At 37.7% G+C, this 144179-nt stretch overlaps 5 protein-coding genes and 2 long non-coding RNA genes across 8 annotated transcripts in view; 4 read left to right on the top strand and 3 right to left on the bottom strand.

Annotated features, from left to right (window-relative positions):
• The window catches only part of LOC126810675 (neuromedin-U receptor 2), a 147946-nt gene extending 141442 nt beyond the window's left edge, over positions 1 to 6504 (bottom strand). The window contains exon 1 of the mRNA XM_050535855.2: positions 6189 to 6504. Coding sequence (XP_050391812.2) covers positions 6189 to 6504 — 316 coding nt within the window. The remainder of the gene's footprint in view (positions 1 to 6188) is intronic.
• Positions 6505 to 30068: 23564 nt separating this feature from the next.
• On the top strand, positions 30069 to 39210 carry LOC126811041 (phospholipase A and acyltransferase 2). Its single transcript, XM_050536519.2, has 5 exons — positions 30069 to 30329; positions 31424 to 31836; positions 32501 to 32684; positions 35682 to 35811; positions 36631 to 39210. Exons 2-5 carry the CDS (start codon positions 31722 to 31724, stop codon positions 36748 to 36750), a joined length of 549 nt encoding a protein of 182 aa, XP_050392476.1. The 5' UTR covers positions 30069 to 30329; positions 31424 to 31721; the 3' UTR covers positions 36751 to 39210.
• Positions 39211 to 40714: 1504 nt separating this feature from the next.
• On the top strand, positions 40715 to 44740 carry LOC126811043 (uncharacterized). Of its 2 annotated transcripts, XR_007675356.2 has the most exons (4): positions 40715 to 40854; positions 41388 to 41527; positions 42233 to 42424; positions 42656 to 44740. It is a non-coding gene; the product is annotated as an uncharacterized LOC126811043 (long non-coding RNA). The 2 variants fall into 2 exon arrangements; XR_008785994.1 differs by lacking the exon at positions 41388 to 41527 and having other exon boundaries at positions 40763 to 40854.
• Positions 44741 to 52869: 8129 nt separating this feature from the next.
• Positions 52870 to 59029, top strand: LOC126811042 (phospholipase A and acyltransferase 2). Its single transcript, XM_050536520.2, has 5 exons — positions 52870 to 53008; positions 53788 to 53974; positions 54516 to 54645; positions 55301 to 55392; positions 57068 to 59029. Exons 1-5 carry the CDS (start codon positions 52909 to 52911, stop codon positions 57075 to 57077), a joined length of 519 nt encoding a protein of 172 aa, XP_050392477.2. The 5' UTR covers positions 52870 to 52908; the 3' UTR covers positions 57078 to 59029.
• A 17603-nt stretch (positions 59030 to 76632) lies between these two features.
• LOC130010916 (uncharacterized) lies at positions 76633 to 79546 on the bottom strand. The gene is made up of 2 exons (XR_008786204.1): positions 79074 to 79546; positions 76633 to 78681 (listed from the first exon to the last, which is right to left on the bottom strand). It is a non-coding gene; the product is annotated as an uncharacterized LOC130010916 (long non-coding RNA).
• An 84-nt stretch (positions 79547 to 79630) lies between these two features.
• LOC126810672 (adhesion G protein-coupled receptor L3) lies at positions 79631 to 97099 on the bottom strand. Its single transcript, XM_056099130.1, has 22 exons — positions 97092 to 97099; positions 96762 to 96869; positions 95924 to 96025; positions 94905 to 94999; positions 94012 to 94212; positions 93592 to 93663; positions 93249 to 93357; positions 92816 to 92935; positions 91744 to 91813; positions 90865 to 90997; positions 90166 to 90209; positions 89465 to 89591; positions 88881 to 88981; positions 88361 to 88463; positions 87943 to 88099; positions 87101 to 87170; positions 84764 to 84830; positions 84253 to 84338; positions 82000 to 82126; positions 81544 to 81585; positions 80822 to 80914; positions 79631 to 80351 (listed from the first exon to the last, which is right to left on the bottom strand). Exons 5-22 carry the CDS (start codon positions 94102 to 94104, stop codon positions 79974 to 79976), a joined length of 1992 nt encoding a protein of 663 aa, XP_055955105.1. The 5' UTR covers positions 94105 to 94212; positions 94905 to 94999; positions 95924 to 96025; positions 96762 to 96869; positions 97092 to 97099; the 3' UTR covers positions 79631 to 79973.
• Positions 97100 to 105923: 8824 nt separating this feature from the next.
• Positions 105924 to 112445, top strand: LOC130010776 (uncharacterized; the record flags this gene model as incomplete). Its single annotated transcript, XM_056098793.1, has 3 exons — positions 105924 to 106046; positions 106548 to 107255; positions 112425 to 112445. Coding segments are annotated over 3 exons (852 nt in total), but the record flags the coding sequence as incomplete, so codon positions are not given.
• Positions 112446 to 144179: the final 31734 nt, after the last annotated feature.

Raw genomic sequence — 144179 nt, forward strand, 5'->3', positions numbered from 1 at the left:
CGCTCTCCGTGAATAGTCGTAACTTTCCGTCAATAAACAATCCGTGACATTATTTTAGTTCTTCTGCTCATATTCTATTCTATATTTTATCATTAAAGTTTTGAAACGTATTTAAAAGAGAGAGACAGAGTGGGAGGGGGGGGGGCGTAACGTCCACCTCCAACTAACGTCCACTCGACACAAACTAGGTCATTTCGGGACTAATATATGGTTCAATTTTATTTCAATAATTCGCTTGCTCGTAGTGGTCTTTAGCAGTGGGAGAAAACCGGAGGTCCCGGAGAAAACCCACGAGGTTGGAAAGGCGACCAGACTCCTTGTCACGTACAACCGGAGAATCCAAACCACGTTAGTTGACTCAATGATAGACCTTGCACGCGTTGTATCTGTTTATAATACAGTGTCTCAAAATAATAAAACTATGACATAGTCAATATCAAACATTGAAATATTTAATATAAAACAATGGTATATTTAAACATACATTATACAAGAGATAAATCTGGCTAATGCAGGGGCCTGTTTCACGAAATTTTAACTAAGATAACATCCAAATTTTAGTAATTTGATTGGATAATATTAGATTGATTTTAGTGCTTAGCCAATCAAAATTGAAGTGTCTACTAAAATTTGGATTTTATCTTTAGTTAAAATTTCGTGAAACAGGGCCCAGGTCTTTCTTTAGGCATTAAATGTTATATAAACCATAAAATAGATATTTATTAACATGAAAAGACCATAATCAACTTTCGATGGTATATTTAAACATAGATTATACAAGAGCTTAATCTGTCTATTGCAGGTCTTTCTTTATGCCTTAAAGGCTCAATACCACTCTTGCTGTAACTGAATATTCTGGTCAACAAATTACACTATTTTACAATATTCCAATTAATTGATGATACAAATTTCATCTTAACACACCTAATTTAAAAAAAATTGGAAAAATTCAACTAAATGATTTGAAAAGCCTGACGTAAAGCTTTCCAAATGTGACTTGGATTTAAAAATATTTTTGAACCCTCTGAACAAGTAAAATAGGATTTAATGGATAATTTACACAACAGGTAGGACACTAACACATCTAATACTTAGAATAAGGATATTTTTTTGTTTTCTGGAGCTGTCAAGCCAGCAAGAGTGTTATTGTACCTTTAAATGTTATATAAACTATTAATTAGACATTTATACAATAATCAATCTTCGATGCCATCTTATTTGTCCAATTTTCAATGGATCTGAAACCGATCTGCTATTCAACGACTGTTCATGAATAACCGTAAAAATGGACTCAGAGTGAAGTAATTTGACTGAAAATTTCAGCATATTCCTTCTACATTATTTATGTTTACAGGGGCTGAATCGCTTACATTTGAGACCTAGAAATTGACAAAAGTGGGTCGCAGCGCATATAATACTGTAATATGAATGTATATAAATTGATTTACATTCAATGGTTTCCGTTTTTACTCTAATTTCAAATCAGTTATGTTCGGCGAAATAAGCCAACAGTCTCAAGCGAGTGCAAATTTCTAGCGTCTGGTTATTCCAGTCTACATACGCCGTTTGATTTGGTGCAATGTGTCTAGTCTCGTCCCTAGAGTCTCTTGATACAACTTGGGCTGAAGCGCATTATGGTACACGATTCGTGTACCAATGGTAAAATGTTTATTTTGTCTTAAATATTGGATATCAAAAGCCCATCTTTTTCCGGTAAGATCACAACATGAATGTTGATTTAATTTGACAAATAAATCTCAATGTTGAAGATTTTGGATGATATTGAGTTAGAGACTTAGCTACTTTAACTATTATAGCGAGCACTGTCGGTTCTTTATCTAATCGTCCATAATGCCGCTTTAATATCAATATGTGAAATAGTTACACTTTCTGCAGACAAAAACTATTTTGGTTGCCAAAAAATTTTAACACAATCTGATTAAAACACAGATCCTATTTCGTTTCGTTTTTATAGTTCAAAATTTCGTTTTACTTGTCTTTACTACACTAGGATCTGGAATAGTTGTTATCATTGACGTGTTCTAAATGATTTGAACTATTAGCCAAAGAAACGGTCTTTTAAAGCAAGCTTTAGCCGTGTTTTGCACGGAACTGTGGGTAATCCATTAGTAACATCAATGCTGATTGGTTAATCAAAAGCCGCTCGTATGACCTCTGACGCGACCTATCGCTACAACCGGTCAGATCTTCATGTAGTGTAGGCCATCGAAAGTATAAAATAAACGAAACGAAATATAGATCTGTATATTAATCAGATTGCTTTTAACATTAAAGTTATGAAACGTATTTAAGAAATATTATCATAAATTCAAATTTCCGTGGTTACGATCAACCTCTCCCCCATGTATAAACAATTATATACAATAAAATAGAAACAAAAAATTCAAATATCTACGGCAAGCTAAAGAAAGATAGATAATTGCAGTATTATGGATCGGGGATTTATGCTAAAGAACACATAAGTATAATAATATCATGACCTTGACTAATTATTCTCCATTGTTAAAATAATAGCTATAGTGTGAGTTTGTTTAAAACACAAATTAAATTGTTTATGCAATATTGTGAGAATAACAAGAAAAGGGGTCTATAAGTTCAAGGATATATTCTGTGTCTAATATCACGTGATAGGAAAGTTATCATTCCATATTTGGTATGAGTGACCAATCACATGATTAATTACATCATAATTAGCCAATGTATTTATTAATGGCTGTGAATCTGAGAGTATATAATAAATAGAATGTGTGCTCTAGGGAAGACAAAAGGCAGATTCTAAGAGATGAGTGGAATCCGTCATTAAACTCGTTCCAGGGAATGGTAGAGTTGAGATAGTAGAGATGGCTTTATTATTATCTATGCTTGTAACTATGTATCCAGCGTGATATGAAACTGTAGAAACCGTGGTTTTGTTCCTGTCATCTTGTGTGTTAATCATATGATAATTTGGGACTGATAACGTGAGATGTCAGAGTCACATTTAAAGATACGTCTTAACGGCGAAGATAAAAATATACACAATGTGAGTCATAAGAAAACAATTACAAATACAACCAGAGACAATACTAGACGACCAAGAGCTGTTCCAAGATATGTAATAAGAAAAGAGTGCATGGGTCACACGACCGATTTTGAGTGCATGTCCGCTTTCCACGTCTCACAGGCAACAACCCATGGTACTACATAATCACTGTTAATCGGGTATCATTTTATCTTGTGTATTTAGCATTTCTTTCTTTCACATTCAAACCGAGGCCACGTGTACACATTGGAGTGCACGTAAAAAATCCCTTGGCAGTTGGAATTCGATATACGAGTAGGCCGTAGAGCCGCTGCCCGGGCAAAATTTTCCCCGTAGAACACTGTATGGCGTATGCCCGTCTTCATTAGCCCAGTTTAAGAGCAGAACACTAAGACGTTAAACCCCATTTCATTTCTTTCACATTCTTACAATATCCAATTGGTAAAAATCATCTAAAATCACCCAAACCATCTAATTTGTTCCTGGGTCCAGTTTAAAGTTGAGCGTTTATTTTAATAATGAGCGTCCTATTTACAAGCGTTTAATTCCTCGATCATTGTTCAAAAATCATCAACCCAATTGATTATTGATGTAAAATAATAAATTATTAACCATCTTTCTCAGTGATTGGGTTAGAATTATTAACCTGATGTTTTACATGTTTGTACACAAGCCTGATTTAAACACAGATTCTATTTCGTTTTGTTTTTCATACTTCAAAATTTCGTTTTACTTGTCTTTACTAAACTAGGATCTGAAAGAGTTGTTATATAAGCTGCGTTCTTGTTAATGTGAGGGATTAGCCAATGAAAAGGTCTGTTACGGAACTGTGGGTAAACCACTAGAAACATCAACGCTGATTGGTTAATCCAATGTCTGAGGTCATAGTATCAAAAGCCGCTCGCATTACCCCTGACGCGACCTCCCACTACAACTGATCAGACCTTCATGTAGTGTAGGCCATCGAAAGTATAAGTATAACAAAACGAAACGAAATATAGAACTGTATTTGAATCAGATTGGTTAACTACGTGTAGTTAGTATTTCTATCTGTACTTTACAGCAACTTGCCATGGCGTATATTAGTACTTCTAGTTGATACTAGTTTGCACCGACAGATATACTACCTTGTATAAATACCAGCTTGTCATGACAGATAGGCGTGACTATAAGTAAACTATTCGTACAATGACATATACATGATGTACGTGCCATGCCACGCGTATTTAAAACTTGTAAAAGTTTTTGAGAATCCAATTTTTCACATACATATATATTTTACCTGGACGTATTTTTATTTATAATCATATATATATATATATATATATATAATCCAGTGTTGAAATCAGTTTGTGTCGGCATAACTTTTATCTTTTCATCGTTTACCGTGAAACAAAGTAGTGCAGCTTTACGGTTGTGCTAATAAATATATATATATATCTCGCGTGTATATTTTCATCAATTTCTCAACCTACACCACCTTCCGTTTCTCAACTTACATCAACTTCCGTTTCTTACAGTTTCAAACGCTTGATAAGCTTTGCGTATAGTGACGTATATCGATTTAAAGATTTTAAAAAGGTTAGCATGGAACTAAACACGTTCTTTGAAGGTCTGGGTGTCGGATAGCCGTTATCCGTGGAACTTTGAAGGTAGAAATTATGAGAACAAAACGTCCCGAAAGAAACTTAAAATTGACGACCCGTTTCACAGTACATGTATGTACCATACGAGGTTGTTACACGACCTTACGGGGTTGACGAGGTTGTTACACGACAATACGCGGTTGTTACGTTACGCGACCTTACGAGGTTGTTACACGACAATACGAGGTTGTTACGCGACTATACGAGGTTGTTAAACAACCATACGAGGTTGTTACACGACCATACGAGGTTGTTACGAGGTTGTTACACGACCATACGAGGTTGTTACGCGACTATACGAGGTTGTTAAACGACCATACGAGGTTGTTACACGACCATACGAGGTTGTTACACGACCATACCAGGTTGTTACACGACCATACAAGGTTGTTACGAGGTTGTTACACGACCATACCAGGTTGTTACACGACCATACAAGGTTGTTACGAGGTTGTTACACGACCATACGAGATTGTTACGCGACTATACGAGGTTGTTAAACGATCATACGAGGTTGTTACACGACCATACGAGGTTGTTACGAGGTTGTTACACGACCATACGAGGTTGTTACACGACCATACGAGGTCGTTACGCGACCATGCGACCATACGAGTTTATTACGCGACCATACTAGGTTGTTAAACGACCATACGAGGTTGTTACGCGACCATACGAGGTTGTTTCGCGAGCCTACGCGGTTGCTACGCGAAATGAAGTGGGTTTTTTTATAGCTTACTAGGTTGTTATGCGAAATAAAGTTTTTTTTGAGGCTACCAACCATCGAGGATGAATGGGTCCTATATATATCAGACATACAAATAAATGGCGGTGATTAGAAAAGGACCCCGTCTTCAAAATGGGTTAGTTTAGCCAAGTGTTTGATGGGTGTTTAAAGGGGTGGGACCGTTTAAAGGGTTGGGGTTAGGACAGCAGACTAGACGGTCAGAGACTATTTACAAATTACATGATCAATGTTATTGTTGAATCTAACTATGTTATTGATTTTCCTGCATGAAATATCGAAATATATAAACATGCACATGTGTTTTTTTTTTGTTACTGCAATAAATAGAAAATTGTCGCATGTTTGTTGATGCAAATTAAAAAAACAACAACATTTATTTAATAACAGATAATGTATATGGTGTTGTTTTTTTTTTATCGGAATAATGACCCCTAGTGATGTCACAGGGGGTCACTCATTCTCTATAATTAAGATCCTAGTAACAACAAAAAAATATGTAACATCGAAAATTCATTGAATAAGAATGTTTTCAAAGTCGTCCATTTTATTATGCCTTTTTCTAAAAATAATGTATATGTTTATCAACACTGATATTGGCTGTACTATAAATATAAATATATATATATATATATAATATATATATAACATGTATTATGTTACACGAGAGACAAAATAACGTAGAGACAAAACATAATGTATGTTTAATGGCCCAATGGTGTCGTATAAAAAATAAACAAACATACAAACTTACCTAATAGCAAGGTTAATATATCCGACACTGCCAAACTAAACAGATAATAATTAGTTACTGTATGCATGTACGTGTTCCGTGCAATAACAACGCACGTGCTTATATTCCCAATTAAACCGGTTAAAAAAATAATAGTGTAAACAACGGTAAGAATTGCCACGGAGGTATCATCCTTTCGTCTCGCCCCGAGAAACGACACCAAAAACTTCTCCACGTCAACATTTAAAGAATTATTCCGTTTTAAATACAAAACACTTGAATTAAAATCCTGTGAAAAACTGGAATTGATATCGTCAACGTAATCCTCCATGATCATTGTTTTTATTTACGTCATGGGGGTCAGAGGTCACGTAACAGGTGCCCGTTCTAATGCATGTATCGTACTGCTAGTTCCTTGGTAAGTTTCACGGATACTAAAAGTTAACTTTCATTGAAGGTAGTTTAGTGTTTCAGGCGCTCGCTCTGTTACTATCAGTAATACAAATCATAGCTGAAGACAGCGAATCGATATTTAAACGTTCTGTGTACACCCCCGTTCTAGTAATAACAATAATACTATGTTTCACTACCTATATAATAAATAGTGTAATAAAGATTTATATATATATTGATTTAGCACATGGTTCAATAGGCTCTTTAACTTGAGATTATAGAAATAACATATCGACAATATAACTAACGATCTTCTACTTGACTTCCCGCCAATCCACCATATTAACAGTAGAATAATAACAAATAAAATATTGTTTAACGTTCCACTTGTGGGGGGATCACGTGGCTAAGTGGGTAAGGCGCTGGCTCGCTAGCCTGGAGGTCGGGTGTTCGATCCCTGCATTGACTGAGAAAGTTCATCCAGATATTCCAGCGTGGTTTCCCCTTTTCAGTGATGCAGGACAGAGGGCCCGACAAGGACAGCTGTCTAGTCGTTCGGATGGGACGAAAAACCGAGGTCCCGTGTACACATTGGCGTGCACGTAAAAGATCCCTTGGCAGTTGGAATTCGATATAAGAGTAGGCCGTAGCGCCGCTGCCCGGGCAAAATTTCCCTACGCGCAAGCGAATTATTGAAATAAAATTGAACCATATGTTAGTCCCGGAATGACCTAGTTTGTGTCGAGTAGACGTTTTGTCGAGTGGACGTTAAACTCCCACGGCTGAAGATCCCTACGCCCAGCGCTCTCTCTCTCTCTCTCTCTCTCTTAAATACGTTTCAAAACTTTAATGCTAAAATATAGAATAGATTATGAACAGAAGGACTAAAATGACGTTTCCTCCCACTGCTAAAGACCCCTGCGCGCAAGCGAATTATTGAAATAAAATTGAATCATATGTTAGTCCGGAAATGACCTAGTTTGTGTCGAGTGGACGTTAAACCCCATTTCTCTCTCTCTCTCTCTTAACTGAAAATTCTACACGCTTCGAACGACGCAAATTTGAGAACTTCTTTCTATAAGCGGTAAGTTTCCCTATTAAACATGCATTATATAGCTACAGTCTACCCTTATTTCGATTTCCAGTACACGCCAAAGTGTACACCGGGCCTCGTGTTTTTGTCCCATCCGAACGACTAGACACTGCCGTTGCAAGGACCCCTGTCCTCCATCAATTACCAATGGAAACCACGCCGGGATATTGAGGAGTAACCATTCAGTTATTTCTTTATCTCAACAGAAATAGAATGGAGTGTTCTACACCAATGCGCTACAAGGGAGAATTCACCAGAACAGTCGAATTCCAGATGTCAAGGGTTGTATGATTTCTTCAGAGTAGACTTATTAACACGGATAAGTGAATATTTAATGAATTAAGTGAATAGAATACATGTCCTTAAATGACATTTAAAATAGACACCTTCTCGTGTTATCTGCACATGGTATTTCTTCGTTCCGTTGTGAATTTTACAGCAGAATAAAAAAATACGCGGGAAATAAAGGAATCCCGGTCAACAAGTCGCATTATCCCTCTTTTTTTTTTGGCGTTCGCCGTTCGCCGGTGTGGGAGAATCACAGACACCGTATTAGACAAATGATCCTTCGGGCGAACACAGCAGTCGGCGTGTTATAACAGTGAATACTAAGTAACCAGCGAAATGTTTCTGGCAGAAACCAAACAAAATGGGGTTTAACGTCCTACTTTCTGCACCAACTGGGCTAATGACTCTCTTACCACCAAATCTCGGGTTCAACCCCTATATTGATCGAGCAAGTATCAGTAGCACAGGGTTGGGACGGGTGGGGTGCGCTTTCGAAAACTAGCGCTTAGTCGTTCGGATGGGACGAAAACTCGAGGTTAAAATTCGAAGGAGATAAATTGGAAACGTCGCTATCGGGCAACATTTCCCTCATTGCATGCTATATGGTGGAAGCCCGTCTCCATAGTTGGTACAGATATTTCCCTCATTGCATGCTAGCTATATGGTGGAAGCCCGTCTTCATGGTTGGTACACATAATGAGGATTTGAAGCAGCCGTTCATTTCTTTTTATCGATTTATTGATCGCGACTACTCTAAACATATAAACATAGATGACATGCACCAATCGATATAATGGAGAGACAGAGAGAGAGAGAGAGAGAGAGAAAGACAGAGAAACCGCCACTCGACACAAACTAGATCATTTCGGGACTAACATATGGTTCGATTTTCATTTCAATAAATCGCTTACACGTTGGGGGTCTTTAGCAACGGAAAGAACCCCGAGAAAACTCACATGGTTGTCACGTGCAAGCGGGGAATCGAAACCATACCGCTTGACGTAATGACAGACGCGTTGATCCACTGCCCCCTCCCCCCATGAGATTTGATAAAAAAAAATGACAAATTTTTAAACAGTTGTTAATATTTGTAAGTTAACAATAGATGTCAAGTTTGTAATCTAATTATAAACCTTTCAGGAAATTTAAAGTAGCAAAGTCTCTAACTCAATATCATCCCAAATCTTCAACATTGAAAACACATTTATTTGTCAAATTAAATCAAAATTGATGTTGTGATCTTACCGGAAAAAGATGAACTTTTGGTATCCAATATTTAAGACAAAATCTACATTTTACCATTGGTACACGAATCGTGTACCAGAATGCGCTTCAGTCCCAGTTGTATCAAGAGACTCGAGGGACGAGGCTAGACACATTGCACCAAATCAAACGGCCTATGTAAACTGGAATAACCAGACGCTAGAAATTTGCACTCGCTTGAGACTGCTGGCTTATTTCGCCGAACATAACTGATTTGAAATTGGAGTAAAAACGGAAACCATTGAATATACATTCATATAACACAGTATTATATGCGTTGCGACCCACTTTTGTCAATTTCTAGGTCCCAAATGTTAGCGATTTAGCTCCTTTAAATAATAGATATCTGTGAAGAACTTGTCTCGCGTGTGTTTAATGTCATTTATTAAATCGGAGAGCGTGGTTTACTCCATCTTCAATAGAATGCTTGATCTCACTTTAACTAAGTACATCGTATTAAGGCTTTCGTGTAATACCCCGCATATTTCGACACTATCAGACCCCTCGATCGTCGCGAATACTAAGTCTCCGCTTTGAAGCTAAAATGTCTACTTGTGATAATCGAGTTTCACAGTTCAAGATTCGTTCAATGTCAAGGTTTCCGTGAAGGTCGCTATGTCACAACCTCTGTTTGGACGCTACTGTTCACGTGTCTGTAGATAACATAGGTATAAATTCGGGAATTGTGAGTAATCTAGCAACGTCCAGATGTTGTAAAACGTGGGTTTACTCGTGACAGTGGGTGCAGGAAGAAGGGGTTGGCAAGGATAGAGTCTAGTCGATCGGATAGAACGAAAATATGGGATGATAGGTGACGCTTATCGGAACCAGAATTTAACTTCCAATTTTACCCCCTACATCACCTAACCACACCATTGAAACATATGACATATGACAATAACTGCACGAAAAATAACTATTTTGTATTTCAATAAAAAGTAGAGGAAAACGGCGCTGTACGGGCAGAATGTCACTCACAACCCACTTCATGGCGTATATCCGTCTTCACTATAAGACTGGGTGATGCAGAAAACGGTGCTGCCCGGGCAGAATGTCCCTCACAACACACTGCATGGCGTATATCCGTCTTCACTATGAGACTGGGTGATTTGGAAAACGAGGATGTTAAAAAGGGCCAATCCCGATAATATTTTGGAGAATAAAAATGTTTAATTTTGTGTTAAAATCCCTTAAAATCCTCTACCTAAGTCCGAGCAACTAACTCAATATTTGTCATACTTTAAAACCGCCAGTCTTCATCTGGAAATGGCGACCAGTGACCAAACTGTATTATACGGTGTCTGGATAAAACCAGACTTTTGTTTTATAAAAATAATGTGTAGGTGAAATTTACCCTTCGTTATGAAGTACAGCACACGGGTCATTCACTGTATAGACTTCTAAAGAAACGGGAATCGATTATCAGGTCGCCCAACGAAAAAATTGACCAGAAACCTTAAAAAGGTTACATGTTCGGATAAGCATTTTTGACTTTCACGTCCAAACGGCTCAATATTTTGAGCTGAAATTTTGAGACAAAGCTAAATACACCATTTCTCTATATTTGGGTGCATAAATTTCATGCGTACTCGGACTTTTATTTTTGAGACTCTGTTCAAATCGGGATAGTCCCTTTAAATCTGCACTTCTAACACTCTCTTAACGTGTTTCTATCTCAGTGCCTAATTTCATCTACGTAAAAACCTATATGTACTTTGTGAGCCTCAGTCGAAGAATCAACTAAACATTTTGATATGATGTAAAATGTTATTTATTAAACATACATTATGCAAGAGTTAAATCTGCCTATTGCAAGTCTTTCTTTAGGACTGAAAAGTTATTAATTAGACAGTAATTAACCTATCCAGACCATAATCAACTCTCGATGTGACACGCTAGCCGGCGATGTTTACTGGATTTGGATACCATTTGCTGCTCCACTTTTATTCTTGATTTACTCATGAAATGGATAATCGAGACTATGTTTTTTATCGGACCGACTTTAGTAATGATGATCGAGGCTAGGCCCAAAATTCAATCGCTAATATCTCGGTTCAGGGTGGATCAATTTGACTGAAATTTTCAGAAAATTGCCTTTACATTATCTAATTTCTAACTATTATAGTGAGAATGGCCCTTTAATAATACAAAAAATAAATGACTGTAATAAACATACATTTAAACATTAATCAATGTATGCTTTATATATCAGGGCGGTTGGATGGCTGAATGGTTAACGCGTGCGCGTTGTATTATAAAGTCTGTCATTGAGTCAACTGGCGTGGTCTCGATTCCCCGGTTGTACGTGACAAGGAGTAGGGTCGCCTGTTCAACCTCGTGGGTTTTCTTCGGGTCTTCCGGTTTCCTCCCACTACTAAAGACCCCTACGCACAAACGAATGATTGAAATAAAATTAAACCATACGTTAGTCCCGAAATGACCTAGTTTGTGTCGAGTGACCCCCCCCCCTTCCTACCTATTAGTAATGTTGGGGCTAAAACAGAACCCCTATTTATGCCAAATGCATCAGGTGCTGGAACCCAGCACATAGGATGACTAGCTCACAATACCCCTAGCCCCTCCCCCCCCTCTCCCCTCTCCTACCAATTAATTATGTAAGGCTAAAATAGAGTCCATCTTTATGCCAAATACATCAGCTGCTGGAACCCAGCACATTAGGATGACTAACCCACGGACTCTATGTGTTAATGTTTACCAATTTGTTATGGAAACCATCACACGGTTCCTGCAGTTCCTGAGAATATTCTGTCAAACTTTATCAATATCTGTATGTATTTTTAACAAGTTTTATTCATATATACATGTTGTATATTTTGTTGTTGCGATGGGGTTGGGTTGGACAACCTGAAGTTCATAAAATGTTCAATTCCGAAGGTTATATGAGATTTTCCGACTGCGTTGCTCCTCATTGTCCTTGATGCAGGACAGAGGTTCTGCTCAGGGACGTGGTGACACATTTTCATGTAGTTTATTATAAACTTTAACGTCCACTATATAATACAATATGTTATGGTCATATAAATGAAGTAATATCGAATTCCAGCTACGCCAATGTATACACGGGACCTCGGTTTTTCGTATCATCCGAAGGACTAGACAGCTGTCCTTGTCAGGTCCTCCGTCCTGCATCACTGACAAGGGGGAAACCACGCCGGAAAATCTGGATGAACTTTCTCGGCCAATGCAGGGATCGAACACCCGACCTCCAGGCTAGCGCGCCGTATTTAATAGCGTTGAGAGAATACTCTTCGAAACGTCGCCCAAATAAACAAGAAGCTGTTTTTTCCAAGCTAATGATATAACGCTAAGAGAATACACTTCGTTATAAATAAATAGCTGTTTTTCCATAAATATGTGTCATAGGTTATTGCTCTCTGTCCAGTTACTGAATGCCAATTTAAGGTTACGTATATACAGGAGCTCAGTGACGACGAAACGACCGTATCCGTGTGAACAAAGGTCAATTTTCTTTAAATTACTAACAGCCTATTTCTGGGTGAAACCCTGAAGTTATATGACACATTCCTGCATCAGCCTACGGCGTCTACTTTTAATTATTTATACTATATATGTTCCTTCTGGTTTTTTTTCTTTGCTTTTTTTTTTGTTTTTAATAGAATGAAATATACTTGTAATCAACCTATTAAAGACGTAGGAGCTAAATCTGGTCATTCGTTTGGCTTCACATGTTATATAAATGATTAATTAGATATCTATTCACACGACAAGATCATAAACAAATTTCTGATGGCTTAATAACATAATGTCACAATGGATAATCGACACGTGTGTTGTTGATTATCGTAGTAATGGTACGTGACAAACGAGAATATCTTGTGAAAACCCCAAACACTCGTAACTTCGCTCCGATTGAAATGATTTGACTGAACGTGCTATTCCCAAATGTTTGTTATGACGCCAATTCTGAAAGATCTCCTATGACTTCCAGTCTGTCAACGTATCAATTTTAAAATACTGTCTATTACTTATTCTGCTCAAACTGATGATTCTTCACCTCAATACCTTAGAGACCTTCTCAACACCAATAAACCCTGCAGAACCCTTCGATCACAATCAGACAACCTCCTAATTAAGCCTTTTTTGAAAAACCAACCCCGGTGACAGATCTTTCGCGGTCGGTGCTCCGAAGTTATGGAATTCAATATGAAACGATACCACAAGCGCAAATTTTATTAAAGGTTTTAAAACCGAACTTTTTAATCAAATATACAACTGATTGAATATGGTTCTAGCTGTGTTTATGTAAGACTTTTACCATGTGTACTAAATAATGTTCTCTGTTTTTTGTTTATATGTGGTTTTTTTATGGATCAATGTGTTGTGATTGTTGTAATTTTATATTAGTGGTGCTTATGTAAAGCGCCCGAGAGCAGCTCGCTGAGTTGAATTGTTGGCGCTATATAAATCAATTATTATTATTATTATCATTTAAAAAAGGTGCGTTACTCGGGTGTGGTGGGGATGGGGCGTCTCGTTTTGAACCTGTGCCGAAGATGATTGGGAGACCACGTGACCAGATGGAGTTGGAAAGAAACATGGAACTTTGAGTACAACGACGGCTTAGCAACAGGTCGATCGTCACATTATAGATGTCGTTATATACTTCTCGCTTGTAGACACCATATTGTAAGAGTTTGTCACTTTGAAGAGCGAATTTATTTGAGCAGAAATGTAAAACGTTAAACTCCATTTATTTTCATTTGGTTTACGTCAATTTAGGTGAAAGTTCTCCCAAGAACACAATTGGGGGCGGCGTCTGGTTCATTTTATTAGCGCGTTCGGTGCAGAAATGTAAGACGCTCGACCCCACTTATGTTCATTTGGTTTAAAACCCACCTTCCGCTGGTCGGAAATTACTTCCCCATTCACTATTAGCAACCAGTCGATCACTTCCGGTATCCATTAATCGATCAGTTAGCTTCAGTGGGTCTTTAGGTCACTCATAATACACTTTGGGATCTTAGGGAATTTGCTATCAAAATGACGTCTTGGCGGCCAACTACAGCCACTCGGCACTCCTCGACATGCTCCGGTAATTTCCGGAGTGACGATACCATATCCCGATCATCATGCCACATTAATTCTGTAAGTAGAATGTCATTTCCTCACCAGGATGTCGGTTTCCGGGTGAATCTAATAGTTGAATGGTTCGATTAAAAAAATCGTTTTTTTCTTCTTTTTCTTTCTTACAAAGAGAGTCAACTTTAAATTGAAAGAAAAAAAAAACCGGTTAAGCGGTTGATACAAATTACTACGATTTCAACTATGACACACAAGTCCATCAAAAACCTTTCAATAATCGTTATAATTTGTGTTAATATGTACGTCAAATTGGTCTCGGTCACCCAGAACCTCCTACTCTACTACGTACGGGCGAGGAGAGAGAGAGAGAGAGAGAGAGAGGGGGGTTGAACGTCACTCGACACAAACTAGGTCATTTCGGGACTTACGTATCGTTCAATTTTATTTCATCAATTCGTCTGCGCGTAGGGGTCTTTAGCAGTAAGAGAAAACCGGAGGACCCTGAGAAAACCCACGAGGTTGGACAGTTGACTCTACTCCTTGTCACGTACAACCGGGGAATCGAAACCACGCCAGTCGACTCAATGACAGACTTTATGATACAGCGCGCACGTGCTAACCATTCCGATGGACGAAAAACCTAGATCCTGTGTACATACAGCGTGCACTTAAAAGATCCCTTGACAGTTGGAATTCAATATAAGAGTGGGCCATAGTGCCGCTGTCCGGGCAAATTTTTCCCCATAGCACACTTTCTGGCGTATGCCCGGCTTCATTAACCCAGTCAAAGGAGAGCAATAGAACGTTAAACCTTTATTTCATTTCAATTCCGACTTGAACGACAGGCGAATTGACTAACAAATTAATATATGAACTCATTAAAAACTTGCTGTATGAAAAACGCGCAGTATGAAAAACGCGCAGTATGCCTTGACAAATAAACACATTATTTAATGGTGTGATAGATTTCTAATGAAGCTACTTAATCCTGTGTATACGTGACTTGGCTCTTTGTTCAATAATCAAGTGTAAATCTTGAATGCTGTGAGCATTGCAGGGGATGTGGAGGAGTGCTATGAAGCACATAGTTCTAACACAAAAAAAAATCACAACCCCCCCCCCCCAAAAAAAAAAAACCAAAAAAAAAACCAAATAAACAAACAAACCAGACAACAAATAAGAAGATCAATTTTATGCCATTAGTTTTTCATCTAAGATAAGATAATTGGGTTGATCTTACCATCAGTGATTAGGGGCCTGTTTCACGAAATTTTTAACTAAGATAAAATCCAAATTTTAGTAATTTGATTGAATAATATTAGATTGAGGTATCTATTAAAATTTTGATTTTATCTTTAGTTAAGATTTCGAGAAACAGGGCCCAGGCCCCGGGTTCGATCCCGGTGTTGGTAGTGATAGTTCCCCGTTTTCGGCGTGCAGAGTGGAGGACCTGGCACGGATCAGCCTCTAGTCGTTAGCGTGCACGTAAAAGAAACCTGAACAGTTGAAATTCGGTGACAAGTAGGCAGGAAAGCCACTACATGCCGTATGTCCATCTTGATTAGTAGTTGGGTGTGGTTTCCCCTTTATCAATGGTGTAAGGAACGAAGATCCGGGGTCACGTGTTCAGGTTGCTGTGCACGTAAAAGATCCCTTGACAGTTTGAGTTACATGTCTAATATATCCCATATTTTATTCACCCCTCTTTAAATTACCAACTAACACATGGTTCAATTTTATTCCAATAATTCGATTGCGGGTTGAGGTCTTTAGCAGTGGGAGGAAACCGAAGGACCCGGAGAAAACCCACGAGGTTGGACAGGCTACCCTACTCCTTGTCACGTACAACCGGGGAATCGAAACCACGCCATTAAACTCAATGACAGACTTTATGATACACGTGCTAACCATTCAGCCAGCCCCCTCCCCTCCACACGAACAAATAGAAATATTTTAAATGTGTCTTACGGAACGTTTCCATTAATTGTATATAGCCTAGGTCACTAAGACGTCAGATTATGACATATTGTATACGACGTCTTAGTGACCTAGACTATGAATTGCACCAAATGTGATTTATTCCGGCTGCAATATAACAAACAAATGAGTTATTTATTCATAACCATGGTAATATACTTCAGCTATAATTGTATAAATTAGAAACGGGATATGATATCTGTGTGATTTCTGTACAACAACAAGATAATTCAGAGACATATTGTATTATCTGATTCATTGATTCATGTCGGAGAGTAGTAATTACATATTTATTCGACTAGATGTAGCGACGGTTGGTCGTCTATTCACCATATTTTTGACATTTCCTTACAGAATTACATTTTAATTATTATATCATGTTTTAAGTTGACATTCATTAGACAGATGAGTCCGTCACATTCATTCAGGAAATGCAATGTGTGTTTTTGTTTTTCTTTGTGGGGGGCGGGGGGTATCGGTAAGTATGGGTTTTGTCTATTGCGTAGGAACCATATGCACTATAGGAATATGGCGCTGGGTTCAACAAGGAAGAGGTCGACACCGTGAATGTCTTCGGGATATTGCAGCCAACTATCTGCGGTGTGTGTGCGTTTGTGGATGGTCCTTATCGAGGACACGCTTAAGGATTTAAACCTTCTATATGAGGACATGGTCCGACCGAGGACGTCCTCGAATAGAATTGGATATCTAGGAATGCCCAGAAGCCCCACGATAGATAGATAGATCTGTAAAAGTCACGGAAGTATAAGTTTCCACTTTTTTGTTGAGGCTCAGTGTTACGGAAATGAAATAAAATGGGGTTTAGCGTCCTACTATTCTGTTCCTATACTGGAGGTAATAAAGACGGGCATACAGTGTGCCATGAAGGAAATTTTGCCTACTCTTATATCGAATTCCAAGTGCCAAGGGATTTTTTACGTGCACGCCAATGGTTACACGGGACCTTGGTTTTTCGTACCGTTCGATCTACTAGACAGCTGTCCTTGTCAGGCCCTCAGCCTTGCACCCAATGACAAGGAGAATCCACGTCAGAAAATCCCGATAAACTTTCTCGGACAAAGCAGGGATCGAACACGTGACCTTCAGGCTGGCGAGCCAGCGTCTTACCCACTTAGCCACCGTAGCTTCCCCAGTGTTAAAAGAGACAGAGAGAAATGGGGTTTAACGTCCACTCAACACAAACTAGGTCATTTCGGGACTAACATATGGTTTAATTTTATTTCAATAATTCGCTTGCGCGTAGGGGTCTTTAGCAGTGGGAGGAAACCGGAGGACCCGGAGAAAACCCACGAGGTTGGACAGGCGACCCTACTCCTTGTCACGTACAACCGGGGATTCGAAACCACGCCAGTCGACTCAATGACAGACTTTATGATACAGCGCGCGCACGCTAACCATTCAGCCATCCACCCCCCCCCCCCCCCAGTGTTAAAGAGTGAAATTGGACCATGAAGGTGTATATATTGACGAACTTCCCAACAATGGAAATGACATCCGTCACGAGTTGAAGATCGGAATCCAAAAATGGCCAGGCTCATTTCTCTCAGTTTCATTAGGTTATGACTTTCCAATTACCGATCACTGATGTGATGAGGATATTAAGAGATTGGGATCACACTACCAGGCGAATCAAGTACGACTGGTACCTAACCCCGACGGCCATAACTCATCAGTAATACTTCTATTTAATAGCTAACAATATTTGGTCATTCGTAGCGGTCAGAGTTGGTCAATTATCGGCTATCAATCATTATAGTTCCTGATGGGGACATTAGAATTGGGCCGTTAATGTAATACGATTATTGATATTGGAACGCAGAAATAGAATCGCGTTTCCTTACACGATCCGTCGGAGGGAAGGGGTGGATGGCCGAATGGTTAGCGTGTGGGCGTTGTGTCATACGGTCTGTTATTGAGTAAAATGGCGTGGTTTCGATTCCCTACTGTACGTGACAAGAAGTGGGGTCGCCTGTTCAAGCTCGTGGAATTTCTCCTGGTCCTCCGGTTTCCTCCCACTGCTAAAGACCCCTACGTTTAAGCGAATTATTGAAATAAAATTAAACCATGTGTTAGTCCCGAAATGACCTAGTTTGTGTAGAATGGACGTTAAACCCTCTCTCTCTCCCTAAGAATCTGTAATTTCACAGAACTAAGATTATAAAATCAAATCTGGTATCTAATTACTATTTAGACAATAGTTCTTTATCTCAATATGTATATCTTCCAATCGGTTCAGAGAAGTTAAACCCCATTTCATTTCAGATTGAACAATATCCATATTCATCTCTATCCAACATTATCAGATGAATATTATATATATTTATTATTACTTACAAGAGTTAATTAAATACAACATCACTTGGTCATTGACCTGATCATTACTAATCACAAACAACTTGTTTTCGAATGGAGATGAAACCGGATATTGTTTTTTCACTTTATTAAATCACGTCATTGCCACTGCGCATGTAATACATAATATATACCCAAGGTCTGAGATAAATTGGGGTGTGGTCGGGTAGGGGGAATGGTTAGTGCGTGTGCGCTGTATCATAAGGTCTGTCATTGAGTCAACTGGCGTGGCTTCGATTTCCTGGTTGTACGTGACAAGGAGTAGGGTTTCCTCCGGGTCCTCCGGTTTTCTAGCACTAAAATTGAACCAAAATATTATTAGTATTAAAATGAGTAAAAGGCGCCATTCTGCTCGAATCTGTAACTCTTATGTAAACAATGCACGCGCCATTGAGCCAATGATTGACGCCGGGTGATATGGCATCATTTGTTGAAGGCAGTCATCTTTTACAGAGATATTAGAAGACTTTCCTAATACTTTGTGAAACAGATTGGGTCTCCCTCTCTTATCTTATACATATTTTTCTCTCCGACTGTTCACGTATTTCATCGAACATAATCGTTTAGAAATTCAAATAATATTTTTAAAAAATTGAATATTAATCACTTGATATAATTTTCATATCACATTGATAAGTGCTTTTGGGCCAATTTTCGTTAATTTTAAGGCTCCAAAGAAAAGAGCTATACGCCCTTTAATACGTGCTCTTGGGGAATGCGAGCTGTTTCGTAACCTGGCCGTTTCGTACTTAGTTCATTCGTACCTCACACGAGCCCTTTCGTACCTTGGTTAATTTCAAGAGTACAAGAGAACTTTTGCATGCACTTAAGGTTAACCCTCCTCCTTTTGCAGCCGAGCTTGTGACAGGCAGAATGGGTTCAATAAACAACACCAGATAAAATATTTTCCAATCGTTTTTTAACCGCTTTAACAATCGCCAATCAATTATCGTCAAGAATCACAACTCAATCAGCAGAATGGATTCAATAATAAACACCAGATTAAAACAACAAAAAAAGTCATGTAGCATTGGGGTTTTTTTTCAATCGTTTATTATTTCCATTTATTTCAAAACATACCTCAATCAAAAATATTCTTTGAATGGCATTTAGTAATTGGAACATAATCAAAAACACACTTTTATGGATAACAATTACTATACCTGTATCAAAACATACCTGTATAGGTTTATTTCAACAATTTGAGATACAAATCATGTGTGTGTTCTAATTCTGGTTCAGCAGTCATTTTTATAAGTTTTACACCTTTCAAACGCTTTGTCTTTAAATAAAGAAACTTTCGACTATGCTAGATAATATCTCCTAACGACGCCTTTTAGGAACTGGTTTTGTTAAGCGACAAGTGCTTATAATCAGTAAACCTACGGCCGTACCACAATGTCAGGCGTATAGCGGAGACGCATACCAAGCTACGCCGTACAGGCGAGCTACATGACATGATGAAGATGGTTCTTTTTTCAAAAAACAAAATTATTATTTTACAAAATGGAAATTAAAATACGAAATATAAAATTATAAGTTCAAAATTATAAATAAAAGTTTAAAATTCAAAATTAATTTACGAAATTCAAAATTAATTTACAAAATTCAAAATTAATTTACAAAATTCAAAATTATTCTACAAAATTCAAAATTATTCTACAAAATTCAAAATTATTCTACAAAATTCAAAATAGAAGTTAGAAATTAAAAATAGAAATTAAAAATGATTTTTCAAAATAAAAAAATTAAAAATAGAAATAGGAAATCGAAAAACAAAAAGGAGTTCGTATTTGAGCTTCCGTATGTTTCACCTTTACCGGTATTTAAATTTATTTAAATTATTTCAACTTATTTCAACAACACATAGAAAAAAGGTACGAATCACGTGTGTTTTCTAGTTCTGGTCCGGCAGCCATTAGGCCCATTTTCATCTATTTCTAGGTGCCAGTATATCGACCACCAAATACACCTGTCTCTTTCTGGAATGAGTTTGAATACTCAATTGAAGCAGCACTTGACATGACACAGCAGGTAGTTTTGGTAGGCGACCTAAATGAAGATCTGCTTGATCATAGGAAACAGCATTTCAAATCATTATTAGAAAGAAAGTCACTAACTAATGTTATTCATGAACCCACTAGACTAACCAAAACGAGTAGTACGCTAATCGATGTGGTCATTTTAAGTCCAGATTGCTCATATTCGGATCAAGGAACACTAAATTTCAATGAAAATCTTACTGATCATAAAGGAGTTTATGTAACTGTTAATTGTAAGGACAGTATCATTACCAGATCCTATATTCGTCTTGTTAGGCTTTACAAACTTGGTGATTATGATAAACTTAACCAACGTATTAAAGAGGTACCTTGGTTAGATATATTTCAAAATTGTGTGAATATCGATGAAGCATGTGATAAATTCTATACAATCTTCTACCTACATATTAGCAACTGTGTTCCTACAAAAACTGTTACCATACGAAACAGTGATAAACCATGGTTTGATTCTGAACTAAGACGTGAACTTTGGAAGAGAGGCAGATTACGACGAATTTCTATTCGTACGCAGCAGACCAGCGATGTGGCAAAGTTTAAGAAACAACGGAATAGAGTAAACAACTTGAAACAAAAAGCAAAGGAACAGTTTTATTCAAATGTGGACGGACTTCTAACGACTTCCTCGCAATCTAATGGTCCAAGTTACTGGAAGCTTTTAAAACGTTAAACTCGATCTCTTTCTCTCTCTCTCTCTCTCTCTCTCTCGCCATAAGAACAGAGCCATACGATGTCCGGAAAACGACAATGGATGTTATTGTTGAGATATATAAGTTATTAATGAATGTTTTATAACAGTAAGCAACCAATATGTAAACATTGATACTATCAACCATTGGTCCGTCGTGTAATAATAATAATAATAATAATAATAATATAGTGCGTGACGGCATTTATTACTACAGCTTGTTAGCGGAATAATCTATTATCAAACAGGTTGTTTGGCTGTCAGAAATAAGTTCAACTAACGGTCAAAATGATTTAACCAAGCGGATAACGGAACACGATTGATATAAAATTGTCCCTTCAATAATAATAAAAATGTCGTTAATAATAAAGAAATAATAGGCATGAAAGGAGTTGCCCCTAATTTCACAAGGCATCCAATGATAAAGAAAAGAAGATTTAACCAAGCGGATAACGGAACACCATAGTTATATGATTGTCCCTTCAATAAAAATATCTTAAATAATAATAATAATAATAATAGACATTAAAGGGGCTGTCCCTAATTTCACAACACGTCCAATAATAACAAATTAAATGGGGATTAATGTCCGGGTTAATGAGATGGGCAGTATTCTATCAGGAAAATGTTGCCAGATCATCCAAGCTTCCAGCCCAGTTTCGTCTATTCTGTGATATCGTAGACAAGTTATCTTATTTCTATTAAGCTAGCGCATGCGCATGTGTCTTGCCTATGGGAGTACTAGGAGTAAACCAGCTAGTTTCTATCTCCAAGCCACGTAGCATGCAGCCTACACTCAGCCGTCTCGGCAATTCCTAGGGGTCTACCGCGGGGACTGACCGAAGCCGAGACGACGAATAGGAGGGTCGCCGCGGTTACCACCGAAGCCTTAGGCGCGAGCCTGGGTGTAGCGGCCGCGGGGGCCGATCTTGGTGGTTGTAGCAAATATTCACCCGAACTGCAAGCCAGAGGTGGCCGACCAGTTGGAGTTCTAGCTCCAAGAGCGACACTCTGGATAACTAAGCCGAGGCAACCATGATCTATTACTGCCAATGGATCTGTTATGTGCGCGCCAACAAAGACGCTGGTTGATCTTGTATTGTTTGTTCTATTCGAACGGCTAGTCGATTTACATGGCCATTTCCCCTGCCCTGCGTCACTGAAAAGGAGAAACCACACCAGAATATCACAATGAACGTTCTTAGCCAACACAGCGATCGAAACCGGCGTCACACACTGACCCACGGCGGACTCATTTGGCATGAGCTTGGACGTTCACAATAGCCAAATTGCGTCTATACTTTCTTATTGGAAATAGTTTTCAATATACAGTGAACTCTGTAACTTCCGACATCGTACTGAATTCATACAATATGCCGGATTACTCAATTGTCTCAATATCAGAAGTATTATTGTACCTCGAATACCAGAAGCATTATTTTAATACACCTTCGAATACCAAGAACTTAAAATATGACACATCTTTCTGTACATTCAAAATTTTATTATATATATAAAATTATTACGTTTTTACTTCGGTTACGTTCAAACCACCCGTGTGTCATTCTGTTGATGTGTTTAAATTTACAGTTCGAGTAAAATCGTTTCTTACTGTTTCTTATATCCCGATCTTCATATGGATTTAAAGTTACAATTTCATATTTTCTAAGAAAGTCAAAACATAATTATTTCTCTGTCTTTTGCTCAATAGGTTGTCAACTCACTATTATACGATCATAGGTATCATTCTCGCACTTAAAACTCATTTACACCGGAAATAATAACACAATTACCTCCCATGTTTTCTATTCTCCGCCATGGAGTAGTTATCTTCAAACGTTGGAATTTGAAGATGAAAATGATATTTTTGCCAATTTCTCAACTGGCAATAGTGAATTATAGGATTAATAGGATTATTCTTTAACAAGGTAGGACTGTTTATAGATAACATCTATATTAAGGCTTTATTTTAATAAATTTTAAAAATATAACTTAAAAATATGAAATTGCAACTTTAAATAAAGATGGGGTGTTGGATGGCTAGCACGTGCGTGTTGTATCATAAGGCCTGTCATTGAGTCAACTGGCGTGGTTTCGAATCCCCGGTTGTACGTGACAAGGAGTAGGGTCGCCTGTCCAGGTCTTCTCCGGGTCCTCCGGTTTCCTCCCACTGCTAAAGACCCCCTACGCGCAAGCGAATTATTGAAATAAAATTAAACCATATGTTAGTCCCGAAATGACCTAGTTTGTGTCGAGTGGACGTTAAACCCCATTTCTCTCCCTCATTTAAATAAAGATAAAATCAATTTAAGAGTGCTTGTTTACCCCATATCTTTCCGTGGGCGTATCCCTGGCATTTTTATTCAAACATAATTCCTTACCTTTGAAAAGAATATTATGCATCTAAGACAGAGAACAATGCTGTCGCGAGACCATATCAAAAGCCCTTTATTACAGAATGAAATGGCACAGATTCCAAATGGTGTAGGCCTGAATCAGGAAGCTCAGTAATTTTGGTTAATTGGTTATGATTCATCTGTTGAGGAAGTTACTTAACTTATAGAATTAGTTTTATTTCATCTCATTGGATAACATAAATAGAAATCGCAGATCGTGTCATCCGTGAATGAGTTAACGACATTGGCGGTTTTCTTGATATAATTGAAAAAGTCTCGGTTATTCAGCAACATATCAGAATACAAAAGTACATGAAAAATGACTGGGTGGTCGATTGTCTTACGCGTGGGTTTGAGATCATAAGTCTGTCATTTGGGATGCATGACACGGGCCTGGCAGCTGTCTAGTCATTCGGATGAGAATTAAACCGAGGTCCCGTGTACACATTGGCGTGTACGTAAAAGATCCCTTGAAAGTTGGAATTCGATGTAAGAGTAGGTCGTAGTGCCGCTGTCCGGGCAAAATTTCCCTCATAGCACACTGTATGGCGTATGCCCCTCTTCATTAGCCCAGTTAGGAGCAGAACAGTAGGACGTTAAACTCATTTCATTTCTGTAATTTGGGTCACGTCAACACGGTAAATTAATATAGTAGATGACTATATTTCAACCATTCCGCCCTTCTGCCGGTCTCTACTCTTCTCTTCTCTTCCCCACCCGTCTCTCGTCTGCGTCTCTTCTCCTCCGCGCTCGTCTCTCTGACTGCCAGCAATCTCCTGATTATACACCGTCCGACAATAAGGAAAATATAGATAAGACTCATGATCATAGGATTGTCTATTTATCAGATTGTGGTATGTGTAATTGCACAGCGAATTCCTTTGAAGTTGTGCCGAGATTAACTGACCACTGGTATTTCCTCTGAAGTCATGAAGAGCTTGTACACAGATCAATTATGTAGCTTGTAAAGGACATATGGGATTAATTACATGTTTAATTAGAACAAGATTAACAGAAGTATATACTGGAAAGTCAATATCATCTATTAGTATTATGAAAACCAGCTAGATGTCAATAAGTTCTATGCACCTAAATGATCGTTCAATTTGATGAAAGTTATAGAGTAGGCTACTTTGTCACAAATGGCGTCGTTTCGATCGCACACTTGTACATCTAAATTCTGCGGTTTCCTCCCAGTCTAAAAGACCCGAATGGTTTATCACATGGGCTTTAGATCATTAGGTCTGTCATTGAGTCAAGTGACATGGTCTCGATTCCACTGGGGTTGAACCCGGGGCGGGAGTTTGGTAGCCGAATGCTTGAAGGCGTGCACTTCAGATCAAACCAATCTGGTTAAAACACAGATCCTATTTCGTTTCGTTTTTATAGTTTAAAATTTCGTTTTACTTGTCTTTACTACACTTGGATCTGGAAGACGTGTTATTAAACTCGTGTTCTGCTTGAAATGAGGGGTCAGCCAATCAAATGGTCTGTCGAATCGAGTGTTTGACCTTTTTTGCCCGGAACTGTGGGTAATCCACTAGTAACATTAATGCTGATTGGTTAATCAAATGTCTGACGTCATAGGTCCAAAGTCGGTCTTTTGACCCCTGACGTGAACTATCGCTATAACTTGTCAGATCTTCATGTAGTGTACGCCAGCAGCCTTGAGACAATATCTCTGCTCGTTTAGTTATATACACTCGACAAAAGACGCCATTTTGGGACTTTTTTGTAAAAGCGGCACGTTTTCCTGTTAAAGTAATCCGGTATTCGCATCGCAAATGTATGGGCGTAGGTACATATCAATTACTATCATACAGCCGAAGTTAGATGTAGGGTACCGGAATCTGCCGAGATTTGCCGAGTGCGTCTGCAACGTGGCGTAGTGGAAAGTTTGGCCGGACAGTGGCATCTCTGCGCCTAATGTGAGTTCCGTCGATTTCCACCCACCAAAGGTTCGTTTCCATGTATGCCAATGTGTATTTAATCCCACCCTATCCATGTAATAATAATAATAATAATAATAATTGAGATATCGTATCCCCCCCACTCTGATTAAAATACAGATCTATATTTCGTTTCGATTTTTTTTATACTTTCGATGACCTACACTACACTGAAGATCTGACCAGTTGTACTCGAAGGTTGTGTCAAGGGTCGTACGAGCGGCTTTTGACCCTATGACGTCACACATTGATTAATCAATCAGCGTTGACGCTTCTAGTGGTTTAACCACAGTTCCGTGCACCTCAAGCCAAGCACTTGCGGTGACAGACCGTTTCATTGGTTAACCCCTCATTTAAAAAAAAAAAACGCCGGCAATATAACAACTCTTCCAGATCCTAGTGTAGTAAAGACAAGTAAAACGAAATTTTGAACTATACTCTTCCAAAAAAGTAGGGGATATTGAAATGCAAATACCTACTTGTAATCCTTTGAGAGTATGTTCACAGACGAAGAACTTATCACCACAATTGAACCACTGAGCTGGGAGGGGTTCATTGTCAAATTTGACAATTCAAGGAAGGGTTGATGAAAACTGCCGCTTGCTGGTTTATCCTATCCATGTTTGTTTTCGTATCGGTTCTTGCATAAGATTTACTGTTTAGCGTATCTTTGCTTTAGTGTATTACGTTTAATTTGATCGGGAGACGTGTTCGTCGACGTCAACGTCAACCGACAACACTGCAAGAATTGGCCGTCGCACTGCAAGAGGAGTGGGTCAGATTGCTCCAAATCGTGATTGGCCTTTTGATTAAGAGCATGCCACGGCGAATTGCTGAATGTCTGAGGATTGGTGGAGCAATTACTCATTATTAAGACAAAAATCAAAAACGTCCATTTTCACTTTTGACGGTGTATCTCTTTGCGAGTGAAATGGGGCCGTCAGATAAGTCGCCCATATGAACTGTTTATGTTCAGGTGTAGGCAATTGGCCTGTTATTAACATACACTGGTTACCGCTAATAAAACATCAGTTTTGTATTATTTCTGAATATCCCCTACTTTTTTCGAAGCGTATATAAAAAAACGAAACGAAATAGGATCTGTGTGTTAATCAGATTGCCGTACCCCCAAAGAAAATACCTATGGGAGGCTTCTGCATTTTTTCTGAAGAGAAAAGCCAAAGACGTCAGGTGTTTTTTCTGCTTTTATCTAACCGATAATTCGTACATCGCGTGCAGCATTACATTTGTCAAGAACTTAATCTAAACAACATGATAGCTAATCTTTAAATACAACACGACTGGTCACCAGAGTAAAGCCAGATTAGCTGCTTTGTTTAAAGTCGTATGGGGTGATCCGTGGTAAACAATAACATTGTGAAAGGTGGGTCTGTAAGGGGATTACTGGTTGAAAACCTGTTTAATTACCTTTTATACAGTTGTGATTAATTGGAAATTTCGCAACATTTGACATCATGTCCAAATGATACAAAAAAACCTTTCTTGAAATGTTAATAACAAAAAAATATTTAAACTGTCGCCATTCCGAGGGGTTGGGTGGTCTAGTGGCCTAACGTGAGCGCTTGATTTCTATTTACCGCTTGTGCACGAGAAGTGGTAGGGACGCCTGTCCAACCTTCTGGTTTTTTTTTTCCAGATTCACCGGGTTCCTTATACTGCTACAGTCCCGAAATGACTTAGTTTGCGTCGAGTGGACGTTAAACACACACACACACACACACACACTCTCTCTCTCTCTCTTTCTCTCTCTCTCTTTCTCTCTCTCTTGTTTGCCATTCAGTTGACGACTACCGTCAAGACTGGTCGCATGTTTCCAGTGCGTCTTTCACAGTGCAGTGAACACGTACGGCTTGCCCCCAGATCCAGTATAGCACAAACACGGTGGACACGTACGCCCCTCACCCCAATCCATTCAGTTGATCTGATATCTGTTTATTGTTTGTATATTGTGTTCTGTCCGTGGGTTTGTCTTGTGTAATTGTTACTATTAACATGACAAGCTCGTAATCTAGGCCATCGGTCGGATGGTCGAGATATTAAATGGATTAGAACATCCACACTGTTTAATAAATTAACATTAAAATGAATAATCGAGTCTTTGTTTATTTTCACGGTGAGATAGCAACATGACTATTGATTGGAATAGACCAGTAATTAGTGTTTATAATGTCAAGATTCTGGATAATATTGAGTTAGAGTTACATGCCCTTTAAATGTTAAATGATCCATTTGGCTAGACATTACCGGGGGTTAATTTAAATGCCATGGGATATCTTGATATTTTCTGAAAAAATACAAATAGTGCTTGACAAAGACGGGAGAACTCTCGTCGAAACGTCGCTGTAATAAACTCTTCAAGTAACTTGTATTCCATATAATTGTGTCATGTGTTAGTGATCAGCGGCTTTAAAATGAAATAAAATGAGGTTTAACGTCCTACTGTTCTGCTCCTATGCTAGGCTAATGAAGACGGGATCAGCGGCTTCAAGGTTATGCTAAAGGGGCGCAACCGTGTTACAAACTAGTCCCAACATCTGCCCCCGGGATTGGGGCTAGAGGAGGTGGTGGAGGAGGGGGGAGGGGGTATTTTTCAAATACGAAAGTCTCAATAAAAGATATTATTAACGATCATATTTTGTCTCTCCTGCACTGGTCCATAAAACGTCGAATAAAGTTGTTTTGACATGACTCCACACTAACTATAAACATCTATGCAGCTAAATGAACAAAAGATGCTCTCAGAGTTTCTGATTTGATCAAATTTTCGGTTAATACCACAGATCGGACGTCAAACTTGACGTTGTCACCAACCCGCCTCCCCTCACCCCCCTGTTCAAATTCCTGAACACGCCCCTGAATGCACGATGTTAAACCAAATTCCTTTTAATAAACATGTGCATATTTTTCTTTGAAAGACCTTCGTGCTTGCCAAGAAAATTACTAAAGTCTTACGTTTCTGTTGATGAGCTAAGTATTAATTTTAAATACAATTGTTTAAAACATTCAAATGTGAAATTTGATTAATTCATATCACAGTCTATATAATGTCCTTTTTACGTGATTTCATGATATTAAAAGATAAATCATTCATGAGCTTATTGGTGCACACATCAATTCCTGTCAATCGATAGAACGTAGAACGGCTTAGATAAATAAAGATGTCGTGTAGTTCCTTTTTTTTTGGACCAGGGGGAGAGAGAGAGAGAGAGAGAGAGAGAGAGAGAGTTTAACGTCCACTCGACACAAAACTAGTTCATTTCGGGACTAACACATGGTTCAATTTTATTTCAATAATTCGCTTGCGCGTAGGGGTCTTTAACAGTTGGAGGAAACTGGAGGACACGGAGAAAATTCACGAGGTTGGACAGGCGACCCTACTCCTTGTCACGTACAACCGAAACCACTTCTTAATGATAGACCTTCTGATCCAACGCGCACGCGCTAACTATTCGGCCATCCACCCTCCCGTTGGGAGCAGGAAGATAACTTAAGTGCAATAGACATGAAACTTGGCGTGTATGCTCCTTGGACGTTTGCGCATGGATTTACGGAAGCGCGTCACGCTCGATTTCTGATCCATATAGGCTAGCACGCTCTGTATCTTATTATAGACCAATAGTCCCCCCTTCCACCCCTATCTTTAATTCTCAAGATATTTCACCTCTTTTAGCATTTAGATCGATCGATGTGGAAACGTTCACCCTACACCTACTCCTGGCCAAAAAAACCCAAACAAAAACAAAAATGTTTAATATCACAACCATCCGAGTTGATTATACTAGGCTTGTCATGTGAATAACTGTCTACATAACATTTCAGGCCTAAAGAAAGACCTGCATTAGTTTTTAAATAATGTATCTTTAACGAAACTTATTTAAAAAAAAACCCCAAAAAACAAAAACAGTTCAGCCCCAATACGCTTCCGCATTTTGGCCCCAATACGCTTCCGTACATTTGCGGTATTCCCCGTTCTCCAACATATTATTATGTATCATAGATTTATACTCTAATTGGTAATAGAGAAGTGAGTCTGGGAAAACAGGCCTATTGATTTCAGTCGAACTTGATTCTAAATAATGAAAATTAATTTGCTCAACCAGCAGTTTCCAATAAACAGAAATATAGACTCTTAACAATAAGTGCGATGTCGAGTTTTGTACACTTTGTGCCACCGCTACAAAAATTTAAACCCTTTTTTTTTAATTTAGAGTTTTATTGTGGCGTGATACTTGAGTATAACTTACAGGGCGCATCACATATTCTGGAACCTTATTGAGACTGGATAACCTAAAACTAAAAGGTAGATAGGATCGTATGAATATAGCAAATCAAGTAGTACCCTTTCATTTCCGTTAAAAAATGACGTGATGTAATTTCCAGTTTACAATAAATAATACGTCGGGAAACACTTACTAGGAAAAAATGATTCGCCATTGGATGTCGGACCCGAAAAACTAGCGTACCATGTGATTTTAATCTTCAGTCATAGAAATAGAATCTCAAAAGTCGATTATTTCCTACCGGGAAATTGAAATCGAAAGTAAAACAGTTTTTTTTTGTAATTCGTAGAAATGGCAAATATTATTGATGAATGAAGGTAAGGATTTCTAATATTAGAGAAATGAGTCATCGCCACAAGACTTTTTCTGGGTTTTCCTTTTCCAATTGTGTTGTAATGTTGTGACTGCAGGTATATATTCTATCATAACATAATTTAATGTGGTTTTACAGGGCTGGCCACGAATAAATTGATGGCGAGCAGATGACTGCTCACGCAAATTTAGGTTTGGGCGAGCAAGGCGAGGAATAAAAATTGCTCACGCAAAATGTTGTTTGCGTGAGCACACATTTTGTAACATTGTTTCAATTTAAAATCATAAGAAAATTGCTATTTCTGGCACAAAGTTTGCAGTAAACATGTGTGACCATCGCTTTCTGTTTTTGACAGTCATACGTACTCTTCTTTATTAAAACCAATTTCCGTATGGATTTCTTCACCCCACGAAATAAATGTGGATAGGGCAATCAGGTTGCCTTTGGCCATTATTACGCTTAGATTGAAAATTATACGACTGCACAATGGAATAAAAACCGAAGTTCTGATAAAATAGGAAATACCGATAAATATTAGTTTGAAACGTGTTCATTTAGCGTGAATGCCAAATGCCGGATGTAAACATTCTTTACTTTAGACTCGATTATCACGTGTTTGTTACTGGTGTTCGTAGGAAAACCAGTCATGACGTTCAGGTCTAAAGTGTATTTTTAGTAACACAAGTTGTGAGTAACTTTATTAGCCAATCAAATTTCAGGAGGAAATGCCGCGTGCAGCTGGGTAAATCTCAGTTTGACAGACGAATTTATGACGTTATTCATATTGTTGGGTTAGTTTCGACAATAAACTTGTCAATATTTTGATTATTTTTACAGGGTTTTCTTAAAATTTTGCGCGAGCAACGAACCGCTTGCGTAAATGTAGATTTACGCGAGCACAGCGCGAGCGCGAGCAGTTGTTCGCGTCCCGTGGCAAGCCCTGGTTTTAGGACTCGGAGAAATCGGATGTATGGAGGCTGAATATAGTCATACTGATACCTTCTACTAAAAGTAAAAGTCTATTAATTGTCACAGTACATGGACTGTTGTATTGTTTACATATTAGTGCCATAATACTATATTATATAATTCTTTCAGTCTTTATGATCAAAACAAAGATTCAGACCATCAGCCCGAGGTATAAATGAATAATCAACCCGCTTTTTATGTAGCACTTTAATGGTGGAATTACCATCTCAATTGAATACTGGTAACTGGATAAAACAGACTAAGATTTTACCTACTTTCTTCATATATTTGTAGAACTTTAATTATTGAATTACCAATTAAATACTGGAAAAAACAGACTAAGATTTGGCCTACTGTGAGAACTTTAATCATTTAATTAATATACCAATTAAAGACTGGACAAAAAAGCCAACTATTAGTATTAAGAATGCAGCGAACAAGTGATGTAATGATCCATAATACTACTGTATTAAGTGACCTCCAAGAGGGAGATATTGTCGAGTTCGATCGTGGACTTTATTCACATTATGGTGTTTATGTTGGTAAGAATTTTATAATATTCTCTGGTTTAACTTCCATTCAACGCAAACAAAGTCATTACAGGACTACGTAACACATGGTTCAATTTTATTACAAGAGGTCTTCAGCTGTGGGAGGAAACCGGGGGACTCAGAGAAAACCCATGAGGTTAGACAGACCACCTACTACTTGTTACGTACAAGCTGGGAATTAAAACTTGGGCAACTGACAGACCTTATGATCCAAAGTACACATAGACCAATCCCCCCCCCCATTTACTCTAAGGTCAATGTCAATTGGACAACTCTAAAAGGCCAATGTCTATCAGACATGACAACCCGAAAGGCCAATGTCTATCTATCAGACATGATAACACCAAAGGCCAATGTCTATCAGACATAACAACCCTAAAGGCCAATGTCTATCTGACATGTCACATTGTAACCCTAAAGGTCAACAGAATGTAAAGTTATAGCAGGTTTATATTGATTTAGCACACACCACTTGTCTTGCCCATTAAAAGCAACCCCCACCCCCCATCCCCACTCCCATAAAAACACTGACATTTTGAATAGTACTGAGTTCTAGTATATCAGAATAGCAAATTAAGACACCTTAATGATGCTCCAATTCCTCCACCCCCATTGTATGTTTGACTATTAAGATTAATTAATTGCCTTTTTTCAGGGAATGAAGAAATTGTTCATTTAGCCGGTGAAGATGAATATGATGGTTTAGGTGACGTCAATACCAGTCATCTCTTCAGTATTTCTGGACAAAGATTCAACAAAGCCTGGGTGAAAAAAGATAGTTTTTGGACCGTGACCAGCAATTCTAGAGCCAAGATAAATAACAAAGATAACAAGAGAAAGTAAGAAATGAAATAAAATTGGGTTTAACGTCCTACTGTTTTGCTCCGAACTGGGCTAATGAAGAAGGGTATACGCCATACAGAGTGCTATGAGGGAAATTTTGCCCGGGCAGTGGCACTACGGCCTACTCTTATATCGAATTCAAACTGCCAAGGGATCTTTTACGTGCACACCAATGTGTACACGGGACATCATTTTTTTGTCCCATCCGAATCACTAGACAGCTGTTCTTGTCGGGCCCTCCGACCTGTATCACTGACAAGGGGGAAGCACGCCAGAAAATCTAGCTGAACTTTCTCGGCCAATGCAGGGATCGAACACCTGACCTCCAGACTAGCTAGCCAGCATCTTACCTACTTAGCCACCGTGATCCCCCAAGAAAGTAAGAATATTTTATATAAAAATAAAGCCGCTGGTCGTCATCAAATTGTATTTTTCTGACAAGATCTAATTTTCTCACAGCTTGAACTCAATTGGAGAGAGAGAGAGAAATGGGTTTAACATCCTCTCGACACAAACTACTGTCTGATTCATCGTAAATTTTAAACGGATTTCTTCGAATATGAACAAACTACTTAACTTTAGTTATTATAAACTTACCTGGGTGTTTGTAATGAACTCCCGTTCGATAAAATCCATTGCACAACTAATTATCACAACGATGAAAACAATTTCTCTCTTGAAAAATTTGAAAATTTACTTGTAATTTCGACAGAGTCGATGTCAACAATGTCTTCGTGACGTAATGGTCGAATCCAATATACCTGTTGCGGGGGTTGGTTAACATTGAAAGATAGTTTGACAGCGCGATCATTTTGATCGTATATGGGTTTGGGCGACGAAAAATATCAATTGAAGGCAATTACATAGGAGATTTATATGGAAACCATTGATCGCCAGTCTATCAAATTTTCTTCACAATCAAAATATCACTGATTGCACGGATACTCGTAAAAATAAAGTCATGAATAAACTATAAATATCCTATCTTCTTTATGTTATAAATAATTTAACAAGGATCATGAAGCTTACCTCCGAATTCTCTGAGTGTATTTTTAATTTTATACGCATTCTTTCGATCGAATAATAACCGCTTCAGTAACATCTTTAAGCGTGTTGCGGCAGCCCTCAGCGTGTCTATTGCCGTATTGGGTGCCCGGGTGGGTATATAATGCTACTAAGCCCGTATGACCCCGTAAGAAGCGGAACATTAATTCTCGATTCGACAGTTTTGACCGAAGTGTGATAAAGCCCGTAAAACGAATGTATAGTTGTGTTTGTGCGGCATGCGTGTTCAAAAGTAAATAATCCCATCCGAGTCGCTAATCAAATAATTAGAACAAAATATTTCAAAAAGTAAAGCTATAAAATTTGCAGAGATTTTACTAGAATGTAAAAGACGGTAACTAAATACAGGAATGCGGGTAGTTATGTGTGCGAACGCTCAAACTCAATGCCAATTGTCGTAGGTATCCAGACCACTCGGACCAAAGACTACTCGGACTAAGACCAGTCGGACCAACACAAGACCAGTCGGACCAATTAAATTATATTATAAGGCTAGACAATATGCTATTTATTTATTATTAAATCACAATACAAAGAAGCAAATAATTCTTATACGGAATTCTTATATTTAGAGTTGTTTGGTTCAATTTTGTGTACGGAAAATAAATCAACGATTAGTTTTAAAATTAATTAATAATGGTGCCAAAAAAAAATATCAATCTAATTTTTCTTTACTCTTGCAATGAGACTCGGTATGTCCAGACTTTTGACAGTTTCTACATATACGGGTATACTGTTCTTGTCTGATAGCCTAATTTTACTTTTTCCACATTCGCGGTATCCCCAGTGGTTTCATTCCGTTCTACCCCACTAACCCCTGGGTTACTATATATGGGGGGGGGGGGGTGTGGAGACACGTTTTCAAGTTATCCGCCCTTGATGCGTTAATATAAACAGCACATAATAATACGAAGACCGGACGTTTATATGCCCCTTTTTAAACGTGACTACAAGTGTGGTTCTCGATATTTTGCGATTTGGAATACAATTATCAATTTATTCAAACAACACGTTATTATTAGTTCGAGTAGTCATATTAAAACACACACAATTATCAATTTATTCAAATAACACTTTATTATTGGTTCGAGTAGTCATATTAAAATAAACACAATTATCAATTTATTAAAATAACACTTTATTATTGGTTCGAGTAATTATATTCAAACAAACGCAATTATCAATTTATTAAAACAACATTTTATTATTGGTCCGAGTCGTCTTTCTGTTGGGTCCGAATAGTCTTTTTGTATGGTCCGAGTAGTCTATTTGTTTGGGCTGAGTGGTCTATCAGTTGGTCCGACTGGTCTTGAACCGAGTGGTCTTTGGTCCGAGTGGTCATGGATTCTTGTCGTAATTGTACTTGAATTTCCTATGCTGTCACCCCTAATACGAAATGATATCTTCCGCAGAGTGACGTAACCATCTTCCATATTGGTATTTTTCTCTGGGAAAAGTTTGTGATATTTCAATTTTTCAAGAGAGAACTTGTTTTCATCGTTGTGATAATTAGTTGTGCAATGGATTTTATCGAACGGGAGTTCATTACAAACACACAGGTAAGTTTATAATAACCAACGTTAAGTAGTTTGTTCATAATCGAAGAAATCCGTTTAAAATTTACGATGAATCAGACAGTAGGTAATTTCTGAACTAACATATGTTTCAATTTTGTTTCAATAATTCTGTTGCACATAGGGGTCTTTAGCAGTGGAAGGAAGCCATAGAAACCCCACAAGATTGGACAGGTGACCCTACTCCTTGTCACGTACAACCAGGCAATTGAAACCATGCCAGTTGACTCAATGAAAGACCTTATGATACAATGCACACATGCTAACCATTTGGCCAGCCAACCTGCAATACTAAGTACAGAAGGAAAGTTTTGTAATAACTTATTAATGATGCCTTTATCAAATTTTTTACAGGCCATTACCGAAACGTCAAATAGTGGAGAATGCATTATCTCGATTGGGTCGTGTTGGCTACAACCTTATCTACAGTAACTGTGAACATTTCGCTAATTGGTGTCGATATGAAGTCGAGAAAAGTGAACAGGTAAGAACTAGAATACAAAAGTTTTTAATGTCTCATCTAGAAAATAATTTGGTCATTTTGAGACTAACATTATGGTAAAAAGGGTCTAGTCCTTCGTATGGAATGGAAATTCATGGCCCACGCATATACTTATTGGCGTGCACGTAAAAGAACCCTTGACAGTTGGAATATGACAAGCATTATAAGGGTATGTTGTTTCTATGGTTACGAGTGCAATTTATGGTAAGAGAATTTTACACATACAGCAGCGTTTTCAACTGTCAAGGGATCCTTTATGTGTGCCATCGAAAAGACTGGTGGACCTCATCCAAATAAGTGATGGACCAACTCTTTATCGAATTCCGACTGTAAAGAGATCTTTTACAGTTTGACCACAGTTGTTTGTCCCATCCGAACAACTAGAACGTTTCCTTGCCAGGCCCTACATTTTGTGCCGCTGAAAGCAAGACAGGAATTATCTTCACCAACACTGTGATCGGACAATACGTATTTTAATATCCAGGGGGATGGCCGAATGGTTAGCACGTGCGTGTTGGATCGTAAGGTATGTCATTGAGTCAACTGGCGTTGTACGTGCCAAGGAATAGGTCCGTCTGTCCAACCTCATGGGTTTTCTCCGTCCTCAGGGTTTCCACCCACTGCTAAAGACCCCTACGTGCAAGCAAATTATTGAAATAAAATTAAACCATATGTTAGTTCCGAAATGACCAAGTCTGTGTCGGGTGAACGTTAAACTCTCTCTCTGTGTGTGTGTGTGTCTCTCTCTGTCTGTCTGTCTGTCTGTCTCTCTCTTTAATATCCGCGTTTTATTTTTTACAGGTTGATAATTGGTTAACAGGACTGGCACTGGGGGTTGCAGGGGTTTTAACGGTTGTTGGAGCAGCGTTTTTGATGCCTCAGAAAGATGAGAAAGGGAAAGAAAGGGCCCAAGAACAATAGTTGTAAAGATTCCAAGATTGCCAGTGAAATTGAATTTATAAAGTTGTATATAATTCATCTTTATGTTTGTATATAAAATGTTTATATTTTTAACCAGAACAGAAGACTTTTAACGTGATTTTAATGCCATAAAATTCCTTGCTAACTACAATATTATGAAAATGGAATCTCTAATAGTAATATCAGTTCGACAATAGTTGAATATCAGTTCAGTATTTACAAATACATGTATGTAACAAATTGAAAATTACATCAAAATACATTGTGTAATAAGCAAGACGTCATCTTTATCTCCCGGGAACCAAATTGATGATCCTGTTTAGCATCTGATTGAATTCAAGCTGTGAGATTATCTAGGGGGTACGCGATTAAACGTTCTGGACTTGAATTCTCAAAAATAATCACAATCGAGTGAAAAGGGGGATTTCGGGTTACAGCATAAGAAAATCAGCTGTCATGGTTGGTTGAGATATTTTCTTATGCTGTGTTTAATTACGTCACGATTCTACTTACACCACCTCCTGTGACAGGACTGAATTCCGCGTCATTCAATTGCAAATCTGTCAGTTCGGAACGTTCTGGACTGAGAATCAAGCATCCCTTAAGCATTGGTATTTTTATTTTGGATTTCTTGATTAAATGTTAAATAATCAATTTGAGTACATTTTTGCATATATTAAAGATAGATTATGGGAGATAAGATAAAGAGATGGCAGTTCTCGCTATAATAGTTTAAAACTAGATAGTGTAAAGGTAATTTGCTGAAAATTTCAGTCAAATTGATCCACTATAAGCCGAGAAAGAAGCCGATGAAATTTTCGCATAGTCTCAGTTATCATCACTAAAATCATTAATATAAAAAGCATAGTCTCGATTACCCTCTTTTCTGATTTAATTATCTTTGGCCGTTAGCGGCATATAGGAATCTAATCAAGCCTACATCGAAGGCTAGCCTTGACATCGAGAGTCATTATACACAACAAACAATCTGACAAAAAAGATCTGAGCTTCGGTGTACCGCAGGGCTCAGTTTTAGGCCCAATTTTGTTTAGCATATACACCACCCCATTGTCCAAAATTATTGAGAAACATGGTCTGCAGTTCCAACTTTACGCAGATGACACTCAGTTGTACCTGTCGTTTAAACCCTCTCTGCCTGGAGATTTCAATACATCAAAATATCAAATTGAAGAGTGTATTATTGAAATTCGTGTATGGATGGGAATCAATTTCCTTAAACTGAACGACGAAAAGACTGAATACATTCTTTTTGGATCAAACAGTTTAGTATCTAAGTTTGATAAAGGTGTTTCACTCTTAGTTGGTGAGCATGAAATAATCCCAACATCTTCAGTCTGTAACATTGGTGTTATCTTTGACAGTGAACTATCCATGGAGAAACAAATTAGCAATATTTGCAGATCTTGTTATTTTCAACTGAGGAATATAAGTAAAATCAGTAAAAATTTGCCAGTTGAGTCCATCAAAACTGTTGTTCAGGCGCTTGTCACATCACGATTAGATCAATGTAATTCGTTACTTATTGGTTTACCATCTCGTCTCACTGATAAATTGCAAAAGGTTCAGAACGCCGCAGCTCGTCTCATTACCAGAAGTAAATATAATGATCATATCACCCCTATTTTAATTCAACTTCACTGGTTACCCATTGTTTTTAGAATTCAATATAAGGTCATTCTTTTAACTTTTAAATGTTTAAATCATATGGCACCGTTGTATTTATCGTCGCTTTTAGATATATATTCCCCTACTCGTACATTGAGGTCCTCAAGTGACCATTATTCACTTGTCTGTAAAACAGCTAGACTGAAAACTTATGGTGAACGATCGTTTACAGTGCAGGCCCCTAAACTGTGGAATAAGCTCCCACTTACTCTCAGAAGTTCTACCTCTTTATCGAGTTTTAAATCGCAATTGAAAACACTTTTATTCAAACAAGCTTTTGATTTATAGATTTATTTTTACTGTTTTAATTTTATACAATTATTATAGATTTTTAAACGTATGTTTTATTTTTTTTATAGTTTTTTATGTAATATATATTGTACAGCGCATCTGAACACATTTTGTGAAAGCGTGCGCTATATAAATGATGATAATAATAATAATAATATTATGGTCTGGATAAGTTAATTAATGTCTAATTGATAATTTAGATAAAATTTCAGGCCTAAGGAAAGACTTGTAATAAGCAGATTTTGCTCTTGCATAATGCATGTTTAAGCTGTGAGAGATTCTATATTTTCCTTAAATTTAATTTTTATTTCTAAACTGAACTCAAATGGTATTTATGTATGATAGATTTAGAAGTAATAATATTTCTACCATAAAAAAAACTGACGCATGCAAGGGAAGACTTCAACTTTCTTATGAGGAAAAGTCTTAGAAGTCTTTAATCTTTTTCTGACAGATAAAGAACTGGAGTTTATATAAGATGAATTTGTGTTCTATTATTTTGTGTTCAAGTTTTTGTATCTCGAAGTTTTCACTTGTCATCCTCATACAAAATCTGGAACAAAGACTTAACCATTTGTTACTCTGTAATGAATAGCGTATAGCCAAAAGAATGTTTAGGAAAAGTTTGAGTAGGGCAATGAGACGTGGATAACAATGATGCAATGGGGAAAGTAGTGGTGGTCTGCATCCAAACAATATCAAGGGAGCTAACTGCTTTTTTCTGCACTTGGACTAAGACTAGTAATTATTTCCCTTCATTTCATGATGGACGAATGTAGTGCGAGTTATAAATAGACAATTTTTCCCTTAATTTTTTTCTCCCCTCTTCCTGCATTTTTGGGTTGACTTTTTGGTCTAGAATTGGAGAAAAGGGATCAAATTTGCAATTTCATAGCAGTTTTGGGTAATACTGATGATATTACAGCGGAGGGATAGGGGGTGTAAAGTGTCTTTCTGCAGAGCAGTCATTGTGTCGGAAGTGAGATTTTCACCCCAGTCAACTTCAAATCCGTGTAGCAAAAAATCTAAATGGTCAACCCCCTACAAAATTATGATGAGGAGATTGCCAAATGTTGTCCCCATTGTGCCTATAAAGATTGGAACCAACGGAATGTTGAGAAAAAAGCTACAGCCTGTGATGTTACAGCCATTTAACATTGAAGTCAATGGGCAAATAATTGCTAGTCGGAGTCCTGATGATATAAAGAAGCATGGCCGACTCGGGATGTTGATATTTTTTCAACGGCTTATTTCCTGAAATTTTGAATGGAAAGTGTCAGAAATGGTAAGAATACTGCTTTTTTATTGCCCAGCAGTAAGTTTTTTGACTATTTGGTATCAAAATAGCCATGATTGGCCGAGTGTGAATTTTGGGTTGTAAATGTGTAACATTTTGTTCACAATGATATCAAAACATGGTTAGGTCTAAATATTAAGGCCAACTCAACTGCAGATTTGGTCTAAAGTCACGAGATGTAAACAGGGCTGACCCTAACCCTAACCCAAGACCCAGTCCTTACCTTAACCCTAACCCACAATCTTTTCAAAAAGCATGTAGCCTAGGCCTAAGCCAAGACCTAGTCCTGACCCTAGCCCTAACCCACAATTGTGTCAAAAAATCATGTGCCCTAACCCTATTTACATGTTGTAACCTTGAACCAAGTCTGCAGTTGGCCTTAATATTTAGACCTAACAAGTTTTTGACATCATACAATGAAATGTTAACATGTACACTCCAAAATTCACACCTGTGTGACTTTTGACTAAACCTGCAGTTGGCCTTAATATTTAGACCAAACCTGGAAACATGGTGTCTACCTTTGAGATTGGCTTAGACTTATGTGACATTCAAGGTTTACTTATTTACTGACTGTTAACTGGTTTCTTGTTGGGGGGGGGGGGCACTGAAGGGATGTTCGCTAGAAATAAAGAGGCATATTATTTCTATTTCCAGTTGAAACCGCGAGGAGGTCTCCCTTCTTATTCAACCACATATTTTTTTTTATTATTATTATTTTCTTACTTTTTTTTTATTGCATATTTATTTCCATCTTTCTTTCATTTCAGGTGTCAGGTTACTGTGCAAGAGTGGTATGATTGACCTCAACACAAGTATTAAGGCAAAAGGTGGGTATATGACAATGGCTTGCATTTGTCTGTCTTGCTTATTTACTATAGCTGTGATCCTGTAAAGTGTCATCTGCTGTTGATGGCTGGTCTAAATGGCCCTTTTTGTAGCCGGATTCAACTGCACAGTAATTCTTGTACTCGCGGAATTCATAAAGCTTTCGTCCACGCAGCAGAAGTGCTTGTCTTTGCACTTCGGGTCTGGATTGGTATTCTCTGTGGTACAGACTCTCTCTTTCTATTTGCCGCAGGGAATATCTTGTCTTTGGAGAAAGAGGGGCCCCAAGGAGTTTAGCTTTCTGCTCAGTGGCACTCTTTATTCCATCAATGCTTCTCAATATTGTTGAGGAAAGTCGACCCATCGCATTTCTTCCGTAATTTACATTCTTTGGAAGTGAAACACTCAACGAGCGGTTGATTGCTTCACATTTCTGTGTATTTGTTTGGAATTTGGTTTTTTCTAAAGCTGCTTCACTTATTCGGATTTTTAAAATTTCACTTAGAATTGATTTGTCATTTTCATTCATTTTCAGGGAATCAACTTTGTTTGAGGCCAGATACATGGAACGGTTCCACCAGTTATTTGTTATCCCACCCCGGCACACAACAGAATGAAGGCGGCACTTTGAGCAGTCGCCGTCGTAACACATGATAGTGGACTCTAGGACTTTTGGTAGGCGTTTTCTCATCTCCTCGGTATTACCACAGTGATTTTCAAACAATGTAGTCATGATTAGACTGCATCTAGCTTTTACATCTTGGCTCAGTATTTTCTTGATCTTGCCCTTATCCAGTCTGGTTTTACCAGGAAACATCTCCTCGCTGAATTTTGCATTATAGCAGTGCCTGAATTGAGTGGCAGCCGGGTGTGAAGGGTCAGCTAGTCGCTCCACACTCCACATCGGATGCAAAATTTTTAAACTATCTTCAATTCCAGCAGCTGATCGTCCATCTCCATCTGTTGTTGCATATTTGATGAGGACGTTTTGGAGAGCTAGTTCTGTGCCAATGCTTTTCCCCATGTCATACTCAGATAATGGTGCGTGAACTGGTAAATTTGCAGTACAGCCTTCGTGTCCCCCAGGGCAGTTGACAGTAAAACCTTTTCCCTTAAGCCAGGCACCTTGCCAGCACAGTTTATTTTGCATCACAGCACTCAGGATATATTTGTGCTTTGTGTTTGTCTCGCATGCAATTCCAATGGCTTGCGAGGCTGCTTGCCCTGGCTTTTTACTGTGGCCTATGGTTATGCTGTTGTAACGCCCATCCACTGCAACATTTATTATATTTGGGTTTACTGACCCTCCCTTCTGATTAAAAGATTTGACTGCTTCTATTTTTTCCCTCATGTTAATAGTGTTCAACCTTGTCATTTTAGCACTAACTTGGTTAGAAAGAGTCTGCATGCCACTGCGAGAGGGCGGTGGAATATCCAAATCTGTCAACAGCAGCCGAGCTCTGGTGTTTCCAACCGGCATGTCTAACAGTCCAGATTGTAGGGTCAGATTAATAGCGGCTGCCTTTCTTCCTGGTTTGCCAGTTGGAATCTCTTTATACAACTTGTAGACAGGTGAGATAAATGTACATTTTGTACACTTTACAGAGTACATCCAACCCGCTCCCCACTTCTGCTCACTAACAGGCTGGAAATTTGGTACTGCACAGGCCTTTCTTCTCCCCTGGGCATGTAACCGAATGACAGAATTCCACATTTCAATCATTTTCTGGATGTCTATAATCCTGTTTCCCTGGATAGTATTCGCCTCAGAATTCTCAGTCTTATCCAAATTTAACATTTCAGGTCTACATCTCAAAACCCGATGACTTCCCGGACTGGCATTAGTAGAAAGATGATGCATATGAATTTCATCCCTGATCCGTGTGACACCTGTGGAAGTTGAGGGCAAATCATAATCAGTTTGGGTTCCAGCCGAGGACCCCTGTAAACGTTGCTGTTTAGTGTTGACTTCATGTCCGAGCTTGAAAAAGACAGCCTTGCGTTTATTATGGCCTCTCATATTGGAAGATAACATAAATGGCTTGTATGTTGACTGTTGTGCATATCTCTGGGTCAGGAAAGTTGTAGGTACCATCAACATTGTAAATCATTTGACAGACCAGAATGGAGAGTGAGAACTATGATTGGTCAGTCATGTATCAGATTCCATACTAGGGGGTGGGGATCATAAAACTGTTGTAGTGTTACATAATCAGATTATCTGAACTTAATTGTCCTATGTAAATACAGCTATGTAGGAGACATTTTAAAATTTATAGGCACTGCATGTTTCAACATCTTAGATTTGACCACAATTTTGCTCTTGAAACTGCGTTAAGAGAGAAAAACTAAGATCTTTTCGACGAAAATGTTAAAAAAATCTAATATTACATGATAATTACTGTTTTAAAGGATTTTCTTGTTTGATTTATATTGAATTTTTGTTATCTTTTTACAGAATGCATTTATGTTCAAAAATAAAAATGTTCTGTTTAATTCAAAATTCATGTGCTTTTAAATTTCTGTCTGAAATTCCGCAGTTTTCTGATGTATTATAGTGTTTGCAGAATGCTGCAAAGCTCATCTGAAAATGCATAGATTTTCATAATCTTTGGCCAGGGAATTGCATATATGTTTGTTTATTAGATAACAACAGATTTGTTTAAACTGCAGAAACATGTGAGGTATATAGGACTAAGACTAGTAATTATTTCCCTTTATTTCATGATGGACGAATGTAGTGCGAGTTATAAATAGACAATTTTTCCCTTAATTTTTTTCTCCCCTCTTCCTGCATTTTTGGGTTGACTTTTTGGTCTAGAATTGGAGAAAAGGGATCAAATTTGCAATTTCATAGCAGTTTTGGGTAATACTGATGATATTACAGCGGAGGGATAGGGGGTGTAAAGTGTCTTTCTGCAGAGCAGTCATTGTGTCGGAAGTGAGATTTTCACCCCAGTCAACTTCAAATCCGTGTAGCAAAAAATCTAAATGGTCAACCCCCTACAAAATTATGATGAGGAGATTGCCAAATGTTGTCCCCATTGTGCCTATAAAGATTGGAACCAACGGAATGTTGAGAAAAAAGCTACAGCCTGTGATGTTACAGCCATTTAACATTGAAGTCAATGGGCAAATAATTACTAGTCTGAGTCCACTTGTAAAACATGGTGATTATTTATCTTGATAACTTATTTGTTTTTTGATTAAATGTTTTTGTTTTAATATTTTCAACAATTCCTTGACCCATGACTTAAAACAAATTGAATTGAGTTGATCTGATGAATTATGTAGATTAGTTTAGGTTAAATCCACTGATCATGATTCTAGAGCCATATAATTCCTTGCAAACTATAAAATTGTGAAGTTGAATCTCTAAATAGAAATACATGTCAAATAATGGTTCAGATCCTTTCAGTATTTATAAAGATATGTGGAATTGAAATTTCATCGATTTATACTGGGCGAAAAGGATTAGACCAACATTCTAGCAACGTTTAAACGTTTTCTACTTATATAATATTAATTGATAATAATTTTTCAATGAAGGATACCAAGTTATATTTATTCCTTTCGTTGTATTAAGGTCTACTAACATTATATTGTTTTGTAATGAACGATACCAAGTTAATATTTATTCCTATCGTTGAATAATGCTAATGTCTACTAACATTATATTGTTTTGTAATGAACCATACCAAGTTATATTTATTCCTTTCGTTGTATTAAGGTCTACTAACATTATATTGTTTTGTAATGAACGATACCAAGTTAATATTTATTCCTTTCGATGTATTAGGGTCTACTAACAGTGCATTATAATGTCCATATATTTTGATTTCTAACAGAATAAAATCAATACGATTAAATGTTGGTTTTAAAAAGAAATTCAGTTGTTTATTAATTCTTTGTTATCACACGCGGAACGAAGTTAGGGAAGGATATTGAAATGGGCTCCGTCCGTTGGTCCATCCAGATTCTGTTTTTGGAGCATATCTCATAAACTGTTCAAGATATCATGTGTACACACATATACCTATTACAGTTGATGCTATTTAGGAATTTTCCGGGGTGGTTTCCCCTTGTCAGTGGAATAGGACGTTGGGCCTGACGAGGACAGCTGTTTAGTCGTGCGGATGCGACGAAAAACCAAGGTTCCATGTAAACTGTATGGCATAAGCCGGTCTTCATTAGCCCAGTCGGAGCAGAACAGTAGGAAGTAAAACCCCATTGCATTTTTTTTATTTAGGAATTTACTGGAATTATTTTTTTGTGTGTTTCCATGGAAACAAAGTTGACATAGTGTTTGGTGTGCAATTTTGTTTCCGGAGCATATCTCATAAACCATTCATGAAACTTTGTACAGACATCAACCTATCGTAACAGTACTTTTGCTAATTTGCTAATTTGGAATTTCTTGGATTTAGTAATTTTTATACGCCAAAATTGGAATGTGGCCGTATATTATCGTCGCCCCCGTCCGTCCGTCGGTCCAGCGTCCACAATTGCTTGTGAGCTAAAGTTAATATTCGATTGACTTTAAAGTTATACACAGTGTTTAAGGTCATGAGACGAAGAATCCTATTAATTTTTTACCGATTTCCGATAATTACTGCCGTAGTTATGGCCCTTGTTCACTTTGAAAAATCTTGTGGATGATCTCAAGGCTAAAGTTAATATTCGATTGACTTTAAATTTATTTTATACACAGTGTTTAAGGTCATGAGACGACGAACCCTATTGATTTTCTCTGATTTCCGATAATTACTGCCAGAGTTATAACCCTTGATCACTTTGGAGAATCCTATTGACTTTCTCTGATAGCCGATAATTACTGCCAGAGTTATGGCCCTTGATCACTTTGGAAAATCTTGTGGATGCTCTAGAGGCTATAGTTAATACCCAATTGACTCTAAATGGGTGCACCGTGTTTAAGGTCCTGAGGCGGAGAAGCCTATTGATTTTCAGCGATTTCCGATAATTACTGCCAGAGTTATGGCCCTTGATCATTATATATTTATACACCGTGTTTACGTCTATATATATACTCTTCCAAAAAAGTAGGGGATATTGAAATGCAAATACCTAATATTTGGGACCTATAAATTGACAAAAATGTGTCGCAACGCATATAATAATATAATATTAATGTATATAAACTGATTTACATTCAATTCTTTACTGTTTTTACTGTAATTTCTAATCAGTTATGTTCGGCGAAATACGCCAGAAGTCTCATGTGAATGGCAATATTTAGCGTCTGGTTTTTCCAGTCTACACCGATGGTATTTATTGCGCATGCTCTCCAGATAAGAATATGTCGTCACCATTTGACGTGACTGGTGGAATATGTCTAGCCATGTTCTTTGAGTCCCTTGTTCCAAATGGCACTGAAACGCATTATGGTAAAATGTTTATTTTGTCTTGAATATTGGATATCAGAAGCCCATCTTTTCCCTGTAAGATCACAAGACCAATGTTGATTTGAATTGACAAATAATTCATGTTTTCAATGTCGAAAATTTTTGATGATATTGAGTTAGAGACTTAGCTACTTTAACGTCAGACAGCATGACATCCTGGCACCGATAGTTCTGCCCTTTGCTCAACGTGCAGGTCGACATTTCATCTTTCAAGATGATAATGCCCGGGCCCACTGCGCTGGTGTCGTGAATGACTACTTCCAGCGTCACCATATTATCCATATGCCTTGGCCAGCCATGAGTCCTGACCTTTCCCCTATAGAGCATGTCTCGGACATGATCGGGAGACGTGTTCGTCGACGTCAACGTCAACTGACAACACTGCAAGAATTGGCCGTGGCACTGCAAGAGGAGTGGGTTAGATTGCCTCAAATCGTGATTGGACGGTTGATTAGGAGCATGCCACGACGAATTGCTGAATGTCTGAGGATTGGTGGAGCAATTACTCATTATTAAGACAAAAATCAAAAACGTCCATTTTCACTTTCACAGTGTATCTTTTTGCGAGTGAAATGGTGCCGTCAAATAAGCCGCTCATATGAACTGTTTATGTTCATGTGTAGGCAATTGACCTGTTATTAGCATAGACTGGTTACCTCTAATAAAAACAGCAGTGCATTTCCGCAGTTTTGTATTTTTTCTGAATATCCCCTACTTTTTTTTGAAGAGTATATAACCGTTTGAGTTGACTTTAGGTGGGTACACAGAGTTTAAGATCTTGAGACGAACAAGTACATTGTATTGATTTTCAATGATTTTTGATAACTTGAACAGCTAAATCCATGATATTAAATGTTTTGTATACTAAACGTTAGCATGGGCCAAAAAAATTCCAATGATTTTCTGATAATTACTTAAAGGGACAATAACACTCTTGCTGGCTTGAAAGCTCCAGAAAATAAATAATATCTCTATATAGGTACTATATGTTTAAGTGTCCTACCTGTTGTGTAAATTATCCATTACATCCTATTTTACTTGTCCAGAGAGTTCGAAAATATTTTTAAATTGAAGTTTCATTTGAAAAGGTTTACGTTAGACGTTTCAAACCATTATGTTGAATTTTTCAAATTTTTTAAATAATGTGTGTTAAGATGAAATTTGTATCATCAATTAATTGGAATATTGTAAAATAGTACAATATGTTGACCAGAATAAAGATTGGGACATATTATTCAGTTACAACAAGAGTGGTATTCAGCCTTTAATGAGTTGTTACTCAAATCTGATTAAAATACAGATCTATATTTCGTTTCGTTTTTTATACTTTCGATGGCCAGTTGTAGCGATAGTTCGCGTCAGAGGTCATACGAGTGGCTTTTAACCCTATGACGTCAGACATTTGATTAACCAACCAGCATTGATGTTACTAGTGGATTACCTACAGTTCCGTGCAAAACACGCCTAAAGCTCGTCGTTACAGACCGTTTCATTGGCTAATCCCTCACATCATCCAGAACACAGGTTATATAATAACTCTTCCAGGTCCTAGTGTAGTAAAGACAAGTAAAATGAAATTTTGAACTATAAAGAACGAAACGAAATAGGATCTGTGTTTTAATCAGACTGTGATGTAAACAGCATTATTAATATGCAATATACATAATTGGATTCTTAATCAAGCTTTAAACCATCGACAGTCGAACGTTTAAATATAGACATATATCTACTTCTTAAATCTGGATAAAAAATCCCAGAAGCCTGAAAATCCAATCCTGTGATAGCCAGTAACACTTTGTGGATATGTAAAGTGGAAAGAATGGTATTAAAGTACCAACAGGGCAACTCTGGTAATCAATGCGCAATTGTACAAGGAACAAACATGCATTGTATCATGTCGATCGTATCTGAATTGATGGAAATGAAATGAAATGAAGTTTTATGGCACGTCAGCACCCACCGGGCTATATTGCGCCAAACATATGGTGATTTATGTGAGACAAGTTAAATAAATATCACAGATAAAGTATTATATGCATAAATAAAAACAATATCACAGTAAATAGAATTAAAAATGAAATAAACCTTTTATGCATATTAATATACTATTCAAAAAAAGTAGGGGATATTTGATTTTGGGGGCATAATACTAAAATATGCAAATGACTACGAAAAAAGTCACTATAGAACCTAACAGAAGAAACATTTCCAGTTACATGTGACGCCCAAACGCACCAATAGCTACCGCATGGAATGCAGGTGATGCTTGGGGTCATCATGGGGTCCAACCCAAGATTTGCACGACTCTGACTTTGAATGTTACAGTCATTGTGGCATTGAATTCCAGGGTGGAAACATCAGTTTAATTGTTTTAGTGACCAGAAAACAAATTTTGATATGCGTCGGCTTACCCAAAATGAAAGGTTACGTGCCCTTGGCATGCTACAGATCGGCACAACACAGGCGGTTGTGGCGCGGACGATGAATGTTTCTCAGTCTGTCATAAGCAGGCTATGGTCCAGATACCGTGATACACAATCTGTACAGGACAGACCACGCTCAGGTCGACCAAGGGCGACAACTCAAGCCCAGGATCGATTTATCCGTACCTTGGCCTTGAGAAATCGTGTCATCACAGCAAATCAGATCAGCGCTCGTCTTCAAACAGACACTGGTGTGAGAGTGAGTGGCCAGACGATTCGGAATCGACTGCATAGGGGTCACCTTCGCGCCCGACGTCCTCGCGTGATCCCTTGTTTGAGAGATCATCACATTCAGGCAAGACGTCGTTGGTGTAGGGATCGTCAACACTGGGATAATCGACGCTGAAGCAATGTGATGTTTTCAGATGAGTCAAGGTTCACTGTTGATTTTTTGGACAGACGTAGGAGGGTGTGGCGTCGTCGAAACGAGCGCTTCCAAGACGTTAACGTCATCAGACATGATCGATTTGGGGGTGGTTCTGTTATGGTGTGGGGAGGCATCACTGTTGCTGGAAGAACGGCTTTACATGTTGTTGCAGGGCGTGTTACAGGCCAGTACTACCGGGACAACATCTTGGCAGTCCATGTTGTGCCGTTCACACGACGTCATGGCCGCCGTTTCATCTTCCAGGATGACAACGCAAGATGTCACAGGGCCAGGATCGTTACAAGTACCTCCAACAACAGAACATCACCACATTACCTTGGCCAGCACTGAGTCCCGACCTCTCCCCCATCGAGCATGTCTGGGACATGCTTGGACAGAGGTTACGTCAACGTCAACAACGTCCTGCCAATGTTCAAGAACTTGCTGCTGCGTTGCAACAGGAATGGGACAATCTGGACCAAAATGACCTTAGACGTCTCATTAGGAGTATGCCACGTCGGATCAATGCTTGTTTGGCAAACAGAGGAGGATTTACCCGTTACTGACTTGGTTGTGATGCTGTGGTAACTTTGCTGTTTGACCCCGGGTATCATTTTACCCTTATAATGGTCAATCTGTGCCTTACTTAGTCTAACGATCATTTGGAATAAATCGATGAATGTGAACTTCATTTCATTTTGTCATTTGTTTCTTCGTCAGTTTCATTAGGTGACTTTAATAACACTTAAAAATCAAATATCCCCTACTTTTTTTGAATAGTATATATTTAAAATACAAAAATGAAATGATAAATATACAATTAAAATTTATGATAAAAACATGTCTCTTTTAAAAAGTCTAGTAGGTTACAATATAAACCCGGTCGGGCAAATAGATGACATAGAGACTGGCAACGGTAATATTTCGATCTTATGTTCCTGAGATGATTGCACTCAATCAAAATGTGCTTCACAGTCAAAGGACCATGACAGTGAACACATTCCGATTGAGGCTCTCGCTTCAAAATGAAAATATGAGTTAAAAAGGTATGACCAATGCGAGAGCGACACAAAACAACTTCATCCCTCCTGTTGGTTCTATAGGAGTTGGGCCAGTCTCCTAAGAGAGGCTTAATGTGATGAAGTTTATTTGTGCCTGCAAGAGCCCAAGACCGTTGCCAGCGGCCATAAATGAAATGATTAATGCAAGATTTAAAATCTGTGTATGGAATTAAAAAATAGGATAAGGGAAGATCTAAGGCAGACTTGGCAGCCAAATCTGCTTGATCGTTCCCTTTTATATCCATGTGACTGGGGAGCCAGCAAAGGACAATGTCCTTGCTGCTCAACTCGTGTGATAGTAGCAGATGGTAAATATCTGCTACTAATGGGTGATCAAGCTGTTTGTTATTTATTGCTTGTAATGATGACAAAGAATCAGTAAAAATAATATATTTTAAATTGGATGATGATTGAATGAACTCTAAAGCCTGAAGAATGGCCTGGAGTTCAGCTGTAAAAATGGAAGCAGCAGGTGGAAGGCGAACAGAAATGGTTTCAGATGGTGTCACGGTAGCCGAAGCTACCCGATCATCATCTTTCGAACCGTCTGTATATATTGGAGCATAATCACCATATTTAGACCTTAGCTCTCGAAAGAGAGACTGAAAAACCGTCGAGCTAGTATCTCTCTTCTTATGTGGAGTAAGATCAAAATCGATCTTTGGGGGAGATATAGCCCACGGTGGAGTCCTAAAGAAAGGGGTATTCGCAATACTGTCAAGGCTGATACCAGCCTCCAACAAAAGGGGTTGTATGCGAATACCGAATGGTGAATAACTTTTGTCTTGAGCAGATATAAATGCTAAGGATAGGGTCGAAATATGGTGTTAATTGAAATATGGTTTGGTAAAGATGCTATTTTCGTAGCATACTGCAGGGCCAGTTTATCACGTCTGTTGTTTAGTGAGGGCTCGTGCGCCTCGACGTATAAACTGTCCACTGGAGATGTACGAAATGCTCCTAAACTGATTCTAAGTCCCTGGTTGTGTATGGTGTCGAGCTCTTTGAGATAAGACTCGCGGGCAGACCCATACACAATACACCCATAATCGAGTTTTGATCTTACTAATGCTCGATATAATCTGAGCAAGACCTTACGGTCTGCTCCCCAGTCAGTATTTGATAACACCCTCAATATGTTGAGGGCTTTCAGACATTTCTTTTTGAGGCTTTTAATGTGGGGGATAAAAGATAATTTCTTATAAAATATCAGCCCCAGAAATTTGGTTTCATCCACAACTGGAAGGCGATTGCCATCCAAGAACAGTTCTGGATCTGGATGTAAACCTCGTTTCTGACAGAAATGCATGCAGACAGTCTTGGATTTCGAAAAACGAAATCCATTTTTGGTTGCCCATTGTTGAAGTGAATTCAAACAAAGCTGCAACTTACGTTCGATTATCCGCATGTCTGTAGAACCATAGCACATCTAAAAGTCATCAACATAAAGAGCGCCGTTTGTACCTGGTTTAAGGCACGCTGGAATCGTGTTAATTTTTATAGCAAAAAGAGTAGGAGATAAAATACTTCCCTGTGGAACCCCCATTTCCTGAGGAAATGGGTCAGAGAATATTGATCCCAGTCGTACCTTAAATAACCTATCTTCCAGGAAATTTTTAATGAAGATAGGTAAGCGACCTCTTAGGCCGAGGTTATGGAGGTCGCGCATGATACCATGTTTCTATGTAGTATCATATGCTTTCTCCAGATCAAAAAATATTGCAACTAAATGTTGCTTCTGGATGAAAGCGTCCCTGAAGAACGTTTCAAATCGAACGAGATGATCAAGAGTGCTCCTTTGGGACCGAAATCCACATTGGAGGTCTGTAATAAGGTTGTTGGACTCAAGGTACCAAACAAGCCTTCGATTGACCAATCTCTCCATGGGTTTGCAAATACAGCTTGTTAAAGCGATCGGGCGATAGTTGGTAGGATTCGTATGATCTTTACCGGGTTTAGGGATGGGAATTATTGTGGCTTCATGCCACGAAGGGGGGAATTTCCCATCAACCCAAATTCGATTAAAAAGATCTAGTAAAATTAAGAGAGTGGAAAAAGGTAAATGTTTTAGAATTTGGTAGTGTATTTCATCTGGACCAGTTGCAGTATCCCGAGCTCGCTTTAGCGAATCCCGGAGCTCTGCAATGGAAAAGGTATCATTGTAGCATTCATCATTGCGGGACTTGAAATTAAGTCGCCTTTTCTCCTGATGAGCTTTAATGCCTCGAAAGGCATCAGAGGAGAAATTGGATGATGAATTAAATGAAATTGTTCTGGCCAGAGAATTAGCAATATCAGGAAATGTTGTTAAGGTGGTACTATCAACATTTAGATGGTTAACTGATAATGCACTACTTTTACCTTTAATCCTACGAATCCTATCCCATACCGACTTCGATGTGGTACGGGAATTGATCCTTGAGACGTAACCTTGCCATGAAGAATTCTTTGCTTGACGTATGGTTCTACGAGCTTTCGCCCGGACCATTTGGTATGCCGCAATATCTGAATTGATGGAGTCCTAGGGGTTTTTTTTGTCGCAAAATGAACAACAGGATGAGTGACAAGTGGGGCCGAGTTTGCGCCCTCGCCTGTCAAACATTTACGGAGAAGAGAAGATTCGCGATTACCTGGCCTTAAAAACCAATCCTTTATTATTTCCTTCACGGAAGTTGAAACCGAAAGTAAACCAAGTCGACATTGAAAGGTCAAACTATTAACGATGCAGCGGACAAGTAATGCTACTGTGTTAGGGAACCTAGAAGAAGGAGATATTGTCGAGTTTGATCGAGGACTTTATTCACATTATGGTGTCTATGTGGGTAAGAATTATATTAGTTTTGTATATGAAACAAGCAGGACCCAGTTAAGCTGAAGTAGGTCGTCGCCATTTTAAAATGATCTGAAATAGGGTTTAAGGTCCAACTGGGCTAATGAAGACGTTCGTGCGTTATGCAGTGTGCTATCTGGGACATTTTGCCCGGAAAGCGAGGCTACGGCCTACTCTTATTATATAGAATTCCAACTGAAAAGGGATCTTTTACTTGCAAGCCAATGTGTACACGGGACTTGTTTTTCTTCCCACCAGGCTGTATTTCCTGCACCACTGACAATGTGTGACCACGCCGGAAAATCCCTATGAATTTTATGGGCCAGTACCTTGATCGAACAGGAGAACCCTAGGTTAGGGTTAAATAACACACAGGTACATGGGGAACAGGAACCACTTTATAGTTCGACTATGTCATTAATGATTTTCTGTCCAGGAATTTTTAAAAAAAAATAAACAAATCGCAAGTGACTTCTAGCAAACACACGGCTTTTGTATTGTTTTAAAAAATTGAAATTCTTGTTACGCGTCTGAGTCTCTAGGACCGAAACGTCGACACAATTCGTTGTTATTCTTTTTACAAAATATTTAGAATGACTTCTGAATTTGTCTACAAATTACGCCATTCTCTCAGAAGAAGCAATTTGACAGAAATTTTCAATAAATTCCTATTTCAATATCTATTTTGAGAGTATTATAGTGAGAACTGTCACATATTTATCTAAATCTTACATAATACATCTTTAAAATAGATAGATTACATATTTTCAGGTGACGAGGAAATTGTTCATGTAGCCGGTGATGGCTCCAATGCTGGTAGCCCAACAGACTGGAGTTCTGGTAGTCTGTCTAGTGGTAGTGGAATACAATCCAACAAAGCCACGGTGAAGAGAGACAAGTTTTGGACCGTGGCCGGCAACTCTAAAGCCAAGATAAGTAATAAAGATGACAAAAGAAGGTATGAAGATTATACAGGAGCGGATATTTAAAAAAGCGGTTTGCAAATAATGTACAAAGTGTACTGAAAGTGCAAACAGTTTGTGAAAAAAAACCCAGTTAGGACAGTTATGAGGAGGAGGGGGGGGGGGGGGGTAGTCTTTAGCAATGGGAGAAAACCGACGAGGTTGGGCAAGTGTTCCTACTCCTTATCACGTACACGCTGAAAAGATCGAAACCACGCCACTTGACTCAGTGATAGACCTAATAATAGCGCATGTGTTAGACCACTCCATCACATTACAATAATGATAATATCAAAAAATGTATATTGCGCTCTAATCCACGCCACATAGGAACATGCTATAACTACCGCCACACTTCGAACAGACATCAAATAACACAACACATTTACACATTAAATAATAATCCTAATATCTCTGAAACTGAATTCTGCTCAAGTTTGATTTGAATGGAGTTAAGGGTTGTTGTATTTTAAGATGAAGAGGTAAAGTATTCCATAAAGATGCTGCATTTTATTGTATATATCAAATTGTTTACAGCCCTTTACCGAAACATCAAATAGTGAAGATTGCGTTATCTAAATTAGGTCGTCGTGGTTACAACCTTTTCTGGAGTAACTGTGAACATTTCGCTAATTGGTGTCGATATGAAGTACAGACAAGTGAACAGGTAAGAACTCAAATACAAAAGTTTTTAATGTCTCATCCAGACAATCCCTTGGTCTGTTTGAGATTAATGTGTCGTTGGTATGGGCCGAAAAGTGAACAAGTAAGGTCTTGAATAGAATGGGTGTATCACCCAGACAATAATTTATTCTTTTTGAGATTAACATTTGGTAAAAAAGATCTAATCCTTCGGATGGCAGGAAAATCCAAGGCCCACCCATGTACTTGTTGGCGTGCACGTCAAAGAGTCACTGACAGTTGGAATTCAACAAGCATATGTTATCGCTATATATGGTTACGTGTACAATTTATGGTAAGAACATTTTGCACAGACAGCTGCGTTTTCAACTCATCGATTTTTAACTTTCAAGAGTTCTTTAACGTGCACACCAATGTGTTTACTCGTGGACTTCATCAAAATAAGTGATGTACCTACTCTTTATAGAATTCCGACTGTAAAGAGATCTTTTACATGCCATCGAGTACGCTGTGAGCTCTGTTTTCCGTCCCATCCGAACAACTAGACATGTTTCCTTGCCAGGCCCTACATCTTGCACCACTGATAAATGAAAACAAGACAGGAACTATCTTAACCAACACCGGGGTCGAACCATACTGTTCTTATTTCAATTTCAATTTCCATGGTTTATGTTTTACAGGTTTGTAACGCTTTTTCAAGTATGGGACAGGTAGTGCTAATTGGGGTCGTAGTGGCAATTGTGGCCATTGCAGCAGTGTGTCTGATATCTTGGTAAGAAAAAGCTCAAAAACAATAGTTGTGAAGATTACAAGATTGGGAGTGAAATTAAATTGAAAACGTTTTAGATAATATTAGCTTACGCATAAAACTGACTTTAGAGCCATAGAATTCCTTGCTAACTACAATATTATGAAAATGGAATCTCTAATAGTAATATCAGGCAAATATCAGTTCGACAATAGTTGAATTCTGTTTAGTATTTTCAAAGATATAACAATTTGAAAATTACATCAAAATACACATTTATACTGATATCACTATGTAATAAACAAGACGCCATCTTTATCTGCCGGGAACCTAATTGATGAACATATTTTAAGAATCTGATTGAATCGAAGCCGTGAGATTATCTAGTGTTGGTACTCTTATTTTGGAGAATTTAGAGGACTGTTATTGGACAATAACAGTGGGTGTTTATCGATATTGTAGCCCAAAATATTTAACATTTTTCTTGGAATTCTTTCTTTCCCCATAGCTTACGGAAAAACCAAAGTAAACAATTTTTACGTAATGAAGCATCCGTGACGTAATAAGATAATAGAACAGGTGTTTTAGAGGACTGTTATTGGACAATAACAGTGGGTGTTTATCGATATTGTAGCCCAAAATATTTAACATTTTTCTTGGAATTCTTTCTTTCCCCATAGCTAACGGTCGTTTTTTGGTTTTAATGAAGCAAAAACCAAAGTAAACAATTTTTACGTAATGAAACATCCGTGACGTAATAAGATAATAGAATAGGGGTCCAGGGCGGGGGGAGGGGGTGTCAGCCTAGCTGAAACGTGTACCAATTTTCACCAATATGGTATAAATGCATGCATATCTGGTATCATCAGAATGTAAGTCTGTCGGATATCTGGTGGCGGGTGTGGATGTGAGGGTTGTGATTCTGGACATGAATTCTTGAGTTAGATTAGCTCAAAAATGTACGACATAAAAATGGTACAGCTGTGTACCTTACATCTTCAAGTATTACAAAAACACCCTGACAGACATTTCTAGTCTACAATTCTGGGTCTACTGTTAAAGAATTAGAACACAAACTTCAACTTGATACCAATATAGTATTAGCCTGGTGTGATAAAAACCATATGAGATTAAATATATCGAAAACCAAAATTTTGCTAATCGCGACGCAACAAAGACGAAATATCCAGTATACGCTTTAAGGGGCCCAAACTCTGGAATTCGTAGCCGGCCTCCTTAAAAACTTCAAATAACTTGAATCTTTTCAGGAAAAAACTTCTTCTTTACATGAAATCTACTTCAAATATCTTATCTTAAAAATTCATAAGCTTATCTCTTATGATATGTGTTCTGTGTATCTCTATATTATAAGCATGTACATATTGTATATTTGTTAATACATGTTATATCTATATGAAATCAAACGTTCTGTTTTATGAACTAGCATATACATGTACTTTCTTTTAACTGATTTGTATATTTATATTTTTCCTCTATTGTAATTTATTGTGGTGTGTTGTTTAATTTATTAGCTATATCTTTTGTAATATATTTTCTACGAAGGGCAGGATGTTAGAAAGACTATTATGGCCTAATCTTCAACCCTTCTTAAATAAAGTTATTATTATTATTTATTATGTATTATTTTTATTATTATTATACTGTTCTTATTTCAATTTTCACGTTTTATTTTTTACAGGCTGTGGTAACAAGCGTGGCGATAAGCGTAGGCTGCTTTTTAATGTTGCATCTGTTTAGCTAAGTAAGAAAAAGCTGTAAAGATTATAAATTTGCGAGTGAAATTGAATTTAAAAAAATTGTTGACAATTGACATATGAAAGTTTATTGTTTTTGTTAAAGGCATTAAGCTTTCTTTTAAGATTAATATTATTATTATTATTTTTTTGTTATTTTTCCACAAATCTTATATCTCAGACACTACTGATGCGTACACAAAATATAAAGTTTGAAACGTGAAAAATCCCTTAGGCTTTTACATTATTTTACTTACAGACACGGAGTTACATTTTCAGAATCCTTCAAGGAATGTCTAAAAAAAAGTATCGGAGCAGAAGTTTGATTTCGGTCAACCGATGGTCACCATTTTGAATTGAATATATGAAGAATAGTGAAAAATTCACGTCAATGGGCGTAAAAATATCACAATAGGCTGTAGTTTGGAAAATTTGGTGTCCTTTTTCCGAAATGAATACCTTTCTAGATAACGTGGCTCAGAATCGAAATTCTGCTGTTTGAAAATTTCAAAATTTCAAATTTCCACTTCGACGTTTTTCGTGGCGACAAAGTTGTTTACGAGTGAAAATTCATAATAACGGCATGGACATAATCGGAAAAGGCCCCCGTTTCCGGAACTAATACATTTCTGGATAGAAGTTTTGGTACATGAAGATTTAAAATTTTCAAATTTCGTCTCTGAAGTTTTTCATATCGACAAACTTTGAAATCAGGTCAAATGTTGACGACAAAGGATTAAGTAGGTCATTTGGTGCTTTATCAAAGTTTTATCAAAATCTGTTGGTAACCAAAGGTTCTCTGCACCTGTCAAAATGTTAAAACTGGAAATTTTGCCCGGTTAAAATATTTCTCTTTATAACTCAAAGCGACTTTTTGACGGATTTTAATATTTCTTTTTCTTTTTAAGATTCTTGGCGAAATCCATGACTTGTGACTATGAATATGAAAGCTTTCATATCTGCCTAGCAGATCGAATTCATCTTTATGTTTATATATAAAAGATTTATATTTTTATCTTGTACATACGCATAAGACTGACTTTAGAGCCATAGAATTCCTTGCAAATACAATATTATAAAAATGGAATCTCTAATAGTAATATCAGGCAAATATCAGTTCGAATATAGTTGAATATCAGTTCAGTATTTACAGATATAACAAATTAAATTTACATCAAAATACAAATTTAAACTGATATCACTATGTAATAAGGTAGTCACCATCTTCATCTGGTAGGAACCAAATGGATGATCCTGTTTTAAGAATCTGATTTAATCCAAGCCATAATATTATCTAACATTGGTATTTTAATTTTGTTTTCTTAATCAAATGTTAAATCATTAATCTTTTTTATGAGGACAAGAAGTGTAAATATCAATCTCAACTAAATCATCTTTAATCTTATTTTTGTCAGATTTAGGAATTAAAAATATAAAGGAAGCTAACCTGCCTTCTTTGAACTGATAAAACATGGTGTTTATTTATATTGATAATTGTTTCTTGATCAAATGTTTTTGTGGTAGTTGTTCAACATTCCTTTGATTCTTGTGTTAAACAAGTGTTGAGTTTATATGATGTATTATTTAGATTAGTTTAGTTTAAAACCACTGATCATGATTTTAGAGCCGTCGAGTGCCTTGCAAACTACAATATTATGGAAGTGTAATCTATAATAGTAATATCAGTCCAGTAATAGTTCGTATTTGTATTTACAAAGTTATGTTAATTTGAAATTTCATTGATCTATGTTGCTCGTTATAAGACTGTCGCTATTGTTGTCTACTATTATTATATTGATTATCGTTTTATTATATCAACGTATATTAACATTATAACGTCCATTTATTTAGATTTCTAACCTAATAAAATCATTGTTTTATTATATCAACATATATTAAAATTATAGCGTCCATTTATTTAGATTTCTAACATAATAAAATCATTGTTTTAAAAAGAAATTAAATTGTTTAATAATTCTTTGTTTTATTTTGGACTGAGTTAAACTTTATTTATCAATATACGATAATCACTGATATGGATTCGAGAAAAGCTTTAAACCGTCTACAGTGAAATATTTATATATATATATTTTCGTCTATTTTAAAGTTCCAAAGAAAGGAGCCACACGCCCTTTAACGATAGAAAGAATTACCTCAAAACTCAGAGAATTGTATATTGATGAAACTTTTAACTCCACTTTAGTCCTATATCGTGTGTGTGTGTGTGTGTGTGTGGGGGGGGGGGGGGGTGGCATCAGTGTAGTCCTCAATAGGTTCTTGAGTAGTTTGTTAGGGGTGAGGTGGTTGGGGATAGGGGGTTGAGTGTGGGGTGGGGGGACCTGGACAGACAGCCGACCCTACGTCTTCATCTTACCTTACCACTCTAATTGGTGGCTCGGGTCTGTTTCGTATTTTTCATAGATGACTGTCCTGCGAATGATATAGCCATTCGACACAGAGAACTTATTACTCGGAGAAATAGATCTTTGCCCTGAATGGCCGACATATTCAAATTTAGTATACCATATTGCAATGTGGTTTTAATCCGTTTCACATCCGTCATAAACAAAGACTAAAAAAAAAACATTTTCGATTTTATTTTATGGAAGAAGGATAAATACTTCTCAATATTAGTGGGTTCGGCTAAAGTCGATTAATGTCGGTTAATTATCTTCGTGAGAGGCACGGGAAGGTCCCTTTAGCAGGCCCTTTAGTAGTTTGTGAGTGTATAGGGGTGGTGGAGGGGGAAGAGGCACAGCAAGGTCCCCTGATAATGTTCTGCAGTAGTTTAGGAGTCAATGGGAATGGGTGTGTGTGTGTGTGTGCGTAAGTATGGCTGCGAGGATGCGAGGATGCGGGGGGGAGGGGGGGTCATCACAATTCAGAAGGATATGCAGTTGTCCCTACATCTTAACACTTTACATTGGTGGCGCGAGTCTCTCTGTTTTGGTTTGGGTAGATGACTGTCCTATAATCTGACAATACAATAGCCACACAGAAAACCAATTCAGTCATCACAAAGACTCTACAGCCAGTGCCGAGGGTCATTAAAATAAACTCGTCAATAATATATGATGTATCAACAAGTAAAGAGGCCCAAAGATTTATAAAAGAGATCTTTTTACGTACAACGAGATTGTTTCGAATTGGCAAAGGAATCGCTTTCAAAAAGATTCAAGAGGAATGAATCTTCAGCTAACATGCTGATGCCTTTGTCTGCAAACAATCCACAAATGATGGAATTAACGATGAGATCCTTTTGCGTTTGTATGGTGGAGGAACAATTGAAACACTAGAAAGCTTGTGAATGAGCAAGTTTAGTAAAACTGTATTGAAAATCTTACCTGTGTCCAGATTCAGAACTTGTCGCCGATTCCAGATGTTGCAAAGCATCATGGGTTCCGTATGCAGTTGTGAATGGAGAGGGGTGGTGAATCAAGACCAGAAAAGTAAGTGCGGATGGAGACTTGCGAAAAACAAATTAGAGGCCAGAACAACTGACCCCGTACCAGCTCCAGAGACACTCCTCAAAAGCATCAGTTGTGGCTGGAAAGAAGAATGTGACAGAGCAAAGTGCACCAGCCAGCGACACAGTTTAGAGTATACTGTCAGACAGCGAATGTAAGGGTTTCAGGTGTTCTGCAGGAGCAAGAAGAGTTCGAACTTGAATCAGGTAAACACACATATTTGGAACAAGTGATAGACTGTTAAGGCTTTACAAGAAATGGAACAATTCAGGACTGCACCTTAATTTAATATTCAATTTCTATCGGTTAGCTCAGTCACGTCTTTGAAAAGTGTATGCTGACATGATCATGTAACGTCAAAATAAGACGTGATGACGTCATTGGGTTCATTTTAAACATTCTCGACTAGCAGGGATCACGTTTCTATCTGTAATGGCGAGAACTCAATATTAAATAACAATAATAACAATAATATATCTAAATTTATGTTCGCGAAACAATACTAATTAAAGTTTATATTGCGCATAGCAAATTTTTCTTGGAAAGCAGAGTCTTTATCTGTTGTTTAAACACATGCAGTGATGATATTATTCGAATATAGTGGGGGAGGGTGTTCCAAATGTAGGGTGCTGCAAACCAAAATGACCGTTTTGTTGTTTCCAGATGTATCGGCGGTATTGGCAGTAGGTTTTTTGTTTGACGACCTCAATATCCATATATCTGGTGATGAACCACTGAGAGCTTTGAAATTAAGCAGGAGTATATTGAACACAATTATCTGCTTAATGGGGATCCAATGGAGTTGTTTCAAGATTGGTTTTATGTGTTGGTACTGTACTGTATCTGATTGATTTGATATTCTGGTATATTGTATAGAAATGCATTGTGATAATCTAGTTTATTGGTGATGAACGAATCAATAAGAAGTTCCATAGTATCTGTGGGGAGATATTTCTTGATTCAGCTTAGTCGAGTTGATAAAAGGAACCCAAAAGTACATTATCATCTGGTCTACCCCAGAGAAATCTCCCGTAATTATATACAGGAGGGAGAGTTGAGCAACAAGGTCATCAAGATCTCTGGGGTTCAGATGCAAACTTGGTGGCAGATATAGAGAGCAAAGTGTTATAGGAATATGTAGTTACCCTAACCGCAACCGCCTGTAAAGGCGAGTTGAGGGTGACTTTAATTTACGGAACATTCCATTCAGGAAAATGGAAACACCACCGTGTGTTCTACCCTCATTATTATCAAACTGATGATAGGCAACACATTTCTGAGCTTTAAGACATCTGGTTTCTTAAAAATAAAACCGTTTCTTGTTAACATATAGCTAAGGGATTATATCTTTGAATTAAGATTTAACCTTTATCACAATTTGGTTTAAGACCTCGACAATTAGCCGATTTCAGGGAGGCTTAATAAGACTTCCATTAGATTGCCCCGCATCCCGAACCTGTAAAAGGTTCTGACGGGATCCTCGTCGCCCTTCCTACTTTAGAAGGTAGTTAATTTAGAATTTTAAGGAACGCTTTTACCAGAACATTCCTTGCTTTTATCTATTTTGGGTGGCTTTCCACCAATAGATTGATGAGTAGGGGAAACAATATCCTCTATCTCAGACTCCCCAGACTTATTAACAGTCTGACTGCTGAGAATCGTATTGATAGGTATAGGTGGAATCGTTTTTTATTGTTGTGACGAGGTATCGTCTGTCTCAGCTGGAAATTCAACAGGTGTTTGACAAGCAATGGATTTGTCTTGGGTCACCAGAAAACGGGGTGACAAAAGAAGTGAGTCCTCTATGTCGACTGTCCTCTGTTGAGAGTTTGGATGTACTGAGGGAAAACCATTTCGTTCAACAAGAATGCTTCGCCATTAATATATTTTCAAATTACAAAATTTCAAATGAATAAATGAAGGAATAACTTGATAGATAGAACCTAATACTCGGACTAGCCAGATAGTTGATTTGTAAAATTTATTTTATTTGCAATGATAAGGTGAATGTAAGTCGTGTAAACAAAAATTGGTGGGCTTTTCCAAATAGACAAAATGTATCGCCAATCAACTTATATAATATGTAGATAATAACAAGTTAACAGAACCCACGCAAAGTGTTTCCAAGAGATTTCGTAGTGTGGAAACAGTATTAACTAAGGTTCATCATGATATATTGTTATCTTTGGACAATCAACGCAGTTTATTTCTTATTTTGTTAAATTTATCAGCTGTATTTGATACAGTTGACCACCCAATTCTTATTGGTCATTTAAGTATTGGTTTTGGTAAAGATGGTTTAGCATTAAAGCTCATAACAAGTTATTTAACTGGTCGATAACAAAGAATTAATTAATGATACATTTTCTAATAACAGCGACAGTTTATAAGGAGTACCCCAGGGTTATGTTTTTGGACCCATTCTCCGCTCGGTGAATAAGGTTTGGACCATGGCTTAGAATATCAACTGTATGCAGATGATACACAAATTTATATTGCTTTTAAACCATCTATTACAAATGATTTTAATCCCCCCCCCCCAAAAAAAAAAAAAAAAAAAAAAAACGAAAAAAAATGGGAACTTGTATAACTGACATTAAAATTCATATCTGCTAATTTTTTAAAAAAAATAATCAGTGATAAGACTGAACATATTCTTCTAACTTCTAACATCAAATAATAATCTAATTAGCAAAATATCTGATTGTAGATCTATATCTATAGCTTAGTCTGTTATTTTACCTGTAAACTCTGCAAGAAATATTGGTGTTATTTTGGACAAAACTGTGAAAACGGCTATTTTCATATTTACAATATAAGTAAAATTAGAAAATACGTTTCACAAGATTCAACTAAAACACTGGTTCATGCTTTTATAAATTGCTGGCCAGTCGTCCTGTAAAACACATTGATAGCCTTCAAAAAGTTCAAAATTGTGTTGCCAGAGTGATAACCCGTCCCCACCCCACCTCCCGAAAACCAAAACGATCACAAAACCCTAATTTTGACGTTTTTACACTGGTTACCCATTAATCACTGCATTAAGTTTTAACTACTTTTAATGACATTTCACGCATGCGCCCCTACTCCTTGTCATGTACAACTGGGAAATCGAAACCATGCCAGCTGACTCAATGACAGACCTTATGATACGTGGGGGATCACGTGGGTAAGTGGGTAAGACGCTGGCTCGCTAGCCTGGAGGTCGAGTGTTCGATCCCTGCATTGGCCCAGAAAGTTCATCCAGATTTTCCGGCGTGGTTTCCCCTTGTCAGAGATGCAGGACGGAGGGCCTGACAAGGACAGCTGTCTAGTCGTTCGGATGGGACGAAAAACCGAGGTACCGTGTACATATTGACGTGCACGTAAAAGATCCCTTGGCAGTTGGAATTCGATATAAGAGTAGGCCGTAGCGCCCCTGCCCGAGCAAAATTTCCCTCATAGCACACTGTATGGCGTATGCCGTCTTCATTAGCCCAGTTTAGAAGCAGAACAGTAGGACGTTAAACCCCATTTCATTTCATTTTTCTCTCCTTATGATTCAGCGTGCCCACGCTAACCATTCGCCCCCCCCCCCCCTTCCCACCTACCAAACTGAAATGAATATGTGTATATAAATGAAATATAAATAGAATTTCTAGAACGATTGAACAATGGACTAGGCAGTTTTGCCCGCTCGGTAACCGTATATTTGTCTAACATTGAGATCACCGTTGATATGATAAATCACATGATATAATAGATAATGCCCGTACTGAATAAAAGTTTGTTGTTTTGTTGTGAATAGATATGTTTGAATACAAACTCTATCATGTTACAACTAGTGGTGTTTCGTGTGTACAGCCAAGAGCGTGGTGACCCATGATTTTCCATGACGAATATGATCCAGACCGGGCTCCCAAAAAACAATATGTGTGTGCGGGGGTGGGGTGGCAGTGCCACCGAGTAATATTGGAACATGCTCGAGTCGATTTGTAGCATATCTGACTCACGGTATATGTTTGACACTGGTTGAGCAATATGATTATAATGTTGAAAACCGCCTTGAAACCGCGTGATTTTTTGCCATTTGCGAGGGGCTGCAAAAACGCAAAACCATGACGCAAAGTTCGCTATTGCGTCCCTCTCACTTAGCCCCTGAATACAGATAAGACAACCATACCACGTAACAGAATGATTAAAATACAATTTTACTAATACAGAAAACCTCCTGAATAATGGTTAATGAAATCGATCAGCGAACAGGCTGAATCCTAGGTTGGCAGAGCAACAGAAATCTAGAAATAAATAATGATTCTGTACAATATATTCCAAAAGATCTTGTCGGGTAGGCAGCTACCCTTCCCCTGATTATATGGTTGATAGCGCTCGAATCCGATGAGATTTTGTATCAGGGTGTATGGGTGTGTTTGGCTATGTGCGTTCTCTTCCGAAAAAGTGCCTTCATTTCTGAAAAAGTTCCCTTGATTCGGAACCTATGAGTAGTAACTGGACACAAAAGTACCGGAGTTTGGCACAAATTTCTGTTCGACGGACAATGACCAGAATAAGTCCTTTTTTCACAGTTGATTCAGGGGCCCCGGTGACATTTTCAGCCAAGGGCCCCATGCAAGCTTAACCCGACCCTAATTTCCACTTACAGATGATTAGATTTTACAGCCGGATTAACATTTCCGTAATATTCAGAATCACTTAATCTGTCTTTGTTTCATTTATTGCACTACATGATTTTACGAAAATAAAAAAAACCCCAAAAGCGGAAACTAGGAGGCCCTGTCAAAACGGATACAACATGTAGTCATAGATAGGTCATAACGACCATAAAAAGTCAAATTGATCGATTAAATATTTAATATTTAATAAGAATCCAAAGATATATATTCAGATAAATTCTAGCCACTATTACGGACATTTTGACTAAAGCGATTTTTTGCCGGTTTGGTTTTAGTCCGTTTTGACCATATCCAGTTTTTAACAGCTGCGGAGGATACTAAGTGCTGTAAAAATTTCAATTCATCATATCTTTGTAAATACTGAACGGAATTCAACCAATTTTGGATTGACATTCCTTTTAGAGATTTGGTCATCTTTTAAAGTAGCCAAATCTCTAACTTAATATCATTCAAAGTCTTCGACATTGAAAACACGAATTATTTGTCAATTTAAATCAACATTGATGTTGTGATCTTACCGAGAAAAGATATGGGCTACTGATATCCAATATTTAAGACAAAATAAACATTTTACTATCGGTACACGAATCGTGTAACATAATGCTTTTCAGCGCCATTTGCAACAATAGCTCGCAAAACGAGGGTAGACATATTCCAGTCGTCATGTCAAATGGTGACGGCATATTCTTATCTGGAGCGCACAATAAATACTATCGGTGTAGACTGGAATAACCAGACGCTAGAGACTGTTATTCGATTAAGACTTCTGGAGTATTTCGACGAACATAACTGATTTAAAATTAGCATAACAACGGAAACAATTGAATGTAAAATCAGTTTATATACATCCATTTGTGTCAATTTCTAGGTCCCAAATATTAGCGATTTAGCTCCTTTAAAATATTGTAGTTTACAAATGAGTATCATAGACTTCATAGAATTAAATCGAAGGGATCTGTCCCTGGGGGATTATTAACATTACGTTCTACGGTCATTACGCTCTCTTCCCCGCTCCACCCCCGGTGGTTTAATAACATTGACTTCTATAATAATTTAATTCCCAAATAGATAATACAGCTGAAACTGTTTAACGTTTTTTACTTTATATAATGTATCACGCGATGTGATCCGGGTTAAAAGTTAACTGCTAAATATTCTATTCAAACTTATTTAACAATGGTTGTTTACGTCAGTAGTGACGTCAGCTATAATCTCATTTAATATTGCATTCAATACAGTTGTAAAGAAATCTCTAAAAAACACAATCGGGTATTCCAATCTCTTTCAAACGTTCATATGTGGTAAAAGGGAGGCCCCCATTGAAAACTATAATAATAGCATAATAACACGACTACAATATAATATACATTAAAATATCGTTGAGCGTTTTTTATTAAACTGTTCTGGGGAATATGAAGTTTATTGGAAAGGAGTTATATTAATATCCCATTGAAAGATATTCTCCAACGTTCTTTGTTAATATTAAAATTTCTGGAGAATATAAATTTCATGGAAAGTAGTGATATTCACAGTTGTTGTTCTAGGAATTTATAATGTTTAGAGAAAGCACATGAGTTACGCTACCCTAATCTTTTAAAGTGACAGTATCTCCATTTATTGTTTACAATTTTGCTTACGTTTTAAAAAATACTCCCAAATATATAATGGTGCTTTACATTATATTAAAAATACTCCTAGCTATATAATGAGCAAGGTTTATGCCAATTCTTTTTGTTGCTGTTATTTTAATCCATGTTGATGGTTTCACTATGAATTTTGTATACATTGACCTCAAGTTTACTAAATGTCATTGTGCTTGATAACGATAAGAAGATACTTGTCGAAACGTAGTGCTTTTAGAATAAAACTAGTGATTGTATCCCATAAAAACTGTATATCGGCGATTTTCCGATGCTTTGGCTTTACAAAGTTTGTCTTTACAATCGAATTTATAAAGATGTTGGAAGAGGTTAGACGCATGTAAATTGGTCTCCCACAACACCATGTGAATATGGCTCATATACAATAATATATGTTGTGAAAATATGTACTATAGAATGTGGCCACATGTTTTTTACTATCCTTGCTAAATTCCATTTTTGAAAACAAAGGCGGTAATTTGTGAATATAGACAAATACATAATGAATTGTTTATTGCCTTTTGAATGATGATGTCATCCTGCACGGACGACCGAACGATACGGGAGATTGTATCTGGCATTTTTAAGTATAAAGTATCTTTATCTTTGTTTTTGTTGGTCTGCATGCTCGTTGAATGGAGAAATTGTTCAAGCGGGGATTGCTCATCAGCTCCTCCTCCTCAAAGCCACTTTAAGATATTATTAATATTGTCATATTCTGTAAGTTTCATTGAAATCGGTTGATAATTGTGGTCTGTAGCCGTGCCACATGAAATGTGTGGTAACCTGATATCTCGGAAACCGCTAACCGGAAGTGGTCGAAATTTTTCCTACTCTGAGATATTTTTAATGTTATCATATTCGGTAAATTTCATAGAAATCGGTTGATAATTGTGGTCTGTAGCCGTGCCACATGAAATGTGTGGTAACCTGATATCTCGGAAACTGCTAACCGGAAGTGGCCGAAATTTTGGCTACTCTGAGATATTATTAATGTTATCATATTCTGTAAGTGTCATGGATATCGGTTCATAATTGTGGTCTGTAGCCGTGCCACATGAAATGTGTGGTAACCCCCATATCTCGGAAACCGCAAACCGGAAGTGGCCGAAAGTTTTGTCACTCAGAGAAATGTTATCATATTCTGTAAGTTTCATTAAAATCGGGTAACAATTGCGGTCTGTAGTCGTAAGGCTATATTGAAATTCTTGCTTACCACATGTGGCAAATAGCCACTGCCCCTTCATAATGTGGGAGTATTATGCTGTCGCCCGTGTGTGTGTGTGTGTGTGTTGCCTACAGGGCGCAATTCTTTATGGGTTGTCTTGAAACTTTGCATACTTATTCATTATACCCTTATACCATAAGAATGATCCCTATTGTTTTTGGTGAATGCCCGACCCCCAGGGGCAGAGCTATGACCATTTGTTTTGTATTTGTTTGTTTGTCACGCACTGGCTACAGTTCTTAATGGGTCATCTTGAAACTTTGCATACTTATTCCTTATACCCTAAGGATCGCCCCTTGTGTTCTTGGTGCATGCCCAACTCCCAGGGACAGAGGTACACCCATGTTCTCTTTGTGTGTCTGTGTGTCGCCCACTTAAGCTGAAGTAGGTCACCAACATTAATTTTTACACGTCCACGTTCATAATGTTACCGATGATATTAAGCCTGTATATACCCCCCTTTCCAATAAATATTGTGAAAAGATTGATAAAAACAATTTCCCCTGACAAAGAATTTACCATAAATTATATTTCATGTATGCCCAGTCCAAGTAAGGCTACTGGTATGGACTCCATAGGACCAAAAATTCTCAGGATGTCGACAGACTATATTTTTAAAAAATTAACTTATATATATATATATAATAAATTTTTGCATCTCTCCGAACAATTAAAATTTGCTAAACTTATCCCACTCCACAAGAAGGAAGAAAAGGATCTACCAAATAATTACAGACCCATTTCTGTCTTACCCACAATATCAAACATATTTGAAGAACACATTAGTTTTTAAATTACAGAATATTTTGAACCAGCGGCTGCCAGGTAGGAGGATACGCCCACATTTTCGAGAGATGGTTAGAGAACAAGCTAAAAAAAAGTGATTTTTCCTACAATAAAGGGCCAGATTTGAGGAAATTACAATTCGATATGCGCAAATATCGACATGAACCGAGATCTTTGAGTTATAAACTTACATTTCAAGTTTCAACAAAATCGGATAAAAATTGTGACCTCTATAGGGTCCACAACCTTGATATACCATATTTTTACGCTATTTGAGAACGAAGGGCGGCCATTTTGTCTGTCAGATTTTCACGAAATTCGAACTCAGCCATCCTTATTGTGTAACGGTGATATAATAATACGTTTTTATAAATCGGATAAAAATTATGACCTCTATAGGGTTCACAAGCTCAAAATGCGACTTTTCCTACAATCAAGGGGGGGGGGGCATAATTCAGGAAGTTACAGTCCGATATGCGCGAGATCTCTGGGTTATAAACTTACATTTCAAGTTCCAACAAAATCGGATAAAAATTGTGACCTCTATAGGGTCCACAACCTTGATATACCATATTTTTACGCTATTTAAGAAGGGGGGTTGGATGGCTGAATGGTTAGCGTGCGCGCGCTGTATCATAAAGTCTGTCATTGAGTCGACTGGCGTGGTTTCGAATCCCCGGTTGTACGTGACAAGGAGTTGGGTCGCCTGTCCAACCTCGTGGGTTTTCTCCGGGTCCTCCGGTTTCCTCCCACTGCTAAAGACCCCTATGCGCAAGCGAATAATTGAAATAAAATCAAAACTATATGTTAGTCCCGAAATGACCTAGTTTGTGTCGAGTGGACGTTAAACCCCATTTCTCTCTCTCTCGCTATTTAAGAACGAAGGGCGGCCATTTTGTCTGTCAGTTTTGGGCCGATTTTTACGAAATTCAGACTCAGCCATCCTTAGGGTGTAACGGTGATATAATAATACTTTTTTATAAATCGGATAAAAATTATGACCTCTATAGGGTCCACAAGCTAAAAACGCGAATTTTCGTAGAATCAGGGGCCATAATCCATGAAGTTTGGAGATAAACCTATATTTCAAGTTTCGTCAAAATCGGATAAGAATTGTGACCTGTAGAGTGTCCACAAACAAATTGTGGACGGACGGACGGGCGGACGTCCGGACGGACAGGGGCGACAACAATATACGTCCACACGAAAATGTGGGCGTATAAAAATACAAAATATTTTTATGAATTTCAATCTGGTTTTAGGAAAAATCATTCATGCCCAACAGCCTTATTGAGAATTACAGATATCTGGCTGAAGGAAATGAACCCAAGTAATACGACCGGAGTTGTTTATCTCGATCTTAGTAAGGCTTTTGATCTTATAGACGATAGATTAATCCTCCAAAAATTAAAATTATACAAATTTGACTTGAAATCTCATTAACTAATTTTTCTCTAAAAACATTTCTCCAAAAACATTTCTCGAAATTCATCGAAACGGAAAATTATGACGACATCAGCGGAAATCAACCTGGCATACAATAAGTCACCATACAATAATGGGGAATCGAGTATAAGCATATGTACAATAAGAAAAATCACTCTATGACCGCGACTCTAGTAAAACCACGTGCGTAGTATGGCTAATCGGACCGGGCCTTCGATAAAGAAAATAAATTGAAAGTAGTCTATTTTCAGAAATTGGGTTTTGTCTGGTAGCGACATATTTCTTTTCTCAAAGAGAGAGAGAAATCGGGTTTAACGCCCACTCGACACAACTGGGTCATTTCGGGACTAACACATGGTTCAATTTTATTTCAATAATTCGCTTGCGCGTAGGGGTCTATAGCAGTGGGAAGAAACCGGGCGACCCGGAGAAAACCCACGAGGTTGGACAGGCGACCTACCCCTTGTCACGTACAACCTGGGAATCAAAACCACGCCAGCTGACTTAATTATAGACCTTATGATATAGCGCGCACGTGTGAACCAATCGACCTCCAACCCTCCAGGAATACGGTGTGATCTAATTATGATGTTATTAATTCTAAATGGTAGATATATCAGTGAATCACTAAACTTTTATTATCTACTAAGAGGATTATATTGTCGACTTATAAAGCTTCACAATATGGGTGTATTAGTGAATGGCTACAAGACGAGTTAGACAAAGTTAATAAAAGCTTCACAACATAAAAGGTTCAGTCCGCTACTAGTAAGATATAGGCTTATAAAGTATGCAAACGTTATCGGTTACCTTTTGTGTTGTGGTGTTGTCAATTTACAAAGCAAATCCTGGGCACCATGACGCCCGTTTTACTAAAACGTTTATTATGAGAAGTCTTAGTGACCTAGTCTATATCAACCCATAATGCGCCATTGTGTGTATGTTCTGACCCACCCAGTGTACCTTTTATTTCCAGTGTCTATAATTTAAATCTGCTATTAAAATACGTTAAATATATTATAATCAATGTCACGATTAGTAAAAATATTATAGTCTTGTCGGATTTATTCGGCTTTCATAATGGTTTGACTTTTCAAATTATTTGTAGTCTATATTATATTATCAAACATATATATTGTGTAACACGTTGTATTCTCATACTAATATACTAGCTACTGGTGGCAGGGTGGACATCTCTAAACATTATACGAGCATTAATACTGTTTGAATCAAAGTTAAAACCAAAACAACGAATTAGTAAACAATTTAATTTTTCTATAAAAAAAAATTATTCTGTTAGAAATCTAAATATATTGCCTAGGGGTGTCAAACATGCGGCCCAATTGCCACTTCCGGCCCGCCAATGTTTATATATTGTTTTCCGGTTTCAGTAAAACTCTGACTTCTGTACTGTATGTCATAGATATATAAGCAGTGTGCAATACAAGAGAATGTTGTGATCAATATTATACATTGGCAATTTGGAAACCATTATACTACATGTGTCAAGGACGTTTGACTTTGTTTTTAGAATTCAGTAAAGTTCAAGGACGTATGGCTTTGTTTTTGGAATTCAGCAAAGTTCAAGGACGTATGGCTTTGTTTTTAGAATTTTTGTAGATGTCCGGTTCACTTGATGTAAAATTTTAGTTCATGTGTCCCCTGAATGGAAATGAGTTTGAGACCCTCGATATAGACCATATAATATACTATTCAAAAAAAGTAGGGGATATTTGATTTTTAAGTGTTATTAAAGTCACCTAATGAAACTGACGAAGAAACAAATGACAAAATGAAATGAAGTTCACATTCATCGATTTATTCCAAATGATCGTTAGACTAAGTAAGGCACAAACTGACCATTATAAGGGTAAAATGATACCCGGGGTCAAACAGCAAAGTTACCACAGCATCACAACCAAGTCAGTAACGGGTAAATCCTCCTCTGTTTGCCAAACAAGCATTGATCCGACGTGGCATACTCCTAATGAGACGTCTAAGGTCATTTTGGTCCAGATTGTCCCATTCCTGTTGCAACGCAGCAGCAAGTTCTTGGACATTGGCAGGACGTTGTTGACGTTGACGTAACCTCTGTCCAAGCATGTCCCAGACATGCTCGATGGGGGAGAGGTCGGGACTCGGTGCTGGCCAAGGTAATGTGGTGATGTTCTGTTGTTGGAGGTTTCCTGTAACGATCCTGGCCCTGTGACATCTTGCGTTGTCATCCTGGAAGATGAAACGGTGGCCATGACGTCGTGCGAACGGCACAACATGGACTGCCAAGATGTTGTCCCGGTAGTACTGGCCTGTACCACGCCCTGCAACAACATGTAAAGCCGTTCTTCCAGCAACAGTGATGCCTCCCCACACCATAACAGAACCACCCCCAAATCGATCATGTCTGATGACGTTAACGTCTTGGAAGCGCTCGTTTAGACGACGCCACACCCTCCTACGTCTGTCCAAAAAATCAACAGTGACCCTTGACTCATCTGAAAACATCACATTGCTCCAGCGTCGATTATCCCAGTGTTGACGATCCCTACACCAAGGACGTCTTGCCTGAATGTGATGATCTCTCAAACAAGGGATCACGCGAGGACGTCGGGCGCGAAGGTGAGCCCTATGCAGTCGATTCCGAATCGTCTAGCCACTCACTCTCACACCAGTGTCTGTTTGAAGACGAGCGCTGATCTGATTTGCTGTGATGACACGATTTCTCAAGGCCAAGGTACGGATAAATCGATCCTGGGCTTGAGTTGTCGCCCTTGGTCGACCTGAGCGTGGTCTGTCCTGTACAGATTGTGTATGACGGTATCTGGACCATAGCCTGCTTATGACAGACTGAGAAACATTCATCGTCCGCGCCACAACCGCCTGTGTTGTGCCGATCTGTAGCATGCCAAGGGCACGTAACCTTTCATTTTGGGTAAGCCGACGCATATCAAAATTTGTTTTCTGGTCACTAAAACAATTAAACTGATGTTTCCACCCTGGAATTCAATGCCACAATGACTGTAACATTCATAGTCAGAGTCGTGCAAATCTTGGGTTGGACCCCCATGATGATCCCAAGCATCACCTGCATTCCATGCGGTAGCTATTGGTGCGTTTGGGCGTCACATGTAACTGGAAATGTTTCTTCTGTTAGGTTCTATAGTGACTTTTTTCGTAGTCATTTGCATATTTTAGTATTATGCCCCCAAAATCAAATATCCCCTACTTTTTTTGAATAGTATATATAATAATATACCTGATATTATTTAACTGAAAGGAATAAATATAACTTGCAAGAACTTTTGTCTAATTCGTTTGTATTGTTGATCCAATAAAACATGTCTAAACTAAGGGTGAGATACGCTTCAGAATGTCAGGGACCGAAACGTCGACGCGTTCGTCGTTATTTATTTTACAAAATTCTTTGTCCACAAATTACGCTATTCTCAGAAGAAGTAATTTGACAGAAATATTCAATAAATTTCCTTTTCAATATCTATTTTGAAAGTATTATATCGAGGGCTTTATCTAAATCTTACATAATACATAGATAGATTGCATATTTTCAGGCAAAGGGCAAATTGTTCATTTAACCGTAACTGGCGAAAAGGGCATCTCCGGTGGCCCAAGTTATGGTAGATTAAGTGGTTTGAGTTATGGTAGCCCAAGTGGCTCGAGTTATGGTAGACCAAGTAGCGTCAGTTGTGGTGGCTCCAGTGGTGGTGGCTCCGGTGGCTTAAGTGGCTCCAGTTGTGGTGGCTCAAGTGGCTCAAGTTGTGGTTGCTCAAGTGGCAGTTATGGTGGCTTAAATGGTTCCAGTTATGGTAGGTCAAGTGGCCCCAGTTCCAGTTCTGGTTGTACTGGACCCGAATCCAACAATGGCGTGTTGACGAAAGAAGGTTTTTTTTACCGTGGTCAGCAAGAGTATAGCCACGATAAGTAATACAGATTACAAAAGAAGGTATGAAGATTATACAGGAGCGATTATTTGAAAATAATTTTTTCTATTGCGTTTTTCAAGCAAAACATTTACCACAAAGTGGACTGAAACTGCCATCAGTTTGTGAAAAAAAAAACAGTTAGGGAGGGGCAGTGGGTGTACTCATTGCGTTAAGTGTCGTGGTTTCCAATCAACACTTGTACGTGAGAAAGTAGGGTTTCCTGTGAACCTGATGGGATTCCCTCCACTGTTGTATCCTCTCCGCGCTGGAGATAAAGAGAAAGCAGGAGAGAAATGGGGTTTAGCCTCCTACTGTTCTGCTCCGACTAGGCCAGTGGGCAGAGGGAGGGAGAGGGGACTGGGCAAGTGACCCTACTCCTTGGCATGTACACGCTGGAAATCGAAATCACGCCACTTTACTTAGTGACAGACTTTATGGTTTCACTCATCACTCGCGAGCAAACGGTAGATCACTCGACCACCATCATATTATATATATCATAATTATTTTACAGGCCATTACCAGAACATCAAATAGTGGAGAATGCTTTATCTAAAATAGGTTGTGCTAGCTACAACCTTATCTTAAACAACTGTGAACATTTCGCTAATGGGTGCCGATACGGAGTGGAGGAAAGTGAACAGGTAAGGCCTGGAATAGAATGGATTTTAATGTCTCATCTAGACAATAATTTGGCCATTTTGACTCTAATGTAGTCATCCAAGACCCACCCATGTCCTTGTCGACGTGCACGTAAAAGAACCCATGACAGTTGGAATTCGACTAGCATAATGTGCTATTTTATTGCTCTTGTAACACGTACCATGAGAAGTAAGAGAATTTTACACAGGCAGCAGCGTTTTCAACTCTTCCTTGATTTTTAACTTTTAATGGACCGTTTATGTGTACGTCCATGTGTTCACTAGTGGACTTCATTATAATAACAACTATCAGGGGTTTTTCTTATTGCCATCGAGTACACTGGTGGGCCTCATCAAAATAAGTGATGGACTTAACAAGTATCAAGGGTTCTTTTATATGCCATGCAGTACACCATGCCCTCAGTTGTTTTGTCCCATCTGAACAACTAGACAAATACAAGACAGGAACTATCTTGACCAACACCTGGACTGAACCTTACTTATTTCAGTTTCCATGTTTTATATTGTACAGGTTGATAAATGGTTGGGAAGGATTGGAAAGTCCTTTGCAACATGGATTTGGGGACCCCACAAAAAAAGAGAAAAAGAAAGAGAAAGGAAAAGAGGAAGAGCAAGAGAAAGAAAAAGAGGACGAGCAAGAGAAAGGAAAAGACGAGGAGAAAGAGGAAGAGGACGGAAACAAGGACGAGCACGAGAAAGAGGAAAAGAAAGGAAAAGTGAAAGAGCAAGAGAAAGAGCAAAAGGAAGAACAATACCTGTAAAGATTCCAAGATTGCGAGTGAAATTCAATTTATAATGTTACTAATAATCTATATTTATGTTTATATATAAAGAGTTTTTATTTTTATTCTGTTTTATTCTGTTCAACTATAAAATTCTGAAGTTGAATCTCCAAAAGGAATATCAATCCAAAAATGGTTCAATTCCGTTCAGTATGTGCAATGATATAACAAATTGAAAATTACATCAAAATACATTGTGTAATAAGCTAATCGCCCTCTTTATCTGCCTTGAACTAAATTGATGATCCTGTTTAGAATCTGATTAAATCTAAGCCGTGAGATTATCTAACATTAATTGGTATTTCGATTTGGCTTTCTTAATTAAATGTAAATAATCAATCAGAATTTGAAATATTGCTAGAATGTAATTTTTATTTCTAAACTGAAATCAAATGATATTTATGGATGATAGATTTAGAAGTACTAATATTTTTACCATATGAAAACTGACCCATACGAGGGGAAGACTTCAACTTTTTTAAGAGGACAAGTCTTAAAAGTGGAAATATCAATCTCATTGGGCGTGACCAGGCTTGTTTTAAATCCGACAGAATGCAAGCTGTGATTTTAATTAAATGTTCAATAATTAATCCGATTTTAAATTTTCCCAATTAAGCACCATTACTTTAGACGGTTTAACCTCACTTTCCCCACATTTGATTGTTTTGATAAAGGATTAGGAGGTCACTAGACTGTGGGTGTAGGGCTATAGTCTGTTTTAATTAATTTGTATCACTGGTGTAAACTTCTCACTCTAATTATTGTTACTGGTGAACACTTCCCACTATCAGTAGATTGGGTAAATTGGTGTAACCAGTTTACTAATAAATTTACATTGTGGGCTGTTTTGATGTTATAATTATTTTGAAATAAAAACAAATAAACTACTGATATTTAATCACAGTTTATCAGTTGATATATATTATAGCTCCCCTGAATCACAAATAGTCATTCCAAAATGGCGAACGCTCTGGTTAACTTTTGATACATTGCTAATACTTATAAATATTTATACTGGAAACGCTATAATGTAAGAATCCATATTATATGTATTTTTTACATGTAATCTTTTTCACTAATATTATTTAAATCATTTTAAATGACCCAGGCACAAAACAATAGATGTGGGGAAAGTGAGGTGTTCCCTTTAGACATATTTTATTGCATCAACAATACAAACGAATTAGATAAAATATCGGTGTGTTCCCACTTAGCCGGCAGACTGTTAATCCTTTGATTGATCTTAAAACTATAGTCTGTTTAAAAGTAGTCACTCAAGAACTGTTCACTAGTGTTCAGCGTTAATGAGCCCTTAATCCCTCTTAATAAAATTTATTAACCAACTAATTAATGACATTTTGAACACAGTTCATGCCGGCGTTATGATTTCAAACATGAATTCAATTCACTATATTAATATAAATAGGCCTCGAGTTAAGAAATATCGACAACTTGATACAAGAATTGAACATTTGAAAACACAGTTATTAAATTGCTCTTTAAGTGTAAATCGGTATGGAACAAATATTTCCTATTTAGTGGGGCTGTAAAATGATTGTTATGTTGTAAGGCATTTATTTATAAATTATATAATGCTATTTAATAAAAGTTAAATGTGTAAATTGTAATGCATTTTTATATGTGTAAATCATTTAATGTTATTTAATAAATATTAAATTTGTTAAAATCAATATATTTTTATATGTGTAAGCTATTTAATGTTATTTAATAACAGTTAAATTTGTTAAAATCAATACAGTTTTAGTCTTAAAAAAGATATGGACTATAGTTTATAACACCATTGTTCTAGGATTAACTCTGGATTAGCGGCAAAATTTGACATCAAAGCCTGCGGGGTAAGTGGGAACAGCCCAAAATATCTAGCAACTTATAAACGTCTTCTACTTATAAAATATAAATTGATAAGAATGTTTCAATGAACAATACCAAGTTATATTTATTCCTTTGGCTGAATGATACTAATAATACTAAGGTCTACAAATTATTATCGTTGTATTATTATCGTTTTATTATATCAACATATATTAACATTATAACGTCCATGTATTTAGGTTTCTAAGAGAATAAAATCAATGTTTTAAAGAGAAATTAAATTGTTTACTAATTCTTTGTTTTGTTTTTGACATTGAGTTAGAAGGAAAAAAGTTAATATTTTGAGCTAATAAACCCGCGCCGATGTCATCCCTCTCAGTGATTGTAGCGAATATCAACTGCTAATCAATGTACAACTTTAATGGTGTTCTATATTGACGCTAATTTGAAGGGGAGATAACTTGTATAACTTGATATTCGCCTGACGGTGTCAATCGAACAACTGGTGCTCTTTTTATTGAAGAAAGAATCTAATTTGAAGGGGGGGGGTAGCTTTAATAACTTGATATTCGCCTGAAGGTGACACGTGTCGATATATTCAAAACTCGACCTGTTACAATTCTACGTATTGAATATTATATTTTTAGAGGTCGGATGTCCGTGACGTTTTGTAAATTGCCTTATTCACTAGCCACCACTCACTTTTCCATCAAACTCGAAGATAAAAAAAAAACAACAACCCGAAATGTAGTCTCTGAGAAATAAGGAAAATAGACAAAAATAATCCGAAATGAAATGTGTTTAACGTCCTACTGTTCTGCTCCGGATTGAGCTAATGAAGACGGACATACGCCATACAGTGTGCTATGAGGGAAATTTTGCCCGGATACCCGCACTACGGCCTACTCTTATATCGAATTTCAACTGTCAAGGTATCATTTACGTGCACGCCAATGTGTACACGGAACCTCTGTTTTTCGTGCCATCCGAATGACTAGAGAGCTGTCCTTGTCAGGCCCTCGGTCCTGCATCACTGACAAGGGGGAACCACGCCGGAAAATCTGGATGAACTTTCTCGGCCAATGCATGGATCGAACACCCGACCTCCAGGGGGATCACGGTGGCTAAGTGGGTAAGGCGCTGGCTCGCTAGCCTGGAGGTCGGGTGTTCGATCCCTGCATTGGCCGAGAAAGTTCATCCAGATTTTCCGGCGTGGTTCCCCCTTGTCAGTGATGCAGGACTGAGGGCCTGACAAGGACAGCTGTCTAGTCATTCGGATGAGACGAAAAACCGAGGTCCCGTGTACACATTGGCGTGCACGTAAAAAATCCCTTGACAGTTGGAATTCGATATAAGAGTAGGCCGTAGTGCCGCTGTCCGGGCAAAATTACCCTCATAGCACACTGTATGGCGTATGCCCGTCTTCATTAGCCCAGTTCGGAGCAAAACAGTAGGACGTTAAACCCCATTTCATTTCATTTCATTTCATTCCCGACCTCCAGGCTAGCGAGTCAGCGCCTTACCTACTTAGCCACCGTGGCCCGACAAAAACAAAAGTGTTTCACACCGTAGCTAACTTTAATAAATATAACAAATTCTTACAAGACTTTCGTTAAGAACATTATAACATTATGTACATTTACGTTTTTGTTTAAATACATGCCCTAGCATAGTATTTGTACATCGAAATCTATATAACATATTATTGTGATGCAGTACGTAAATATTTCCCATTGTGTGGTCAAAAGCAAATATTGAAATTTTTAAAAAGCATTTTGTAGATCAAAACATTATAATCTAAAGTAAAATATAAGAACATAAGATATAAATTAATATTCAAATTAAATTGGTCCAAAACAAATAAGAAACATGTGATTATACAATTGAATTTTATAATTAAACTTTATATTTTATACTTAATTGAATTTTATAATTATACTTTATATTTTATACTTAATTGAATTTTATAATTATACTTTATATTTTATACTTAATTGAATTTTATAATTATACTTTATATTTTATACTTAATTGAATTTTATAATTATACTTTATATTTTATACTTTATTCAGCTAATTTAATATGGAATATTTCTAACCATATATCAAATATTTCTTACTCTTATCGTAAAATAATAGCCAGATATCAAATATTAACTAGTATATTGTAATAGAGGCAGTGTAAGTACTTCTAGGAAAAATAACAAAATATAATAGCCAGATATCAAATATTAACTAGTATTATGTAATAGAGGCATTGTAAGTGCTTCTAGGAAAAATCAAATATATCAAAATATAGTCAGATATCAAATATTAACTGGGAGTATATATTCTTTATAGAGGCACTGTAAGTGATTCTAAAAAAAATCAAAAAATCAAAACAACAGGAAATACAATTAATCATCGATAAAATCAATATCAAGCTCCATTGTGGGTTCTGTTGAACAGCTGAGAATAAAATACTGTGTTTTCATAATATCATCGCATACTGTTGGTGGTGGTTGGTCATCCCTTCTTGGTTTTATACCAATCTCCATTTCAATGGCCGCGGCTGATGCAACATGATCGCTATCAAGCGTTAAATTCGTAGCATTGTCAGGATCATTCTGATTACTGGGAGTAATTTCCGCAATTGTTTCACCAAATTTAAGAACACTAGAATCAGTTTCTACCTTTCGCGTCGCGTCACTTCCTGCAAAGACCCTCGTGTTGAATTTGATGAAGGCTTGTAATGCTGAATTTGCTGCCAGGGCAACAGAAGATTTACGTCGACCCTGTTAAAGGAAAAGTTCAACCAAATGGGTTATTTTACTGAATCATAATAAATGTCTTGTTGATATAAACCTTTAAGTAGATAATTACATTCGTTTTATCTGATATTATGACGTCATTGTATAGGGATTTAATATTCTCTCCACAGGAACAGATAACCATTTATCTACGCATAGAGAGATCTTTAAAATTCGTAGAGTACCATGCTATTTGTCACGTACTAATCGGTCTGCTGCGCGAGGTGTCCTGTGTGAATTTACATGTCGCTAACGGAGTTACCTCCCCTAAACAGACAGAGATCGAGACTAAACCTACGACTGGCATAGATAACAGAGCTTATGATATGAAGCATACACGTTGCTCCACCCGAATCCCACCCATCCCCTTTAGGAGTATACAACTAACCAAAATACAATCATCATCACCGAAACTGTATCTCATTAAATTTTCCTTTACGAATAATTCTACTTACAGTTTCTGACATTGACCTTGAACTTGATGGCCCCGACAGGGACGTATGTCGACTTCTGTAACGTCGATGGTGAATGGCTAAACCCTCCCGTACCTGCAAAATGGACGGAAATAATACCAATCACCAATTTAGTAAGAGTCAAATCTGTCTATTGCAGGTATTTTTTGTTGCTTCAAATGGTATATAAACTATTATTAAGACTGTTATTCACATGACAAGCCTCTAACCAGCTCTCTACACCATCGGATGGCCGAGATGTAAACCGACTGAAATACGGTCTCCATTTTATAATTTAATGTCTGCGATATCACTATTGTAGAAGCAGACGTTAAGCCACCAGAATCATTTTTAATGCCCGCTTCTACCGATGGTGATATGGCAGACAAGTTATCTTCTGATTAGCGCATGCGCAGGGGTCTTCCTGTAAGCCCATAGGGTTGAGAAGGCGCCTCCTATCTCCAAGCCACATACGCTGATATCAGGGATGGAGACCACGATCGCAAGCCTGGGTTAAAGTACAAGAGAATCGTTATAGAAACGAAGCCACGATTAAATTTTAGTAACGGCTTTCAGTAAAAGTTTACTTTAATATATGAAAATCCGTAAATCGTGCTTGACGTTAAAATTGATGCCAGGTTCCTTTTCGTACATATTCCATCTTTTTGCCAACATTTTATGCTTAAATGAGTGACTTTTAAAAAAAAGCATCATTGTTTAATTACCTTTTTGTTGAGGACACAGTGGAAAATGAAGATAAACAAACCCTATAATACAAAAGTACAATAATTATCATTAGCTTGTTATGATCTTTTAAGGTACCAATAATATTATTAACTTGTTCAACTAGTTATGGTCATGTAAAGTACTATAATTATCATTAGCTTGTTCTAGATTTGTCATAGTACAACATACAGTTTTGTCGTACAGTAACATTTAATCAACTAAATTAAACCTAAATTAGTTTCAAATTGATAATCCCCCAGGTCCAGTTAAACTGTCTTTTGAAACTGATTAAACGCTTTAGTATAGACGCCTATGAAACCTATGGTAACCTATGGTAACCAATATTAGGATATAAATCCAGAAACTCAAGAGGCGTGGTTAATTTGTACCCTTTGTGGCACCAATAGACTACCCAGTACGTGTTCCAATAAAATATATGAAAGGAGTAACTTTACCTGTAGAGTGTTTAAAATGGTAAATATATAATCAAATAGAATCCATTCTTCATTGACTGCAAGAATACCAAAACCCCACGACACACCCATCACTGGTAATAACACACATATACTTCTTACAGCAGCTCTAAATATTGGGTATAAATACAGATTTCAAATATATCATAAATACAAATATATCATAAATATAGATTTCAAATATATCATAAATACAGATTTCAAATATACTATTCAAAAAAAGTAGGGGATATTTGATTTTTAAGTGTTATTAAAGTCACCTAATGAAACTGACGAAGAAACAAATGACAAAATGAAATGAAGTTCACATTCATCGATTTATTCCAAATGATCGTTAGACTAAGTAAGGCACAAACTGACCATTATAAGGGTAAAATGATACCCGGGGTCAAACAGCAAAGTTACCACAGCATCACAACCAAGTCAGTAACGGGTAAATCCTCCTCTGTTTGCCAAACAAGCATTGATCCGACGTGGCATACTCCTAATGAGACGTCTAAGGTCATTTTGGTCCAGATTGTCCCATTCCTGTTGCAACGCAGCAGCAAGTTCTTGGACATTGGCAGGACGTTGTTGACGTTGACGTAACCTCTGTCCAAGCATGTCCCAGACATGCTCGATGGGGGAGAGGTCGGGACTCGGTGCTGGCCAAGGTAATGTGGTGATGTTCTGTTGTTGGAGGTTTCCTGTAACGATCCTGGCCCTGTGACATCTTGCGTTGTCATCCTGGAAGATGAAACGGTGGCCATGACGTCGTGCGAACGGCACAACATGGACTGCCAAGATGTTGTCCCGGTAGTACTGGCCTGTACCACGCCCTGCAACAACATGTAAAGCCGTTCTTCCAGCAACAGTGATGCCTCCCCACACCATAACAGAACCACCCCCAAATCGATCATGTCTGATGACGTTAACGTCTTGGAAGCGCTCGTTTAGACGACGCCACACCCTCCTACGTCTGTCCAAAAAATCAACAGTGACCCTTGACTCATCTGAAAACATCACATTGCTCCAGCGTCGATTATCCCAGTGTTGACGATCCCTACACCAAGGACGTCTTGCCTGAATGTGATGATCTCTCAAACAAGGGATCACGCGAGGACGTCGGGCGCGAAGGTGAGCCCTATGCAGTCGATTCCGAATCGTCTAGCCACTCACTCTCACACCAGTGTCTGTTTGAAGACGAGCGCTGATCTGATTTGCTGTGATGACACGATTTCTCAAGGCCAAGGTACGGATAAATCGATCCTGGGCTTGAGTTGTCGCCCTTGGTCGACCTGAGCGTGGTCTGTCCTGTACAGATTGTGTATGACGGTATCTGGACCATAGCCTGCTTATGACAGACTGAGAAACATTCATCGTCCGCGCCACAACCGCCTGTGTTGTGCCGATCTGTAGCATGCCAAGGGCACGTAACCTTTCATTTTGGGTAAGCCGACGCATATCAAAATTTGTTTTCTGGTCACTAAAACAATTAAACTGATGTTTCCACCCTGGAATTCAATGCCACAATGACTGTAACATTCATAGTCAGAGTCGTGCAAATCTTGGGTTGGACCCCCATGATGATCCCAAGCATCACCTGCATTCCATGCGGTAGCTATTGGTGCGTTTGGGCGTCACATGTAACTGGAAATGTTTCTTCTGTTAGGTTCTATAGTGACTTTTTTCGTAGTCATTTGCATATTTTAGTATTATGCCCCCAAAATCAAATATCCCCTACTTTTTTTGAATAGTATATATCACACATACAGATTTCAAATATATCACACATACAGATTTCAAATATATCATAAATACAGATTTCAAATATATCACACATACAGATTTCAAATATATCATAAATACTGATTTTCAAATATATCACAAGCACCGGTATCTAAACATTGGTTACAAATACAGGTTTCAAATATATCACAAGCACCGGTATTGAAACAGAGGGGGGGGGGGGGTAAAGTCCACTCGACACAAACTAGGTCATTTCGAGACGAACATATGGTTCAAGATATGATTGAACAGACGACCCTACTCATTGCCACATCTAAGTCGGTAATCGAACCCACGCCACTTGACTCAAGACAGACGTTGTGATTTCAAGCGCACTCGTTAAACCACCAGACTCCACCCCCCGCCCCCAATGGGAACGCAATACAAGCCGTTGTATTCCAGGTGTTATACAGAAGTTATTACCATATAATAAGCGATAATAATGGGGCAAGATATTAATGTAGTTACTTAGCCTTGTCTCTTGTATCTTTACTTATCATAACTCGGGTTGTCAGCATTGCATGGATGATTTTAACTACTATCATTACGTTCACCTGAAAAACAAATGTTAACCTTATAAAAAAAAACAAAAAAAAACCAACAAAAAAAAACCAGACAGAGAAAAACAAAGACTGTTTAAATGTGGTTTACTGCACTTGAACAGAAATTACAGTATAAAACGATAGTGAAAAGAAAAGAAGTTAGAAACACAAATATTATTATTGACAGTTATCGAAATACACATTAATTATAAGTAATTTACTTACTATTCCAGGTGGCAGTTGCAAGAGTTTATTATGCTTTTAATACTTATTATGTATTGTTGAATAGATATCAATTTCATTTTATTTATATGGATGAGCAATGTTCTAATAAATCATAGATACCTTTACCCGTTTGTATTACAGAAACAAGCCAAACTAGAAAACAACAATCCTACATATTTTCACTACCGGATATAAATTATATTGATACCTACCAGAATTACAACTAATGCTGGGGCTATAAACGCCCAAATCAGACCACCTTCTATAGACAACCAACAACTAAAAAACACAATTACATAGATATAATCATTATAAAATATAGAGATGTTTCATAGATTCATAAATACAAGTTAAGACAACCATATGTGAATAATCATTATAAAATGTTTCATAGGCTAATCAATACGAATTAAAACGAAATGAAATGTGGCTTAACGTGCTACTGTTTTGCCCCGACTGGGCGAATTAAAACAACATGGAGTTGAATTAAATAATATAACTACATGCGTATAATCACACTATTCAGCAGTGAATATTCGCTAGGCCGCGACATTCACTGATAAGGATGACATCGATGTGACTTAATGACTTATTAAATTTCTTCCACCGACAAATTAAATTCTAAAACATTTTTTTATGTATTAGAAAAATCAATAAATACGTTTGAAGTATTTGTAGGTAAAAATTATTTCCTATTTTAGTGTAAATGGGTATTAAAATGAGTAAAAGGCGCCATTCTGCTGGAATCTGTAACTCTTATGTAAACGCACGCGCCATTGAGCCAATGATTGACGTCGCGTGATATGACGTAATTTTGTTGAAGGCAGTCATCCTTTACAGAGATATTAGAATACTTTCCTAATAATCTGTGAAACAGATTGGCGTATAGTCACTATGACATATAGAAATGTCTCATAGCTTAGGGAATAATCCGAATTGACAGAATTGTGATCAAGTGATCGTGGGGGGGGTGGGGGGGTGGATGGTAGAATGGTTAGCACGTGCGTGCTGTATCATAAAGCCTGTCATTGAGTCAACTGGCGTGGTTTCGAATCCCCGGTTGTACGTGACAAGGAGTAGGGTCGCCTGTCCAACCTCGTGGGTTTTCTCCGGGTCCTCCGGTTTCCTCCAACTGCTAAAGACCCCTACGCGCAAGCGAATTATTGAAATAAAATTAAAAACCATATGTTAGTCCCGAAATGACCTAGATTGTGTCGAGTGGAACTTTAAACCCCATCTCTCTCTCTCTCTCTCTCTCTCTCTCTCTTTCCATCGTGACGGGGCACGATTCGTATGAATGATTTAAAATTGAATTTTGTTTTTTTTAAACAATAATTTATTCAGAAATTGGAAGAAATTTGATATATTAATTATTAATATGGACATATAAAAGAAATAAGTGAGTAAACACCAAAACAATAAAATGAATACTTAATCAACTTCATTTTGTACATATATATTTACACATTGACTAAGCATTTTGATTATAATGATATAGATGTTACACTGATCTCAAAACCATCTGCTGCTGTCAAAAAAACCCAAGTGGACCTTTTCAAAGAAGGCTAACGAAATACGACTGTTGCTTACAAAGTATGACAGATTATGTGTATTGATAAAATTGGGCGGTAAAAAATTTATAGATATTTTGCGTGTATCAGAATGTAAGAAGCAATGTAAAAGAAAATGGTCGGTAACTTAATGTCCTACTTGTCTTTACCATATTTTCTAATGTGCCGCATGAAGCAATCTATGGGGGAGTATGGACCTTTGATAATCGAATTCTGCTGTCAGAGGTTATTGTAGTGCACCTCAACGTGTACACGGTACCTAAGTTTTTCCTCCGATCAGAACGACTACACGCTGTTCCGTGACAGCCACGCTGCCCCGCACCACGGATACACGAAAAACACCCTGCAAAATCCCGAGCAACTATCACGGCAAACACCTTGAGCCCGGGATCTCATTGTTAATGAGCAAGTGTCTTTCATTGTAGCAAGATCAACGATTTCAAACTTTAACTTCAGGCCGACCAATCCAAAATTCTTTACCGACTGGGCTAATGAAGACGGTCATACGCGATACAGTGTGCTATGAGGGAAATTTGCCTGGACAGCAGCACTATTGGTTACTCTTTTTTTTTAAATTCCATCCGTCTTTACGCACACTGGAAAACGATTGTTCGTACCACCCGAACGACCACACATGGCCCCTTGTCAGTGGTGCGGGACTATTGGTTACTCTTTTTTTTTAAATTCCATCCGTCTTTACGCACACTGGAAAACGATTGTTCGTACCACCCGAACGACCACACATGGCCCCTTGTCAGTGGTGCGGGACAAGGGTGAATCACATCAGAAAATCCAGATGAACTTTCTCGGCCAACGCGGGAATCGAACGCGGTACCCCCTGTTTAACGAACCAACGAAACCACCGCAGGTCCCCGACCAATCCAGTATCTCCACCAATTGTAAACTGAGGTATCCCCATCGACAGAACATAAACAAACATAAAGAAAACTAAAACAATCATAAAAGAAAAACACTTACAAATTCTTATTTCCATATCCGTGGAATCGTGTCACACCTGCAGAAGTAACCACAATAATCAAGGGTACCCCTGGAAACAAAAATAAATATTATGTTTATTCATCCCGTGTGAGAGAGAGGGAAATGGGGTTTAACGTCCACTCGACACAAACTAGGTCATTTCGGGACTAACATATGGTTTAATTTTATTTCAATAATTCGCTTGCGCGTAGGGGTCTTTAGCAGTGGGAGGAAACCGGAGGACCCGGAGAAAACCTAAAAGGTTGGACAGGCGACCCTGCTCCTTGTCACGTACAACCAGGGATTCAAAACCACGCCAGTTGATTCAATGACAGACTTTATGATACAGCGCGTTATTCATCCCGTAGTTATGTTTAATATTTTCTAACAGACCGCCAATCTGATTAAAATACATATCTGATTTCGTTTTGTTTATTTTTATACTTTAGATGGCCTATACTACATGAAGATCTGATCAGTTATAGTGGTGGGGAGAGACAAGTGACTTTTGACCCTATGACGTCAAACATTGATTAATCAATCAGCGTTGACGTGTCTAGTGGTTTACCGAAGAACTCGCCGTAACAGACCGTTTCATTGGCTAATTCCTCACATCCAGCAGAACGCCTGTTAGGTAACAAATCTTCCAGATCCTAGTGTAGTAAAGACAAGTAAAACAAAATTTGGAACTATAAAAAACGAAACGAAATAGGATCTGTGTTTTAATCAGATTGCCAGACCTTAGTATACACAAAGAGACACTGTGAATTAGCTAGTGGGTTGACATTTCTTTAAAGTAGTTTGCAAAGGATTCAGAAGCCCTAAAATATAGGCCTACTTACCCCAAGCAAAGAGCAATAGACCAACTTCTCTTAACTTCGACAAACTGTTAAATACGTTGATGATGGTAAGCAGAATCTCCATACCCTCAGCTAACATCAAATAGAATACCACCAGGTAGAAGAAATGTAAGCCAACAGCTATCCCGGTACACAGGTCCTACAATCAATACACAATATTGCAATAAAGGGAAATAACTCTATTAGTACAGCAAGGTAGGACTCTAACCATCAGAGTTAAGTTGAAATAGGATTTAACATCATTTCAAGAATAATCTATGCTTAATATTTCAATAATTCGTAAATTCCCTAGAAAACCGATCCGGTTTGTTACGTACAAGCAAAGGGAAATAACCCTTATTAATACCGCTAGACCAAACTTTATCTGTAGTAAGGAAATCCCATTTAATCTTCTATTTACCTGATTATATGTCTTATCTACTCCCAGTATAAAGAGCAAGAGAGCAATGATCAAGGCTACACATAGATTAACCAGGATTATTGTGCGGGTACATTGAACAAATCTGAAATCGGTGAAGTTGACAGTTATTAAAATTAAAATAATAATATGAATAATGAACAATGTTGGGTTTAATTCAAAGTTTTATAGTAATGATCGATATAAAGTAGAAATAAATATATTGTCCCCAGTTGCCGGTTGTATTCGGTTTACACCCCGCCCCCCCCTCACCCGCAACACAACCACTACCATTAAAAGTGCCATATTATATTTTCACAAATAGACAGGGGCGTAAATGTAAGAGTAAATATGTATAGAACTACGAGGTTTCATTTAACAAACATCTGGTTATAATATCAAAGTTTTGTCCCTTTATTATGTGATCTCAAATTCATCTTATTTCGCTGGTTGGCATAAAGGTGCCGTTTCTCCAATGTTAGCAGTCGTTAATATAATAATAGTAAAACAATGTGGCACAAACCTCCACACAGCTATGAATGTAACCAGGGTTATTGTTAGACAAACCACAGAGATTGAACATCCAATTATTGTCATTGTTGATAAAACTTCATAGTGGTGGAGCTGCAAGAGAATACACAACATTTTTAAAACAACGGATATTCCATTGGCTAATTACGCTATTTTACCGAGATTTCGTCTAATGGTTTGGATGCAGCTATGGCGGGTGTAGGGTAAGTTTACCCTTCCGGACACCTGTTACCACTCTTTGTCGTGTATTTTGTACACGGTGAACAGTCCATTTGCTGATTACACTATTTTGCCTATACCGTTTTTTTAGGACTTTGAATTTTGTCTAATGGTTTGGATTATTCGTATTGGTTTTATTATATTTGGTAGTAAACGTGTAACTACCCAGTTCCCTAAACATAGACAGATGAATCTTGGATTACGAAAGTTTAACAATTTGAAACATTGAAAACGATGATTATTAATTATTTAAGTTCCCATATATTTTTTCGATAACCTGACCCGTTTTTGTCGTTTGCACTCCAGCGAAACTTTGTACAACAATTCTTTAAAATGAATCATTTTGTAAATACTTACGATATATTCACTAACACTTCTTTTGGTTGGTTTCATTAAAAGAGCGAAATTAGTCAAGTGGTCACAAGAACATATTGTTAATCTTCGATTGGTATTTACTACTTTACATCCTTGGCTGCTCCAGACACTGAAATTCATCAGCAAAGAAAGTGTCATGGTGTTATTCTTATCAATGTCCCTGTGTTTAAATTCTATAAAGTGTAATGTATTCAGTTAAATTCTAAGTGAAAGAAGATTGTGTATGATAGAATTTACTTTAACCCTCCACCCCGCTTCCTACAAAGATGGGGGGTGGGTGGCTGAATGGTTAGCACGTGTGCGCTGTATGATAAGGTCTGTCACTGAGTCAACCGGTGTGGTTTTGATTCCCCAGTTGTATGTGACAAGGAGTAGGATCGCCTGTGCAACTCCGTGGGTTTTCGCCGGGTCCTCCGGATTCCTCCCACTGCTAAAGATCCCTACGCGCAACCGAATTATTGAAATAAAATTGAACCATATTTTAGTACCGAAAAGACCTAGTTTGTGTCGAGTGGACGTTAAACCCCATCTCTCTCTCTCTCTAACAGATGGTCTCTCTCTCTCTCCCCTACAAAGATCGTGGTCTTGTTCAGTTTATGTGAACATCTTAACAGTTATCAAAAACACAGATTAGAAAGATTGAAGAAAGAACAAACAAAGAGGTCAAACCCAATAATACTCACTTAGAAGAATCCAGATATGAACAGACAGCATTTCCGGGGGTAGTCTAAAATACAATCAAATAGATTCACTAGATAATAAATATGAGTAAATTTGTATCTGGATGAAATAAATTATATCTAAAGGGAAAAGTCTACCTGGTCTTGCCTAAATATTGTTAATAAGGACGATTAGCAGAACAGAAGAACAGAACTTTTTTTATAACCTAGAGGATACATAACAGAACATACATAATATAATAATTATTGGTTGCTTAAACATACATTATGCAAGAGCTAAATCTGCCTATTGCAGGTCTTTCTTTTGCTACCCTTTCCACCACAAAGGGTATAATATGTGATTCCTTACGTTACGACAGTATAAAACAACAGCAGCTTATCTGCTTGATGTTTAGCAGAACCCTGTCCATAACTCTAGCGTTATCCTACTCACAACCTTATTTTTTATTTGGTTTTATGAACGCCTTGGGGATGTGTTATGCACCAGCTTTGATTTCGTGTAACAAGACTACAGCGGATATTATGGGAATATAAACCATAACCGTTTGCTACCCTACCCACTAATAAAAGTAGGCTATATATCATTCCTTACGTTACAATAGTAGAAAAGAACAGCACCTTCTCTGCTTGAAGTTAAGAAGTATCCTGCCCATAACCCTATTGTTATCCTACTCACAGCGACGTGAATAAATGTTTGCTTACATTAAGATGGTAGAAAGTCAACACAATGTCTGATTGAAGTTTAGAAGTGTCCTGTCCATACACATTAATAGCTAATATCTCAGAATTAACCCCGAATGTTGTGGATGAGTTGTCATCACCAGTGGTGAGATTTCTGTAAAATCAAATATAACATGTACATTACCACTGTAAAGGAGGCGGGATATAATGTCAGAAACAGAACCCACGAAGACAAAAAAAACCCAATGATATTAAAAGGACAATAACACTCTTGCTGGCTTGACAGCTCCAGAAAATAAATATTAGCCTTATTCTATGAAGTAGATGTTTATGTGTCCTACCTGTTGTGTAAATTATCCATTAGATCCTATTTTACTTGTCCAGAGGGTTTGAAAATATTTTTAAATCCAAGTCACATTTCAAAAGGTTTACGTTAGACGTTTCAAATCATTTAGTTGAATTTTTCCAATTTTTAAAATTAGATGTGTTAAGATGAAATTTGTATCATCAATTAATTGGAATATTGTAAAATAGTACAATTTGTTGACTAGAATAAAGATTGGGACATATTATTCAGTTACAACAAGAGTGGTATGGAGCCTTTAACATATCTATAACAATTCTATAAGGTTGTTCCTCGTAACGTCCAATTCTAAGATGGAGCCCACGACAATACGGGTATTTACATTAGGCAATACCTGAATATATATTCTAGGTGATACAAAGAGTTAGAATAAAAACATTGAATATTTCGTAAAACTAGTAAGCGATAAAGGGCATATCCAATAATTTCAAAACCGCCATATTTTCATTTCTTTGTCACGAATGCGAAAAACCTCGGTCATGTCTGGTATGAATTGGAGACATTTTGATTTTCGTACAATAAAAATGAAATCTGACCTATCTGTGTCTGTTGGTAGATTTGGAATACTTTTATAAGATATTATCGAATAGGTAACTGTATTCAGATCTGGAATAAACCCACAAATCCAAAGCATTAGCAACATTAAAAGAAAAATGAAATGGGGTTTAACGTCCTACTTTTCTAATCCTACTGGGCTAATGGCCTACTCTGATATCGAATTCCAACTGCCAAGGGATCTTTTACGTGCACACCAATGAATACACACGACCCCGGGTTTCCGTCCCATCCAAACAACTAGACAACTGTCCTTGTCAGGTCCTCCGTCCTACACCACTGACAAGGGGAAAACGAAATAGCAACATTAATTTTATATAATGACAGTATGACGTAATATAAGAGCCTACATAGTTATTTATCTATATGCGGAATGTATGGGAATGAGGGCGCGATATTTCCCGTAACAATCATATATTCTAATATTCCTAAACGATAACTTCGTTTATATATATGACTGACTATAATATAAAATCTAATATATATAACTATTTATCTATATTTGGGAGTGTAGGCGTGATATTCTGAGTTACAAGCGTGCATTTCTAAAATTCCAAAATATAAACGCCATTTATATATGGCTAATATAAACGCCTACATACCTATTTATATATCTGTTATGCCCCCGTCAGACCGGGGTGGCGTCCTTACTGCGCAGCTGCGACCGTAATGCGACCAGAAAATACACAAGGTCGCCTGAAAACGTGAACACAACGCGAGAAAATGTCCCCAAAATTACAAACTTGAAAAAAGTCGCGTTCCCACAGCTTTCAAGGTCAGACCGCAGAACCTTGGCGTTTGTTTTCAACATGCCCAAACCAAACGGCGTGACTCGGCGATCTGTGGCGACAACCATGGATACCACAGCACGATATCTGACGTTTCCAGCACGCCTGTAGCACGCTTATGGCGATCTTAACGCTCTCTGGGGCCATTTTCCGTCGCCGTAGTCGGGCAGTAAGGACGCCACCCCGGACTGACGGGGGTATAAGGGCGTGAGTGTCAGCGTAACAAGCATAAAGTTGCAAAGCAATTAATATTTTGCATAGTTACCTGAAGAAGATTGGAATATTTCTTTGGGTAGTTGAGCGTTTGTTTTAATATCTGTATTAATGTCACCGGGGAAATTTATATCAGTAATGTTATATGGGTCCGTTTTACCAACAGAGAGTACTGTAATCATATACATAGATAACGATTATAATAATATTATACCCAGCTAACACACTACGTAATCACGGCGCTATAATTACGTTTCTGTTTGAGCATATGACCAACCGTTGTTCCAATATCATCTGCTACGTTTACGGTTTCTAAACACAGATTAATCATTATAATGTCAAGACCTTGCAATAAGTTACAAAACGACATAGCGCATTAACAGTAATCACAATTGTTTTCATTAAATAATATTTTAACTTATTTCAAACCAAAATAGCGCATTGGTAGTTATCACCAATTTTTATTTTAAAACTACCTATCTTACCAATATTTTCAGATTGAATTGTCTCGGAATTCCCATCCGGTAGATTATCCCCAACTAGTTCACCTACTTTCTCCATCGTTTCCATTAAATCGTTGGATATACTGCTATTCTAAATAAGGGACACAATTAAAGATATTTCTTAGAAGTTAAGTCATCGGTTATTTTAAAAAAGTATACAACAAAAATAAAGAGATAGATGTAGACTACTGACGTCTCCGATGGTCATGGTCTTTCACAAATACATACTAGCGATTTTTGTTTATTGGGAACTTGGTTCCTTTAGTGTTTAGACCAATGACCCAATAGCCGTATGTCTAGAGATTATAATATGTATATTAGTTACCTCGTATTCAAGCGTCTCCATATTTGCATCTTGCTCAGAGTCAAATAATGTGCTGACCAGTATCACTGATTCCTACAAAGAAAAATACTAATGCAACTGAACTCACATTTTTTTTTTACAAATAAATAATCTTTCAGTGCACAGTGAATATGTTTACATATTTTGTATCTACCCACAAAGATACCCCAAAAGGAAAGCTGATCGAGGGGTAAAAATTACGTTTACATTCCATTACAGTTCAAAATACCCATTTCATATATACATCAATTAATTAAATTAATGGATCTTAATCAAATACAGATGTCACTCATTTGAAAAGCGTATTCTAAATCTAGAATCCATAAACAAAATATCGTCTGGTTATTATGCTTGAATGTTATATAATGATATATAAAAGTCAACAATTAAATGATCACTTACTTTAGCAAACTGTTTAGTTTTATTCTGGGCTGTGGATGAGTTTTGGGTTGTTTCATCAGTAATTTGTGTCAGGGTTTTTATAGCATTTGTCATATGAAGTATTTCGTCCTTCTCTAACTTAGATTGTTTGGTTATTTTGGTCAGATTGGCTACCAACTTATCGGGTTCCGACACAACAATTCCGGCTTTTACTTGTTCAATCTGAGACAGAGCGAGAGACACGAGGTTTAATGTCCACTCGACACAAACTTTCGGGACTAACATATGGTTCAATTTTCGCTTACACGCAGGGGTCTTTAGCAGTGGTAGGAAACTGGAGGACCCGGTGAAAACTCACGAGGTTGGACAGGAGACCCTACTACTTGTCACGTTCAAGGGGGGAAAAGAACCACTTGACTCAATGACAGACCTTATGATGCAACGCACACGCGTTAACCATTCGGCCACCCACCCCCACTACTCAATCTGAAACAACCCCAATAAATAAATAAATAAAATGTAATGGGGTTTAACTTCTTACTTTTCAGCACCGGAGCACCGATTGGGCTCATAAAGAAACACTACCATACGCCATACAGTGGGCTATGAGGCAATTTAGCTCGGTCAGAGCGCCACGGCCTATTCTTGTATCCCCACCGAACGACTAGACATTGTTCTTTGTTGGACTTTAGAGAGATGTAGACCATAAGTGACCAATTCCGTTTATATAACTGTCAGTTGGCTAGACAGATTTTTGCCTGTTTATCGATTATTTCTTGTGTCATAGAATCACAACTACCATTCAACCTTCTTATCAACCGTATCGAGAAAATCTGCATTTAGATAAAAAAAAACCCAAAAGAACATCTTGCTGTATTGACCCCAATTATAATGAATATGTGTAATAATGCAACCTGTTTCTCGATGTTTAACAATGATGCTTGAACGCATGAACTGTAATCTCCCGTCAACCACTTCCCATCGCTATTACAATATCTAGATACGCTCCCTATAAAGAAAAAACGGAATTGAAATGAAACGGGGTTTAACTTCCTACTGTTCTAACTCGACTGGCTAATGCAGATCGAAAAGTTTTTCAAATAAAATAATGTACGACGGAATATGTGAGTTGCATATCAACTCCTCAGTGCATTCTGTGGTTAAGCCTGAATTAACATCCTAATGTTCTGCCCCTGAAAGTTTGTCAAATAAAATTATATAAGAGAAATGTACGACAGAATATATAAGTTATTATATCAACTCATCAAGCATTCTGTGGTCAAATCTGACTCTCAGTTGGGGGACGGAGGTAGTGGGGTTAAGAAAAGAACGTTTTCTAGGTAGGATAAAACAGCGGTGTAATATACACATTTATTTTATGATCAGTAGTGGAATACCGCGTTTTATCAGTGAAAAAAAAGTGTTATTCCACTGGCTAGCAGTAGTCCATGTTGTTTTTACCTAAAATGATTGTAAAATCATAAAATAAATAGAACATTTGTCGTTTCGTCGTGAATAACATATTTTATTTCATCTCGAAGCAAGAAAACGTTTATATTTTCATTCATGCTACGCATTCGTGAAAATATATGTTTTCTTGCTTCTCGATGAAATAAAATATGTTATTCACTCTAAAAAGACAAATATCCTCTATGTATTGCATATACAAGTTCACGTGGTCAATGGTATTCGAAAACAAGTAAGCGATTTACTGATCGTAAGAGGTAACCGTTCTTTATGCCAAGTTCAGAGATAAACTATTGTTATCGTCAAGGCATTTCCAAACGAATAGATTTCATTTAATTACAGATTTGGTGACCCACACCCCAACCTCAACCCACCCCACTCTCTTTTCTTTACTAAACTAGCCCCATAGAGTCAAGTCGTGGTATCACAATCCAATGTATTGAAATATCGTTGCCTGAAATATTACCTGTATATCCAGACGGACAAGACTGTTCAGCTTTGGCATCTGGTGATGCTTCAGACCAGTATGTTCCTCTGTCATCGATATCGTGTGGACAGGTCAGCGGTCCTTTAATCAATCATGAAAAATGTTAAAGTTTGTGAAAAGAGCATAACGTGTATTTTCGTCATGGCGCCTCAGAACAAAAATGTAAAGTAGAATCATTTCTTTGTCGTTAAATTACTTAATAAGTTTTTCTCGCTATTCAATACAAAGAATGAATGAATGAAATATGGTTTTATGTCACGTCAGCTCCAACCGGGCTACACAGCGTCAAACGTATGGTGAATAGTATGAGGCAAGCTATATAATATCACAAAGTATTCATGTACACAAATAAAAGCAAATATCACAGTATATTAGATAATTAACTGACGATAAAAATGTCTCTTTTAAAATGTCTAATAGTTTGCAATATAGACCCGGTTGGCTAAATAATTGATTTCAATACAATGTAATGAAATGAAATGAAATGGGGTTTAACGTCCTACTGTTCTGCTCCGAACTGGGCTAATGAAGACGGGCATACGACATACAGTGTGCTATATCGAATTCCAACTGTCAAGGGATCTTTTACGTGCACGCCAATGTGTACACGGGACCTCATTTTTTCGTACGATCCGAACGACTAGACAGCTGTCCTTCTCAGGCCCCCCGCCTTGCATCACTGATGCCAATGTTCGGTTAATGCAGGGATTGAACACCCGACCTCCAGGTTAGCGAGCCAGAGTCTTACCAACTTATCCACCCTCAATACAAAGAGAGGAAAACAATAAATTGCTTATACATGTACAACATTTAGTACCTTTAATGGTGATTATTTTGGTTGTGTTGCCTTTACCTCGACCGGCTATGTTTAATCCAATACATGTTACATTGATATCCTTGGTTACAATCCTGTTCAATTCAGAACCTGGAAACAGGAATTGAATACAATAATATAGTACCATCGAAACGAGATTATTTAACGGTACTTGGAGTCCGCCAGAGGTACATGCTACATAGTACAGATTATTTTGAACGCCATATAGGACAGATGACCAAGTTGCAGATCACTTTATACAATGTACTTACCATTTTGTTTATTGGTTCCATCATGTAGCCACATCAAGTTGTAGATCCCTTTTGTACTTACCATTTTGTATATTGGTTCCATCATGTAGCCACATCAAAGTTGTAGATACATTTAATACAATGTACTTACCATTTTGTATATTGATTCCATCATGTAGCCACATCAAAGTTGTAGATACATTTTTGGGCTTTAAAACTTCACACATTAGGTTAATGCTTTTATTACGCCTGACAAACTGAGTTTCTGGAACACCGACAGTTGGAGAAGAAATAATTTCCAAAGGAATGCTCGAAAATTCTCTATAACCACTCAGATCACTAACATGACACTGTACTGTACCTAAAAAAATCCACCAGAATTGACATAATTGTCGTCTTTTAATAAATGAAATGAAATGAATTGGTGTTTAACGTACTAATGTTCTGCTCCGACTGGGCTAATGAAGACGGTCTTTTTAAAAACGGTCTTATAAATCCTAATGCCTGATATACTATTACCAAAATCTAATGATATGTTTCATTGGTGTTTGTGACTGTTAAATTAGAATTCAGTCAGTATGGACACTGTAAGATTTTCAAATGGTATCTACTGTTTCAGCACCTCGATCTTTCAGTTTAATATAAATCTTATTACATTAGTGATGTCTGTAATATTTCATTACCTTGGTCTATCATTTTAATGTTTGTAATTGTTAAATTCGACTGTAGTCGCCAGGGTAACTCAAATCCGGTCGAAATTTGAAATCTTGATGACAACAAAGGTCGAACAACGGCCCCATCTAATGTCCATTTCACAGAAACCTGACCACTCGGATTTATTATAACAGTCTCACAGAAGATGATAACAGTATCGCCACCCAGGATGTGTTTTGCCTTGTTCAATATGTTGACAGTTGGAACAAATATATGGCTACCTAAAAGTATACACGTCATCAATAGAAGGAATGGAATAAATTTGAATTTGGGCAGTATAACAATTAAAAAAGGAACAAATCTTGTGTATGCAAAATAAAACAAATTCTTAAAAAAAAGTTAAAATCAAGTATCACAAATTCATTACGTTACCGGGTCACCCCAATCAGATTAAAACACAGATCCTACTTCGTGTCGTTTCCTATAGTTCAAAATCTCGTTTTAATTGTATTTACTACACTAGAATCTAGAGGAGTTGTTATTTAACCCGCGTGCTGGTTGATGTGAAAGATCAGCCAATTAAACGGTCTGTTCCTGGCGTGCCATGCAAGGAACTGTGCGTATCATACTAGAAACCTCAACACTGATTGGTTAATCAAATGTCTGACGTCATGGGTCAAAAGCCGCACGTATGACCCCTGATACGACCTGCATTACAACTAGTCAGATCTTCGAAAGTATAAAAAAACACGAAGCGAAGTATACATGTGTATCTTAATCAGATTTGGGTCGCCCATATTTCTTTTATATTCATGTCTGTTACTAAACGTATTCGTGATGAAACAATTTCGAAGGGCTGCATAGTAAAAACATTTATTTTGTATTGTCAACCGAAATATCATTGAAACATACCTAAAAGAAAAAAAAATAAAAGTCGTTGTTGTTCGTATTTTAGAGGAGAGCCAAAAAAGGCTCCTCGTAATCAACAAATTGAAAAAATCGCTCCCATAAATAAGCTCACCCAGTTTCGATAAGAGTGATTTAGAAATAAAAATAACGGAGGGCGATCTGAGAGGTGTGTGTATGGGGAATGGTTCTAAAGAGCAATAACTGCATGTTAGAGGGTGATTCCTGGATTCATAAATGATAATACCCCGCCCCATGACTTTGTAACGGAGAGCGATTTTCAAATTTTAAGGAAAGGGAAAAAACGCCCCTCGGTCAACATTCAGGTGAGCGGCAGGCGCCTGACAGCGATCGCTCGTCTTAAAAAACAATGACAACAATAAGTTTATGGTTAACACACAGTACATCTATAATTACCTCTATTACTAAACTGGATTTGGCTACCACGAATCATAGAATGGTTAGAGTCGAGAAATAAAGATTTGGTCTCTTTACAAACTAATTGGTTTGGAAATATAAGACGAACATCTACCCAAGAATCTTGCCTGAAAACAAAAAAGAAACAAAGCTACATTTTCACATATATAAAGATGATACTTCATGTGACATAACGTCTTGTCGTTAATTTCTGTGGGTAAAAGTATCAAGTTCTGTATGCGGTGTAAGATATGGCGTATTGCAATCAGGCAACTGTTACTGGCATAATCATCAACTTATAGATAATATTATATAAATTTGTATAAATAACACACCTAAACTGTACTATATCCATGGTAACTGATCTATCTACAACTTTACTTATCTGTTGATAGAAGATGAACAGGTAAATAAAACATGGAAATGTAAGACATGATTTAGAAAAAATGAAATGAAATGGGGTTTAACGTCCTACTGTTCTGAAGACGGGCATACGGTGCGCCATGAGGGACATTTGGCCCGGACAGCGGCACTATGACATGATTTTGAGCTTCATGTACATTTTGTTTATTGATCTACAATAAAAACCGAGAAAGTTCAGCGGGATTTTCCGACGTGGTTTTCCCTTTGTCAGTGGTGCAGGAAGAATGACCTGACAAGGGCGGCTGTCTAGTCGTTCGGATGGGACAAACACCGATGACCCATGTATACATTGGCCTACACGTAAAATATCCCTTGGCAACTGAAATTCGATACGAGTAGGCCATAGTGCCACTGCCCGGGCAAAATGTCCCTCATAACATTAATGAACTGTATGGCGTATACCCGTCTTCATTAGCCCAGTAAGAGCCGAACAGTATGACGTTAAACTCCATTTCATTTCATTTCTACTATAGAAAAACAAATATGCCTGTGATATTCGTGGTAAGTCAATGTTAAATGAAATATGTACATTATTTAAAATTCATATTGATCTCAATATCCTTTATAGAAAACAAAGATTGACATACCATGTCTGTAATATTCCTGGCATAGTTTCTATATACCTTGGTTGATTCATCTAACAGTTCTCCCTTCCATGATATATCGGTAGATTGGAACCACATCAGTCCATAAAATGCTGTAACCATATTGATATATTAATGCTTTTAAAATACTTTGCAATCAGAGAGAGATTTAGAGAGAGAGGGATATTTAACGTCCACTTGATACAAACTAAGACATTTCGAGACTAACATATGGTTGCGCATAGGGGGTATTTAGAAATGAGAGGAAACCAGATGATCCGGAGAAAACCCACGAGGTTAGCTATGCTACCTTACTCCTTGTCACGTACAACCAGAACTTTGGAATAAGACGTTACCTTGATTTATATTAACGTCAAGTGTTTCGTCGGTTAAGCAAACCGTGGGGGTCAGAAAATAAAGATTAGGTATCATATCCTTTCAAATTGTTTCAATGGCATTTAGTAATTGAACTGGAGTATACAGGTCGACACAATTCTATGGAATACAAATACTGCTTATAACTGAGCGACGTTTCGACTAGTCTTCTCTAATCATTATCAAGCAGTTATAAGCAGTAATTATATCCTATCAAGGACTAAATGAAAGGATTATCCTTCAGATTAAGCTAGTTGTTTTGGATATATGCGAGCGGTTTAAAACTTACCAAATTCTAATTGAAACGTAACATTGACATGAATAGCCGGGAACTGAATCATCGTCACATTAATAACGATGTCTTGTGTTTTACTAATAATCGTGATGTCGCCATCTTGAATTATACTCACTATACCATCATCACATCTCAATTCAAGCCCTGAAATGTTTATTATAGAAAAGATTAATGTGGAAATCCCAGATATATTTTAGTTAATAAAACTGGTTAATTCTGTGTGTAAGACTCTTTATTCTAGTTCTCAACAGCTATCTGAATCTGTGATTCGCTTTCATAGAAATATCAACAATTAGTGGTCAATTGCCGTTGGGGATAAATGGATAAATTTTTCTGGTACTTCTGTGGGTTACAGGTTTCAATTAAAATAGTAGGTTTTATCGGTAGGGATGTCACGGTGGCTAAGTGGGTAAAACTTTATCGGTAACTAACAGATACAAAGGAGACAACCGCTATGAATGTCGTAACTCCTATAAACTATTTTCCAAATGGCTCAATATTTTGCGATCAATCGTTCAGACAGGATAAATGATCGTTTGCTTTTAATTTGGCGTTTGAATTATCTACCTGAACGAACAGTATGTCGAGAAAGGCTGTAAAAACATGGACTGTTAGTTTAATCGTTTGTGCAGATCACAAGTGCAACAAAATGAAATGAAATGAAATTGGGTTTAACGTCCTACTGTTCTGCTCCTATACTGGGCGGGGGTGGGGGGTGGATGGCTGAATGGTTAGCGTGCGCGCGCTGTATCATAAAGTCTGTCATTAAGTCGACTGGCGTGGTTTCGAATCCCCGGTTGTACGTGACAAGGAGTATGGTCGCCTGTCCAACCTCGTGGGTTTTCTCCGGGGCCTCCGGTTTCCTCCGACTGCTAAAGACCCCTACGCGCAAGCGAATTATTGAAAAAAAATTAAACCATTTGTTAGTCCCGAAATGACCTAGTTTGTGTAGAGTGGACGTTAAACCCCATTTCTCTCTCTTTCTCTCCCTATAGTGGGCTAATGAAGACGGACATGCGCCATGTGCTATGAGTGAAATTTTGCCCGGGCAGCGGCACTATCGCCTACTCTTATATCGAATTCCAACTGCCAAGGGATATTTTACGTGCATTCCAACGTACACACGGGACCTCGGTTTTTCGTATCACCCGAAGGACTAGACAGCTGTCCTTGTCAGGCCCTCCGTTCTGCACCACTGACAAGGCGAAACCACGTCGGAAAATCCAGATGAACTTTCTCGGCCAATGCAGGGATCGAACACCCGACCACCATTCTAGCGAGCCAGTGTCTTAACCACCGTGGCTCCACAAGTTCAACAATAAACATACGTATAAAAATAGATATAATAAAATGTACTTAAACGCAATTATAGCGAGAGTGATGTCGTGTTGAAATAAACTTTTTTTCTTTGCACATTAACGATAAATGGCTACCAATTATATGGTTTTGATTTCGATCTAGATAAATACACTTATCAGTACATCATTTACTTTTAAACACATACACGATTGTTTGTGTCATATAACTTTTACCGAATCTAAAATCTAAGATTACAAAACCAAATACCTTGTTGTAGTGCGGTATGTACGACATTATAACGGATTTGATATCCTCTAGAAACAACACAATCAATCTGACCAACAGTTTTAACAGTCTGAAGATCTCCGATATTTACCGCCATCTTGTTAGTTGAAGTACAGTCTAACCTTACTATAACGATCTGTACTGTTACATTTGTTGATAAACTTGGTATACCATCGTCTGATATCTAAATCATAAAAGAACAAGACGTCAGTTTGATAATAACATTAATAAAGTTTCACAACGCCACTATTGTGGTACATTGCTAGTATTTGATCGGTTATATTGTGGTATATTGCCTCTGTGTGATCGGATATATGTTGGCTATTTTACGTTCCGGAGTGTGGTTGCGTTGGGTGGGTTGGGGTGGGTGGTGTGTTTGTGTTGATGTTATTCTGTCATGTTTAAGTTGCCCATTATAGTTGATCCATCGTGGCTAAGTGAGTAAGACGCTGGTTCGCTAACCTAGAGGACTCTATACAGTGTGTTATGAGGGAAAATTATGCCCGGGAAGTGGCACTATGGCCTTACTCTAATCTAACTGTCTCACGCGAAACCGTACTCAAGAAGTCAAGCAAAATGGCTACTAGTGTTGAAAACTTCCAAATATGGAACATGGTGTAGTTTCAGTAGTCGAATTAGAATACATAGCGTGACCAGGTGTGTTATAATAAACCTACTTTGATTTGAATTTGCACTCTCTTCAGTTCATACGCAGTACCAGCGTTCACCAGGTGTAGCATATTATTTTTAATTGATGCGGAAACCAAACTATTCTCTTGGTAATCTGAAACATTCACATTTAACCAATTTGAAAGTTAAAGAGTCATAAATAGATCTTTGAAGTGGTCTCGATATCAACTGCACCACATGAGCAAATAATTTGAACCTCAAAGAATTTTTAGGAGATTTGCGAAGATCCGCATTTCAATTCTTGATAATCAGAATCATGTAATCAATTTGAAACTTTTAGAGTCAGCGGAAGTTAGACCGGAAGTTAGATATTGGAAAAAATCTATAGAAGTAATTAGCCTTATAATATATAAAGCTGCAAGAGCAATCCAAGAGTGAACACAAATAAATACAATGTCGGCTAAATAATAAGTGGAATAAATAAATTGGGAAACTAAAAACATAATAATATCCAATAATGAACCATTTAAACCTTTTGCAAGAAAGGTATCATAAAGTGTTGAGAGAGAGAGAGAGAGAGAGAGAGAGAGAGAGCGAGACAGAGCGAGGGAAATGGGGTTTAACGCCCACTCGACACAGACAAGGTCATTTCGGGACTAACAAATGGTTCAATTTTATTTCAATAATTGGCTTGCTCGTAGGGGTCTTTAGCAGTAGGAGAAAACCGGAGGGCCCGGAGAAAACCCACGAGGTTGGACAGGCGCCCCTACTCCTTGTCACGTACAACCAGGTAATCGAAACCACGCCAGTTGACTTAATGACAGACTTTATGATACAGCGCGCACGTGCTTACCATTCTGCCATCCACCCCCCCCCCACCTATAAAGTGTACGTTCTCCAGCTTATCGGTACACAACCTCGAAATAAATACCCATGGGTGTCTGTATGGTGTTAAAGTGATAATTAATAGTTGAACTAACCTTTATTTGTAATATCCCCGTAAAAACGTGTTTACTTACTAACAGACGTGAGTGTTAAACTATCAGCATCCTCTGCTTGTGATTGTTTTATGACATCGAGTTCGCCAAGTTCAGCAATGTTTACAACCCATTTAATAACCTCGTGTGCCACTGTTGGTGGCCGATTAAATGTTATCAAAATGTTTAGGGTTGCAGTCCGGCCATTTACAAAATCTTCCTTTGCTATAATGGTAAGCTGTAAAGATAAATATAGATTAATTGTCGATGTTCGTCATTAAGGACATTTTCTAGACAACTTCAAATAAAACTGCATACATGTTATGCCAATTTTCCCATGCCGATTGGTGGTACCTCAGATCAGACAGTCACTGTATGTGCTTCAGGCGCGTGGTGACTAATGATATTTTAAGGGAACAAGCAAAAAATGAAAACCATGACGTGGGGGTGGGTGTGGGTGCGTGTGTGTGGGTGAGGGGGGGGGGGCTAACGTCAACCCAACACAAACTAGGTTATTTCGGGAGTAAGGGGCTTTAGCGGGGTGTGTTGGGTGGGGGGTATGATGTTGGACAGGTGCTGCAAGCTGGGAATCGAATCCACGTCACATGTCTCAATGAAAGACCTTCTGATCCAACGCACGTGCGTTAACCATTCAGTCATTCAAACCATCGTATAAATAACGGAGAGCGAACCATTGCGCCCCCTTCACCTGTCCCCTGGTGTTTTTGTAATGATGCACTTCTCCAGTAGACAACATTAGTCTAATATCTATAATTATAGCAGCCATACGTTACTCATACTTACCCGTGCTTTAGCTTCTTGTATCCGATCTGGCGCTTTAAGCCTCAAACATGTCTTCGGTATGTGTTTATCCATTTCAAGTTTAAACAAATCAAAGAAACCAAACCGATCTTTATTGATATTAAATATCAAAGAATCTTCGTCATCAGAACACAGTGAACTGCTATCAAATAAACCAATGTCCAAACACAGAATATTACCGCGCGGATCGTCTGTTTTTATATTGTATTCAAATTCATGAATTCCTGGTTTGCAATTTGGTGGAGAGCCGACTGAAATAATAAAAAAAGGAATCTTCCTGCATTATGTTTTCCCAAAATCTCCTATCAATGTCATCCTACAATTTTGTTTAAGTAACATAAAACACTCCCTGTCAACAAACTAAAAAAGGTCCCTAGTAGAGAAATAGCGAATAGAAAAGAACATTTATTAATGATATAATTGATTCACATTGCTGTATAAAAATATGTTTTAAATTTGGACAATTTTCTTCATCGTTACCTGGTATATCTTGAAGAATGGTAGAAGATTTTGTAGATGAATCTTGAGCCGTGATAGTTGTTGCTGGGATAGTGGTGGTTGTTGCTGGGATAGTGTTGGTTGTTGCCGGGATAGTAGTAGTAGTCGTTGGGATAGTGGTGGTTGTTGTCGGGATAGTGGTGGTTGTTGTCGGGATAGTGGTGGTTGTTGTCGGAATAGTAGTTGTTGTTGTCGGGATAGTGGTGGTTGTTGTCGGGATAGTGGTGGTTGTTGTCGGGATAGTGGTTGTTGTTGTTGGGATAGTGGTTGTTGTTGTCGGAATAGTGGTGGTGGTTGTCGGGGTAGTGGTTGTTGTTGTCGGGATAGTAGTTGTTGTGGTCGGGATAGTGGTGGTTGTTGTCGGGATAGTGGTGGTTGTTGTTGGGATAGTGGTTGTTGTTGTCGGAATAGTGGTTGTTGTTGTCGGGATAGTGGTGGTTGTTGTCGGGATAGTGGTGGTTGTTGTCGGGATAGTGGTGGTTGTTGTCGGAATAGTAGTTGTTGTTGTCGGGATAGTGGTGGTTGTTGTCGGGATAGTGGTGGTTGTTGTCGGGATAGTGGTTGTTGTTGTTGGGATAGTGGTTGTTGTTGTCGGAATAGTGGTTGTTGTTGTCGGGATAGTGGTTGTTGTTGTTGGGATAGTGGTTGTTGTTGTCGGAATAGTGGTGGTGGTTGTCGGGGTAGTGGTTGTTGTTGTCGGGATAGTAGTTGTTGTGGTCGGGATAGTGGTGGTTGTTGTCGGGATAGTGGTGGTTGTTGTTGGGATAGTGGTTGTTGTTGTCGGAATAGTGGTTGTTGTTGTCGGGATAGTGGTGGTTGTTGTCGGGATAGTGGTGGTTGTTGTCGGGATAGTGGTGGTTGTTGTCGGAATAGTAGTTGTTGTTGTCGGGATAGTGGTGGTTGTTGTCGGGATAGTGGTGGTTGTTGTCGGGATAGCGGTTGTTGTTGTTGGGATAGTGGTTGTTGTTGTCGGAATAGTGGTGGTTGTTGTCGGGATAGTAGTTGTTGTTGTCGGGATAGTAGTTGTTGTGGTCGGGATAGTGGTGGTTGTTGTCGGGATAGTGGTGGTTGTTGTTGGGATAGTGGTTGTTGTTGTCGGAATAGTGGTTGTTGTTGTCGGGATAGTGGTGGTTGTTGTCGGGATAGTGGTGGTTGTTGTCGGGATAGTGGTGGTTGTTGTCGGAATAGTAGTGGTTGTTGTCGGGATAGTGGTGGTTGTTGTCGGGATAGTGGTGGTTGTTGTCGGGATAGTGGTTGTTGTTGTTGGGATAGTGGTTGTTGTTGTCGGAATAGTGGTGGTTGTTGTCGGGGTAGTGGTAGTTGTTGTCGGGATAGTGGTGGTTGTTGTTGGGATAGTGGTTGTTGTTGTCGGAATAGTGGTGGTTGTTGTCGGGATAGTGGTGGTTGTTGTCGGGATAGGGGTCGTTGTTGGTGGGATAGTTGTTGATGTTGTCGGAATAGTGGTTGTTGTTGTCGGGATAGTGGTGGTTGTTGTCGGGATAGTGGTGGTTGTTGTCGGGATAGTGGTGGTTGTTGTCGGAATAGTAGTTGTTGTTGTCGGGATAGTGGTGGTTGTTGTCGGGATAGTGGTGGTTGTTGTCGGGATAGTGGTTGTTGTTGTTGGGGTAGTGGTTGTTGTTGTCGGAATAGTGGTGGTTGTTGTCGGGATAGTAGTTGTTGTTGTCGGGATAGTAGTTGTTGTGGTCGGGATAGTGGTGGTTGTTGTCGGGATAGTGGTGGTTGTTGTTGGGATAGTGGTTGTTGTTGTCGGAATAGTGGTTGTTGTTGTCGGGATAGTGGTGGTTGTTGTCGGGATAGTGGTGGTTGTTGTCGGGATAGTGGTGGTTGTTGTCGGAATAGTAGTTGTTGTTGTCGGGATAGTGGTGGTTGTTGTCGGGATAGTGGTGGTTGTTGTCGGGATAGTGGTTGTTGTTGTTGGGATAGTGGTTGTTGTTGTCGGAATAGTGGTGGTTGTTGTCGGGGTAGTGGTAGTTGTTGTCGGGATAGTAGTTGTTGTGGTCGGGATAGTGGTGGTTGTTGTCGGGATAGTGGTGGTTGTTGTTGGGATAGTGGTTGTTGTTGTCGGAATAGTGGTGGTTGTTGTCGGAATAGTAGTTGTTGTTGTCGGGATAGTGGTGGTTGTTGTCGGGATAGTGGTGGTTGTTGTCGGGATAGTGGTTGTTGTTGTTGGGATAGTGGTTGTTGTTGTCGGAATAGTGGTGGTTGTTGTCGGGGTAGTGGTAGTTGTTGTCGGGATAGTGGTTGTTGTGGTCGGGATAGTGGTAGTTGTTGTCGGGATAGTGGTGGTTGTTGTTGGGATAGTGGTTGTTGTTATCGGAATAGTGGTTGTTGTTGTTGGGATAGTAGTGGTTGTTGTCGGAATAGTGGTGGTTGTTGTCGGGATAGTGGTGGTTGTTGTTGGGATAGTGGTGGTTGTTGTCGGAATAGTGGTTGTTGTTGTAGGGAGAGTGGTGGTTGTTGTCGGAGTAGTGGTAGTTGTTGTCGGGATAGTCGTGGTTGTTGTCGGAATAGTGGTGGTGGTTGTTGGGATAGTGGTTGTTGTGGTAGTTTTGGAAGTTTCTGAAGTACAAATGTAAAGGTAACAGTTACTGAAGGAATAGGGAAGATTGGGACACCTTCAGAAATAACACTTTAAACCCTAGACGAAGAAGATAATTATAACTATATCTTACATGCTTTCGGCAACGTGTAGTTTAAAACTTTCACATATTTGCTAATTGGGTGCTTGTTGTTTCTTCGTTAGTAGTAGCAATAGCGGTAGTAGGGGGCGGAGGAGCAGGATGAGGGTGGGCAGAGAATTGATTGTTCGTTGGGTAGTCATAGTTACGGGAAATTGCAAACGTAGTAATAGTAACAGTCTCTTGGGTCTAGTTGTTGTTACGGTAATAGTTGTTTTCGGCGTTGTGGTTGACTAAGTTCGGTCATGAGCATATTCTGTTCAGTTTAAATAAAGCAATAAGCAATTCGATTTGTCGATACTCTGGAGCTCGATGGCTTCGATTCTATTTGAGTGAGGGTTGAAACTTGATGGATACTTTTTCATTTCACCAATAACCATTTCCTGCTTTTGAATATAATGTTCGGGGGGGGGGGGGGTCACGGTGGCTAAGTGGGTAAGACGCTGGCTCGCTAGCCTGGAAATGGGGTGTTCGATCCCTGCATTGGCCGAAAAAGTTCATCCAGATTTTTCGGCGTGATTTCCAGCTGCTTAGTTGTTCGGCTGGGACGAAAATCGAGGTCCCCTGTACACATTGGCGTGCACGTAAAAGATCCCTTGACAGTTGAAATTCGATACAAGAGTAGTCCGTAGTGCCGCTATCTGGGCAAAATGTCCCTCATTGCACACTGTATGGCACATGCCCGTCTTCATTAGCCCAGTTCGGAGCAGAACAGTAGGACGTTAAACACCATTTCACTTCATTTCATTTCTGATGTATGTGCTTATGGGGAGACATCCTCGGTATCACCAGTGGTCTTATTCCGTCCCGCTCCGTTAATCTCTGGGTTCTGCACAGGGGAGGCACGTACTTGAATTAACTGCCCTTGATGTTTGTGCTATTCTTATCGACCAATAAAATAAAATACATAAAACACGATTGCAGACTTTTTCAACCTGGCACACTATAAGCCAGCACACTATAAAGATATTCGCCACACGATAAGCTATTAGAAATTCGCTGGACGACTGTCATTGCAATCAAATCACATGATTGGTATAGATAATCTGAGCCTACGACAAATAAGATAAATTGAAAGTATAGTCTATTTTTAGTAATTAGGGTACTGTGGACAGCCAAACTATCTGAAGATTTAATACATTTACACACTACAGTCTGCTACCTATACAAGACGTTTTCATAATGTGAGAGGAACCTGCTTCGTGTACAAAGTATAGTAATCTGAAACAAAGTGAATACATTAATATAAACTATATTCATATCTCCACAATACTTTTAAAATCATCTTACCATTACATATCACAGAAGCATCTTCGCTATGGTCACACAAGCCGGAAGTAGAAATATATTGACAAGCCATAAAATACTCTTCTGTTCCTTTACAGATTACATCGGTCACTATGTTGCCAATTCCCTCTCCAAAGTAGGCTTCTCCCTTACTTATGGCTCCTGTCCTAAAATATATTGTTATACACAAGTGATGTTTAATAACCCAACTATTTAATGCATCAAGACCTACACTGAATTAATACAGTTAAAAATAGAAAACTGTTTATTCCTGTACTAAGTCGCGCATCTATTACATTCAAAAAAAGCAATAATTTAATTCAAGCGCAGCTTCAATTATTGTTTTAGGATTATGTATTCCACGTCGTATATTTACCCACTATATCCTAGTTGCTTACAAACCAAAGAAGCATCTTTATCATCCCAATCATCATCACAAACTGTTTTCCATTCTGTTTTATCAAACATTTCCACCCTTCCTTCATGAGGTCCTGCTCCATCTACTAGTCGCAGTGGAACAACTGAAATACCCGATTGATCGACAACAGTAGTTAGACAATGTACCATGTGGCAAATATTGAAACAAGTTATTAATTAAATCGTTTAAGCAGCATTAAGTATTTGAACCATTTACTTTAATATAAAGCATCGGTCGTTCAAATCAAATATCACCCGGAGCAGAAAATGCTCATTATCGAACTTAGTTAAGGTTTTGATGTAATGAACCTGTACATCAAAGTTCACCACCGTCGCCTACTTCGAATCAGAGTTATCGTGCGTGCACTAAAACATCAACAAATCACCGAAAATGTTCATCACCAAACTCAATACCATGTTTTGACAATTATTGGTCAATACAACTGCTAATCCATTCTTAAAGATGGGTTCCCAGAAAAGTATTTATCGGGTGGTTATTTCCAATAAAAGTATGGTAATTTTGGTTTATATAGAAAGTATAGATATCCAATCTTACTAGCAAAATACTGGATTCCCCGAAAAACACTCATGGAGCGTATACAGGACAAAAATGTAAGGGTTCTCCTAATCGACAGCCCGACGATTAGACATTTCTGCACGCGTGATGTCACACGCGAACATTGAGCGCTTGATGTACAAGTTGATACACTTTATGAAGAGTTAGACGTTCAGCACCTTCTGAGATAAAATTGACGGAAAAAGACGCAGGTAGTGGATAATCTGAGAATTTAATAAGGATTCGATATTTGTAATAAATAGTAAGCGATTACAGACAACATCGTCTTATGTATGCAATGAATTCTCCTCTGACTTCCAAGAGAGGTAAGTCACGTGACGTAGACATGACCTGGTTTATCGAATTTTTATTTCAGGACATTCCTTCGCAATTACAATGTTTGAGAAGGATTTGAAGCAAAATTATGACACATTAATTAGTTTGAATATGTTTTTAGTCAATATATACCATTAAATCACCCAGTTTGTACGCGGGAACCCATCTTTAAGCCCTATGGTGAAAACAATCACCAAAGTATTAAAACTTTGCTGGGCGTACATACACACATATGTTTTAAATCTAAGTACTTATAGCTCTATTTAGGCTACATTTAAAAATCTAAATTCAGTTCAATGTTCTTTTATTATAGACGTACATTTACAAACGACCGAGGCGTCAGGTGTGTCACTGCATTCTCCGAATTTGAATTCTGGATCCTTGCAGTCAGTCACGAATGACTCTGTTCCTTTACAATTAATGTTAGATACCAGAACAGGACCTGACCCTTTACCGAAATCAACATTAATATCAGGTTCAACCCCATCATTGCTGTTAAATAAAAAGATGAAAAACACCGTGAAGATTATAAAATTAACATTAATTTCGGAATTATCACAATCGATATTCAATACAAATGAAATGAAATGAAATGGGGTTTAACGCCCTACTGTTCTGCTCCGACTGGGCTAATGAAGACGGGCATACGCCATAAAGTGTGCAATGAGGGAAATTTTGCCCGGGCAGCGGCACTGTGACCTACTCTTATATTGAATTCCAACTGTCAAGGGATCTTTTACGTGTACGCCAATGTATACACGGTACTGCGGGCATTCGTCTCACCCGATTGACTAGATAGTTTCCTTGCCAGGCCCCCGTCCTGCACGACCGACAAAGGAAAACCGTGTCGGAAAATCCCAATGAACTTTTTCGGCCAATGCAGGGATCCTATTCAATAGAAGGGTGATATAGATAGTGCGGAATATCATATCGAGATGCAAACCTAATGACATTTTAATAAAAAAAATGAAACTTTCTGATTAAATATGACTACATCGTAATGTCAAGATATCATCGAAGTAGCGAATGCAACGAATCTTATCTGTAATTTGACGTGGAGTGTAACCTCTTTGATTTAGGACAAAAGAAAATATTGAATTGTTGTATTTAGATCAGTGACGGACACGCTGTATATAATTTAACCGCAATACCTGTTAAATCCTAAATGGCGACATAATACTCGGGCTTCTTCCTGTCCAAAACCATCACTACAAACTCTTCTCAATGAACCGTTTTGCCATACCATCACTCGTCCTCCCATAATGGTATCTCCCCCAACCAATGTAACAACTGCGGACAACAAAATTTTAAAGGGACAATAACATTTGAAAAGGTTTACGTTAGACGTTTCAAACCATTATGTTGACTTTTTCAAAATGTTTAAATTATGTGTGTTAAGATGAAATTTGTATCATCAATTAATTGGAATATTGTAAAATAGTACAATTTGTTGACCAGAATAAAGATTGGGACATATTATTCTGTTACAATAAGAGTGGTATTGGGCCTTTAAGAACTAAAAGAGTTTGGCCATGGATCAAGCGTGCTTATAAATGAAATGGGGTTTAACGTCCTAATTTTGTGCACTGACTGGACTAAAGGTAAGTTCCCATCTTATTTGACAAAATAAACACCCAAATTCGCCAGGAACCGAAAGTGATTGCTTTCATACTATGTGATTTCATTGCTAAGTGTTATTTCAAAATCGTAAGTGAATCTGAAACACTAAATGAATCTGAATTAAACAGATGTATTCGGCTACTTTCAAATGCTTTATAATGATTATAATTATGTGTGAAATATCTGTCCGTATTGTTGTGCTAGTATTATCCCTGTATTTATAGACATGTGTAACATAGGATCAAAGGATCTAATGATAACGAGCACTGTGGATTTGTCTTCGTTATGATGCATGAATAACACATATAAATACTACATGTATCTCCCACTCACAGCTATTAACCAAAGCTGTTTAATATCATGTAATACGTGTATTCTTGTATTATATCCATTTTATGTTAGACCTACCTGTACAAATCACCGACGCATCTTCTCTATGATGACAATTTTCTTCTCCCCATCCCGGATGGGAACATTCAGCTAGTGTCACGTCAGATGCTTGACAATTAACATCATCTAACCAAATTCCACCAGTACCTTGTCCAAACCTTGCTTCGGAGAGCGCAACCGCCCCGATTCTAAAAAAAGGTCCCAAATTAGAATTGTTCAAAATTGATAAATACAAAATCCAAATCGTGTAAGCCTTTCAGACACACACTGTAGTCTTAAATATTCGAAACCACCCTCGACTCCGCTCAATTGTGTTTAAGACACACTCTTCATCTATTGCTGAGGATGGGGGTTTGAGCCATAAGTACTCGAACGTGGAACAGTCTAGGCTCCCCATTTCATCTTAATCCGGCCCTACCATACCTGTATACCAGAGGAATAACACGATTAGACCAACAATTAAGGTTAATATGAATCCAAATTATCATGTTTCACGAACAAGGGTAAGTATACCCTGCTCCATGTTTGTCATTAAGCGTTGCTGTAATACCAAAACAATTAAGAATTTGTAGACCATTTTGAGAGTGTGAAATAGCTTTATTGAACTTTCACTTCCGTTACAATGATACCGCCGATAATTAGGTTTGATAACATAGAGTAGTCTTTTTTTTTACGTATGACCAAAAATACCTAAAAGTAGTGCAGAATATTCAGAGAAACTATATCCTTAATTATATTGAATTATATTTACGGGCTAAATCCAAGTTGTCGACACACAACCGACGCATCTGTATCGTCCCATTCATCATCACAGATTGTCCCCCATCTATTATCATGAAAAACTTCAACTCGTCCTTCGAATGGACCGGATCCTCCAACCAGTCGTATCTGTTTGGATGCTATAAGAAAATAATCAAATCCTTAATGCAACCCGATACAGGCGCACTACACCTAAAGCCTCACAAAACAAATTCCATTAATAATATTTAATACCAGTCTCACAAATTGTATACCAATTAGAGAGAGAGAGAGAGAGAGAGAGAGAGACGGGGTTTAATGTCCACTCGACTGGGTCATTTCGGGACTAACAGATGGTTTAACTTTATTTCAATAATTCGCTTGCGCGTAGGGGTCTTTAGCAGTGGGAGGAGCCGGAGGAAACCCAGGAGGTTGGGCAGGCGACCCTACTCCTTGTCACGTACAACTGGGGAATCGAAACCACGCCAGTTGACTCAATGACAGACCTTCTGATACAGCGCGCAGGTGCTAACCATTCCGCAATCCAACCACCCACAGTGGTATGAGAGTCATGTGAATACTGACATTTCAGAAGAACAAACAAGATTCGTTTTTTCTGTTACTGGTATACCCCTAGCTATCAGTAGAAAAAGGGTCTAGGTTGCAAAATGAAATAATGTGTGGTTCTACAGTTCTGCACCAAGCGAAGCCACAGTGGCTAAGGGGATAAGACGCTGGCTCGCTAGCATGGAGGTCGCGTGTTCCATCCCAGCATTGGACGAGAAACTTCATCGGGATCTTCCGACGTGGTTTCCCCTTGTCCGTGGTGCAGAAAGAAGGGTCTGGCAATTAAGGACAGCTGTCTAGTCGTCCGGATGGAACGATAATGCGAGGTCCCGTGTATACATTGTCAGTTGGAATTCGATATACGAGTAGACCATAGTGCCACTGCCCGGGCAACATTTCCCTCATAACACACTGTATGGCGTATGCCCGTCTTTAGTAGCCCAGTCGGAGCAGAACAATAGGACGTTAAATCTAATTTCATTTCATTTTCATAATAAAGAAAGCCATACGCCATGTAGTGTGCTATGCGGAAACATTGCCCGGATAGTTCTGTGCCGGCTTACTTGTTATTAACGTTCTGCACCACGGACAAGAAGGAAACAGGCTAGCTAATCATGGATATTCTTCTCCACGATCAGACATCCTGGTTACACACTGAGAAGGATTTTTCAATATTTAACATTTTTTGCTCTAACAGTTGCTTAAATTACATTTCCTTTGGACAACTCATATTTAACTTTATGAACCCGTTTACTGATAAACTTGTGTATGCCTCGCTATCAGCAGAAGTATCCCAGAAAATAGCTAAATTTTATTGTCGATAAATAATGAATATTTTGATCCTGAGGCGCGAAATAAGAGTTGTCCATGTGAAATATATTTAAGCATAAGGTATGTGTCCCTGTTGATAAATAAACACAATGTAACATGTGTCTTATCCCCATGGCAACCAAGCTGACAGTTCTCGCTATAATAGTTAAATAATAGATAATGAAAATTTCAGCCAAAGTGCTCCACTCTGATATTAGCTTTTAAATTTTAAGCCTAGCCTTGATCATCATTACTAAAGTCTGTACGATAAAAAACATAGTCTCATTTATCCAGTTTCGGATTTAATCATCAATGAGCGTTGCACAGCAGGTCGGATTCAAATCCAGTGAAAATCCGACACAAAGGACATCGAGAGTTGATTATGGTTTGGATAAGTTAATCAATGTCTAATTAATAGATTATATAACATTTCAGACCTAAGGAAAAACGTGCAATAGGCAGCTATATAGCTGTTGCATAATGTATGTTTAATATATCGCAATATAGTTTTAAACTCCAATAATCAAAGCCTACATGCAATCATAGCAATTTGAAAAATGTAATGGAATTGAAATGAAATGGGGTTTAACAACCTACTTTTCTGCTTCTACTGGGCTAAAAGAGACGGGCTCGTCTTATTTCGAATTCCAACTGTCAATGGATCTTTTACGCGCACGCCAATGTGTACAAAGGACCTCGGTTTTTCGTTCCATCCGAAGGACTATACGTTGTCCCTTGCCAGACCCTCCGTCATTCACCACTGACAATGTGAAACCACACCAGAAAATCCGGATGAACTTTCTCGGCCAAAGCAGGGATCAAACACAGGACATCAAGGTTAGCGAGTCAACGTCCTACTCGCTTAGCCACCGTGGTTCTCATTCGTATAATAAACAACAGGTAATATATATATATATATAGCTGTAGTGAGTTGTTGTTCTAATGTCCAGTATCATATATCATAGTATAAAATATAAAAATAACACCGATTTGCTTCTACATGTTTCAATATATTTTCATCAGAAAGCCATTGATACTAATGGCTTCCTGATGAAAATATATTGAAACATGTAGAAGCAAATCGGTGTTATTTTTATATTTTATACTATGATATATATATATATATATATATATATATATATATATATATATATATATATAGAACTTTGTTTCAGTCGAGAAACTTGTTGAATTGTTTAAATAGACACATCAGACCATCTCTACATATTGGCCAGTCCACCAAAATCATAAAAAACTGATGGGCCGAGAAGTTAGAGACTATGCGTGTCCTGGAACATCAAAATTATCAAAACATTATCGTACTCCAGGGGGAGAAGAGCCCCCCCCCCCTCCCTTCAATCTAGCAAAAAACTTCTTGCTAAGGGACCATCACTTCAAATCCCTTAAAAATGCACCGGGACACATAAACAAGAAACTAATAGTACTTATTCGTGTAGAATAATACACATTCAAAATATTAAAGTGTTTAAAACCTGTAACAAGTGGCTCTATAAGTGGATATAAGTGGATAAGAGGCTGGCTCGCACGCTCCCGGGTTTGGCCGCCGAGAAAGTTCTTCGGGATTTTCCGACGTGGTTTCGCCTTGTCAGTGGTCACACACGGAGGGTCTGACAAGGACAGCTGTCTAGTCGTTCGGGTGGTATGAAAAAGCGAGGCCCCGTGTACACAATGACAGTTGGAATTCGAATTAAGGGCGGGCCTTAGCACCGCTTTCCGGGCAAAATTCCCCTCATAGCACACTGTATGGCTTATACCCATCTTCATTAGCCCAGTCGGAGTAGAACAGTAGGACGTTAAACCCCATCCCATTTTATTTCAAGGTTTCAATAGTGATTAGTATAATTAATTAATCTACACATAGCAAATACAGTATCATAGATTCTTTCTTACCAATTCTCCCAGTCGACACCAATAAATTGACGATCACTATTATAAATAACATCTTCATATCTGATCAGTTAATTAGTTTTAACTCTCAGAATACTAACCCATGAAAATAGAACCTCTACTATATTTGTCAGGGGTCAATGGTACAAAAGGTTCCATTGGATAAATCCAGCATTGTGAGTTTGGTAAAGATTCCATTGGACGAATTACATGTCAATTGTCAAGGATGCGTTTTCCATTATATGCACTTATACCCACTTCATACATGCGTATGTATTTCCGTGTATTTTTCCGGCAATTCATATTCAAAATATGAAATCATTACATGCATTAACTGTCAATCTCTTTGATCTTTGGGGTATAATCTATGCCCGGAATAACTTGCGGTCTGAAAGTCGGGGCGACTTTGTATATATACAGGGAAATTTTGGGTTATTCTTCTGAAATTTCTTCTTTAAACCTGCAACGGGTTATTCTTCCAGGATATGTTTTTTTTCCATAAGAAAACATGATATAAGGTTTTTTCATACGGGAATTCTGGGATATTCCCTTCTTGCGTACATGTAAACATAGACGGTTTATAAGCAAGATAAAGTCCTCGAATTCGGTTATGCTGGGGAAGAAAGACTTCAGAAAAAATCCTCGACAGAAAAACCTCGGCCTGCCCGCCTCGGGTTATTTTCTTCAGTCTTTCTTTCCCCAGCGTAACCTCAGTCTCGTGCTTTACCCTACACGTGCGCTAACCTGGAAGTCACGTGTTCTATCCCGGTATTAGCCGAGAAAGTTTATTGGAATTTTCCGGCGTATTTCGTCCTTGTCAGTTGAGTAGGACGGAGGGCTTGGCAAGGAAAATCGTATAGTCGTTCGGATTGAAAAACAAAGTCTCGTGTACTCATTGGCGGGCACGTAGTAAAACCTATGACAGTTGGAAAATGAAATGAAATGAAATGGGGTTTAACGTCCTACTGTTCTGCTCCTATGCTGGGCTAATGATAACGGCCATACGCCATATAGTGTGCTATGAGGGAAATTTTGCCCGGGCAGCGGCACTACCGCCTACTCTTATATCGAATTCCAACTGCCAAGGGATCTTTTACGTGCATTCTAATGTATACACGGGACCTGTCTTGGACGGTCTGGTTTTTGTCATATCAAATAAATATGGTTGAACGCTCTACTTTTCGACACAAAATGGGCTAGGTCATGTAATTGTGCAGGGCAAGGCGGGTAGTCGTTTGGATGGTATACAAAACACCGTGTATTCGGTTGATGCAGGATAACTGAAGCGATGAGGAGGGGGGGGGGGGGGCGCGCGTGTAATTATTTTTTGACGTTTTCTAGTGTCTGTCTCCTGGCAAATAACACAACGAATTCGATGAAAGGTGTAATGTTTTTATCATATGTCATAATGTAACAATCTTATTTCCATTTAGGCGTAACTATGATTTCTCCTAAACACCAAATATTTTCAACAAAGGGATATAAGAAAAGAAAGGCAAAATATACTGATTGCACGTTTATTATATGATAAAAGTTGAGGATTATACATACCTGGAGCCTTTAAAGGGACAATAACACTCTTGCTGGCTTGACAGCTCCAGAAAATAAAAAATAGCCTTATTCTAAGTACTATATGTTTAAGTGTCCTACCTGTTGTGTAAATTATCCATTACATCCTATTTTACTTGTCCAGAGGGTTCAAAAATATTTTTAAATCCAAGTCACATTTGGAAAGCTTTACGTCAGGCTTTTCAAATCATTTAGTTGAATTTTTCCAATTTTTTAAATTAGGCGTGTTAAGATGAAATGTATATCACCAATTAATTGGAATATTGTAAAATAGTACAATTTGTTGACCAGAATAAAGATTGGGACATATTATTCAGTTACAACAAGAGTGGTATTGAGCCTTTAACATTCTGGTAACGTGCGCACACGTCGTGATTCGCTATTATCGTCAACAATCAAACAAGGTATGAGTACATTTATTTACCGCTTTTTATAAGGTCGGGTGTTCGTTCGATCACTGCATTGACCGAGAAAGTTCATCAGGATTTTTCGGCGTGGTTCCCCCTTGTCAGTGGTGCAGGACGGATAAGGACAGCTGTCTAGTCGTTTGGATGGGACGAAGGACTGAGGTCCCTTCACCCATGTACACATTGGCGTGCACGTAAAAGATTCTTTCACGGTTGGAATTCGATATAAGAGTAGGCCGTAGTGACGCTGTCCGGGCAAAATTTCCCTCATGTCCGTCTTCATTAGCCCTGTTCGGAGCAGAGCAGTAGGACGCTAAACCCTATTTCATTTCATTTTATAAACTCAACAGCCGAGCGGATCGCGTCAAGTATTATGCTCTTCGAAACCAGCCCACGTAGCGAGTCATTTTGTTTCTTACTTAAAATTCCCATATACTGAATATAAACAGCTTAGAAAAACACAGTAGAACCAGAAGCATTAAATGAGGATACATAAATGAAGAATAGGAAAAATGTATTTTTTCTTTCATAATTGCCAAATACTTTGAAGACATGGTGTATATATCCAAATACGCTGGACATTACCCTAATTGGTTGAGGAATCCCGGTTGGCTTTCTAATTGAATTGGAGAAAATCGGTGAGTGTAAGCACACTTCAAGATCCGGCGTTGTAGTTGGATTTCTTAATTAAATGTAAAAATAACAATTTTAATAAATTGTAAAATGTACTAACGACGTGTACAAAATTATATATCGCACTTAACTAAAATACCGATGACGTCCATCAGCTTTAAATAACCAATTTATTTTAATCGAAATGTGTGTTAGTCATCACCAGTTCGTGCATATTGACTCTCGTATACTTGAAGTACAGGGAAGTATATCATAGTTAATCGTGTCGTCGTGTTTGATGTATGTCTATAAAGAGGAAGAAGGCTATATATATTACGGTAGATAAATATATAAACAAGTAAACAATACACCAATTTAAAAAAAAAATTACGCACCATCAAATCATAAGCAATTACTATGGTTTATTTCACTGCGACGTTTTATCAACATTTCACAAGTCGTTATCAAGCATATAACACAAATAAATAAAATGAAAAAAATATGGTTATATATATATATATATATACAAGAGCCGTGGGAACCCTCCACTCTGTTACGTGTACGTATATACCTATCTTCACATTTACATATTCGATTTATAAGGTTGACAGCCACATCTCCATATTGTTTATGTCGGATATATTCTGTAAATAGCATTGATTATGTTCCAATTACTAAATGCCATTTAAAGAATATATCCGACATTGGAGGGTTCGCACTGCTGCTCTTGTATATATATAATGCGATCCGGTGCCATTTGTAACAAGGGACTCGAAAAACGAGGTTAGACATATTCCACAAGTCTTGTCAAACGGTGACGTCATATTCTTATCTGAAGAGCATGCGCAATAAACACTATCGGTGTAGACTGGAATAACCAGATGCTAGTGACTGCCATTCGATTGAGACCCCTGGATTATTTCGCCGAACATAACTGACTTGAAATTAGATTAAAAACGGAAACGATTGAACGTAAATCAATTTATATACATTCGTATTACATTATTATATGCGTTGCGACCCATTTATGTCAATTTCTAGGACCCAAATATTAGCGATTTAGCTCCTTTAAATTACACTGATTTTAAGTTTCACTGATTTTAAATGTTTTATCTAGTCAATTTAAAGAAATTTCTATTTTCGAAAAATTGATGATACAATTAATGATTGACGACCCAATCCGGAATGGCTCCAGACCAAAAAAATTGTGGAATTTCAGGCATTTATTTTGCCGGCTAGAAGGCAAAAGGGTTTTATCTTCCAAATTACTATATAATTTAAATTTAAATTTTTCACTTTACCCGTCTGCACAAAAAATCTGATTTTTAAAAGCGTATGCAAGTTAAATATTTAATAGCGCTTTTATCTGGTGTATCTTTCATTTCATTTTCTAATGTGCGCTTTTTGTTGTATAATAATAATAATAATAATAATAATAGTTTGTTCAGCTATACTTGTCGCAACTTTATCTATATACGGCTTTGGTTCCTCCTTGTCAGTGATGCAGCACGGGGGGCCTGACAAGGACAGCTGTCTAGTCCTTCGAATGAGACGAAAACCCGAGGTCCCGTGTATACATTGGAATGCACGTAAAAGATTCCTTGGCAGTTGGAAATCGATATAACGATATAAGAGTAGGCGATAGTGCCGATGCCCGGGCAAAATTTCCCTCATAGCACACTGTATGGCGCATGCCCGTCTTCATTAGCCCAGCATAGGAGCAGAACAGTAGGACGTTAAACCCCATTTCATTTCATTTCATTTCATGTTCCAATAACTAATTGCCATTTAAAATGAAATGAAATGAAATGGGGTTTTAACGTTTTACTGTTCTGCTCCTATACTGGGCTAATGAAGACGGGCATAAGCCATACAGTGTGCTATGAGGGAAATTTTGCCCGGGCAGTGGCACTATCGCCTACTCTTATATCGAATTCCAACTGCCAAGGGATCTTTAATTGCCATTTAAAGAATATCAAATCATAAGCTAGCTGTTTGTTCCTTCGCGGACGTCTACATATGTTATACTGTATATAAATAAGTATACATTAACCATGCAGTTTATAAATATGTACAATAACAGATTACCATTACAATTAATTTTATAGAAATAATGAGATGAAACGAATGGGGTCAACCGGTTATGCACTCGCATCCTGGTTATTGTTCTCATGGTTGGAATAGTCAAACATGGCGACCATCAAATGTAAAAGGATTAAAACTATTGTCCGCTTCACAGAAATATGAAATGAAAGGAAATGAAATTGGGTTTAACGTCCTACTGTTTTGAACCGAACTGGGCTGATGAAGACGGACATATAGTGTGCTATAAGTGAAATTTTGCCCGGATAGCGGAACTACTACCTACTCTTATATCGAATTCCAACTGTCAAGGGATCTTTTATGTACACACAAATGTGCACACGTGACCTCGGTTTTTCGTCTTATCCGAATGACTAAACAGCTGTCCTTGTCAGCCTTCCGTCCTGCATCTCTGATAAGGGGAACCACGCCCACAGAAATATGGTTCACAACAAAAGTCAAACACGACAAAAATACATAGAGGATATTTGTCGTTTTAGAGTGAATAACATATTTTATTTCATCGAGAAGCAAGAAAACTTATATTTTCACAATATAAACGTTTTCTTGCTTAGAGATGAAATAAAATATGTTATTCACGACAAAACGACACATGTTCTATTTATTTTATGATTTTACAATCATTTTAGGTAAAAACAACCTAGCCAGTGGAATAACACTGTCATTTCACTGATAAAAAGCGGTATTCCACTACTGATCATAAAATAAAACTTTATATTATATAGTTTACTATGTTTACAATAATCTAATAGAAATAGACAAAAAATATCAAAAACAGATCATAAACCACCAAAATGTGAAATCGCATCGCCATGAATATTCAATAGCACTTTTTATTCCCGTCAACACGGTGTTCAACTCTTCTGTACTTTTGTCTTAGAAATAAATCGTACACGAACGAGCGCATTTGAAAGTTTTAAAGATAATGTTGTAATTGGAGTGATAAATATCCTTATACGGTGATATTGAGTTTCTAATCATATATTTGATTGATTCGAGAGTAAATATTGAAATCGAGATAATAATAAGTGAGTAATATTTAAGATACTAAGTTAACCGATGACACCTTTCTACCTATAACCTACATTACCCCAAAGACTTGAAAAAAGGGCATAAGAGGAGGACAATCCTTACATCAAACAACAATCTCCGGACGAAATTGGGCAATGTTCACTGCATTAAATCACAACGACAGCTACCTAATCTGAAACTCCTTCAAATCGAAGCAAAATTCAGTTCATCTATCACAATGACCGGGTTTTATGTAATCTAAATGCCCCGATCTTTCATGTGACACAACGACAGTGTTAATTGTGAGACACAAAAAAAACCTTATATTATATCCTGGCTTATAATTGTCGTCACTATTTTACATCGTTGAAACGAGCACACATAATAAAGTACGCAACCATCAACTACACCGGTAAAAATTTTAAGCCACTTTACACGTTTTGGGGGGGCAACTTTGCTGCCACCAATTTTAGTGTAAAATAAATAACACTTTACTTGTGTAAAGCGATACCTTGAATGGAGTATTATTAACACCATAGATAATGCAATCTAGACACTTGCGTTGGTGGTGTGTGAGCATACACACTCACAGTGTCTTTCATACGGTATTCCGTATATGGTGTTTTGTCCATGAAAATACACCCCAACCCCTGCTAGGTTTACACTGTAACTAGAGAAAGCATATCCTTCAATACTGTTTGAATTGCATTTGAATGCATATGGCTTCATATCAAGATCAAAGGTCACTGTTCTCCTAATTTATGGTTTCATTCAATGTTTTGATTGTACATTGTATATATATTTCGTTCCTTCTGTCTGTATCAGTATTTTGCTTGATAACGACAAGAGAATCATTGTTGAAACGTAGCTTTATAGAAATATAGTAATTGTTATCCATATAACTGTTGTGTTTATTTTCATATCCTTCAAATCATGTAACATTACACTACTTTGAAGGTAAACAGCTCATTACACTTATCTTAACTCCTCTTAATTTGCACTGGATGAGGTGTAGGTTAACACTTTTTATATGTTAAAATAACACACAACAGGGAGTAGAACCTTACACTTTTACTATCACTTCACTTCAACAGGTGCTTTTCAAACCCCACAAACCCCTTTGCTGCCACCCGAAGAGGTTTAATGTGCACTTTACATAATAATAATAATAATTTTATTTTAATCAGTGTCACCATCTTTACAAAAATACATTGCACAAATACATAGAAACAAAATTATTAAGATGCCAGCCGATAACGACTTATGAGACACTATACATATGCAAAACAATTAAAACATTCAACAGTATAGGTTAAAAAATGATAAATAGCAATAAAAGTGAGACACATACAATACAAATAACTACGTAAACGTTTAGGTTAAAAGAGCATTTTTCCTCTGTTCAAACATTCTATATATACAAGATGCAAAATGAGGTAAAATATCAGTAGTATTCATTAAGAAGTACATTTTATTTACATTATCATACAGGTTAAAAGTTGGTTCAATTTGGCAGGCTCTGGTACATATTGATTGTCTTATATCGTTATAAAAATCACAATTAAAAACAAAATGTTCTTCATCCTCAACTTGTCTATCATTACAAAATATACATATTCTTTCATACACGGGCTCGGGTGGTTTTGAAAAACGTCCAGTTTCAATTCTGAGGGGAAGTGATCCAGCTCTTAATTTTGACAAAACTCGTCTGTGTGACCTATTCTTAACTACTTGAACAAACGGTTCCGTACCAAACAATGTTTTATATTTACGATATGATCTCAGTTTATGCCATTTAGACAAGTCTTATCATCCCATAAGCTCTGTGACCAATGATCTATATCCTTTTCGGATAACTTTGTTTTAACATTATTGAGGCACACAATATCATTTTCATTGACTAAAACATCTAGCTCCTCACCTAACTTCAAAACCCGATAATCCCATGATGTTTTACGCCTAATGCTTCACTTATGCACATCTTTACATAAGTTTCTTCCCTTTAGTTTAATTCTATTCCAGTAGCGAAATAGTTCTATTTTCAGAATGGTATCCCCCTGTAACCAGCCCATATCCCCCCGAGAAGCTATGTTGCTGCTCCGTTTAGTTAAACCCAAATAAAATTTACAGGCATTATTGTTAAGCACATTAATACATCTATGGGTATTGATTCCCCATATTCCAGATGCATATGTAAGGATAGGTAATACAAGGGCTTCATATAACTTATTATATACATTCAAATTAAAGCCACCAAATTGAGTGAACTTTGTTTTTATCACAGCTAATGCCCTATTTGCTGATTTTGAGAGTTCTTTTGCATTAAATGAGTAGTCACAGAATTCATTGAGCCATATACCTAAGTATTTATATTCACTGGTGTATACGATATTTAAGTTATCACAATAAAATTTAACAGTGCACCTGTTGACACTAGGATTACGGAAATGGACAATTTTAGTTTTATCTTCATTTATGACTAACCTCCACTTACGACACCAATTGCGTAATACATCTAACAGTCGTTGTAGTTTGTTTTCATCTGGTGCTAAAAGAACTATATCATCTGCATATAATAATGCAGAGATCATTTTACTATCGATATCTAGACCACATTCAATAGCATTCAGTTCCTTAACTAAATCATTTACATATATAGAAAATAATGTTGGTGATAAAACACAACCCTGTTTGACACCTTGAGTTACTTGAAACCATTCAGTTAATGAAGAGTTCACTTTAACGGAACAAGACACATTCTCATAAAGTGATACTATACCATCCAGAAATTTACCATGAATACCTAGAGTTTTTAATTTAAACAACAAACAGGATCTATTCAAACCATCGAAAGCTTTTTTGCAGTCAACAAAGCAGGCAAATTTTTGCTGTTTGACTGATTTTCTATTGTTTATAATACTGTTCAACACATAAATGTGGTCGACACAATTTCTTTCTTTACGAAAACCGTTTTGTTCCTCTGCCAGGACGTCATTATCCTCTAACCACTGTGACAGTCTTCTATTCAGGATGTGTGTGTATACTTTGCTTGGGATAGATAATAAAGTGATTACCATACGTTGAGATAAGCATGTCCTGTTGTGCTTGGTATTGACGTTTATATCTACGATTAGTCTTATCAAAAGTTTTTCTTTTCACACAGAATTCTGTTCGAAGTTTCCTCCATGAACCATGCTCAGTGCAGTTTAACCATGCCTTCTCTTTTTTACATACAATGTCCCACAGAGTGGATAGTTCCTCGTTCCAATACGGCTTAGATAAACACTTCCGTCTTTTTGTCGTAGCTGGTCCGGACGGTATCTTACGAAATGGCACGGCACGATTTTGTAACTCTGTTTCTATAATCTCTATAAACTTAGCATATGCAGTGTTTATGTTTTGAGTTTCATTCAGGTCTGTTTAAAGATCATTAATCCGTTCGGACAAAGCTTCTGCCGTTTTAAGAAAATCACTAGGTATCTTTCTCGTGTCATACCAATTATTATTACTGGCTGTTTTATTGGTACATGTCTCCGAATCCAGAATTTGTACATCTATTGTCCACATGATGGGCCCATGGTCTGGCACTGATTTTTCAAATTGTATCCCGCTCCGGTTTATGAGGTCTGACATGAGAAATATGTTGCAAGATTTACACCTAGATAACTGTTCGTTTGCTGTTAGTGCATAGTCAACCACCGACTTGCCCCGTTTTGATACACATGAAAAGTTATTTGAACCAATTTCACCATAAACTCGTCCATTTAACATACACATATTGCAACTTGTCAAAAAGTCAATCAGTTTTTCGCCATATCCGTTACTTGTGTGGTCTAAGATATCCCTCGATGGTATACCATCCACTCCTGCAATGAAGTCTTGTTCTTCACCACATCTAGAATTGAAGTCGCCCACAATATATAATAATCCTTCATTTTGGAAACAATATGTCTGTTGTAAGAGGTCATCAAAAAATTCATCAGCGTTACGATTCCTAATTTCCGGTGGGAGATAACACGAACAAATACAAATGTCACATTCGCTAAGAAATTTATGACGAAATTTTAGCCATAGGATATCTTCTTTAGAGTCGTCTAAAACGTTCACATCATAAACTTCGAATAATTCCAATTTTACCAATACACCTACACCCCCCGAGCCTCTTTTAGCATTTTTATGCAACGCATTTCTATTTCGCCCATACCACTCGTAACCTGGAACATTGAGTTTATCGTTTCCCTTTAAAAATGTCTCACACAAACATAAAATGTCAAAGTTTAAAAAGTTGAGGATTGAAGTGCGAATACTGTAGTTGTCAGAACGATCGTCACGTGACCACCCATTCACGTTCCATGTACCGAGCCTGACGTTGTCCTATCTTCTTGCGTTAACACCTTTCACATTTCTTGTTATTCTGCCTCTCACAATTTTATAATCCCGATCACCACCGACTATCTTCAAAATGTTCATTAAATTAGAGTTATTTGTTCTCACAGCACTTGGTAAGTCATGTTCAATATACACCCTATAGAAATTCTTAGTATCTTTCAGTCCCGATTTTGCCTTCATAATTCTCATCTTCTGATCTGTTGTCTCTATTGTAGCTATTATAGCGCTGATTCGGTTGCTGTTCATCTGGGTTGGTATTCGTGATGCTTTGGTTACTTTAATATCAGTTAATCCCAGGGCTTCAACAAACAGGCGATCAACAGTGTTCACTACTAAGTCTTCATCGCTCTCTTCACCTTGACAGGGCAACAGATTCTTAATCACCACATTCAGTTTACGTTCATTTATTACGTCATTATCACCCGAATTTCTAGCCACTTTTAAATCTTCCAAATCCTTTTCTAAATGTTTTATGTCCCTAGTAATTCCCTCTCTGATAGTCTTAGCTTCTTTTAACGCACCACATTCGCGATCACCACAGTCTATACTTTGTATTCTGCTTTCGATATCTAACTTGGTCTTAGTCATTTCTTCTTTTATTTCACCCTTGAGCTTTAGTGAGAGGTTATCACTGATTTCCAATTCCATATTAGCAAATTCAGTTTTTAATTTCCTATCTATCACTTCTTCAATTTTCTGTTCTATTTTTGTTATATTATTATTAATCGTAGTCATTTCACTGTGCGTATCACTCATATGTCCCGTTAAATTACCTATCATTTCAATTATCTGATCGAACCTCGGATCGTCATTTTTTGTCGTTTTGGCCTTTTTTACCTGCTGTTCATCCACGTCTATATCTTCATCTACATCTCCGTTTATTCCACGTTTAAAGCTATGAGTTCTGACCCTAAATGGCTCCGATTTCTGCTTTTCGATTGAATCACAATGTATCGGGGCTGGTGTAGCCACTGTGCTGTTTTTAGATGCCATCACTTCGTGAACGTATTCTTCCGACGATGTCTTACTCAATAAACCACTTATTGTTAAATCCATTTAAAGTCACCGTGTATCCGCAACTAGAAGAAAACACCCAAACGGACAAGTAAATCTGATATGTCTTTCTAAAACTCCTGGTATAGAAGACAATCTCCTAAAATCTCAACTTCTGATAGTGTTCACTGAAGCGTGGAGCGCTCCACCGATAGACGTCTTGTCAGTTCAACCTACTGGCTAGTTACAATAAGTTTGATGTACAGTAACACCTAAATAAGGTTTAACAAAATAAAGTTGTCAGATCTATGAAAACTTATAATGATCCACACTGATAAAATCATGTTGAAGTCCTGATCATATGAGTATCTATATAAATATAGAGATTTTACCTTTTAAGGAAACAAAAAGGATTATATATAAGATACAGAAAATAGTTTATTATAAATTTGCTTTTGATAATACAAATTATTAGAAATAATACTGCCAATAAGAAAGTTGTGACATCATTTTAGTCCCTCTGCTGAAGGACTAAAATGATGTCATGATTTTCTAAATGGTGGAAAATTACGACTGCTCGCGGAGAACGGCGGAAATCGCTAACTTGGAAATTTACCTGTTGGAGACAACATTGACATTTGGGATCATTTTATACTTATGGAAAGGATAGGGCGAAATATTTACTTCCATTATTTAAATGATTAATAAAGCTTTTTCGGTAACCTTTAAGATTAGCATTATTTTCCAAATGAAAGTCCATTGACATGATCACAAGTAATTTTTTATGGAATCCACTAATGAGGGATTATGTGTCCCTTTTAATCATTACCAACTGTTGATAGGTCAATAACAAAGCAGTCATTACACAATAGCATATCAATGTCACTAAAATTAAAAAGGTGTATGAAATGATTAAAATCTGATCCTGCTGGAAATACTATCCTTCAAACTCTCACAAAAAATCCTATAATACCTTATCCTAGGATATTGTTAAGTAGATTACATGTATGGTAAATACGATACAATAACTTAAGTATTAACAAGTATACAGGAACTTACTATTAAGTACACCAACAAGTACAGTAAGTTAAGTATTAACAAGTATACGGGAACTTACAAGTAGAGTAACTTAAGTATTAACAAGTATACAGTAACTTAAGTATTAACAAGTGTGCAGTGTTAACTTAAGTATTAACAAATACAGGAACTTGTATAAATTAAAAGCACAATAATAAGTACACTAACTTATATATTAATTTAACAAATACAGTAACTTAAATAATAACAAGCACAGGAACTTAAGTACTACCGGTACTTGAAACCACTTTTACAACATGTACAGGTCACCAACCCCCTTTATACTACTTGTAGCAAAAACAAAGAGCTTAGAAATTCCAATAATAGAAAGACCCCTTCACAAAACTACAATTGAAAGACTGTAAATACCATGAAAACCAAAGGAAAATTAACCCTACTTTTACCGTAGAAATACACCTTGTGATGCATCATATTAGCCTACTAAGATAATCAGAATATTCTGTTCTACTGATGTACATGTGTCTCTATAAATAAACGGATGAAAGGCTTTACAAATATCACCAATATATTTACCTACAAAAGTGTAGGTCATAAGGATTGAAGGAACTAGTATTATGTCCTATTAAAATAAGTCTGTCTCTGTAGAATTCTTGCACACTTTCAAATGATAGGTTGTTTGAATCAAAAATCGGGGATCACGTGGCTAAGTGTGTAAGACGCTAGCTCGCTAGCCTGGAGGTCGGGTGTTCGATCCATGCATTGGCCGAGAAAGTTCATCCAGATTTTCCGGCGTGGTTCTCCCTTGTCAGTGATGCAGGACGGAGGGGCTGACAAGGAAAGCTGTCTAGTCGTTCGGATGGTACGAAAAACCGAGGTCCCGTGTACACATTGGCGTGCACGTAAAAGATCCCTTGGCAGTTAGAATTCGATATAAGAGTAGGCCGTAGTGCCGCTGCCCGGGCAAAATTTCCCTCATAGCACACTGTATGGCGTATGCCCGTCTTCATTAGCCCAGGTTAGGAGCAGAACAGTAGGACGTTAAACCCCATTTCATTTCATTTCATTTGAATCAAAAATCGATGGGGTAACTTTCATATATTTAATGTTTGATTGTAGATATGACTTTTATAAGACTTCGTCTGCTGCAGAAACTTATATCCCGAACATCAATGTCAGGTACAAGTCTAGCAACTTCAATTAGTTCAGTTTCCCTAAGTGTGTATCAATGACACATCTCCAAAGATTGCAAATTTAATCTACCGAGAGCTCTAAACGATGAGTTTACACTTATGCGTGGACAATGTGAAATATTGAGGAATTTTAAGCATGCAAAATAGGCTAAAAAGCTAACTTCTGTCACAAAATTGCTATGCACGGTTACATGGGTCAAATCGTCACACAACAGCAAATGTGTAGCCAGGACACCTGGTGATAAGGTTGACAACCATGGACCAGATAATGCTATTTTCTTAACTTCTTGATTATAACGCATAACAGTAACATGACTCAACCCCAGATAGCTATTAATGATATCTTCATCATCACTTGACCACAGTGATGGGAGTTGAACAATGTCCCTGGAGACTCACTAATCCTTCCTTCTGTTTAATGTATTGAAAGATATTAACCAATATTTCAGTTGGTAAATTTTGAATACCTGAAAATGGAAATTCAGGAATGAATCATAAGACAGAAAGATAAAAACTTAAATTCTGCATAATCATTTAGGAAACATATAATACAGTTTAATAAACATAAGTTATCCAACATGCAATGGGACAAAAAGAAATATGTCCGTGGATAAAAACCTCAGTCTAAGACAAATATTAAAATTATACAGTGAACATCAAAACAGCTACACCATCACATGTTGTAAATGCTGTTAAATAGGGGGACTATAAAGATCTTTTAGAATACAGTTGATTGGCAGACGGACACCCAACAGCACTTATTAGAACAGTAATTAGTGCGCCTGGTTTCTCACTCTCAACAAGGAAAGTGGAACTATCATGTAGTCTTCAGTCCAGGAACATTGGCCATATAAGACACTTGATTAACCAGGAAGTACCTGCTACATTTGTATGTTCTAGGGCCAATATAAAAAAAAAATCAACTTGTACAAAATACCGCATCTCTAAATGTTACCAGATCATCAAAATACTCTTATATTACTCCTGTTCTGAACTCACTTAAAATGCTGCCAATAAATGAAAGAATCATATTCAAAAGTCTGTCTTTGACGTATCAGTGTGTGAATGGCTTAGCTCAAATATATTTATCTAACCGTATGCAAATACACGTTCCCTCGCGTAATCTCCGACCTTACACCTCCATCATCTGTAGCCCAAGGTGGAAATTAAAATAATTTGGATACGGATCTTTCTCTGTGAATGCGCCTAAACTGTGGAACAATCTTCCGGGGATCATTAAATCATCTAAAATTCTTTCTTGTTTTAAATCAAGACTTAAAACCCATCTTGTTATCAGGATAAAATAAATTAATTTAATTGTATCCGCATTGAACATGCCTCTGTGTGTGGAGTACGTGCGCTGTATAAATGTACATATTATTATTATTCGCCAGGCTGAAGTTAGGTTTGTACGCCAGCATCCAAGATGACGGCTGAAATCATCTGTTTATTTTCCCGTCTTTTTCAAGTTATCCAAAAGAAACTACAATATCATATTCCTGAAGGAACATGACAGCCCTTCGTTTAATCTGGGTCTTACCTAAACTTTTGGACAGTGATTTAAGGTATTAAAAACGGCGATAGTATTGTTCGTCTCCAAACAGTATTGTTTACATTGTTAGTTTTTATAGCCTCGTTTGTCACGCTATTAGATTTTCTGCAATATTCTTCTATGCACTGGCTAATTGGCCGTAATAAATTTCGTGAATCATGATGTAACATTATGCAAACATATTTGGAGCTCTGTTTAAAGCCAAATGATATTGTTACGCAGTTAGGTATTGGTTATTAATCTGAATATTGACCAGACATAATTTGGATCAGAAATTTGCGTTCATTATGGCAATGTTGAGTGGCATTAGGTCTAATACTATTATTTTTATCTTTTTGAAGTATCGCTTGATTCGTTTGTCTAGTATAGACAGATGTATATGACTTGTACACTATTTAGTTTTTACGATTTGCTGTTCTACTAGATCATGAGATTATATTGCCGAATTAATGAAATGTTGAAAATTAGTCTAGACAGATTATTTAAACTTATCAAGAACAGTTCTTTTGGCATTTACAGTAAATTAAGCTTTTCAAACTTCATCGTTTAAAAATGTTAACATTGTCAGTGTGAGCTCAGTTTTCATGATTCGATACTTATCAGATAGATAGTAAAGTATAGCGATATTTTTGAATTTGAAATACTTATTGGTAATAAAAATAAATATAAACGCATTATATACTTTCATCAAATAATTCAAGTTTAAAAAAATGTTTCATTATCAAAACTACAAATACTTATTGCTTTGTAGTTTTGATAATGAAACATTTTAAAAACGTGAATTATTTGATGAATGTATATAATGCGTTTATATTTATGTTTATTTCTATTTCTATTATGGCTTAATGGAACTGGAACCCACGTTAATTTGGTTTAAAGTGCCATGTTACACTTTTCAGTGTGTAAATAAAGCGGGTTTTTTTCGCCATGTTTGGTGAAAATCGTTATTTTTGGACAAAAATGGAGATTATTTACTACTAAACGAGTTGAGTGCCACCCAATTTTTTTCATGATCTTAATACTACAGATCTTTGCCTTTTCAGTCAGCATTCCTCAAAAAATTCTTATACCCGCAGTGGGTGAGATATAGATAGAATAAAATGACATACCTAAATTGTACTATTTTGTTTGGTACCTTGCAGCACTAAGACCCTATACCAAAAACCTTTCGATGAAAGTCCATCAAACTTTACGAATGTATACTCACTAACCATATCTGCTACCCTATAAAGTGTCATTAATCTACTTGCCGTAGTTTAGTTGTACCCCATAATTGAAAAATAGCCTGCCTGAAAATGGTGATTTGTGGGGCTTTTTCCGGTCTTAAAATTTCAATTTTTTTTCTACACTTGAAAAATAGTTCGATTTATCTCAAATTATGGCAGTGGAGTTTGGAGGGGTTACCTATCATACATAAAAAAAATGGTGAAAATCGGTCATCCACCATGTGCCGGTCCCTGGATGTTCTCTCGCTAACGCATTCTTAAATCATTTTGAAGACGTCGACTTTTCGCCAAATTGAAAAGGAATCTTAAATTCCAGAACAAAAGCATCCGTGGTACTAAGAAGCAGCGCCATAAACAAAACCATAACTCATACTGAAAAGGTCCCCATTTTACTCGTTTTTATAGGTTATTTTATGTCAATAATTTGGACACTCTTTGTAAATGTAGTCCGATCCTTAATGTAAATCCGGCAGCTTTTTGGGTAGAAATCGTGGCACAAGTTTTATTTTGTAGGTTTTGATGTTTGATGACAAAAAAACAATGTTGACATTTTTTCTGAGTAGATCTTCATAGTATGGATCGCCATTATTTGAAAGGCAGCCACTTTGCGATAATATTCCAACTTATATTTTGTTTTCAACTTATTTATAATCTTATTGACATATCAACTGTGATTTGGCACTGTATTAGTATTGGCAGGGGTCATAACTATATTTCAGATTTTTTTTCCATCACTTCATGAAGATATTTCCAAGATGGCGACCACTTTTGGCGGGAAAATCTGACGATGTGCTGATTTTCATTAAGTAGTAGTGTTTGGTGTCAATATATATGTTTTCGGGGTCGCAGATTCCATTCCTGACATGTACATCCTTGTAAGGTGACCACATGTTCACATAATTAGCATATTTCCAAGATGGTGGCCATTTTTGGAAGGAAAATGAGAAGATGTGCAGATTTTGATTAAGTTGTAGTGTTTGGTGTCAATATATATGTTTACGGGGGCACAGAATCCATTTCTGACATTTACAACCTTGAAAAGTTATCACATGTTCACATATTTAGTATATTGACACGCACCCATCATGCTTCTGCCACGACCACACCAAGCGCTTACTATACCCAGCAGTCCCCAGTCAAGATTTTACTACCCTCATGGCCAAGCTCTAGCTACGCGCAACCTGTTCCCACCATGATCTCACCGTTAGCAGTCAGATCGGGATACGTTCTCACTACACTCCCGTGAAGTGCCTACCAGTTGTAAGATGCTCTCTCGCCACACCTATAACGATTGCGCCTTGCTTACCCGTCCTCATTCACTTTCAAAGCAGAGAACAATTAAAAGGCAAGCAATCAAGAACAATTTTTATTTTTTTGATGTTTCCTCTTTGGACGCTAAATTGGAGCTGAGGGACGATGTTCAGGATCTCCCCTATATTATATACATAAACGTCGTAACAGCGTAGCAAGCATGTGTCCAAGAGCTTCGTTCCAGGCTGGCGGCAACGTGGTTGACAGTAGTGGAGACGTGGCTACGAATGAAGTACTTGCTAAGAAACCCCATAGCATAGATTATGTTATCAACTGACTTCCAAGCTGATTGTGGAACGAGCATGTGGCCGGCTACTTTGACATCACTGCCACCGGCTATTTCAATAGTGATGGCAGAGATTTCATAAATGACGGGCAACGTCGTCATTTAAGTGGTGGTATAGTAGTCCATGTGACAGACCAGGGATTTTGGAACATCATTACCAATTTGATGAATAAATTCAACCATGATTTTCAGTTAGCCTGGTGGCTGAAGTGTTGAAATTTGGTTGATGGACTTCCGGGTTACTTTGCTAAATTGCATTTTGGCGGCCATCTTTAAAGATGGCCGCCTTTAATTCAATGAAATTGAGCGCTTCGGGGAAACCTTCATAACTCCTGAAAAGATCGACCTATGGATATGGAATGTGGCTCACAATGTTCACAAGAAAATGCTTCTTCTGGTGCTATATGATACTTGTTGTTGAATGAATCATATATTTTCCAAATCAACAGATTATTCTGGAAAAAACAACCTTTTGGCATTTTTATTTTCCCAGGTTTTCATGATTTATTTTATAAGTTTACTACCAAATCCTGTTCAGAGTAATTTTAGCCAAATTATGTGTGTGGTCTTCTTATGTTATTCAATTAGCATAAATAAATACGCCCAGTGGTCCTCCCTATACAGCTGCGGTGACCGCAAACTCAACAAAAGTCGTAAGTAGACTGTCAAATTTAAAATGTTGAACGTCGGCGAGGCAGGGCACAAACTTAGTGAACTTTTAGCTTGTGTGTCACAATCGAAACGATATATTTGGGGACGGGTTGTTTCTGTGTCAAAATTTGTCCCTAAAAACAATTATGAGATTATGTCACTTCTGTGACGTCATTTTCGGTTGGGGTTCTGTCCGATGTCCAAAATGACCGCAAGGGAGCTAAAGATGATCCGAACAATTATAGGCCAATCTCAATTCTCCCCACAATTTTAAAGATATTCGAAAGGCACTTGAGCACTCAAATTCAAACTTATTTGGAAACCTTCAATGTTCTTTATGCTTACCAATCTGGATTTAGATCAAATCATTCATGTGCTACTGCACCGATCCGAATGACAGATAATTGGCTTGATGCTATCGATAATGGTGCGATGAGTGGTATAGTGTATCTTGATTTTAGCAAAGCATTTGATCTCATTGATCATAAGCTTATTATTGAAAAACTACATCTTTATCGATTTGATAATAATTCACAAATTTTAATTGAATCATATCTTGACTGACGGAAGCAAAAAGTATGTTTAGAATCAATTACCTCCTCAATTACTACAGTCAAATGCGGGGTTCCACAAGGGTCGATCGTGGGTCCTCTCCTATTCCTTATTTTTATAAATAATTTCCCACTCAATATTGAATCAAGTCAGATAGATTTGTTTGCTGATGACAGTACCCTGCATTGTTCACACAAAGATATTTAATCCATCGCCAATAATCTCCAAAATTATCTCTATTTGGTTGCTAAATGGTGTGAAAACAATGGGATGGTAATCAATCCTTCGAAAACAAAATCAATGCTGATTTCATCAAAACACAAAAGAAATCAGAAAAACCTAACTTTATCACTCCATGGTGAGAAAATTGAGACGGTTACTACCGCAAAATTACTTGGAATTCAAATTGACCAAGACCTTAATTGGGAAGCACAGATAGCATATATACTATTCAAAAAAAGTCGGGGATATTTGATTTTTAAGTGTTATTAAAGTCACCTAATGAAACTGACGAAGAAACAAATGACAAAATGAAATGAAGTTCACATTCATCGATTTATTCCAAATGATCGTTAGACTAAGTAAGGCACAGACTGACCATTATAAGGGTAAAATGATACCCGGGGTCAAACAGCAAAGTTACCACAGCATCACAACCAAGTCAGTAACGGGTAAATCCTCCTCTGTTTGCCAAACAAGCATTGATCCGACGTGGCATACTCCTAATGAGACGTCTAAGGTCATTTTGGTCCAGATTGTCCCATTCCTGTTGCAACGCAGCAGCAAGTTCTTGGAAATTGGCAGGACGTTGTTGACGTTGACGTAACCTCTGTCCAAGCATGTCCCAGACATGCTCGATGGGGGAGAGGTCGGGACTCAGTGCTGGCCAAGGTAATGTGGTGATGTTCTGTTGTTGGAGGTAACCTGTAACGATCCTGGCCCTGTGACATCTTGCGTTGTCATCCTGGAAGATGAAACGGCGGCCATGACGTCGTGCGAACGGCACAACATGGACTGCCAAGATGTTGTCCCGGTAGTACTGGCCTGTAACACGCCCTGCAACAACATGTAAAGCCGTTCTTCCAGCAACAGTGATGCCTCCCCACACCATAACAGAACCACCCCCAAATCGATCATGTCTGATGACGTTAACGTCTTGGAAGCGCTCGTTTCGACGACGCCACACCCTCCTACGTCTGTCCAAAAAATCAACAGTGAACCTTGACTCATCTGAAAACATCACATTGCTCCAGCGTCGATTATCCCAGTGTTGACGATCCCTACACCAACGACGTCTTGCCTGAATGTGATGATCTCTCAAACAAGGGATCACGCGAGGACGTCGGGCGCGAAGGTGACCCCTATGCAGTCGATTCCGAATCGTCTGGCCACTCACTCTAACACCAGTGTCTGTTTGAAGACGAGCGCTGATCTGATTTGCTGTGATGACACGATTTCTCAAGGCCAAGGTACGGATAAATCGATCCTGGGCTTGAGTTGTCGCCCTTGGTCGACCTGAGCGTGGTCTGTCCTGTACAGATTGTGTATCACGGTATCTGGACCATAGCCTGCTTATGACAGACTGAGAAACATTCATCGTCCGCGCCACAACCGCCTGTGTTGTGCCGATCTGTAGCATGCCAAGGGCACGTAACCTTTCATTTTGGGTAAGCCGACGCATATCAAAATTTGTTTTCTGGTCACTAAAACAATTAAACTGATGTTTCCACCCTGGAATTCAATGCCACAATGACTGTAACATTCAAAGTCAGAGTCGTGCAAATCTTGGGTTGGACCCCCATGATGATCCCAAGCATCACCTGCATTCCATGCGGTAGCTATTGGTGCGTTTGGGCGTCACATGTAACTGGAAATGTTTCTTCTGTTAGGTTCTATAGTGACTTTTTTCGTAGTCATTTGCATATTTTAGTATTATGCCCCCAAAATCAAATATCCCCTACTTTTTTTGAATAGTATATGTCTAAAAAACTTGCATCAAAAATATTTCTCCTAAATAAGATAAAAGATCATTTACCTCACGAGACAGGAACAGTTACATACTACCAATATTTGATTATTGCTCTATTATTTGGGGAAATGCTACCAAAAGTAGATTAGACATTCTTTTAAAATTACAAAAGAGGGCAGCAAGAACTATTCTTGATGCACCGATTGAAACTCCGTCCACCTCTTTATTTACTAAACTCGGTTGGCTTACCCTTACACAGAGGATTCTTTACAATAAAATTGTCTTAGCATTCAAAATTATTACATTTAATACTCCACTTTATCTAAATTTCTATTTTATTGAAAAATCTCTTGTTTCCAAAACGGATATCTTGCTCCGTTCACAGACCAGTAAATCTCTTTTTCTTCAAAATTGCAAAACGGAATCCATGAAACGTACTTTTCATTATTCTGCATGTTTTTTATGGAACAATCTGCCTTTTGATATAAAGATGTGTAAAAATGTTGAAAATTTTAAGATTAAACTGAAAAGTCATTTATTTTGCACACTGAAGGAACCATAATATTCAACTGATGACATACTTATTATTTTTAACTTGCAACTGCATTCTATTTTATTTTGTGTGTAATTATAGTGTTCTTCCTATTTTCTACTTGTATAATGTATATGTTTTGAAGTTTGGGAGTGACTTATCAAACTTCCCACTTTAAAATGCTATTGCCTTTTTAATGATTTTAAATTTATCCTGATATTACATGTATATATGTCTTTGTAGCTTAGGAGGGACCTATGGGAGATTAGTTTTTTTGCAAACTAAATACGTTGCCTCATTAAATAAAGTTTTTATTATTATTATTATTATTATAGTATCATGCAAGGTAGGGCTTGTGATATATCATGTATAGGGTTTTCGTAGCCACTGAATTATTTATTGGAATTTTCGATGAAACGGAAAGGTTTGTTTCGCACAGGTATTAGCTTAGAAGGGACAAATACAATTTGTAGAACCAGATATTTGATTTCAGTGAACCCATTTTTCTAGGACACCAGTTTCACACAAAATCTTATTTTCTATCCAGACGAACCTTCAGTATAATAATCTATATGCATACAAAATTTATGAAAATACACATTCAAGCAGCATTTAATATGGTCTACCACCTGTAGGACACTCCCTTCAACTTAAAAATAAATTGTTTATTGGAATTTTCGATTAAACGTAAACTTTTTGTAAAATGTAAAATACTCGACTAATATACCAGTTGTAACATGGTTAACATCATATCTTTTCACGCGAATTAACAATAAATTTTTCATTCGATAAAACGGAAACATTTTTTATACTTGTAAAATAAATACCTATGGTGTATATGATACGTTGAAGTCTACCATGTAATACGGAAATTTGCAACACGTTTATAAGCACCATATCTTTCTACATGAACTAACAATAAATTGTCCATTGGATAAAAAGGAGACATTTTTTTTATATATATAACTGTAAAATAATATATGAATTATCGTTTTAACATCATATCTTTTGCCTCCCTTTTCAGGGATGGACACTCAAAAGGAGTATGGTAGTTTCGGGGGTCCCTAAACTAGTCAATGTTCTCGCGTAGTTATGAATTTATGTCGTTTTTGATGAATTATTAAGATATACTATTCAAAAAAAGTAGGGGATATTTGATTTTTAAGTGTTATTAAAGTCACCTAATGAAACTGACGAAGAAACAAATGACAAAATGAAATGAAGTTCACATTCATCGATTTATTCCAAATGATCGTTAGACTAAGTAAGGCACAGACTGACCATTATAAGGGTAAAATGATACCCGGGGTCAAACAGCAAAGTTACCACAGCATCACAACCAAGTCAGTAACGGGTAAATCCTCCTCTGTTTGCCAAACAAGCATTGATCCGACGTGGCATACTCCTAATGAGACGTCTAAGGTCATTTTGGTCCAGATTGTCCCATTCCTGTTGCAACGCAGCAGCAAGTTCTTGGACATTGGCAGGACGTTGTTGACGTTGACGTAACCTCTGTCCAAGCATGTCCCAGACATGCTCGATGGGGGAGAGGTCGGGACTCAGTGCTGGCCAAGGTAATGTGGTGATGTTCTGTTGTTGGAGGTAACCTGTAACGATCCTGGCCCTGTGACATCTTGCGTTGTCATCCTGGAAGATGAAACGGCGGCCATGACGTCGTGCGAACGGCACAACATGGACTGCCAAGATGTTGTCCCGGTAGTACTGGCCTGTAACACGCCCTGCAACAACATGTAAAGCCGTTCTTCCAGCAACTGTGATGCCTCCCCAAACCATAACAGAACCACCCCCAAATCGATCATGTCTGATGACGTTAACGTCTTGGAAGCGCTCGTTTCGACGACGCCACACCCTCCTACGTCTGTCCAAAAAATCAACAGTGAACCCTGACTCATCTGAAAACATCACATTGCTCCAGCGTCGATTATCCCAGTGTTGACGATCCCTACACCAACGACGTCTTGCCTGAATGTGATGATCTCTCAAACAAGGGATCACGCGAGGACGTCGGGCGCGAAGGTGACCCCTATGCAGTCGATTCCGAATCGTCTGGCCACTCACTCTCACACCAGTGTCTGTTTGAAGACGAGAGCTGATCTCATTTGCTGTGATGACACGATTTCTCAAGGCCAAGGTAAGGATAAATCGATCCTGGGCTTGAGTTGTCGCCCTTGGTCGACCTGAGCGTGGTCTGTCCTGTACAGATTGTGTATCACGGTATCTGGACCATAGCCTGCTTATGACAGACTGAGAAACATTCATCGTCCGCGCCACAACCACCTGTGTTGTGCCGATCTGTAGCATGCCAAGGGCACGTAACCTTTCATTTTGGGTTGCCGACGCATATCAAAATTTGTTTTCTGGTCACTAAAACAATTAAACTGATGTTTCCACCCTGGAATTCAATGCCACAATGACTGTAACATTCAAAGTCAGAGTCGTGCAAATCTTGGGTTGGACCCCCATGATGATCCCAAGCATCACCTGCATTCCATGCGGTAGCTATTGGTGCGATTGGGCGTCACATGTAACTGGAAATGTTTCTTCTGTTAGGTTCTATAGTGACTTTTTTCGTAGTCATTTGCATATTTTAGTATTATGCCCCCAAAATCAAATATCCCCTACTTTTTTTGAATAGTATATATGCATAAGCTAAAAACACCAGGATATACTCTAGAAAGTACCATTTAAATTACAGTCAGTTTTTTCAAAAGAAATTTCGAGTCTGGTTGTAGAGAACCCCGTCGTTCACCTCACGGAGCAAAGATAAGCCTGTCCTATCCTAGGTATCATATGTGTAATTTTATGTCAACTTCACAATTGTTAGTATAAATATAACATTTACTTGACAATTATCACAATTTTCATCTGGCCTTAAAACATTTTAATTGGATTTGTGTTCCTGGTGTTATAAGCTTTCCAAATATGTATAGTTTGTTTAATAGGGAGGACCTTGTAGCGGAACTGTGTTTCTAAGCAAGCTAAAAATTTTGATTGCAGGCCTACTAGACTATATGACAAAAGTTGCCGGGCATAGAGGCGTTAATGTAAAAACGGACCACATTACCATTTCTGAACGAATAAGAGATCTTAAATTCTTAACAACTGGATATATCATAAATAATTCTCAATACGGCTTAAAATGGTGCAAAGGCATAGTAGATGAAATTAAAATGACTCACTATTTTGGTGAAATGTCTTGTGATCTGTGAGATCCAAAATAATCAATTCCATATTATGCCCCATTGTATTGTTTATGGGGTGTGTGTGTGTGGGGGGGGGGGGGTCGCATAGGATGTGTCATTTTTAGCAGTATCATTGACATCATTTTCAGCATCATTTTTGAGTTTTTATTCATGTTCAGTGACTCTGAAAACCTTATAAAAGAGACATTATAAGCTATATAAAACAGTCATTCATGTTATGAAAATTCTGACCGCCATTTTGAATTTTCCCCATCTTGGATTTTTAAAACTCTTTGTTTAGATTAAACAAACATTGTGCAAGAGCTAAATCTGCCTATTGCAGGTCTTTCTTTAGGCCTGAAATGTTTTCTAAATTATTATTTACACATTAATTAACTGACCCAGGCCATAATCAACTCTCGATGGCATCGGATTTCTCCGATATTAAATAAATTAGAACGTATCAGTCATATTTTGATTTAATCTAAAAATGGAGGAGCGAGACTTAGCTTCGAGCAACCAGTACAGTTGTTGAAATTATTGCACGTGTCTTGTCAAACCTTCAAAGGCTAATATCTTCGCTTGCAATAGAGTAATTTGAATGAAATTGTCAAATTATTCATTTTACATTATCTATTTTCGAACTATTGTAGCAAGAATGGCTAGCTCTTTATCTAAATCTTACGTAATGAATCTTTAATTGTAAGTTCATTGGATAGTACATGTCATATCAAACAATGAAATGACTATTATCTGACATATTGGCCATTTTAGGAAATTTTGTCGCCATTTTGAATTTCCGCCATCTTGGATCTGGGACACTCATATTTGAGATTATTTTTTATGATCAATGTTTCTGATATCTATTCAATCACTTAAGTTGACCAAACAGATAATTTGGCTTATATGGGTCTGAACACGATTTGTTAGTAAACATACGAACAGACATGAAAAAAAAAATCGAAAATGTTGCTTTTTTCAGACTAATCTTTTATTTTAAAACTGATAGTATTGATTAAACAACATATATCATATACCAGCAGATGCAGAATTATATTATGAACATTTTGAGATATATTACATATCCATATAGGTGAAACTGTTGAGGAGTTATGAAGGCTTCCCCGACTCGCACTATTTCAAATAAGAAAAAAAAACGGCGGCCATTTTTTTTAAAGATGGCCGCCAAACTGACATTTGGCAAAGTGACCCGGATGTCCATCAACTAATTTTGGACACTTTAGACCTAAGGCTAACTGAAAATCATAGTTAAACCAATTCATCAAATTGGTAATGAATATCTACCTGTCACATGGACTATAGTTTGTTTTCTCCATCGCAACAGCATTCCCGTCAATGACTTCTTCCACGCGCAGCTTGGGGTCAGTTGATAATATAATCTATGCCACGAAGGTTTCTTATAGCAGGTATTACTATTTCATTTGCAGTCCTTGTTTTTAATTCTTTGTACGGGGGGTTGGATGGCTGAATGGTTAGCGTGCGCGCGCTGTATCATACAGTCTGTCATTGAGTCGACTGGCGTGGTATCGAATCCCCGGTTGTCCGTGGCAAGGAGTAGGGTCGCCTGTCCAATCTCGTGGGTTTTCTCCGGGTCCTCCGGTTTCCGCCCACTGCTAAAGACCCCTACGCGCAAGCGAATAATGTAAATAAAATTAAACCATATGTTAGTCCCGAAATGACCTAGTTTGTGTCGAGTGGACGTTAAACCCCATTTCTCTCTCTCTCTTTGTACATTTCTGTTCTATTTTTAATTTATTGATTTATTAAGTCTCACATTTTTAACCATCGTTAATTTTGTATCTATAACTGACAGACAACATAAACTGAACGTCTCGATGACACCACCAAGTCTTGCAATCAGACTTGAGTCCAACTAATCGACCAAGTAAATGTGCTATTTTCCTGGAAAATCGATATGAGTGGTCAACTCGGATGAGGAATTTTCGTTGTTGGATAATAGGTAAAACACACCACCGGCTTCCAGGAACATGCTACATGCTTATACATAGCAGAATTGGATTCAGAAACCTTTTCAGAAATGTATATAGGAGACGTCCCGCCACCAATGGAAGGCAGCCACATTCTAAATATGTTAACATGTGATCATTTTACACAACTGTAAACGGCAGAAATGGAATCTGCGCCCCGAACACATATATATAATCCTGATACCATAGACGAGTACGGAAAACTATCTGAAATATAGTCCCGACCCCTGCCAATATATCTATACATTGCCAAATCACAGCAAGTAAGTTGGAATATTATCACAAAATGGCCACCCTCAAATAATGTCCTCCCATACCATGAAGACCTACTTAGAAAAAATGTCAACATAAAAAAACCGCCCAGTTTGTGCTACCGTGTAGATTAAGAAACACCGTTTAGTTTTGACACCGATCGTCTACTTTACGACCGCCCAGTTTCTCGGGATGTTTTTAAAAATGAACACTACCATTTAGATTTGAAAGGGGTTTAGTTTTTAGAGAGGCCTTTATTTTCCCGGACGTTGTCGAGAAATGAACAGAGTGTTTAATTACTTAAGGCGTTTAGATTTTACGCCAAATTACCACTATACCGAGAGGCGTCTAGAAACTTACGGGTGAGTAGTAATACAATGCCGTTTACTTTTCATGCCTTTTAATTAGTTTGCCGAGTGTCATCTAGAAAACTTACGGCGTTAGTTTTTGTGTGAAATATTTAATTTCTATCTCACAATTTTAGAAACTATGTTCAGATTTAGAATCTGAGTAGAATATCTAAAATTTCGAATGAATTGCATAATTAATAACAACAAATGTATTTGTGAATTTACAAATTAATGTGTGCATTTCTCGTTTCGGCCACAAATGAAACGTCATTTTTGCCATTGATATAGGCGTCTTTTGGGGAACTATTTATTTTTGTATCCCCGTCCCTTTGGAATGTTGAAGTAATACAGAAAGGAGGGGAAATGTTAACAATTGTAGGTACAGTTTCACCCCCACCCCCATTGAAACGGACAAGGACCGCAAATCGTATCTAGTTTAGTCTTGTCACAATAAAATCGAGTAGTTTTAATC

This window comes from Patella vulgata, chromosome 2 (assembly GCF_932274485.2).
Source record: "Patella vulgata chromosome 2, xgPatVulg1.2, whole genome shotgun sequence".
Classification (NCBI taxonomy): Eukaryota; Metazoa; Mollusca; class Gastropoda; family Patellidae; genus Patella; species Patella vulgata.

What these genes read in the sequence shown, in the direction of transcription:
- LOC126811042 (XM_050536520.2), top strand. Translation starts at nt 52,909, where the DNA reads ATGCAGCGGACAAGTAATGCTACTGTGTTAGGGAACCTAGAAGAAGGA. An exon ending in ACATTATGGTGTCTATGTGG is followed by an intron (nt 53,009 to 53,787) that starts GTAAGAATTATA and finishes ACATATTTTCAG; the next exon opens with GTGACGAGGAAATTGTTCAT. An exon ending in AAGTACAGACAAGTGAACAG is followed by an intron (nt 54,646 to 55,300) that starts GTAAGAACTCAA and finishes TATGTTTTACAG; the next exon opens with GTTTGTAACGCTTTTTCAAG.
- LOC126811041 (XM_050536519.2), top strand. Translation starts at nt 31,722, where the DNA reads ATGCAGCGAACAAGTGATGTAATGATCCATAATACTACTGTATTAAGT. An exon ending in AACAAAGATAACAAGAGAAA is followed by an intron (nt 32,685 to 35,681) that starts GTAAGAAATGAA and finishes AATTTTTTACAG; the next exon opens with GCCATTACCGAAACGTCAAA. An exon ending in AAGTCGAGAAAAGTGAACAG is followed by an intron (nt 35,812 to 36,630) that starts GTAAGAACTAGA and finishes TATTTTTTACAG; the next exon opens with GTTGATAATTGGTTAACAGG.
- LOC126810672 (XM_056099130.1), bottom strand. Translation starts at nt 94,104, where the DNA reads ATGACAAATGCTATAAAAACCCTGACACAAATTACTGATGAAACAACC. An exon ending in TAGATAAGACATATAATCAG is followed by an intron (nt 88,100 to 88,360) that starts GTAAATAGAAGA and finishes TATTGATTGTAG; the next exon opens with GACCTGTGTACCGGGATAGC. An exon ending in CAAGGTCAATGTCAGAAACT is followed by an intron (nt 80,352 to 80,821) that starts GTAAGTAGAATT and finishes TTCCTTTAACAG; the next exon opens with GGTCGACGTAAATCTTCTGT.